The sequence below is a fragment of the Labrus mixtus genome, chromosome 17, assembly GCF_963584025.1.
Source record: "Labrus mixtus chromosome 17, fLabMix1.1, whole genome shotgun sequence".
NCBI lineage: Eukaryota > Metazoa > Chordata > Actinopteri > Labriformes > Labridae > Labrus > Labrus mixtus.
Genome location: NC_083628.1, coordinates 10,150,405 through 10,294,583, shown reverse-complemented (window position 1 = coordinate 10,294,583; position 144,179 = coordinate 10,150,405). Strand labels below are relative to the sequence as shown.

At 40.3% G+C, this 144,179-nt stretch overlaps 1 protein-coding gene across 4 annotated transcripts; it reads left to right on the top strand.

Annotated features, from left to right (window-relative positions):
* Positions 1 to 41,638: 41,638 nt before the first annotated feature.
* Positions 41,639 to 120,313, top strand: col5a1 (procollagen, type V, alpha 1). 4 transcript variants are annotated; one of them, XM_061060794.1, is made up of 68 exons: positions 41,640 to 42,048; positions 58,879 to 59,046; positions 65,706 to 65,919; positions 66,749 to 66,911; positions 78,538 to 78,669; positions 80,280 to 80,387; positions 80,473 to 80,886; positions 81,855 to 81,957; positions 82,012 to 82,050; positions 82,105 to 82,430; positions 82,527 to 82,583; positions 84,727 to 84,768; positions 85,378 to 85,440; positions 85,569 to 85,643; positions 87,781 to 87,873; positions 88,599 to 88,655; positions 88,849 to 88,902; positions 89,133 to 89,186; positions 89,386 to 89,439; positions 89,558 to 89,611; positions 89,698 to 89,751; positions 90,254 to 90,298; positions 90,981 to 91,034; positions 91,583 to 91,627; positions 93,169 to 93,222; positions 93,309 to 93,353; positions 94,252 to 94,305; positions 95,282 to 95,326; positions 95,532 to 95,585; positions 96,448 to 96,492; positions 96,858 to 96,911; positions 99,328 to 99,435; positions 100,685 to 100,738; positions 101,160 to 101,213; positions 101,962 to 102,006; positions 102,193 to 102,246; positions 102,337 to 102,381; positions 102,479 to 102,532; positions 102,624 to 102,677; positions 102,772 to 102,825; positions 103,348 to 103,455; positions 103,650 to 103,739; positions 104,278 to 104,331; positions 104,586 to 104,693; positions 104,796 to 104,903; positions 106,019 to 106,072; positions 106,221 to 106,274; positions 106,387 to 106,494; positions 106,614 to 106,667; positions 106,778 to 106,885; positions 108,981 to 109,034; positions 109,240 to 109,347; positions 109,460 to 109,513; positions 109,607 to 109,660; positions 109,783 to 109,836; positions 109,926 to 109,979; positions 110,097 to 110,204; positions 110,356 to 110,409; positions 110,505 to 110,558; positions 110,798 to 110,905; positions 111,201 to 111,254; positions 111,345 to 111,380; positions 111,529 to 111,582; positions 111,727 to 111,994; positions 112,830 to 112,942; positions 114,880 to 114,948; positions 117,316 to 117,549; positions 117,746 to 120,313. In XM_061060794.1, exons 1-68 carry the CDS (start codon positions 41,949 to 41,951, stop codon positions 117,890 to 117,892), a joined length of 5,964 nt encoding a protein of 1,987 aa, XP_060916777.1. In that variant the 5' UTR covers positions 41,640 to 41,948; the 3' UTR covers positions 117,893 to 120,313. The 4 variants fall into 4 exon arrangements, with proteins under 4 accessions (XP_060916775.1, XP_060916777.1, XP_060916776.1 ...); XM_061060792.1 differs by lacking the exon at positions 114,880 to 114,948 and adding an exon at positions 115,008 to 115,076 and having other exon boundaries at positions 41,639 to 42,048; positions 82,012 to 82,430; XM_061060793.1 differs by having other exon boundaries at positions 81,855 to 82,050.
* Positions 120,314 to 144,179: the final 23,866 nt, after the last annotated feature.

Here is a 144,179-nt window from a genome sequence, read left to right as displayed (position 1 = left end):
TACAGACCTGATTAATCACAGAAAGATAAGTCTGCTTTTAACGCTGTAAACTCCAAATGTTCTCTGGGAACTTATCAACGTTTCACTCTCCCGCCTTGTGCTCCCTCTCTTGTGCGATGGAGAAAAAGAGAGAGAGGGATCAGAGTCCAATGCCTCCGGTCTGCCATGACATCATCCTTGCACACATCTGGAACCGCTAGAGTATGTGTGTTTGTGCATGTGTGTGTGTGTGTGTATGGGAAGGGGGGAGCCACAGAAGAATGGGGGGCTGGTGACACATCAGCAGTATGGAAAGAGAGCGAATGAAAGGAGAGGGAAAAAAGGACTGTTTATCTGTGGAACACAGGAAAAAGACAATATGTACAAGCAATTAGTACAAACGATTTCTTCCTGCGCAAAATTAATAATGAGCAGTTGCACAGAAACAGGGTCACGGCTGTTAGAAAATAAAAGTGCACGATGTTCCCTCCTGATAGAATACTTTAGAGAGCATCAAAATGTTATTTACTTCCAAGCTGATACAGTTTTCTTAAGATTTGCCGGCAAACTCTGGTAACCAAAAAGTGACACAATTAGAAAAACCAGTTGAATTTGAGATTCACATGTTTGTGTGTTGAAGCTTACTTTTTATCTGTTGCATTTCTGGCTTCTGGAAATTCGAGATAAAGCAAAAGAATATATGATTTGGCCCAGTCATGATTTTGCTTCTCATTCTCACCACACGGGGGAGACAAGTTCCCTTTTGCGTTGGGTGAACTAAAATGATGCAAGTGACTGCCTGTCAAAATCATGAGAACTGGAGACTTTTATGACTGTTATAAAAGTCCAAAAGAAGAGGAAGATAATCTTAGTCAGGCGCCATGATTTATTTTATTTCCATTTAGAGTATATTTATTGGATCATATATTTGTTTGCTAAACGGGAATACAAAGGGAGTAGCCCAGTGTAACAATATCCTTAACATCCACTTCACATTCAGCTGTTACGATGGGAAGTGCTGAAAGAAGGAAGTAGAAGGAAGAGAAGGCGATGGACGATGAAAGGATGTGGAGGAAAGCTGCCTGCCAGATGTTTGTTCCAGTCCTGCAACATTCTTGCAAACAAAGTTTCACAAAGTGACTGAAACTGACTCAAAACTACAGAGTTATCTTCTACCCCATCAAAAGGACCCCATTTTTCCTCTTCTTCACTTGTTTGTATTTGATATATTTTTTGCTCAAATTTTTGACCGACACAGAAGGAGGAGAGAGAGCTTACAGTAAGGGGAGGAAGTAGAAAAAGTGAAGTTGATGTGCGAGGGGAGCAAAGCAGCAAGTTGTAGAGGGTCGTCCAAATATATGACGCAAGAGAACATGACATGAAAGGTCAGAAAAAGAGGGGAGAAAGGAAAAGGAGGAGGGGAGAGAATGTTGGATTTACAGTAGTCTCCAGAGCCCAAGTGTGTTGTACACTTAGGAGATGATTTAGGATCTTTGTTCACATAGAGAAAGAGAAGCCTGACCCACTGCTGCAGCCACATGAACATGTAATGTCGTTGTCTCCAGCAGGGCCTTCGGAGCACAGCGGACCGCAGCTGAGCTGTTGCTCTCCAGAACCCTGATCCTGAACTCAGCTGAGTTGGGATGCCACTGTCATGCCACATGTCCAGTTGATCTCTCCTTCTCCCTCCTCTTCTTCTCCTATCTCCTCCTCTTTCCTGTTTCATTCGGGGTACCGTTGCATCAGCTCATGGCTAAACTGACCATCACGACAAACGTTTTTTCCATGACCAATTTCTACCCTGACTCTGTCATGAAAATCTCCAGGGGTGAGGGGGGGGGGGCACAGGAAAGAGGCTGAGGTAGTTTAAAAAGGGGGGGGGGGGGTTGTTGTGGTGAAATAGCAAACTTCCACCCCCTACATCAGTCAGGACAAGGCTTCTACCCCCCTTGTTGGGTTATCCTTCCTCGTCTGGAAAAGTGGAAAAAAGGTCTGACTCATAGGGTGATGAATTCCTTTCCTATGTTGGAGGATTCCCCAAGGAAACCATTACTAGCACAATTTAGCAAGTTGCCAGAGATTGGCGACTTACAACCAGTAAAATCTGGCTTTAACCTAAAACAAAATAATCAGGAAGTCTAACCAGGAAATATTTTTATGCTTTTTAAATTTTGAGCATGTTTTTACTTTGTAGTTCTAGTGCCCCAAGGAAACTGTTTGATTTGGCTCTTACACGTGGAATCATGCCTTTTCTGTATCTCCTGTTTGAGATTTGAGGATCGGCTCATATTTTCCATGTTTTGGGATGTTATTCTTGTTGATTTATCGCTCTGCAGTCGGTGTTGTAGGCTTTAAAACACTTGTGTCAGAGCTTGGCTTCTGCAGAGGCTTGACACAGTTGTGTGTGTCATAAGAGACCCGGGCAAGATTGTTCATGTTGCTTGGCTCGGTTTGAAGGAGTGCAAGATGTTGATGGCAACTGACTGGCATTGATAGCTACACTTTGCATTATTTATGCACAATATGATGAGTTTCCTTTTTTTATCTTTAAACAAACAATAACTTGAACATGACAGCAGTTCATCCATCCAAAAAATGACTGTCCAATGGCAGGCGAATGATACACACAGCTGGGAGTTTATAAATCATGCCTGAGAGTATCAGCAAAGGCAGAGGAACAGAATAATCCCCAGCTGCAGTTTTTAAATCAGTCTTGCCTTCATCTATCCTCAAAACATCATGGTATTGTAGACCAACAAGCTGTTTTTAATCAAACAACACCATCCTCACATTGCCTATGCCTTTCTGCTATTTCCTGCAGTATTCCACTCCTTCATTTAATTGGGGGGGGGGGGGGGGGGTTATGAAGAGTTGTAAAAACTCCCTGTTTTTGTTGACTGAGTTAGAAAATGTGCAGAAACTGTCTGGTTTTGAAGGTTGAGTAATACACAGATTAAGTACTGGAAGGTGGGGGGGGGGGGGGGGATTTATGAAAAGTAGATTCATTTCAATGGAACTATCAACAAACAAATTTTATCATATGTCTGTGTTTAAATAAAATACCTGCATACATGTCTGTCGTCCTGCCATTTCTTTAAAGACTTGTTGGGCTTTTTACCTTTATTTCATTGGATAGTTATAGAGAGACAGGAAATGGGTGGAATTTAGAGGGGGGGGGGGGGGGGCGTGACATGCACCAACGAGTGTCAGGACTGGGAGTTGATCCTTCGAAGAAGTGCAATATGGACTGTGGTCTCTGTCCATGAGGCACCCACTCTACCAAATGAGTTCAAACAGTGGCCCATGACTGGCTGATTTCGACACTGCTCTTCCAGACCTGTTAAAACTATGATCAAACCAAAGAGGACATATTTCATGTACAGTTATATCCCAAGGACAATTTAAAGTTGTGAAATAAGCTCAAGAGACATGTTGACAGCTTCAACTCTACTGGGGAAGGGCTCACCATTATAATAAAAACTAAATGAATTGAAGTGAATGAAAGTAGGGAATGAAAGCACAACGTGGGTGGTAAAAAGCTCCAACAAGACTAGTTTCCTGAATCAGACTCTTCCAAAAATAGCACCCTCTTTACAACAGTATCATTGGGCTCTTTTAAATGTCTGATTTAAAACAAATCCAGACAGCCTCTGTTTTTAAACAAAGAAAAGTTTCTCATTCTCCCTACGCTGCTATTGTCTTAGAGAACATCAGTTGTAAAAGTCAGTGACCACAAAGTTTCGAAACTCTGGAGACATTCGAGACTATTGGTTTTTAATCCTGGTACCAAAGTTTTCCATGGTTTTAATTATAAGTATCAAATTGGGAACTTAATTCAATTTGGGATGACTATAAGGATGAAAACAGCAGCAGTAGTCTTGGTTTTTCGGGACTTGGATTGGAATGGTCTGTTATCTGGTTAACCACATAAAGTTATTGTTGATTCCGATCTCAATTGTGTTTATAAAATAGTCAAACAAGGATGTTGAAATATTTTAAACTTTTGACTGCAGAAGAACAAGCCTTAACTGGGTCTCGGTATTGGTTAAAACTTAGACAAGAGATCTTTGTTGAGGTTAAAAAGATAACATTTGTAGCATGAAATTCAACTATGAGTGTTACATACAGTATGTAATGTTACTTTTATAACTCAGTCAACATTGACAATTGGTTTCAAACGAGACTCCTGCATTTGTTTGACCAATCAGTCACCTTCTTCTTTTATTCCTGTATATTTGTTTTGGTCACTCAAGGTTGTACCATAAGTTTGAATATACAGTATAGATTGACCTATTTGATGAAGACAGTCACATTCTTTGTCATGGCAATTGATCTAAGTTACTATTGAAGATTTGGATGTCATCAGCGTAACATTTGAGATTTACATCAGTATAGAACATTTCTGCAGAGAAAATTTGCAGAAATACACCAAGCTACTGTAAGTCCCAAGTTTTTCTCATGAAAATGTTTCTGTAAAATAATTTTAGTCACACAGAAAGGACTCCAAAAAAGAACTGTCGAAAAGATTAAATCACTGTTCACTGTGATTCCATAGACTGAGTGTTTGTAACAAATACTGCTCAGATAAAGGATGACCAAAAGACAAGAAGAACTAGACATAAAATGATTTAAAGTGGAGTATTATTCTGTGCAATGATACAAGTAGACCATTGACTGAGAGATAATCATTTATTGTATCGTCTTGCAAGGACTTCAGAACTATAGGGGAAAATGTGCCAAAGATACCAGGATCAATCGGTGGTTAATAAGTTTTCCTTTATAGATTTGCCAACAAGAGGGAAAGGGTTTTGTCCTAAAAGATGATATTATTGTATTTGGCAGGCAGTTGTGAATAAATGTTATGGATCAGTCATCAAACCACTTTAACTTTATGTCAAATGTGCATCCATCATTATTGATGATTATCAGATGGTTTTGTGAATCCTCATTGTGTGGAACAGATTCAAAGTTCTTGTCAAGTTTATGAATATTCTTCATCTAATGAGGTTAACTTATCCATTCAATCTTTTTTATTAAAAAAAATGCAGTTCATGAAAGCTGAGTACAGTGTTTGATCGACAATGTTTTAATGCTCTTTGTTTGAGACACAAAATGAACTACTGTTTATTGCCATCTTTTATAAAGCGGCAATTGTCAACAAACAAATGTGTGGTTGGAACAAGAATCTGTAGTCAGCCAACGTTTTATTAAAGGACCCATCTCCTGTGTTTCAGCAGCTTTTGTTTTTCTTTCCTTTACCTTCTCCCCTGCAGATCTGTGGGCCCTCTCAGCTCAGAGACATTGAACCTATGTTGTCGCGCCTGTCAAGGACCAACTTTTGCTCAGGCTCTTCTTTGTGGTTTGAACTCATTTGAAAATAAACAAAAGTAGAGTATACGTACTGTTAAAAGAGGACTACTGTTTAAGGTTCCTCATCTTCCTACAATTACAAGTCTCTTGTGTGAGTTTAAACAGTTAGATGCATGTCACTCAACTTGTATGTGTTATTTCAGCAAATGGTGAAGTGTGTTTGAGTGGTTTTATGTCTGAGTGTACATTCTAGGAGCAGGAGATGAAGTTGAGACAAACAAGCAGCTGGATTCTCTGTGACTGAGACAAAAGGCAGAGAAGGGAACTCAATGCTTTCTCATTACCTGCCCATCTCTGTAAATGCTTGTCAAACTTTACCCCCATTTGACAGCATCAACCCCTCACCATCAGGTAAAAACAAATGACCTCACCCTCTCCCCCTTCTACCATAGTTCCCTCAGTTCTAGGCTGTGAGCGTAAAGCTATAGGTTAAGCTTACCTAAGATATAAGCTAAGAGATCTAAACCACACTATCCGTGACCTTAACCCGTCTTCAACCCCTTTTTGGACGTTCATAGCCCCGCAGCTTTTCCCCTCAGCTCCTCAAAATCTGAAAAACATAACTAACGTCCCCTTGAGTCATCTTGTTCTTGACAGAAGTGAGTTTTAGTTCCTCGCAAAGCTCCCTGGGGATGATCAGCTCCTCCAGGTTGATGCATCCATTTTCCTGAAAAGTTTCGAAATGACTTCATCATGTTGCCACATCATAGATTCATGACCAGCTTGTCCTGTCCAAAAATTAATCCAAACCATGTCATGACAATGAAAAACGGACCGCAGAACAAGAGACTAGATACTTTCTTCCATTCCCACAACATTTAGAGTCTAGATGTTGTGGTTGCTTCGACGCGGCAGCTGTTGGATCGCCGCTCATAAGGATTACTCAGTGTCTGTGCTTGATTCCATATTGGTGATTACTGTGGTGGATTGCCTATTATAACCCACAATGAGGAAAATGTCTCTCTAAGTACCCAATGACTCACTCCAACTCGGACGTGTAGTATAATACGTCTTTATTCATGTCACATGATTGTTCTAGCTCAGATGTTTTGCCAGGTAAACTGAGCGATATCCTGCTTCTAATAAAGTAAACAAGCTAGTAGAGCAGACTCTACAACGCTTATGTCAAAGACGGTCAACACTATCCAGATCTTGTCCTAGTGATTGCTCAGCTGTTAGGATTTGTCTGCATGTGTTTTTATTTGCGCACGTGTCTTAGTGGCAGAAACAGAGAAGGAGACGTGTTCTAGAAAGGCCGGCATTTATTGTAATCTGATGTGCCTTCACCATCTTCTCCCCCCGTCCTCAGTCTTTCCACTCTGACCACATCTATCTCATCCACCCACTCATCTTTATCCTGTGTCTTGTGTTTTAGCTGGCAGACATAAATCAAGTGTCTGGAATGGAAACACTCACGTTTCTGGTGCGCCACGTGTTTATAGTTAAGAGTCTTTTCCTCTTTTTCTTTTACTCATTCGCAAAAAGAGCACCTGAAAAATACAGGAGAGGGAAACGCTGGAAAGTGTGATTCAACTGAAAATGTCTGCACCCCCACCCCCACCACATCTGAGGCTCCTTCTCCTCAGATCAGTGTATAAACCAGGGGAGAGGGAGAGGGAGAGAGAGAGAGGGGAGGAGGAGGAGGAGGAGGAGGAGGAGGAGGAGAGGAGGTACAGTTCTGTTTCTTGACCCGCGAGGCCGACAGAGGTGGAAAGAATTTGCTGTCCAGCCGGTGAACACGTTAACATAGAAAGAGGGGGGAAAAAACTTCCTACAAGCAGCTTTCCCACCATCTCACCCCCCCCCGTCCCTTCCCTCACCAGTCATTTACACATAGAGAGAAGGAGGAAGGGGGAATGGAGGAGGAGTAAAGCAGATGGGGAGGAAGGGAACAAAAATGCTAACTGCAGAGGAATGGAAAAGGTATTACCAGTAAACAGCAAAAAATGATGAAGAAAGTGGGTGGCCCGAAAAAGAAAGAAAAAATGTAAAAGATGCATAACCTTGATTTTTAGACAAAAGAGAAACAACATTTGTTTCATTGCAGTAATATGGCAGCCAGGTGGCCTGAGTCATCTATTTGCTGACTCAACAAATACAAAACTGGGGCAAATCTTTTCAGGGATAGGTCGACATTTTGGGAAATTTGACTATTCACTTTGTATCCAAGGGCTAGATGAGGAGATTGACGCCAGAGAAACATTTTTTCCACCATGTAAAGTTAGCTTATCTTACAGAGAGTCAGTTAGCTTGGCCTGGAAACAAGGAAAGAAACTAAACTGCTCTTCTTTTGACAGAACAGACAGGTCTAGTTTAGCAGGCAATTGTGTTTTAAATCAATATCTGTAACTAAATTGATGCTAAGCTAGATGCTATATGTGTCAGATAAACAGACCGACAGAGTTTGGTAGATTAACTCACATATTAATTCTTGTTTTGGGCAGCCTTTTTAAATTCAATAACTCTAAAGGGTCATCTGTGAGCTAGTTTTGTAGTATTACAGACCGGCATTTGTCTTAAGACCATTTTTTGAAGGTCTCGGAATTGAAAGCATTTTTACTTGGTATTGTACAGTCTTGGACTGTGCAGAATCCAGATTTTAAATCAAGACCAGTCAAGATCACCACTGATAGGCTATTTTCCACATTATTACTGTTATTAAGGAAAACACACTTTTTTCACTAAGTGCAGTTGTTTGTGAGGCTTTTTGCAATGAGGCAGATTTGCATAGAACGGGGCAATTTTTCCCCCTCAAGACTGCATAATAGTTCATTTAAATATGCACAAACTGCATCCGCACACAGAGACACTGTTTGCTCTGCAGCACAGTTAGGGGTGCATTTAGCCCTTTGAGTGTGTTTTGTGATTTAGACGGTGTCTATTTGACTCAAATTGCACAACTTTAGCAGTCTGAAAAGCTGCGCAATCCTTTACTGGCAGACTTTTTATTTAAGCAAATGCGCAGTACTGGACTTTAACATAGACATGACATTAACTTGACTTTTTTAAAAGGCATGTAAAAGAACTAAGTGTGTCTTGTTTGCTTTTTGATGAGCACAGGACATCAGGACGGGCTGCTTGTGAAGCTGCTGTTATTTTATTTTATAAGGTGTTTTTAGCTTAAGATTCCCTCTTTGTTAATTGTTAACACATTGTTTACTGGCAGATAAATCGTCCACAGCTGTCTCCTCTATCGATAAAAAGACTTGTAAATCAACACTGATTAAAAAAGACGGTGTTTGATGGCCAAAATCCTTAATCAAGACAAATGACATCAAAAGCACTCATAAGAGTCTGGCACAGTCAGTAGGATACATTTGTTGTCGTAGTTACACTAATTGTGTACCGTCAAATATATTTGGTTGTTTCTGAAATGCACACTCATACAGCTACTTTGCATTAACATTTGAAGTTAAAATATTCTGTAGTAATCAGTGTAATATTTTTAACTGCAGGTTTTTGGTCTACATGCTTAATGAAGTTCAATGTCTTTATCGCAATAGAGGAAAATGTAGTGCTATCATCTGTGATGTGTTTTTAATAGTCTCTGGACAGTTATAAAGTAATATGGAATAGAAAAATAAACATGACCAGGCTTTGTATACACAGACAAAACTTGTTCGATGGATCATTAAATTTGCACATTCGCAAATTCAAACACAGCTTAAAAGAATCATTACTTCTTTAAATGATTTTCACACTAATAGTGACGAATGAAAAACAGTGGATGCTTGAAACTACAGCAGGATTTACAAAAATGTTAGCTGTGATATCAATCATACATTAATTACAGTACATGGACACAAAGCATGCATGGTGACTGTTTAGTTTGCTTTAAATTACATGAAGATAAAGCCTAAAAATATTAGATTTTGATTGGTTCTGCACCTAACTCTCTTGTTTGAAACCTACTTTAAAAAAAAAAGTATGCTGATGAAAACGTGCATGCACAGATAATATGGAAAATATTGATTCTTCAAAAATACATTTTAGATTTATTGCTAACAAAAAAACATGTGGGTTGGAAGAAGTACTCTGCAGAGACTTCAGGGGCCTCTAGAAGATGGAAAAACATCTGCCTGCCAGTACTTTCAAAAAGTTCTCTATAGGGCTTGAAAATGTCAGCTCCAAGGACTTGGGACATTGCTGCTGGAAAGATACATTTTTTAAATACAATTCTGCAAATCTTTTTAAAATAGCTGTAAGACTGTGTTTTCAGAAAGTGAGAAAAGTTTGATGCACTGTCTCTTTAAATTTTGTAATAAGGAGCGAAAACAAAGAAATGTTAAACTAAAACCCAGAAACAAACAATCAGAATGGTGAAATGTTGACAGCCCTGATGTTTCCTGTTGTTTCACTAAACAACAGGCCCACCCAGCCAGTGGGGTGTGTTGCGTGTGTGTGTCTGCTGTGACACACGTGTAGGTGTCAGGCCTCCTCTGGGGGTCTCTTTCCCCGATAGAGGCAGTTTACGGGGAACAGACCTACACCTGTCTGTAACCAATGGTCAGCCTCCATATCCTGGAGAGGAGACCCTGCTCGAGTTCCACACGGAGACAACTTCCTACCAGGAGGGCGGGCTCTGTGTCGTGATTTGGGATGACCTCCCAAGAGTGTTGGTATTCTTATGTATCAGCTAAGGGTCCCTCTGGAGAGACGGTGTAAATCAGAGGCAGAGAGTCGGACGCCTGGGGGAGAACCAGGGAGGGGTCAGAGGGGCCCAGCCTCACCAGAATATGGCTCCCTATGACTCAACTGCAAAGCATCTCCTTCCAGGCAGAACATCCACGTCAGCACTCTCCCACCAGCCCATTGGGTCTGCTAATTACAAGCGGGCCTAATCTGCAGTAAATCTAGTGCATATCTTCTAATTCTGTGTTGTTTCTTTGTATTTTCATGTATAGGTATTCAAAATAGGTGTACCTATATGCTCATGGTACTTTCCCTTGTCTCTAATAGTGTGTCAGAGCATAATTTGAGTTGGCATGAGGTTACTCATGACTGTTCCTGGAAGTGTTGATGGCTAAGGGGAGAGGGTCCTGATGTCTTTAGCAGACCGTGAGTTTTGTAAACAGGGCCTTTCAGCCCCCTGACCCTGCTCAGGAACGCAACCATGACCGGCTTCCTGTCCTCCTGTGGGACTCTCTACAATAACGATCCCAATTTCTTATGATCATTAAGAAAAATGATGGCACATTGTGCTGACTATAGTGTGAGTTGTATACATGTCTGGATGCCTGTCTTGGCAGAGATATCTATTTGTGTTTGTGTCTCACACAAATACTTGTGAATTATAGGCAGAGCTATGTCAAAACAAAAAATCAATGTGTGTCAGGTTGTGAAACGCAGTCCAGTTTGAGTAGCAGATTCTTGAGTTTGAAGGCTGCGAACTAAACAGCGGTTTCTAATAATCTTGTACATATTTGACTGGTCATAAATACGCATCGCAATCCAGCAAAAAAATTGAACATGGTTCAACTTTGCTTCCAGATCTTTGCTGGAGTCCTCTTGGTTGGCATCCCATAATCTCCTGCTCTGAAAAGTGAAAGGCAAGTTCTCGGAAAAAGACCTGATTGTTCTGAAATTATTTAGAAAATGTCATGAGTTCATGCAAAAAGGGCTACATCGAGTTAAGAACTACCCTGCAGTGACCAGGCGCAGTTTTCAACTATGTATCCCTAACCAGATGTTACCTCTTAGGGAGAGGGTCAAACAGAGAGGTAGAGAAAGTATACATGCTACATTTCTCAGTTTTAGACAAAACTAATTTAAACCATCAGTGGGAGAAGAATCCCATTTAACAGGATCTCCTCGATGTATCCTCATTAAAACATCTTCAAACTTCCCCTTTCTGTAAATAGATTCCTAGCCCATGGATTTCATGAGAAAACGCTAATGGTGTTGTATTGTTCGGCTTTATGGCTCGCTGTAAAAGAGGCAGCTGAAGTTGAGGCTCATTAAGTGGTGCTAAAGACCATGTCCTGGAGCTTGGGAGATTTTCAGAGTGAGTGCAAAACACGCCCGAAAGCAACAACACACAATACAAACGTGGAGGAAAGATGCCTATCACTTTACGTCAGAGGTGCCAAGTGGGGTAAGTTAGGAACAAAACTGCACTTCAGATTTTTTTCAGTGTTCGCCAGGGTTCTAAATGATCTTACTGAAAACATTTGTGCTTTTGCCATGCACTGGTACAACCTCCAGTTTAGTCATGTATTTTATTGAAAAGTTGCATGTGACTTCCATCACTGGATTGTTAATGGAAGAGACCCAAGTTGCTGAATCATGGAAGAAACTTTATTGCAGGGTAATCGTAACCCCTCAAGAGAGTTTCCCACTAAGTACAGGATGGTGTGCAGAGAAAACCTCAGTTTTCTAAAGCTTACAAACTTAAGGTGACATGCACTTCTGTCAGCAGTTTATGAAAAGTAAGTAAAGTTTATCCAAAGAGGTCATTTTGATGGGAACCTGGCACATCTTTGGGGGGGGGGGGGGGGGGGGGGGGGGGGGGGGGGCTGAACTGCATCATGAAAACGACACCATATTCTTCGGTTTAATGCATAAGGTTGGGTGCAGGGAGCAGAGAAAGGTGGGAACAGTGAGGCGAGGCTAAAAGGAAACCTGACCCTCAGAGACCTGCTGAGCTCCTTTTTGACCTGAGGCTTTATAGGGCAGGACGAGATGGAACAGGGATAGGCACAGGAATCCAAAAATCCACCTCAGCTCAGACAGAGTAAGAGAAAGGGAGAGTCCTTATGCATAATGAAGCATATTCCCACATGGCTGAAAAGTGAAGAGACTTTCACACAACTTTTTTTTTTTTTTAAAGCTGCGGTCAGACCCACCTAAAGAGAAATGTGCGTCGCAGGCCCCAGCATTTCCATAAGTCAACTTTAATTTGATATCACCTGACACCTAAATTGGCCGTCACCTACCAGAAGCTGTGGCTCAAAACAAAACAGGCAGCGTCCCGGCCGCATTCAACCACTCTGACCGCTGACTCAGAAAAAAAGTGTTAGAGATGAGCATCCACCAGAGCAAGATTTAGAGTCTTGTTTGACTCCAGGAGCTAAAAGCAATGAAGCCTCAACCTCACACAGCGGCGGTGCTCCCCTGTCATTTGCTAAATATGAAAGACGTCCATAAAGAGATGAAGGGTGGTTGTTGTTGTTGGTGATCAGTCACAGAGAATACTTTCCAACTTTCCAAATATTCAGAATTAACAATGGCAGTAAATTGATTATCAGATGGCAACACAAACTGCTTCACAACAAGTAAACCCCCCAACACACACCCCCAAACATACACAAAAATGAAACCTTAAACACAACACTCCAGAGACGGCCTGGGTTTATATTTTACACTTCCTTTGTATAAACCTGCACACTTAGAAACAAAGCAGACTGGATACAGATATACTTTAGCAAAAAGATAATGAATCATGAACTATCTACGCCAAGTCTTTCAGAAAACATCCTTGCATTATTTATTTTTGATTTTAAACGTTCCAAAACCACGATCTGTATCCTTTGTGCGGCTCATTTTCTGCCAATGGCTTTTTAAGAAACAGAGAAAGTGTGTTTACTTTTTCTACCCAAAGGAGCTCAGCCAGCCAGCTTCTGTCAAACAAACTCAGAAACAAAAACTGCAGCAGCCGAGAGAAAAGCAGTCTAACATTTAGCCCGTTTCTTTGTCTTCTGATAATAAATACAAAAAAAATTGAATAGAAAATTCAGACATTATTTTTGACTGGAAAAAAAGGGATGTTCTGAACCATAATCCCACTTCCTGAAAGCACTCAAAGCTTCCCAGAGGTCATTCTGCAAAGTGTCTGCCATTCATGTAATTTTTTTAAAGCATCATTGATGTGGGAATTTCTTTTATTGCCACCACACTTCACTTTATTGAGAGGATGTCTTGAGAAAATAATGACCTTCTCTTGGAAAAAAAAAAGTTGCTGTTTACATTCCCCCATGGAACGAGCCGTGGGCCTGTCTGTTTCTCGTCCCCAGGACCGGAGTCATCCTCCTTTTTTTTTTTTTTTTTTTTTTTAGTAAACACCCACCCAAGAAAAGTATACACTCACTAGACAAAAATGAGCCACCATGAAGCTATGTCAGACACAGCTGTGACAGGCACTACTCTCACTGATTGAACGTCTCTCTGTCTCCTTGTGTCTGTGCTAATTGTCCAGCCTGAGTGTTCATACAGGGTTTCTCCCTGTTTTTTCTTGGAGTCACATGACACTTCATCCTGATTGGTTGAAACCATGCTGACAGTAGGATATTGGATCACGGTCACAGCAAATGACAATTCTGTCGTCCAAGACCAAAATGGAAGCATAAACAACCTCCAGGATGGGTTACAGAGTGACAAAAGGGAGGGAGAATAAGAGGTGAGAGAAGTTGGGAGGATGTATCTAGAAGGAAGGGGTTATAAAGTAGGGGAAAGGAAAGGAGGGGAGAGTTAAGAAGAGAAAAAAGAAAGGAGGGAGTGGAGGGAGGGAGGAGAAAAAGAGTGACGGAAAGAGAAAACGTGGGAGCTGTGAGAACGTGAGGCAGACGGAGCAGAGAGTGATGCAAAAGGGAGGGATGGAATTTGCACAAAAGTAAGAGCCAAGGCAAATGTGCAGCTGTCAAGGAGTTTTTGTTCCCTTTAAAAACATCTTTTCAGTCTTTGTGTGACTTCTTTCAGTACACAAGGAAAAGGTCAAAAATCTGTGAAAAAGCTCGAAGAAAGAGCAAAAAAAAAGAGGAAAGAAAAGTTACAAAATAGGAAAAGACCCGGACAGATTTAGAGAGGCCAGAAGAAATGAGGAACAGAAAAGCAAATTGGAGACCAGAGAGTTTGGTTACATATGGAACATGCTCGAATCGTGGGAGGGAAAAGTGTGCACCAAGTCAAAAGTGAAAAGAAAAACAGTAGAGAACAAACCAAAGAAAAACAGGAAGAAAAAAGGAGAGGAGGAGGAGAATTAATAGTATTTTTTCAGTGCACCATGAATCCCTCAGCCTCCCTGTGGACCCAGGGCCTGTGCACATGTCAGCACACTACTGCGCATATGTTTCTACTATTACATGATAGGCTGTGGAGAAAATATAGGAAAACCGTATCTGTGTGTGCATTGGGAGGGGGCAGATAGAAGAGAAGGGGGTGGAGAGAAGCCGACAAAGCTGACAATGAGCTCCACCTTCGTCTAGTGAATCTATTCGCCTGAAGTTTTCCAGGAGCACCTCCTCTATCTCTCTCAGTATTGCCTTTTCTGTCTCTTACTGAACAGTGACAGTTTAACCTCAGATTGAGAGAGACACATCAACAACATTATCTCTCTTTTCCTGTTTTAGATCATGACGGCTGTCTTCCACCTTCCCAGTCTTAAACATTCAGTCCAAGGATAAATGTCTAATTTGAACATTTTAGGAAAATGTGGCTCTAGTTATCACTTCACATGTCACTGAGATGAAGTCACTCACACATCATTTCACATAAACAGCATGATCCTGGAGTGAGGAAAGCATGGTGATGTCATTCCATTTAAGACTGTCTGGTATGTGGCTGCTGTGTCATCTGCATGGTGGTCACATGCTGCTGATGTTTGGCAGAGGGTTGCTACAGTTAGCCAGGTTTGGTAGAAGAAAGTAGAGGGGCTCACCAAGGTGCTGCTGTGATGTCATCCTATGAAGTCATTTATGACCTGATGGGAGACTTGTGTTATGAGTTTTCCTGGTGAACCAGTGGATGTAACACGTGCATAATATTCCCTTATTGCAAGCTCGCGGTTTTGATTCCAGTGTCTTCCTGCAGCTGCGGTGAAGGAAAAAATGACACTGTTGCACCTTTGAATGTCTCATTTCATTAAAAAAAAAAAATTTTCAGGTAGCTCAGTTGACATACAACAGTAACCTTTTGACATTAAAGAATCATCAACCATTGTATTTTTCCTTAGGCTGTTTTTATTTACTTGTCCATCTGTATCAAGTTCCTTTTTCATGTGGTTAAGTTAAAGTTGAAACTTTCGATCTATCTGAAGTTCATAATTTTATTTCAAAATAAAAGCTGATTTTTAACCAAACAAAAAGTAAAGTACATAACTTTGAAACAGTACAAAGTACAAAATAAAAGCAAAACAAAACCAGCTCTGAAATGCAAAATAACGGAATGTCAAACATATGATTAAAAATGTGATTAATCACAATTAACTATTACAATTCAGCAATGAATCACTATTAAAAAATCGTTTTACACCCCTAATTAAAAATGTAAATCTCTGGAAATGTATAACTGTGATATTTTGTTCATCTGTAGTACCGTCAGAAAAGAGTCAGTCGATAAGTCCATAGACTTTTCTTTTATGCAAGTTACACAAAAATATCTATTCAAAGAAAGATAACTTTTGTAACATTAGCCACCAAGCTAGCTCAGACCAGACCAGCTATTGCAGCAATAATCCTGAGATTCTATGGAGGAAGGGCATATTTTAATGGTTAATGATCATTTGCTAGAAGATAAATGTCTGCTCCCCTAATAACTTTAGAGCAATGAATTAAGTTCAACTCGTTAATTATGCTTTTTGTTTGCTTTTGGCAGCAGAAAAATGCTGTGATGTCAAAACAGAAATGTTTTATCTTTCCAAGTTAAATTCACAGTTTGTTTATATATGCAATATATTACCCACACTTTGTCAGAAGCCATTGTTACAGAAGCCTTTTACTTACTGCTTGGTGTTGCTGAAAGTAATGCTACTAGAGCAGAAGTCTAAAAAAGTTATGGGTAGAAAACCAAAAAATTAAAGGAAAGATACTTAACTACTACATAAAGCTAAATCACAGTTCCTAAACTGATGTCATGTTATTTTATCTCATCTAATCTCATTTTTATAATCTCAATTTGTCATATGGTTTATGTAGGTAACAGGTTTAAGTCCTTAGCAGCTGCTAATCTTCAAACTGGGAATGTAATCCTTTACATGCTTTAATGTTTGAAGACCCTAGAGGCATAGTAGAGGAAATACTTTGTTACATCCCCTTGTAGCAGATGGGCTTGTCAAACAAACTGTGTGTGGCACTGAATGGGTTTCTAGAGAAACAAAAGGTCGAGAGAGAGAGAGAGAGAGAGAGAGCGAGAGAGAGAGAGAGAGAGAGAGATTCCACAAATAAAAAGATCAAATTGTTAACATTATATTGCAAATTACACATTTATGTGAATACATAAAAGCAAAAGTAGCAGTTGTCTTTTTGTCTGTGCAAGCTATAGACATACCAAGCATTTCTGTGTGTGTTTGTGAGTGTATATTTGGGGGTGGGCGGGTTAAGTGACTGACAGACAGTAAAAAGGGTGATGGGTTTTTGTGTGTTCCATGTCAACAGACTTTAAATTTAGCTAGTGCTTTGTATGTACAGTCAATCCATCCTAAAATAAATGCCAGCTAACCCCTATTTCTATTGGTATCTATCTCATCAGAGACCAAGCCTACAATTTGCAGGTGGTACTAATGTTATCCTACAATAGAGTATTCAGGCATCATCCTATTTGTGCTTCTTACTAGAGATGGTATGGTTGCAGGGTCTTTGTGTCGTGACCTGGTATCTCTTAGTGAGCTATTTATGGTCTCATAACATGTGTTTTGCTGGAGGGTACAGAGGGTTTTAGGGGAGTTAGTTTATTATTAATACACACACAAGAAAGCTAAACATATACAGCAACACTAGCAACTCTCTGAGGCTGTACTTAGGCCCACTGGTGCTTTCAGGAAATCGCTAACGTCAGCAAGCTAACATACCCAAGCAATGTTAACATGCTGATGATAAGCAGTTAAATTGTTTACCTTTTTTTATGCTCTTAGATTCTGATATTTGCTAATTTCCACAAAACAGTGCAAGGGAGCCTTTGGGATATCATTTTTTTCAAGCACATAATTGCTTCATTTGAAAAAAGTATTGGCCAGAGTTTTACCTGCAGGTGGAAAAAAGGTCAATCAATTCATAAAAACCAAGAAATTGTTGCCAGCAAAAGCTTTTGTCTGAATTAAAAATCAATGCAATTTGAGTCCCCTCCTTAAGACAAAGCTGTTAGCTGACCAGACCATTAAGCAATCCAAATCCTTAGCTTCCAAAAGTAGTCATCACAATCATAAGGTTGACTTAAGTGGTGGCGCAGCAGACAGTACCGACTAACCACAGAGCAATGACTCAGCAGAAACTACAGCTGCACAGATAGTGAAAAGAGAAACACAGCTCAACCCACATGATTCTACCCAAATTTAAGATTATTTTCTCCACCTTAACTCATTTAAGGGCAAATTAATCCATTGTACTCTTTTATCACATATGATTCTAATTAATTGATTCATATTTGAGTGCTTAGCGAGTTCAATACAGATGCGTCTTTAAAATAATAGCTTGTAATTGTAGAGGAACTACTTTCTTGTTTTCATTGACTTGCTTAGTTTGTTCTAATGATACATACAACTCGATTTATAGACAGAAATGTATGAGTCAGCAAGTTAAAGAATAGCCCTTTCTTGCCTTGTCTTTTTGCCTAGCTAACTAACGAGCAGCTAGCATAAGCTTGAGCCCAGGCGAGAGTATCAATCTACTCGTCTCATTTCTGGGCAGGAGAGAACTTGCCATGTCAGGCTTCAAATAACACCTTACACATAGCTTAGTAAAGCCAGAAACATTGAAAGGCTTGGAATAAAATGTTAAAAAAAAAAGTTTTTTTCTGCTGTTAGTTTCTGATGATGTCTACAAGTTTAGAGGCCAAGTGACAAACCATTTGTGGCTGTTCACTGGCCCTCTTTAGTGGGTTAAAATGAAGACTATGTAAAAAAAAAAAAAAAAAAACATCCAGCCCTTGTAGGAGCAAAAGAAAACTAAAAAAACAACAGTATTTTCTTCCTGTGTTGATATATAGCTACAAGAAAGAGATTTATGCAAAGACACTGTTTCACTGTAAACCAGACTGCCAGGAATGGACATAAAGGTGAGTGGGGAAAAGTAAGTATGCCTAGCATATGGCTTTCTTTATCAAAGAAATATTGAACCTGGAGAAAGTGAATACTGTAAGCCAGTTGGCTATCATGTTGTAATTTGATGCAGATCTAAATGACACTATTATGATGCCTTCATTGATTTGGACCAAGCTCTATCGCCTGCTGCTCCCATCTGCCTGAGCCAAACATTCTTTTCCACATCATTGTGTTGTCAAAAGTTGAAACAACTCTGATTGCTATTTCAAGGCGTTTGTACACCTCTTCAAATCAACATTATTGGAATGGCAATGGACCCAGCAGTTTGTGTTCCCGTCAAGAGGACACCAAATTATACCATATCCTGTGGAAGAATTGGATTGCATTCTTTCACTAGACGTCCAGATGGTCGCACAACTAATGCCAGCATGTGCTGCAGGTTTCTGGCAGTCACCGTGGCACACAGTGTTATTCATTTTCTAGCGTTTCTTCTTCATGGCTACCTGCTTGTGTTTGGACAATATGGTGGAGAAACACAGGTCAGTGAGTACAAGCCTGGTTATTGCATCACCATTGCATGGTTTGGAATCCCATTGTCTGTCTTGAGGTCACTTTATCCATATGTGTCTTTGAAGCACATAAGATCGTAAAATGTTTTCGGGGGGAAGGGTCTTTGCAGCCCTATACTGAAGCCTTATAGTAAAACGCCTATCCAACAAGTATCATGGATTGTGATAGGTAGTATATCCAAGGCTTGTTGGACAAGAACAAAGGGTAACCTGGATAGGAAAAAGGAAATATCCCTACAAGTATTGTTTGGTTATCATTCAGCACTACAGAACTGGGATCTCTATCTTTGCTAATGACTTTTGTAAAGAGATGGATAGGTCTTTTACCAGCATCACAGGCTACATTCCCAACAACTTAAGTGGCAATCAAAAATTGTTTCCTTGATACTTTACGAGAACATTCAGCCCATAAACTGACGTATGCTCCAGGTGGATGTCTGCAAAGTTGTGAAGTGGGAGGCAAGCACCACAGGAATCCATTCCCCTGTTTACACTCTAGATTACACTTTGTTACTAGTTAATTACTTGCAAAAGTTTTGACTCCAGGGGAGTTCAAGTGTAGTGCTTTGGCATATTGTGCAAGGTTGAGGCAAATTTAAGGTTAATGTCTGATTAGACATGGTTATTATACCAAGTTTATAATCACAAAGGCAGACATCTTGATGGACAAGTTTAAGGTTTAGACAACGGAAATCACAAAATGTCTTACTACAAGTGATATCTTGAAAACATAGGCGTAACATGCTTGTTCAAACACAATGTCCCGTAACTCATGATAATTGACAGAACCTGCTGGACACTTTACACTTCCTCATCTGTCTTTCAGAGAAATAGTATCTAGAAATAAACTTCATGCACCACCCCCTTCCCATTAGGTTTCCCTGAGATCATCTGCAGGATCTACATGTGCTGCCAGGCCAGATTAGCAGTATAATACTTGCAGCATGGTCTACCTCATGGTCTCCTAAAAGTAAGGTGCCAAGACATCCTAACCAGATTCCATTTATCTCAATGGGCTCCCTTTGATGTAAACACCATGTGTCCAAAATCTCATTCTTTCAGTCAGTACCCAAATCTCATGACAATAGGTTATGCCTATTGATATGCCCATCAAAGAATTTGTCCTTGGACACAGACGTTGTTTCAGGAAGCATTACCTGGAATCCTAAAAGTGTCAGCTTGGCACATAGAGGTATATGACAACTTTTACTTTTACTTCTTTTCATTAAAGAAGCAAACATTGATTGTGTGTTTTTATGTTATTGGTGTGTTCATATTTTCTGTCTTTGCCCATGTTTTTCTTAATTCAAGCTTTTTGCGCAAGGCCACTCCAATATGTCAAACGTTGGGGACAGATCCAGGTAGCAGTTAGGAAAGTTTAACACTTCGTATTACTTAGTTAAGGTTACCACCAATGGTCTTTCTTACTGGGTGCCTCACCAGCGTCCCATTTCTCCCCCACTTACGAGTGTTCCTCCTCTACTTTACGAGGAACAATACATCCAGTTTTTGTACTTCAATTGGACGCAAGTCAAGGGTCACACTCTGTGATACAAATATTTATACACAAAATAACACAGACATTTCCTTCTTTAGAGAATAATTTAAAGGACTCAATTTCTTGGATACGATCTACTGCAAAGCCATGTTTTTATCCAGCTTTATTCTGTGCATTCAACATGATGAAAATATTGGTGAGAAAGGTTTTGCTTCGCTGAACCTGGGGCCTGAAGGTTATGGTGAGGAATAGGATGTCAGCAAAACGACATGCCCTAATAGACTCCATAACCTCCTGCTTTCATGCCATGCTGTCAATGTAATGAAACTCATTCGGTTACCAACTAATTCCACTGAGGTGTGCCAGGGATCGCTTGAGGCACTGATTTGTTCCAGAAAAGAAGATTTATCTCTCTGTGTCTGTCAAAGTCTCCGTATACTAACATACTAAATCTGCATATTATTCCATTTTATTTCAGTTAAGGACATACTAGTCCCGTCTTATTAAATCACTGATTTAATTCTAAACATCTCAGACATAAAGCACAGTTTATACTTCTGATTAAATGGTTTTAATATTTCTTTATCTTTTCCTCCTACAACCCATCTCACCATTGTTTTCTGACATCATGTAAATTTCCCTCGGCCCAGACGCCAAACTACAACAAAATCGACCGCAGAAAACGTTAAGTCATCTTGTTTCAGTCAGTTAGCTCATTATTTCTTCCCGTCTTTATCCGAAAGTGCGGAAAGAAAGACCCAGCCATTGCTTTTTAACGAGTTTCTTGGTGTACATTTTGCTCAGTGGGTTGTATAGCTTAATAACTGCCAGCAGCTCCCAGTTGAGAAGACAAACCTACACAGTCCCTTCCCTTCCATTCCCCCCTCCTTCCCTTTGGCTTCCCTCCTTCCTTGTAATTTTCAGAAGATTCTGGAAAGTGCTACCTCACCCTTTCAATAACCCCCCCCCCCCCCCTTTAAAGAGGGCAACACTTTATGTGTGAGTTGTTGAAGTGTTTCCACTACCTCTGTCATAACCAGATCGGCAAAATCTTGTTCATTTGTTTAACTTCAGACCAACAGTCTGATTTCCTTTTTCTGTCCCTTTTCTGTCATTAGTACTGTCATGTTTTGTTGTGAGAGGAAGTAGCAGACTTTGGAGTTACAAGCCTCAAGGGATATCAGACAGAAAATCAATTAGAGCATCCAGGTATGAGTTCCGTCTTTGCTTCTGATGAAAAATACAATCTGTGTTTCACACACTCACACACATACTGTATATGCGCACACATTTAACATCTGCTTGGAATGTAGTGGGGGCCAGCGCTGAAGAGAGGATGGAAAATTGCGTTAGAGAGAGCAAGGGAAGGAGAAGAGAGGGGGGGACACGAAGGGGAAAGAGATCAGTGAAAGGAATATGAATGGAAAGGGGAAAAGAAGCGGGTCCAGTGCGATGGGCAATGAGACTATAAACCCAGAGATGATGGTCTAAAAACAGAAGATCTGGAGTAAGCCTCATCAGAGCCCTGCACACATGCCTCAGGAGTGCATCACGCATCACTAGCACACACATCAAAGAGCAGAGCACATGCAGGCCAAGAACAGTCTAGACACGCTCTTCCTATCACACCATCCAGCCCCCCTCTGTTCATTTTGGACTCTCTCCACTTCTCTTGTGTTCATTTTTTCCTCTTTACGTCCCCATTTGGACTGTGTCACTGCTGTATGGCAACAATGACAGATCTTAGTAATATCTATGACTTCTCTTTGAGCTAAAAGGCTTGAGCTGGAGAGGAAACTACAGCCTCAGTTGCAGCACTGTGTGGTTGTTCATGGGCACATACTTGCTTTCAGCTAAATGCAAACGTTATGACCCCTTCCCGATGAGACCATGGATTACTGTACCCAATTTAATGGCAGTTACTTAATTACTGCTAAGATATTTTATATAAAACACACACAAATGTGACACTCGTACTTGCACCAGTGGAAATGAAAGAGGGTCAATATACAGTAGGTTGTTTCTATTTAAACTTCTTTAGATTCCTATATATTTCATCTGAATGGTGCTGATTAAGAAGTAAGAGACTAACCGAAGTCACCAGGATACCTCCTCTCGGGACGAAGTAGATAACCAGGTAAGTAAAAACCTTAACCTGCAGATGATTACAAGGAGTGCCCACTGTTGACTTTGCTCCCGTTTTGTTCTAGTAGTCAACTGTTGTACTGCTATAAAAAATAAAAGGTATTGATAAAACTAGTCGAGTATCAATTTTTGTACCGTATATTTTTAAATCCTTGGGGTTAAGCGTTACAAACCCTTTCTAAAACCTTAAAGCATAATTTGAGATATGCTGGGGGCAATGAATATCTATTTAAGATAATACATATTTTATCCTTAATGTAAAGAAATGGGTAAAAACTCAAATATGGTGCCTTCAAAAATGTAATGAGGTACGTATAAATATGTTAGTATCACTATTTGTAGCTTTTCAATTTTTTAATTGAGGAAAATTATATATGCAAAACTTTTATAAAACTGGGTCTATTTTTTTGTTTGCTTGAATCTAATGGGGACAACGAATGCCTGTCCAAAATTTCATGGAAAATCTATCTGAAAGTTAAAACAAATGAATATGGTGACATTCTTGTCATCCTTAAAGAGCAGATACATAGATTAAAACCAAACTGTTACAAGCAAAAAAAACACAGAAACAAGACAGAATAAAGGGGGCTAGAGAGAAAAGAGAGAGGGGAGGAAAATATACACAGCTGAGGAGTAGCTCCAAGTGAGTTTTGGGAAAGTCCCCCTCATCTCCCTCCCTCTCTTCATCTCCTCCTCCGCTCTCCCTTCCTCATCAGTAGATCATCATCCAATCCTCAGGGACAAGGTCTGAATGGGAGCGCTGGACTGAATCAATGTTATACATGTAGCAGACAGTAAGCAGAATCTTCCATTAAACGTCACAGACATGATTCAGGATGGTTTAGTCTCCATCATGTCCCCGTCAGTGTACGTCTTGTTTATGGAGTAAATTAAATTTTGTGCAGGTCTGCTGTAGTCTGGAGTTGTACTAAAGGAAAATCCTCACAGACAGTTTTTGTTCATTCAGAGTTTTGTGGTGTGGGTGTGCAAGTGTGTCACCAGCCACATAAAAGACTCAACACACCGGGATTTCTGACGTACTGTGCCCCCTGGTTCCACTCTTTTTTTCAGACTGTCATGACCTGTGGCTGTCTGCGAATTTTCAACAGCACGTGCGACCATCTGTGTTAATACAAAGACAGCAAAACAGTTGTAAAACATTAGTTTTTTCCCACCTTACATCTTCCCTCTGTACCAAATGTGGCCCCTTACAACACCCCCCCCCCCCCCCAAACTCTGTAACTCTTTTTCTTTCTTCGTAATTTTCCAACAGGAGACATCTGGATTTCAACTGCAGACCATTACATGGTAACAGTCACAGTTTTTGTGATGTTACAGAGAGAAGTGGCAAGTAGCAGCCATTAAATAACAGACCTCAATGAGTGGCGTTGCTGTAAGAAACGTTTGATGAATGGGTAAATTGTGCCCTCATGTTTCTTTCATCTGAGCTTTGATAAAAAAGTTGATTTCCAAATGCACTACAGCAATAAATCTTCAACAATTACTCACCACTGTGCGTTGTGTCTCCTATCTCGACATTGTGTTTATCAAGACCAATGAGCACTTTGGCATGGGTTGCAGTGTTCAGTTTTTCCACAGGCGCGCTGCCAAACCTCAATGAGATGTTTGTGATGAATGTCATTAGATGGAAAGTGTATAAAACAGGGCCAAGCAGGGAGATTACCAGTAAAATGATGAGCAATGGAACAGTCCGGTGCACGTATGCATTTTATATATGTGTGTGGTGTGTGTGCGTGTGGGTGCATGCTAAATCCATAAAGAAGCAAGGATGCTTATATAAACATGCAATATCCCCAGAAATCCACAATTGTGTATGTAAGGCATTGAAATAAGGCTGGGGAGGAGCAGCTTTAGGATTTGACTCAAGTTTGTGTAGTTCAGGTCTTCCTGACTGTGTTGGACTCCACCTGGGTGTTAATGCTTCTCTTCAATACTCAACAACTTTTACATAAAATAAACATGGGATTCTCTTAGCCAGCAGAAACAAGGACCTAGGTGTGGATTCATCCCTTAGTCTTAAAACACCACAGGGAAATAGTTTGAATGTCTGAGACGGGTGCTCCTGGAATTCAGGAAGGCTCATTAACTACTGTGTGAGAACATCTGCTGGGCAGATCTGGGACGGGAATAAGATGAGCAGGAGCCTATGGTCCACTAGTCCTTGCTCTCTGTGACCTTTTTCACTGTTGGGATGATTTTTCTCGAAAGTTGAACCCTATTAGGGCTTTAACACTTGCAGGAATCTCCTGAATGACTCAGGATACTTCCAGGAGGAGCTGTATATGTGAATGCAAACAGACAACAAATTTCGCTCGGACTTCACTCGGAGTTTCTCCTGTCAGCCTCCTAGTTTTTTTCCACAGCAAGTCCTAGTTAGCTGATATGAGAACACCGCAGGACTTTCTCCGATAGGAGGGGGAGTGACATTTCTATACTGTGACTGCTGCACGACGAGTGTATACACGCGACCACTACGATCTCCGTGCACTTAAAGAGCCCATATTATGCCCTTTTTGGGGTTCGTATATTTAATCTATGTACCTACTTTTGTACGTTCACAATAGCTAAAGTCTGAAAAAAGTGTCTGTTTTCATGTACTGCTCCTCCTTGCTCCGTCTACACTCTGAGTCCGTCAGCTACGCTCTGCAGAGCCCCCACTGCAGAGCCCCATGTGGGCCAAGTCTGCTCTGATTGGTCTGCCAATCCGCTCTGTTATTGGTCAGTTGCTCAGCACGCGTCTCGGAAATTTCAAAATGAGCTGCAGGGCTTGCCACAACGAGCCAATGGGCTTAGATCAGTGATCTCACACTGACAAAGACGTCGGACTGACAAATTTTTATCGAGGGGGGCTAGAACCGAGCGTTACATGCGGCTAATGCTACAGCTAACAGGAGGACGTAGGAGAAGCCGCGTTTCCGCGGACTTTGATTTTTTGCAAATAGATGTGCCTAAACATGCACAGGACACTTGGAAAACACACTAAAGAGCATATAAAACCAGAAAAAGCATAATATGGGACCTTTAACTAAAAAGCTGGATTACATTTTCTGTTCGCAAGTATGTTGTTCTCCTATCTTTTGTTGATGATATCATTCTGTTTGACTACATGTAGCATTGATATAAAGGCAAATATTCTCATTATAGCGTTGTATAGCGGACTCTGCTGCTTTGTCCGCTACTTCTATGTTTTTTTACGTCACGTCACGAATCTCCGGAGCACTCCTCCTGAAATGATCTAGATATTTTCAGAAGTGCATATGTGAAACGGCTTATGGCATGATGGAATAAAATAGTATAATACTGTGGTAACTTTCAAAGATGACATTTACTTTCTCCAAGAATTCAATAAAGAGTCAAATGTCTCTTAGAGGCTCTTTTAAAGTGGGGATTGTTTTGTTGAGTGTGAGTTTCAATCCAAACCCTCAAACCGACCTTCTAAGTTTGAGATGCAAGTGAGCCAAAAGCATCATGACTAGTTTAGGGGGAAAATGATGGCCACAGGCTGTTTGACTCAGCACATCTCACTGATTCCAGCATTTCCTGAAGGTCCAACAATGCATCATACAAAAAGGATCTGAAAAAAACTTGGGGTAAAAGATTGAACTCTAGTAGAAGTTTGGAAACACAACCAGGACTTAAACCCCACATGTGGCATTAAAATGCTATACTGTAGATTATCTGGATAAGGAGAACACATGAAGGTGTAAATGCATGTAAATCGCACTTGGAAGGAACAGCAATCAGGTCAGCCAGACAACTTCTGTAGGTGGCCAGGATCCTATTGTGATGTAATCATATCCAGGTGTACAACAATCTAAGAGACTGCAGCCATAATAATGGATCTGTGGGGCACATCAGTGCTTGGAGCTACACGCTACAGTCACATGCTACTGTAAGAAGCTTGCTATGAAAATGCTAACTTGCTGAGGTAGCAGGAGCAAACTCGTCTATCCAAATGTATTGTGTTAGTATGCTTACATTTGCTAAGTAGCACAAAACACAAAGTATAGCTTCCTTTTTGGGGAATGTCACATCCTTCAGAGTTATTCAAATTTTTTAAAAACCTTTTTTTAATGAATCTTTAAAGAATGACCTAAACCATCCTGATATAGGCTGGAAATGTTTTTCATGATTTTTCTGGTAATTCATTAACACTGAGAACCTCAATCACACTAGACATCCTTATGTCTGTCTAACGGAACCATACATATCTTTGTAAAGTTTTGTGTCCATCCAGCCGACGTTTATGTATCTGACTGTATTATAGATGGTTTTAACTGGCTCGTGGCGCCGAAGGAAAAGTTTGGTTCACAAAACGTATTTACTATCTTTGTGGAACAATGATTGTCTGTACCAAATTTTACTACAATCCACACGTTGCTTGAAAAACATTTCATTAAAAAGCAAAAAAGGCCACTTGCTGGTAGTGCTATTCAAAGATATTACAAAGCGATAGTGGTATGCAAGCACTAAATGTCCAACTGATGGCTTACTTAACAAATCAAGTTGTTGAGAAATATTGTTAGCATTTTAGCACATCCCCTATGAATGCAATGTATGTGGGAAATTGTTTGACTGGATGTTAAAACAGCTTGCCATGGTATGTAACCTTGACAAAACAATTTCCTAAATGACTAAAAACGACAAAACTAACTGTGAGAGTGGACTTTATTGGCAGAGAAAGAGGGTAACGAAGGACAGCATGAGGAAGAGTAGTGCATTGGTTCCAGTCTGCTGGTAGATGAAACGCTCTCTGCTCCAAAGAAAAGTCAAGGGAGGTTAAACCACTTCCTACCAGACAGTGGTATCATTACAACAACATATTCTACTGAAGTAAACTGATACTGGCTCTTGGGCTGACAGAGGTGTCTACTTCATATGATGGCAGAGGTCCAGTGATCAAGAACGACAACTACTGCAATGAACGTAGGCATTGTCAAGCAGTCAACGCTTTCCCTGATGGTCTCTCTTGGGAAGACATTGCAACAATGATCTCTGCTGTAATGAAACACTGATGGTATTACATTTGAAACCAATTGAACATTGCCACAGAAGTTCATAACATCCATTTAATAGCTTTTGGGAAATTTTAGTTTTTGGACCCAAGTGGAGTATTGACAATTAATATTGCCTTCTCTGGAGCCAAATCACTTGCAGAGGCCAAAGCTTGAACATTTTTTTCAACAAGTGGTTAGTGTCACAAACTTTTTCCTTCAATTCCTCCATTTTTGCCTTTATGATAGATTCTTCCTGTGCTGCCTCATCTTCTGGCATGCAGGCCATTAGGGTAGAAATCATTCAGCCCATCCCAGAATCATCAAAGCATTGAAAAACCAACAGAAACTAAAAAAAGGGGTAAAATATCAGATCCAGATTGTGGGACAACCCCTGCATTGCTCATGTTTCAATATCACCACTTCAGAAATGTAATGTGGGCATCTTTCTCTGAACTGAACAGAACCCATGGAGCCTCCATCTGGTCTGTCCCAACTTCTATCTTGGAGTCTGTGATTAGCATATCCTGCTGGCTGTTAATTATTACAGCCTGTATGTGATGTTTAATTTATGACATCAGCGTTCCAAAAAGTAACAACAAAAGTTTGGGACAGAGAACAGCAGAACCACCGTGAGCCAAGAAATGGGGCTGCAGGCCACATGTGAGACCACGGTGGTGTATTGGAGTTGTTGGTTGCCTGCGGAGTTGAGGGTACAGTCGACCCAGGGCAACCAGCAATCCAAGCCGTTTCTCAGCTGCTGACACTCAGTGGGGTTGTACCATTACATGCAAGAGATGCAAAACACTTACTGTACGTATAAGGTACAGATATTTTTAACAGCTGGCCACAATACAGAAACCATAACCTCTGTTGGTTTTATATCATGACCTCAGATATATTACAGTGTTGAAACTAAAGAACAAAGTGGACATTACAACTATGGTGTCATCCATCTGGTGTTTTGAGTCTTCAAGTTAATCCTTTTTGCAGTTGCCATCATGATATTTTTAGCCAGAAGTTTCCATAATTGGATGACAGAGTTACGCCTTTATCTTAGATGACAAGTCACAGTTAGATGGGCCCAAAATAATAAACTGATCAAACCTCGAATTTACCCTTTCAACAGAACCTTAAAGTGACATAATAAATACACTTTACCACATTTTTCTAACACTAACATGTGTCTCTCGTCTGTCTACAAACCCCCAAATTATGAGAAAATCCATTCTCTCTGTCTTTTGCCTCTTCAGAATATCTGTGCTCAAACAGGCTGTTTGGAGATTTCCCTTCGTGACATCACAAAGGGCAGTAACCCCTCCCCAAAGTGGTTACACTCTCACAGCTAGGTGTTTGTTCTGCCCTCTGAGTCTGCCTTCTCACCGTAAACAATAGGGCATGGTGCAAGACAACCAGAGCCACCGAAGCCATTCCAGAGAGGGGAGTGTTCATACACAGCTCATTTGCATTTAAAGCTATAGTCACAGAAACAGCCTGTTCTGAGCAGGGCTAAAATAGAGGGCTATATAGGCATGCTAAAATACGGGATCAGAGTGGGTTTTTGGCAAGAAAGTTCACAGACATGTTTTGGGGACCTTTAAATTACAAAATAAAAATTGTTTTTTATTGGAGAAGATAGAAAACTAGTGATTGAGACCATCATTTTAAAAGAAAAATGTCTACCAAGTTAACTGATAAGGATACTTTTTCATATGGTTACTCAGAATCTGACTTCAGTGGAGTCGCCCCCTGCTGGCAATTTAAAAGAAGGCCGTTTGTTGGTAAGTTGTTAGTTAAAACAATCTAATGTTTCACATTGGCTTCATATTTAAAATTAAGAGACCATGTCCACTTTCTATAGACATCCTACAGTATATGTGAAACCAGACTTATCAGACTGAAAATGACTAACATAACACTGCAACGAAAGTACATAATCAGTTCTACAAATATTCTTTATAGCCATTCTGCCACTCATCATTTAAACTCAGCTGACGTATCAGAATATAAAGTTTCTTTAACTGAAAGAAAGGTCAAAAGGGCTCATCCTTCTTTTACATCATCATCTTCTGTATGATCTTAACATATACATGATATCCTGATAGATGCTTAGCTTTATGCTGAATTCATAACATTACATTCACTAACATGAATGACCAACAATGGGTGTCCTCTACAGGTTGTCGTCCATGTTTGGGGAAAGATGCTGGTGTTTCTTTGAATTTAAAGGAGAAAACCTAGACAACAAAACCACATCTGTAAAGCAGATATTCTGCTGTTGTTTAAACAATCCTAATTGTTTCAACTAGTTCTTCGACACACAAAACCAGCAGCTGATTTTTGTTTGCTTTTTACTGGAGGAATTTTGTGGCTTAAGAGGTTTAAAATAAACTGAGAATTTAAAACATTTTACAGTGCCTTGAAGTAAGAAAGGCAACATTTTATCAATATGTGTCAAATACTTGCAGAGTTGCAAAATTCCAATACAAACTAACAACTAGATTATTAAACTAGATTAAAACTTAATTATTCCCAGTACAGATGGTAGAGGTGTTAAAGACAAAAAGCTAACATGTTACGTTTAGATACGATATTGGGATTTCAGTTAGAAAAAGGCTAAATCAGGGAAACTATACGAGTGGGAAGTTAACTACGTATTCCAGTTTACATCATTAATACAAGTCAGCTTTGACAATTAAGGTTTTTACTGATACCAGCATAAGATAAATAAGTAGTTTTATGAGCTGCACATCATTTAAAACTACTCCATAGGTTTCAAAGACTGACAACATGAAAGGTGAAAATGAGTATAATATGATCTTTAAGAAAACATCTTGCTCCTAATGACACTGGCCATGTACTTTTCTGACAACAACTGAATTAGCTGGTTTAGTAATCCTCATAGTCATTCCAATCAAGCTTGTAACCACTTAAGGAAATGATGAGTTATTAAAGATAAAAGTTGAGTCTTTATATCAATTGTTATGGTGAGGTGAAATACATAGAACTTTATTTTTTTTTTCTCGGGTGGTAATTGCCACTATTGATTTCTAATTTTCTGGAAAATTGTTGACATAAAAGAAGCATTTGTGGGCAAAAAAAACATGCATAACCACGATCACTATATCATGGAGTTTAATGACTTTAAGGTCAGTGTGTATCGAGCATATTGTAAAAAAATAGGAAGATATACAGTTAAGCAATGGAGGAGCATCTAATCCAATTGATTTTATTCCACAGAGATTACACCCTGACTGACTCAAGGGAGAGTTATTCCTCAGTGCACAAACATGCCGGCCACAGTACTCAGCCAAAGTGGGATTTGCACTCTGTTGATAACTGGCAGCTGTTGAGTTCATGACAACGTGTCAAGTGTGTGTGTATAGAGTGGAGATGTGTGTCTTTTAGAGTCTGACTGTGTTTGTAGTAACCTTTCTTTTATGATCAATCTAATGTACTACTCTCCTGTGAGCAGCTGTTGAACAATTTCACATGTGCACAAGTATTTTTCAGTCATGATAATATTTACATGAGCTCAGTTCCAACTAAAGGTCAATGGAAACTGTCTGCATCCTCAGCACTCATATCATCATCAAAACAAACCCCAAGAGCAGGGGGTGCACTGTGTTGGTATATTTTGACTGCAAAGTCGCTTTTATTCTCATAAAATGTACAAGCAACCATCAAAACTGTCCGAAAAACAAACAAACAGTTTAAGCATAATTACCATTTCCGCTCTCTCTTTATTTGATAATAAAGCAAATATTTTGATGCAGAAGATGCCGTCTAAATATACAGCAACACAAAGAAAAGCTTTCAATTTCAAGGCAATAATCTATGAAATTGTCTTTAAAATTCAGCTGAAGCATCAAGGTTTGCTTTGTCCGCCATCTTATCTCGGTTGTAGTGGAAAACAGAACCATCACATCTAAAATGACAAGTGTCTGGAAACTTAATTACACAAAAGGAGAAGAAAGCAGAGGGAGGATGCACACTTGTCGATTTCAGCTCATAAAAATAACATTCCAATGTAATGTTAAATCTTAGTAAACCAACTACAGTGTAAGGGTTGTTTTAATTCACAAGGTGGATCTAAAATATTGAGGCCTTCTAAAAGTAATTGCAAGATAATTTCCATAACATGTTGTAATATATTGGATGACTTAATTAGACAATAAAAACGAAAATAAAATATCTGTGAGGTAGTCCATCTCAATAAACACTATTTCAGATACTGTCAGGGCTGCCATGGGGGCTGTGCCTCAGTGGTAGAGTCAGTCATCTCTCAACAAGAAAGTTGGAAGGTTTGTAGACCCAACCATGAAATGACCGTAGGGTGACAGTGCACTGTAAACTGTCCTAATTTGGGAGTTTTAAGGGATATGAAGTCAGCAAAACATGAATGTTTTAGTCATTAGTTCAGTTATTGTGGGCATTTCGTACTTTGTTTCCAAAAAGTGCAAATCACTGTGGTGCTGTACTGCCACAGGGCGTAGTTCCAACTATGACTGGTGGCTTGTTCGGGAGGCAACAGGCCCCATAAAAGATGACCCTGACCTTGAGCTGTTTGGTTTGAATACAGGAACAATTGCTTCATCCTGCAAGAAGAGAATGTGGAGGCTTGTGAACTAATGATATATTGGGATGCCATGTTATGTAATGCCTCACAAGTTGAGAACTGTACTTTGTAATCAACACAGGCGTTTACAGGGAGCCACTGAAAAGAGGCCCTGGCAGAGGTTATATGTTTTAATTTTTTATTTGATAAGCAGCGTTCTGTCTTACAGCAAAAATATGTTGGCATCATTTTTGTGTGAAGACAGGTGTGAATTTATGTGTTTTGTTATTAAAATCATTCTAAGGGGAAGATGACTGTCTGCACAGAGGCATTTCCTTGTCTTGATTTTAAACAAATATGTTTTACATGTTTACCGTCATAGTTTGGGTTGTTACACTTCTAGTTTGCTGAAAGACATAATAGGATGTCTTTGGATTTGGAGATATGTGGCCCTAATCCAAGCAAATCCATATTCCCCATCCTAGGAGGACTATGAATTTGTATAACTAATGTCAAGACAGTATGTTAAATTGTTGTTGACATATTCCCTATTTAATGGAGAAGTGTGTATCTGTGTGTATCAGTGTGTTGCTGAATCACAGAAATAATCCAAAAGACGCATCTTCTCAGCACTCATAATGTATGTACCAAATTGAATGGAAATCCTTTTCAAAAGTTGCTGAGAGGTTTCAGTTTCAATCAAACTGGTGGATTCCCCAACGGACTAGTCCAGCCTTTCATAAAAGAGAACATGACTGGATAAAATAATCGAGCAGGAGGATGTCTAATGGAAAGTGAAGGAAAACTTCAGTGGTATCTAATGCAAACACAGACATTCAATATAGACCAGGTTCATCAGGCTGATAGCAGGTCAGCTGTAACTTTGATTTCAGGTATTTTAGTGTAGTTTTGAGCTCTGGGAGATAACATGGGTGCAAAGATTATATAACCTACAGGTGCCTGTTTTTGTTATTACAGTGGAATAGAATGGAAAACTGTCTGTAGAAATTAGAGTAATAAAATCTGGTCAACATTTTTCAAATTCTCTTGGGTCGCATTTGGGTTTCCCTAGCAGAACTATGCATATTTCCACTTTTAGAAAGTAGGAGCAAGATTTCATACACAGTTTAAAGCCTGCTGGAGTTACAAAAACAATGGCAATCCAATCATTTTCAATAGCTTTAAATATTTGGATCAAATTGAAGAAAACAGTATTGCAACTTTCAAATGATTTATTCATAAATATCCACATTCATACGCTTGCACCTGTATTTGAATAAACTCCAGTTCAAACCTCAATGGACATGGACTTGTAACTTGTTTACACAGTGTCACTCCTCAGACCTTTGTAATTATGTGACCAGCCGCCTTCAGCAGTAGGAGAAGAACATTACGAATGGGTCTTGTTAAAACACAAGGGTATGAACTGCCTTCCATAATTACAGTCACCACTACAAACAGTCGACAGGGTGGAGCTGGACTCCCAGCGGTGGGGAAGGAGACATGGTTAGTTAATTCTGTAGATGGTAGGCGACAACTTTGGCACTTTTATTCTCGCTGCTATGGTCGACAGATTTCTTTTAATGGTTTTTCACCGTCTTCATTGGAGAGGGGGATGGGGTATAAATCTAAATCTCAACACAAAGTTTTTTATCCAGCAGTTCATTTTTTTTAAAAATAATATACTACATTGGATGGTTGGTACAGTACTATTGTTTCTAATTAAGGGGAATCTTTGCAAGATTTATTCAATTTACATAGTTTCAATAAATGGTGCGTTCTATATCTGTATAAATAGTTCAAGATAACCCGCAACTAATTAACATCTACATCAAAGTTAGTGCAATGACTCAAAGAGTAATTTGTTGAAGTGTTCCCTTCACTCTTCCAAAGAAAACATGTGTGGACTTGTTCATTTCTTTCATTATCTTCTTGCGTTGGCAACAGTATAACTTTTCTTGTTCTTCAGAACTCCATGTCATGTGTCATTGTGTGATTAAACAGTTTGTTTTCCTTAACCACAATAAGGTTCTTGATTCTGAGTTAAGTTTTAAAACCAAAACACAATATTCTTTTTAGTGAAAACATCAACTTGGTAAAAGTATTATTTGCCACAGTTTTACCAATATGTTCCTTAAAGTTGGGTTTATATTTTTTCTTCCTATTGAGAAGTACCTGGCCAATTAGCATCAGAAGCTAACACTCCAACAGCACAAGCCAATGATCTTCATTTCCTGGATAGCATAGGTTGGATCAAGCCCAATGTTTGTGAACAGGGAGAGAGCTGCAGCCCTATTGAAATCAGGGATCAGAGAGAACTGAACCCATTGCTTTCTAACAAAATCATGTTTGAATCTTAGGAACCCATCGAGAATCTCAGCAACAGCTCACTGTTTGACTGTGTACTTCCTGTTTCACACTACATATCTATAAACAACACACAAAACAATGTCATACATGCTTGGTTGTTGTATTGTGTTTAGCTTTAGTTAATACTCAGTGATTGATTCATGCCTGGTTTCATATTTTTGGCCAGCGTCTTTACACAAGATGAAGTCAGTGCTTGCAGATCTTTTCCAATACAACATGTTGAAGAATAGATGAGCTGCAGGTGGGAGCATGAGCAGACAGGTGAGACTGACTCATCAGACATCAGTCTTTTTTTTTGTCATCATCCCAGGTGTCTATGTTCTGTTAAGGCTTTTCTTTCCACGGTAGACTTAACAGTCAAGTGCTCTAAAATTACTCCTCAGTGTGTTTAAGGAGGTTTGCCACGATAAAATCTGGCACAGGATGGAGTCAGATTGTTGCATGGAAAATATTATGTCCTGCCATGGTGCATCATGCCAAACAGGCTTGAACAATGACTAACAACACAAGTTAGCATCAGACAGGCAAGGCAGCGGGTTCATTTTCTGTCAAACATGTTTTTTCCCCCCAGATTACAATCAATACTAAAACATTGTTGTATTTAAACGACGGCTGGTTCAGCAAAATACTGATAATCTAATAAAGAATAGAGTAATACCAAAAGTTGAAAGTAGAGCATCTGCAGGTCAACCTAGACACGTTGCACATTTGTTTTTCAGATGGCTGTCGACCCTTAATTTGCAGTTTTAACAATATGGAACAGGTATCTGACCACAGAGCATATAAATAATGGACATAATCTCTATGACATAAACACCTTTCTTTGTATCTTGCCATTTTGGCCATTGCTTATTGGATTTTTTGGAGCAAGGGTCTATATTTAGACAAAAGAGTGGAGCCAGCTGACAGCAAGTAACCAACACAGTATATGTTGACAAGATGTAAAAAAAAAAAAAAAAAAAAAAAAAAAAGACTTGGGGTTGATTGTGTTAGTCAGACTTTTAAAAAAACATGTTACCATGTAATATGTAAAACATATGTCAAAATTTCTCGACGTGGGACCAACAAATCTAGATAATGGGGTTGGGAATTTGCTTTACTTTTTCATGCATACACCTCAATAGGTCCCAGACTAGCCGAGGCGTTCTGCCCATGCTCCACAGCACCGCACTTTGACAAAAGAAGTTGAACAACAGAAATGCATAGAAGAAAGCCGTAAAGAAAGAGGTACCAACATAGGGCATGCAAGAGGGAGAATTGTACAACATGTACAGAGCTCTGAAGGTCGAATAGTAAGTATCTGAGAGCGGAGTCAGACATACTTCTGTCGATTCTTCCATCAAATCAATTCTCCCCAAGAGCTCATATTGGACAAGGACAGTAGTCAATTAAAAGGCTTAATGGAGCTTTAATCGCAGCTTGGCTTACAGTTAACTGTGCATGTAAATGTAATTACATTCATTGACTGGCACTTGAGCTACATAACAATCCTGTTTCCTGTAGAATCAGGAATCAACTATAGACACATATTTTAAGTTAAACAAAGCGAAGAGAGCTTGACCATTTCTCCGGTTAGAGAGCTAGCATCATGTTAACTCACACCAGGTGTCCTAAAAAACACAGGTCTACCTATCATTACGGCCCATGACTTCTCTGGGGGAGAGGCCAGGAACAATCCTGACACCCATGCAGGTGCAGTCAAAAACGTATGTTTGACACACACTTAACAAGCTAACAGGCAAGGTGCAGTGAGCACAGACTCAAATAACTGCTTAGTAATCTACAGTTTATATAAAATACAATAGAAGTAGAATTTCACTCACCGAAGCTGGAGCCCATACTTCTTGAACTGTCTGAAATCAAGCAAACAACAATCAAGATTATTTCTCAGAAGTTAACATTCAAATGAAAATCAAAAGGAAGCAACAACTCGAGCATGGCTGAGAGGTCAGGTTCAGAGACTGAATAAGCTAAGGTCATACATAACGGATCGCTTGCTTCGCCTGCCACCACCTTTCACACACAGAGCCCAGCAATGGGTTGCATCAACTGTGTGTAAATTCAAACGTAGCCAACTTTTAAAGTAATCTCTAATTTAGGACGAGGGTTTGCGCACCACTTACTTTTAAGGTGTTGCTGCAGCTCAGATAGTTCTTACATTGACAAGTTACAGTTTAAATCTTACACCTAGCGCCTACTAGGTGAGAAGTCCTCTGTGAAATACAGTTGGTCATGGTGTATTGTTTTGAAATGTTGGATAAGTTGGAGGATGAGGAGGAGACGAGGGTTTTACTGGCTGTTTGGTGTCGGCAGTGCGTCCCTGTGACAAATGACATCCCTCAGAAATGTATGACGACTGTTTTGTCCTTCTGCTTTTGTTTTCCATGAGCAGAGATAATTCAATATGTCCAACAATATGGTACTGTTAAATTGCCTTCTGTTATAGTTGATGATTTCATCACTCATATGTCGCTGTTATTTCACACTAGCTGTAAATTAAGAGGTTGGGCTTTAGTTAGAAAATAATCATGGTGCTTTGTCGTTCGTTTAATCATTTTTAGTCGCCTTTTGTGGATTAAAGGAAGTTTCCAGTAGTTATTTTAAGGTGTTTGTCCGTTTAAAAACATTCAGGCACGAGAGGCATCACCGAAACAAACACTGCATTAGGAAAAGTACTTTTCACTGATTGGTCATGTGACATTACAACGTCATTCTTGCGATAATATTTTGGTTAGTTTAGAAGTTAGGCTCTACTATTTAAGATCAATTACGTTCCCATGATGTAACCAAACAATAACACAACTTCAGTTACAAACTAACTAGTTTAAGCAAAGGTTTCAGTTTGAACATTACACCCTAACATAAAACAGAACTTATACATAGCCTGGCTTCAAGTCTTTTCTGAGTTTAAATGGGTATGTTTAATAAAACGTATTCTATCATACAGTCATAATAAATAAATAAATAGAGACATGCGCTGAGGGGACATAAACCTGTCATTACAGGATGTAAACATGTTCACTGTAAAGTTTGGCTATCAGCTACTGGCAAAGGACTTTTGGCAAGTCTTGTTGGCTTCATATTTTAGTGCCGGAGGTTGCTGATTGTGTCTGACTGACACTGCCTTTTGTTTATCTTTTTTTTTTTTAATAGATGACGGGATCTCATGGGTTTCCCCCTCTTTGATATAGCACTCCCCTCTTTTCAGGACTCATTCTGTGCCAGAAAGTAACACAGAGATTGAAAACATGCAAGCACATAATGTGAAAATGTACAACAACAACTACATACTCCTTTTGTAACTCCCATTTTCTTGATCTGCAGAAAATCTAACATTACATACAAATCTCAAATGAAGCTAGCTGTTTTGTTCCAGAATCCACAATTGATCTGGTTTTATGTGAAACTACATAATCCCTTATCTCTATCACAACACTGGAGAGCCATGTTTTGATATAGAGTCTGGGGAAAATGGTTGGGTTTTGGGGAAATGATTAAAAAGACCTTAGAGGCAGGCTTAAATATGTGTAACTGAACATGTACAAAGCTTGAGTTCTTGACTACTGAAGTGCTTTGGTTCATAGAGAACCTGAGAAAGAAGATGCAGGCATCCTCTATGCAAACCCTTCTTTACAGCCTTGCCCATTAATATGTCCTTCTAATATCCTCTGAATGGCTTAAGATGATACTATTGAATGTGTATTTTTAAAATCAATTGTGCAACAATTTAAACGCAGGCAAGTACAAACATTTAACAGACAATATGTTATATAAGTTTAAAGTGTTCAATGTGTCCGGTCTTTGATTGGGTCTGCCCTTTGGTGGCAACATAACTGGTGGCTTTTCTGGATTGGGTTGCCCCAGATTTTTGATCAGGTGGCATTTACATTCTTTTATGGGGAGCCAGGTTTTGAACCAGTGGTTTAAGAAATCAGTTGTAATGAACCAAGAGGTTAAAGGTCTATAAGCTCATTTTTTAGCCAACTGCACATGAATCCTGTTGACTGGGGCATTTTGAGCCTTGGTAAAAGCAAATGGTAGTACCACATGAAAAATCTTTATATTAATAAATGGTATTGCAACTTGAAAAGTATTTATAAGAATACATTTGTGATTTAAGTATGTCTATGTTGTCCTATCTGTATGTGGCTGAGGGGGAATCAGGGGAATGTAAACTGGACATACAATGTTCCAATTGATTCAGTTAGCTAGCTAGCCGTAAGCTGCATTTCAAGAGAAACAGGCATCATTCAAATATGCTGAATCAGCTACTACTCATCCTAGTTTGAATCAAACCCACTGATGTAGAGATAACTGTAAATGGATTATTTTGATACTGATAAGAAAAAATGATGCGTGTAATCTCAGGGGAGTTGAGGTTGTGTTCTAATAATAACCAAGTTGATTAATAGATGATTATTCACTATTTTGATATATCCTTTATCACTTTCAAACCCTACTCTAGACCATATAGTATCACCTCTTTGTGTTTAGGTTTGACTGAGTTATAACCCGAGAAGAAGTACAAGTTACGATACGATTTACTCAGGTTAATCTGTTTTGAGAAATGTTAGGTGCTTCTCATTTAACTTGAAACAGCTCATGTAGCTGCCCAAAATAACCAGTTTACACTGTTAAAAAAAAACCTTTAATCAAGTGTCCGGCCTGATGTAGTCATCCCATATGGGTCTTGTATGAGTAAGTTAAAGTTAGTTTTGTCAGTTGGTTCATTTAGCTAACTTTAGCTTTTTAAAACTCTTACATTATTGGGCATAAATATTTATCAAGAGATACTCGTTACATGACAAATAGTGTCTTTAATGCAAATGGTTTTCATTAAGAAATGTGACACTCTCAACTCAGTACACAATTGTATTTTATCCAGGTTAAAACTGCACTTGCGTACAGCTGTTACAATGGCCTCCTGGTGTGTTAATGCTTGAGTTAACTGTCAAGCAAGATTTTTAAATTCTCAGCTGGCTTCAGTAAAAGTCTCATCATGTGAAGGTGTTTCTTTAACAGAGGAGGACGTTAAGAAAGGTGGATTTAATTAGGTTCTCTGAGGCTTTTATATCCAGCCCGACACCTAAACGTCGACAAAAGTAAACGTCGAAAACAGGACAAAGACATGGGGCACTGAAGAAATGGCTCTGGACAGAAAAACTTGAGTCATAATTGACTTCTCTGCTTCAGACTTTTTGTACCTTTGGAACTACACGTGTGAGAGTTATTCAATCTGAAAGTCCTCAGATGAAACGCAGCAGTCCAGTTTAAAATAAATCACCATGTTTGGGGTTAGGAGACAGTTTATTGGAGCAAGTGGAGGGCTTGTTCAGGAGTAGTTTGAGATTAGTGTGGTGTAGGTATAAAACCACCCAAAGTACAGGGCTCAGGCCATAATTTCAACCATATATCTGACCACGTAACCATTATATGGCTAAGTGGTCAGTCCAGAAGGGCTAGCTTGTACTTGATGTAAATATCCTCCACCCTTTTCATGTAATACAATTGAATCGAAACGCCTTCCAACACAAGAAAGTACAAACTTTAGTAGTATGGGTCACTTGAGGTGAAACTGCTGTCACAGCCGAAGGCAAAAGTTTCACATGATTAGACTTGGTTCAAGAGAACTAATAGTTATGGTCTGTACACCGATGGCATCTGAACTGCACATGTGAGTTTCTCTGTTTGCTGAAAGTGTCATTTTACAGAGGATCAGTCTTCTTTATCGTAATATATTTTGAGCATCCCAACAGCGAGACATTAAAGCTGTTCCTTTTGTTGGTGTTATTTATTTGGCAGAACAAAAACATAAAACGGTAACTTGCATTTATTTATTTTTTTTTTAGACTCGGCTCAATTTGCGATGACCATTTAGCGTCCGCGTTCGAACTGGTCTTTCCCACTCCTCACAATGTGACGCAGTGTCAGATGTGTCCACAACCACCATGATGTTTGTTTACTGTGCTATAACTTTTACTGGGCAGTTAAAAGAAGTCTCCCCCCAAACTGGAGTAGTCATGTGATAGCTTATAAAAAACAGCTGCCATTTTTGGCTGTTCTTGAGACAACGCTGCATGAGTTTGGGCTTGAAACTCACTAATGCTCTTAAAACAAAAAAAATGTTCTTCATTATAGATGGATTTTTAACAGTTTCAATACTTAATGTGGAACGTTTTTTGTCACAGTTATCACACTTGTAACGGTATCGATGTAGGTGTACAGCGTCGTTTTTTTACTTCCAGAAAGGTCTACCTTAATTGTTTTTAATTTCACTCTAAGGTCATAATAACACTAAATTAAGGTCTACAATTAATGCATTAATCTGTAGTCACAGTGACGGAAACGTGACATTTGTAAAGGAATAGAACCCCCCCTGCACAAAATCAATTTAAGAGTTTAAGCCAGATTTTTTTTTATACATGACCACAATATGACAGCTTAGAAAATCCTCCCCATTTTGATTGGCCGTATGCAAAGAGTAGAGCATATAGATAGGCTGAACTAAGAAGTGCACAGTTTGAAATGATTAAAAACCAACACTTGAGAAGCAGTTTTGGGTGCTTATTTGGATCGGTTCCTATCTCAGTATATTTTAAATAGCCCAAGTTAACTTAAAGAACAAAAGTCAATGTTATTAAATAATAATAAAAAAACGCCTTTCCAGCAGAAATGTTGACATAAAGAGTATCTTAACACAGTCAATGAACATTTTCAACAGGATACTAGCAAAACAAATGATAGGCTATAGAAGTAGGCTACTGGCAGAAGTAGGGACCACCTGTTGAGTCGTCATGACTGTCAGACCCGTCTCGGAGGATCGCGACCTCTCACGACAATGTCTTGCATTATGAAAAACCATACATTTCTCCTGATCTCTCTCTGAAATCGTTTGCTTTTCCCGCTCTGTCCCTCTCCTCCTCTCCTCAGACAGCAGACTCCATGTAAAACAATCCCGAACGCAAGAATTGTAGGCGTGAAACTTTCCCCTCAAACTTTTCCTCCCACCCGCGGCCAATAACAGGGCCGCCTCTTATGAATGGACTCCTCTGATTTGCCTGAGTCTCCTGTCCACGGAGTGACTGACAGCCTGAAGTGGTGGTGGTGGTGGGGGGGGGGGGGAGACTTGCTTTTTTTATATGTTGCCCCGTTGGACTTGAAGGGGCTGTACGTGACGACTGAAAGAGGGGGAAACACCGCGGTGCAGGACAGTTGAGAAGCGCAGAGAGGAGAGGAGCTGTGCGGGAGAGAGACGGGTGCACATCCGTCAGACTAGCCGGAGGAAAGCGCACCAACAAACCCCCTATGGCTGCTTGAGAAATACCGCTACACCCCCCCTCCCCCTTTTTTCTCTTTCTCTGGGACTTTTGGCTTTTAGTTTTTTTTTTATCCTGACCAGAAGTTTCTTTAGACAGGTCTTATTAGTTGCTCCAAGTTGAAGAAGTGAATCCACTTGCCGTGGACGTCTCTGGCGGTCATGGATACCCTTATAAGATGGAAAGTTAAACGGAGGATAAGGGACGCCCAAATCACTTTAGCGGTGATTCTGCTTTTTGTCACATCGCAAGCAAGTTCAGGTAAGATGCAGCTGGGAGAGTTTTTTTTTTTTTTTTTAGTTTTTTTTTAGTTTAGAGCTGCTCTGCACTGAAAGTTTCTCCCCTTGGTTACTGTGATGTCTGCTCCTCCGCCTCCTCCTAAACTCATCTTTGTGCCTTTAGTGGTGCCCTAATGTATTCAGCCTGGTGTAGCCGAAACTGTGGGACTTTGTCAAAGCATCAAAAGACTGCAAGTTTTGAGGAGAGAGGCTTTTCTTTTAAGAAAAGCCGGAACTGCTCAGTTTTCCTGGATTTGGAAAAAAAAAACTGGTCTGCAGTGACATTGTGCAAAAGTTGTGGCACTTTTGAAACATTTAATAACTGACAAACATGGATGGAGGCCTGAATTTACATACTAATGCTTATTGTGGCTAAATAAATATGCACAAGATGATAAAAAAAATACACTCTGCAAAGTGTAAAAACAAAAATTCATAGCCAGATGTTTCTTTTCATTTTGCAGAGTTATTACAATGTTCTAATAGTAACTTTTCTAAAAGGTGCAGATAGTTGAAGTCAGTTTATTAAGGCTTTTTCCACAGCACTTTTTTTTAAAACATTTTTTTTTAACTGATGAGAGGGATGAGCATAATTCTCATCAGAGGGAGGGGCTGTAGCTGCTCTGAAGTGGCAGGGTGGAGCCGCCTAAAGGACTCCAACATCAGGACTCACTGCTTTCAAGCAAGGAGCCCTTTGCCATAACTCCAAACGCCAAATATTTCCCTATTTTTACTCGACAAGTTCTTCTCATGCTGGCATGTGACAGTTATACAACTCCAAATGTGCACATATGAATGGAGTTTGGTATGTCAGTTAAACCCAGTCAACATACAGGAAAACATGACTTATTTAATCATTAGACGAGCTGTGTGGCACCGTTGTGCCCCCTGGGTGCTCAGAGGTCATGTAGAGCTGTAGAAGTGGGGCTGGGGTCCGACTGCCTACAAGTATTATTAGCACCTTAAGGCAGCCTGGCATGGTTGGTGGTCTGCAGTGACACTCTGACACAGGACTTTGAGGTGAACAGGTGGCTTCTCCTGTCTGCTTCATGGACAGTCAGAAGGTGATCTAGATTATGCTGATGGCGTGAATGTGACCGAGCCAGATGCTTGATTTAAAACAGAAAAATGTGCAGTCGATGTGTTTTTTTTTTTTTTACAAGCTCACTGCAGAGGCAATACTGTTCAACATATAAAGGAAGCACTGCAGCCTGTTGTTTTCTGCGTTGCCTATAAACACTGGTTTGCTTAACAGTTTTATCAGGACCTGTATGATGGAAAGGGAGCTGGACTTCAGTTCTGCATGCTTATGACGCTGAAGGCTGGTTGTAATCAGCTCTTAATAAAACAGAGAAAAAGCAGAGTCTTTTACACGAGCGCCCAAGGTGTCAGTTCAAATCCTGACACTTGACTCTTGACAAAAGCCAAACGGGAAATACTTCATGATTAAGTGCTAGCAACAAGCCAATTACATGCAAGTTTGTGTAAACTAATTATCTTGTTCTTGAAGTGTAAGATGTTGCTCCTATGAGCTTCTTTAAGCAGTGAATGTGGTAAAGTGTTGATTTAATTGAGTTTTTTCATTAATATTCATTGGAATGTTTGATTATGGTAGAATATTAAAATATTCTGTATCTTTCTCTTAACTTTATAGAAAAACGTTGTAGTTCCAGATATTTAGGCAGTTTGACAGCAGTAAAAGGATCATCTTGACCCAAACCAGATGACCTCTTAGCCTCAGGGAGGAGCTGGATGTAGGCCAATATTCACCTGAGAACTTGCATGGGCCTGCCCACTGCTTCTCTGGGACATGCCAACTTAATGCTCAATATGCCTGCATGAAAATGCAAGCTTTAGAATTATTTTGAGTAAAATGTTAATTCCTCCAAAATCCTCAGTTTATTTTGTTTCCATTCTGTACTTGTGAAAAATTGATATGACACACGTTTATACTTCATATTAAAATAGCCAAATGCTATATTACATTGTCTGACTTTTATATCACACTGAAATTGAAATAAAAAGTGGTGTGATAACTGTAATAAAAAACTGCATGTAAAAGCAGTCAGTTTCAATCATTGAATGTATGGGTTGTAGCAAGATTGGAGGTATTATGAATAGTATGCTAATGAGGCAAAATCTGCAACAGCCCCCGCTGAACTTGTTGCAATAACTGACTACAAATATGGCTGCCCATATAATTATTCTTTAAGCTGTAAATAGAAATTGACCTTTTTATTGGGCACAGAATTAGCACAATAGGTATGTTTAGGACCCTCTTGATCAAATATCTTTGAATATGTAAAATGAATATACATTGTAGAGTAGACAGTCAGATCAGCTGTGATACTCTGCTACTGTACATGTGCTGCAGACAGTGCTGAGAGTCATGCAAACCTTGGAGCACCCTCTGCTGGAAAAACTATGTGATGACAACATTTTATTGATCAGCCAATCTATAGTCTTAAGTATTACATGTTGGTTTTTTTTATAGGAAATTATTTAAATTTAGCCAAAATGGCATCATCCGTGAAAATGCCCATATTAGTCCGATACCGGCTGACAAATTTAGCTTGCTAATTTGTCCATTGTGCTAACCAGCTAGCTAACTTTAGTCTGTTTGCTTTGGCTTGACACGAAGTTGATACGGCGAGAGTGAAAAAACAGTAAAATGGCAGTCTCTAAACCAAACTGTTTTCATGAAAATATTAATAATTTATCAAACACGTTTTTGGTGCTAACTAGGGAGGATGATGTTGTTTTATTGTTTAGTTCTCCAGTCGAGCACATCCTTACTTGTTAGCTTGCTAAACAGCTAACATGTCAGCCTGAAATACCATTTTTATAATGACATGGAATATAATTAAACTATTAGTATTCTGAGCAAATATGTCTAGGGCATTGCTGCATATTTTTCAAAGTCTATACATTTGATTCTTTTTCCTTCACACTATAGAAACTATAAGAAGTCATGACAAACGCCTTGGGTCATGTCGGATCAGCACACTGTGTGTAAGTCAAGCTTTATTAGACAGACTGAGTGAAGTCATTTGCCATGGTTCTTAAGGGAGGTCATATTGCCCTGGCATTAATGAGGGAAGTATACTTTAAACTCATGGTAACAACAGAAGGCTTATAAGACACGGAGGTTAAGAATGAGAAGAGGGGTCAGTGGTCAAGGGTGAAGGTCGGGACTTTGGGATTGCCGCTGCTATTAGGTTTACAGTTTCACTGCCTGAAGAAAGGAATTCTTGCTGTTTCACTCCTCCTTGTTTCATTCAAACTCCCACTGACTCCTGGAGGTTAAGGAGTTAAAAAAGGTGTGTATTTTTTATATAATGCATCAGCATTTTAGGAGAATTGAGTTCAATATTTGACACATTTTGCACTCATTTCTCCTTTGCATTCTCTTACAATTAATAGCTTTAGATGCAGAATTTAAAAAAAAAAAAAAAACACAAGAAGATTTTTTAATTTGAGAGTCTTGCTAGTTGTATTTATAGACGTGTGACTCAATTATATGAGTCTAATTGTAACTTAACACCCATCTACCCCTAATGGTTCCTCTTGAGATTCTGCTGAGTTGCTTTTTCTACTGAATTTTCTCAATCAGTGGAATCTTTTCACAGGTCTAAGAATATCTGTTTTGACTCTTATCACTGTGGTTTGTTATCATTAATCAACCAGAAGTTTTAAGATGGTCTAAGTCGGTTACAAACATCCACACAGGACCAGAACCTACTTTGGCGGAGTACTTAATAGGTCATCAGAAATACTGAAATAACATTCTTTGGATACCTTTTAAAAAGAAAACAGGGACAGATTTTGGCCAAAGAAGCAAAAGAAGACAATGTTAAAAGGACCTGCGGATATGCTAAGGTATTAGAAAACAATGTCATGATACGGGAATTAGGCCATATTTAAGGGTATGATATTTGTTTTATCCTCATGTACATTTTAAGGGGATAAACAGAAGAAGGCCTTTGCTGTTTTACTGAGGACCTTCACATCTGGAATCGATAAGTTCCATTGTGCTGTCTGCTAGGGCCTCCAAAAAGCCAGAAAAAATGTCTTCCAGATGTTTTCTTCCCATTCGTGGTGGAACAGGGGACCATAAAAAAAAAAAGAACTATTGCATTTTTTAAAAGAAAATACACCATTCTGCGCTGGTTTTTTAGAGAAGACTCCTACATCGGATAACATCTGCAGCCGTAAAGCTGAGTTTGTTCAAACAATAGCAGTGTTTCAGCTAGGTTTGCACATAGCCTACACATCCAGGGTCATTAAAAGGTTCTTTTTGTTTAAGCAAGCCAACTTTATGACAGGGTTAAAGGTCGGATACAGCTGGTCGGCAGCTGTTTTTTTATTCACAACCTCTTTATATCTGGACAACAACGCCTCTAAAGGAATTCATATTGAACATTTTGAATTTGAAAAACGTCTAAAGTCAGGTTTTGTGAATCTGATTGAAACCAGTGTTAGCATTGAAATGCAATGAAACAAGGGCTTATGTCAATATCACCATAAAGCATAAAAAAAACCCTCTTTAGCAGCCTTAAGTTTGCAATTTTGGCCGTATTTTTTCACCTAAGCTTATACTCAAAAACAAAATTAAAGATCATGTTGTATTAAAGAATGCTCAAAACTACACAGTGAGACTACAAAAGTATCAGGAAACATTTTACTTGATTAATAATTTAACTAAGAAGTCGGTTCATTTCGGCATCTGGTTCCACACGATCACACTCATTTTTGAAGCAGCCGTCTCCCCCTGCTGGCCATTATAAATAATGCAGTTTTAGGACACTTTCATGTAGAGTCTATGTAATAAATACCCATTCATATGACTGAAAAAAAGGGCAAAGTTTCATACTTTTCAATTTGGCCTGTTAGTTCAAACACAGCTTGTTCAAATAAAAAATAAAACAAGACACAGTGACATCACATGCTCCAATTAGAAATTGACTTTATGTCAGACATGTAACAAGGTTTTTGCAGGGTTCTGAGTGGGTTGTTTCTCACTCACCTATAAGTGACAATCCTGAGGTCATGTCCAACTCAATCAGATAAGTGGCGGTGAGAAAAAATGGCTTCTTGTGTGTGCCCATTGCTGTGGCGCAGAGGAAAGAATCTGAGTTAGTTGGACTGTGGAGAGAGGCAGTGACCCTGCAAGTGCATGTGCCACTTCGGCCCTGTAAATGCAGGCTTTGTGGAAAGGAGTCTGTAAATCAGCTCTAATGCCCTGATAACAACATGGAAGATAAAACAAAATATGCAGGACAAGTTTTTGACCCGTGTTAGGGTTTAGTAGAGCCTTTGTGCAGCACAATTAGGGCTTTATTTGCCATATTCAAAGCAGTATATTGTCTATTTCCAGACTAATCAAGGGTCAAATAATTGGTGCTGCTTAAATTATGCTCTGTACTAATTACACAGCATGCTTGACTCGAAGCCAAACGGTTGCCTTTAAAGTTAGAAGCAAGTTTTTGCTAAAAGCAAACAGACAAAGATCAGTCATTTCTCAAGCAGAGAACACACAGAAGGGTCTGAATGTGCTCTGAATGTGCTCCCCTAAAAGACAAAAGGAACACAATAGAGGCATTGAATGAAGCAATGTAAACACAGACACATCAGTGATGTCAAAATTGATGCAGCTCACGCTCTGTTATTTGAATCTAACAGTATGCTTTCTGCAGCATGTAGTGCACGGCAGAGTGAAACAGTTAAGTCTGGTCCAGGCTCACAAGCCGAGAATTCACTTCAGCTGGGAAACAGTGCTTTTCTCTGTAATGGGGTATTATAATCATTGAGCATGGAAAGCAATGTATGACTCATCCTTTCCAACCCCATTCCCCCTTCCCCTGCCAGAGCTTAGCCACAGCCTGGGCAGGAGAAAACTGAGTGTAAGCATTTCTTCCCTACGAGGGGGAAATACAATGGGTTCTGGTCAATGCAGAAACTTCATAGTCGTCTGATGATTTCTATTTTTACTTTAATATGTGATTTAATTAGAGAGAGCTGGAATGGAAAGGCGGCATCAAATTAAGAAAAGTCTTTGCTTATTAAGCAGTGTTATGTAATTAAGCCTTAGGCTTTATTAGTTTGGTTTTGTTGCAACAAGGGACCCAGCTAGAGTTTGACCGCAAACACTAGTCTGTGCTAAAGCAAGCTGAAGGAGAGGAGCTATGAAAACTTTTCATACCAGCAGAGATACATGTTTAAATAACACGGTCACCTGTATGATATACAGTATATATGGTTAATATTTTCAACCATAACTTAATGTTCTCAGACTTGTAATGCCATATGGGTTTTGTACTAATATGAGAAATAGTTTCAATTTAGATTGTTATCATGTTTGCTAAAACCACACTGAACTTACCACTTAAATGTTTACGGAGAATGGAATTTTAATTATGACAAACCTTTATAATGGTTACATTTATGCACTCACAGGATTAGCTTAAGTTAAGTGAAAGGCTGTTGTTGTTGTTGGTTTCATATTGAGTGTGAAAAGCAGTGAATTGAAGCGCAAACACAACAAGTTAACTGTACTAGCATGAAAGCTAATTCATGCTCTCTGGCTAACCTTAGCCAAAATGCTATTGTTGCAAAAAGAAAATCTAGACAGACAGTAATCTTTTTTTGTTGTTGTATGAAACGATATTTGTAAAACTAAGTCAACATGAAATAATTCTGTTGAAACATACTTACAGTGTTAGTAGTGATGTCAAGTGTGGGATGTAGCAGCAATGGGAGGGATACATTATTAGGGCTTTATTTAGCAACATCTGGAGAAAAGACAAAGTAGCAAATATTTAAAACTCTTAAGAAACAGAGTAAGAAACATAAGAAAATAAATCTGGGCCTGTTACTTAGATCGAGGGTCACAAACAAACATGCAGCTCAGTTTTTTCTGACCAAATCAGCACAAATGTTAAAGAGGGCTTTTTAAACCCTTGGGCTGGCCCATTTAAATACAAGAGGGGGAAGTTGGCTAATTTCATTAAAATTAAAACGTAAAAATTAAACCCATCATAAAATATAGCTTTCCACAAATAAAACTACCAGTAATAGTTCATACTAAATTCAGTTTTTAATAAAGTATTTTAATCCAAAGTTCCCCTACTCTAGCACAAGTAGATGGCTCCTTCCATTTCCTTTTTCAGAATAAAAGCCTGCCTCAAACTGTGGATTTTTATTTTTTCACAAAAAACTCAGCAGCAGCGTAAACAAAGATAAAACCAGGTACGATCAACAAGGAATATGAACAAATACCAGTTTTATATGTTAACCAAGATGCATGCACTGAAATGGGAATATAGTGCATCATTTAAACCAAAATAACCGCGTTTGACAGGGAGTTCTGTTTGATGAATGTTTGTTTTAACCCTATCTGAAACGACATTTCATGTTTTTATCATGTTACAAAACAAAATGTTTCGAGTAATTCGTTTTGACGATTAGAAGTTGATGGCTCAGGTGACGCCTCAGGTCAGTTTATCCTCTCACAGTAGTGCCTGGTCAGGGGTAGTGTTGTTCATGTATGACTCTGGTTGAAGTGTCAAAAGGAGATAGATTGAAAGTTGACTTGACTATCACTGCAACTCAGGTACTTTATTTGGCACTACAGATTGGGGAGCTTTTCCTGCTCCAGGCTGAAATTACTTAAAGTGTACGTTATCACTCTTTCCCCGCCTCCATATAGCTTTTTTTTTTCATCATCATGTTGAACAGTTTTTAATGTATTACGTGCATTAACTTTCTTTTCTCCAGTTGTCGTTATTAGTCTCCAATCATCACCGGATTTCATTTTTAAAAAATTGAGTTGCATCTTAAATATTTTTAAAGATCCTTTCAAAGCTTTGTATTAATTTACTTCCTCTGCTGCTGCATATTGGTGTTAATATGACTTCAAAATGTTTATGGGTCATTGAGGTCACTTATGATGATGAAACTCAGCCTTTGTTAGCAAACATTTCATATTTGGATTGATTCCCATCATTCGACAAGAGGCCAAAGTGTCTCAGTGAAGTGTGCCAGTTTTACTTGTGCTGCAATCCTGAGCTAAGGGGAAGAGCTTCATTAGCATGCAGGATTTTATATTTAATAGATCCAGTTTCATTGTTTTGTGTCAGTGTGTTGGTGCTGGATAATGGCTTTCTGTGAGGACGGCTAGCGAGGAAATGGCTCTGTAATGTCAGTGCTGCAGGGTCTACACTATCATAAATTTCTCTGCAGTAAGCCATCAAAAGTGTGAGGGAAAAGGATATGAATCAGGACAAACTCAAAACAGACAGAGGGGCATAAAGTTGCTAATAGGGGTTTGGATGTAAAACTTAAGAGAGGTGCAAATTGAAAAGGAGTTTGGAATTAGGAAAGGAGATGAGAAGCTTTAAAACGACGACGGCCTTCACATGTTTTCTTGCTGTAAAATGATCATTCAGAGGTGCACCGTGGAATCTTGACTCAGTTTTTCCATCTTTGTGGTGGACGGCAGGCGGTGATTTATCTGCACTGCTGTGAGCTGCAGCGGGGAGACAGTGAAGTAAACCATCTGGTATTCCCCCTGTTAAAGCAATAAGAGTCTAAAGGCTGAAGCACTGAGCCTCCAGAGTACACAGGAGAAGCTCTGGTCTGAAAAACTTCTGAAAGAATTTTGGATCGTCTTACAGGTCTGTGTTTTTGTCTGTGGGTCAGCTCATTCGTTGGTGCTCTCTGCGCATTCTGTCTTTGCATATATAACAGCTATAGGCTGTTTGTCATTTCATAATCAGAAGTGGTTGTAAATCTTTTTCCATGATAAACTTCTCAATGAATTCAATTATGACCATGGGAATTAAAGCACTAGGTGTAGAAACAATTAAAAAGTTCCCATTCACATGCAGCTCTGGGTTCAGGTCACTGGGTCAGTGTCCTTTAATGTCTGGACTTAAGGTGATTGATAAAAAAAGAAACTGAAGTGATACCGGCTTATGAGTTCATTTACAAAACACTGTCCTCAGTTGCCTCAGTTCTTACCCGTCATAGTCGCATACTTTCATCTGGCTGGCATCCAAACTTGATCTTTACTCAAAACAAAGCAGCTGACAACATAATTGCTATTGCTAATGCTATTATTTTGGCTTTACACTTTTGATGAATTACACTTGAGGTATGATGGCAACAAGTGGTAATAAGAAAGCTAAAAGAGAAACTTGTCATGAAGTGAATTGATTGACTCATTAGTGTCAGTTACATCAACTATGTATTTTAAAGTTAGCTAATGTTAGCTTACATTAGCCACCATAAACTACTAGTCATACTAGACAAAAGGAGGCTCATTGGCAGCCAAACCAACATGTGTATATTGAAAGATCAGATTATTATCATGTATTAACTCAGGTTTTTAATGTGCCATTATTTAAAGCCATCTCCTCTCATTGAATCAGAGGAGCTCAAGCAACACTGATTGATTATTGGCTAAATTAGTTTAAAAAAAACAAAACGTTTTGCTGTATATCATTCAAATGTCAGTTTTATTCTGATATATTTCTTCATGTCAGACAAACCCTGGTATACACTGTTTCATTTCAGTAGTAGAATAAAACATGTGAAGTCCTTTGTCACATTGACATTTATGCAGAATTCAAACTGTTGTCTTCAATATGTAAAAATATGTACCTGAAAAACATTAGTTTGAGCTTAGTTTGAGCAGTGAATATCAAGAAATGTGTTGGTTAAACTAAGCTAGGCTGTAGGCCTATGTTGGTGTGTGTGTGTGTGTGTGATTGCTTGCTATCTAGTTGGCTTACGGACATCCCGTTCAACTTTGTGATGGTTATTAGTTTACTCATGGGTTGCTTCTCTGCTCTGTGTGTTGTCTCTCACAGGATGTCCATGCAGTGTGTGTAATGGGTTCAATGTAGCACACGTAATGCCTGCAGTATGATTTCCAGGTCTGGTCACATGAAAGCCAGAAGCAGCAACTTTACGGTCAATGTTGCAGGAAGTGTGTCTTAGTATTTTGAAGGAGTAATGTGAGGTAAAAGCTTTGAGAGAGAAAAATAAATCTTATAAGAGAGTCTTATTGGTAAGATCCCTTTCAGGTATCTTATATCCTCAAATTAGAAATTTCCTTCTTTCCTTTCCTGATATTTTTTACACTGAAAAACAGGTCTTTCAAACTTTAGACATCTGCTGTCGCGGCAACTGGCATATATTGGATAACAATAATGCTAAAATGAAGAGTAACTGTTGTACATCCAGAGAAACATAAGTCACAAAGTACTTCCAATTGAAGTTGGGAAAAAAATGAGCTAGTGATGAGCATGAGGTAGTGATTATGCCAGCTGCAAGCCCCTTAAATAAACTGAATTTAACAAAAGTTATTCTATGCTTATGAGTTCCACTTGAAAGTAAAGAATGTCTTACTACTTCTTTTAAAAATGGTGTACAACAGTTGGCTTCTCGACAGGTGGTTTCAGTTAAAGTTTTATAACAGCATGAGGTGAAACAACAAAAAAAGCAAAGACTCTTAAACCCTCCCTGTCTGTGATGCGCTCTAGGAGGGGGAAGTCTCTCATTGGGCATCCTTGTTTTCGGCTGTGCTGGTTTCCAAGAGTTGCGGGGTCCTCTCTATGGCTGCTAATTACTTCTTGTCCTCAGCGCCAGGTCAAGCATGTGCCTGGAGAATCAGGCCTCACTTCAGGAGGGGTTTGAGAAGGAGGAGGGGGATGGGGGGCAGGGAAAGAGTGAAGAATGTTAATCCCCCCCCCCATGAAAAAGTCCTAATTCACTGGTCCGGCACCCCTCCTCCTGTCAAACCAAATGGTGCCGTCTGGAGACGCTATAAGTGTTGTTTCAGAATGTGTGTATGTATGTGTGCATCCGTGGAAATCAAGAGTGGATGGATAAGTCAGGGGAAGGGGATACACCACAGTCTTGGCACTGAGCCGAGAGCAGGATTATAAGTCTGGAGCTCGAGCTACTGTTCAGCGAAAGAGAGGAAAGATGTAAAGAGTAGTGCATATGGAGCAGAAGATCTCTGTACACAAAAAACACAAATCTTACTCGCAGTCTGCTGTGATGTTTTCAGTTTGACCACACACTTTAAATCATTCACATATAAGTGGTATACTTTTATGAATTCATTATGCTTTACTACACTGAAACCTCATCCAGCCCATGTCTGACAAACAAACCTATAAAAGACAGAAAACAAGCTCCTCTTATAGCACATTACATCAAAGAGAGAGCCCTTTAATTGCTCATGTAGAGATTATAAGTACCAGTTGTGGCTGTGCACATGGCATGGGGAGATGTAACTGTGGGATTAGAAGTAGATAGTCTATGCTCATCCATCTAAGAGTTGTCAACCACATTTACACTTAAGGAGTAGCCCAGCGCTATCCTATGAACATTTACTGTATGTCCTTGGTTGCACTGACTCATATTGATGTAAATGCATGTACTTGTTGATAGCAAAAGCCCTTTGGCTGATCCAAGGGTTATAAACATCTGGAATAGTGCCACAGTGTGGTTATGGAGGCATTGTGAGGATAACATGAGATGCAAAGGAAAGAATCTGTTTTAATTTATACATAAAAAGCTTCTCAAGAGCGTCAAGGCTTAAATGATACTTTGTGTTTTACAGCAATGCTTTTATGTGTTTTGCAAAAGTAGGCTATTTCAAACATCAGAAGAGTGAAGGCAGACTTGCAAAGAGCAAATGTACACCAGGCCGTGTGGTATAAACAGTTTCTGTGTACCTGCCTCTTGGATGTGAGGAGCTGTGGTCGGAAGGAAAAAAAGTATTTTTAGCAACTAGGGTAAGAGGTGTTGGTCTCTCGAGGGGTCTGCCACGCTAAGTGGGTAAACATCTCACCTTAACAAGTTGGGACTGAGAGGCATACCTGCGGCTTAGGATGTGGTCAGGACAGTTTCCGCCGCGAGGTCGACTGCTGGTGACAGAAATCCATGAATGAAGGTGTGTAAGAGCGAGGAACTGGACTCGATAATGTTTGTGCTTGTCTAACTATTTAACAGAGAAAAATGACTCAGCTGTTGATTTCTTGTTTTTCTCATCCATCTTATTGGAAAATACATTTACTAATGTCCGAATAGATTTCGGTAGGGTTTTTATTTTCCACCTTGTGTCTGCACAGAGATATATTATGATGTCCTTTCACCTTCCTGCTCTTTTCCTGTAAGCTGCTAATTGGCCCTCTAAACCTGGCTCACCTCCAGGTGACCCTGCAGAGGCCCTGTGGCCGCTTTTAGATCATTCAGGGGATCTAAAAACATCCATGAAAAAGCTGATAGAACAGATTTTGCTGGAGGAAAAGGAAATTAGAAAATGGAAATGTGAGAGTGGAACGTTTGAATAACACTTTGATGGAAAGAGTGGTAACAAGTATGAATTGAGCCTGGGCACCCCGATGACAGTTGACCATATTCATACAGAAGCCTGTTTTCTATGATCTCACTGTCAGGATGTGAAGCTCAAAATGTCTGTAAGCTGTACGGTAAATGGCAACTGGTAAATGGACTTAGAGGTTAGCATTCAGCCACTTACTAGCTAGTATGGCAGTCGGAGGAAAAAAGTGGCTGAATGCTGACCCTACTGTTTGGTAATATGATTGTTAACAATTTCAGAGCTAATGGTAATGTTTGCTAGTGACTTCTACCTCTAAGCTATATGTAACCCTAGCTTGGAAGCAGATGGATGCTAACAGGAGCTGCTGTCTAATGTTAGCTTATATTTGCTGTTTTTACTTGTAGTATAACCCAATGCCCCGCCAGGTTTTCAATATCCATAGTATTGTTAGTTGGGGATAAGTCTTTCAAGCAGTGGAGTGATTGCATTTTGCACATTTCGGAAACCAGCTAACGTCCTAGCACACAGCAGTATTCACATATGCGCTAACTACAAAGAGCGTGATGAGAACAATGGTTGCTGTAAATATAGTGATTACTTTTTGTTTGTGTGAGTCAGCTGAAAAACAGTCTACTCCACAGAAGGAGTTGTGATGTGGTTGGCATCAACTGGATGCTCTTCATACTGACTTATTTCACGTGTTGTGAGCCAGCTTCAGTTAGCCTATATTCATTATGGCAGCCATATTGTTATGATGGTGAGTCTGTTGTCCGGAGGAATGTATTTGAATCATTTATCGCCGATTGCTTGATAAATTGAAATAGTTTGCACATAGGATTTAGACTGTCTACTTTTCAAATTACCCCATTCACAGTTTTGTGAATAACTTTCTGTACCAGTAGACAATAAAATGCAACTGATTGTAGTGGCATCTTATCTAATACCGTCTCTCGAACTGTGAGACTTATGCAAAGTTGTTTCCATATAAGGAAAGAGGAGATGGAAAAGGGAGGATACAGCTGTTTTAACAGTCTGAGAGTCACAGACATAAATGTGATCGACAGACCATTAGCAGATTTTTATACTGCAGCGTGGGGTTAATCTGACCTGTAAGCTCAGAGGTTGCTGTGTTTCACTGTAGGCCTACCACAGTGAGGCTACTTCCATGCCTTGTACGGACTTCTCTCATTGCAAACATCAGATCAATTAATCTACCTCCTAAAGGATACTGTGCTGTTGGATATTGGCAGCCAGTGACTGTAGTATCATAGCAGAGGGTTGTGGCTTTTTTATAGGGACCATTTGTGGCTGTCTGGGTAAAGGGCAACAAGTGTAAGCTTTGCTTTTGGTCACCAAGGTCCTTGTTAAAATGGTATTTAATAAAAAAAATATGCTTTTTGTGCCAGTGTATGTGTCACCTACTCCTCTTGTATTCTTGGCTGAGAAACTGTAGCTTACTGTGTCAGTCTGAGTGATGTTTTTAACTGTGTCGAGGGAGATGTTCTTTGTAGTAGTTTGTTTGAAAAATGAGACTGTAATACTGAAGTGAGAGATTGTGCTTGCTTTTATTTTCCTAATGATTTATGGCATTATTGGGAAATTCATGGATGTACTTTTCTAAAATACTTTTGCAGTTTCTAATAGTTGCACTGTCTCTCTGAGCCAGCGATATACAAATATATTCAATTACCAGTTTGCCCCTTGAAAATGACAAATTTGACACTTTTTTGCTGCAAAAGACAAAGCACATTTCTTTTCTGATTATGAATATTTTCAGAGCTGAATAGTGGATGTTGCCACTTATTGTCTACTTACTTGTTCTAGTTATACAATCTCCAAAACCTGCATTCAGGCCTCAGTTTCAAAGCAGCCAGTGTAATAGATAATGTACATTTTTCATTTCCCATCACTTGACATCCTGACATATTCGAACACTGTCCCAGAGCATTCAGAGACAAGCTCATTAAATGAGCCTCTGTCATGATGGTGATTGATGGATAACTTCTGCCTGGTGAGTGAGTTTTTGTCTGTCTCTTCATTATGGGTTGATGACAGACAGAACCGTCAATTTTTTTAGACCCTCCACCTGCCTATACTCTGTCGTCCTGTGGTATGCGCTCTCACATATATGGTTGTTGTGATCTCTTTGACATGAGTAAACGCTGGACAAGGTTTTTCTTTAAACACATAGGTCCAGTGCTTATCTAAATATTTCGCTCATATTAACTATTTTGATGTGTATTTGCATCTGCCTAGCGTGTTGCCTCCAGCAATATTATCCTCACGCCTTAAGATTTGAATATGACTTCAGTGCCTGGGATTAGATTAGACAGACTTCCTCTGAGATAGGAAGAGTGGGAAGGTTTGGGGGGAGAGATTGAACTAGAGAAGACAACCAAATTTGTCAGACTCTGAACCGACAATTTTGATTCAAACCGTCGGGCTCAGACTTTGTCTAGACTGTTATGAGCAATTATTTTTGTATTGACTGTGCCACTGTCAAACCTGATTTGACGGTTCAGCTTTTACTTCTTGTTGCTTCATGTACTTCAGAGGCACGCTAAACTCGAGTAAACATGAGTGTCATGTTTTACCTTTATAATGCACATTTATCAAAGATTGCCATAGACACCAGCTGCTGCATTGACTTCATTTTGTACTGCTTAAAATCTCAACACTGTATTAATAACAGTATTACTGGATCAGGACTGAAGCTGAAGTAAAAATGAACGGCAGCTTGACCAGCAGTCCCAAAGAGGTTACTGCTGGTCATTAGGGGTTTGGGACATTAAAATCTCAAGGTACGTGTTCTGGTGAGGTTGTTTAATTCACTCGCATACTAATAATCCTGTGAATAGAAAATAAAGATAAAGTTTTCAGCTACCTTAAAAGATTAAGTGCAGAGATGCTTCAGCAGTAAAATGTGAATCCAACCAGAGTCTTCTTGACTAATTAGATTTAAATCTTCCCTTTTTTAGCTGGAATACTGTTTTCCTTCAGCCTCTTGTGTGTGTATTTGAGTGTATAAACGGGTACAATCTTTAAAAAGTGTGTTGAGCTTTTGATTTTGTTCAGTAATGGAAACAAGTTCCCATATCCTTGAGTCATTGTCTGTCCTGTGATCTCTGATGTTTTGTGTTTGTTAGACACATGGTTTTATGAACTTCATGACTTTGAGAAACCTGGAAACCTCATTTTTTGGGGGTTGATAATAAGATAGCAACATGCAATCAGACTCACATTAAGCTTATGAGGAGGACGTTTTTTTTTTTCCACATTCACTTTACAGCTGTAGACGTATATTGCGCGGCCAAAGCCCTCATAAATGGAAACCTTTGTTGAAGAATGTCTCGTTTTTTTTTCTTCTAATTGATCTTTGCAGCACGTGAGTCATGCGTAATGACATCCAGCTGGAGGTTGTTGCACAGTAACACGGAATGTACAAACACTCTTGCTTGGCCCATTCCGCTCTCCACCTTTCCCAGCCTCCCTTTCACTCTCAGATGGATGGAGCAATTGACTTCTTTTTTTTTTTTTTTTTAAACTCCTGGACGCCGTGTGTGGTCTTTGTAGCCTGATACTAGGACTGCTGTACCTGTGTGTCAGTTTCCTTTGACACTCCACATTCACATAACAAAAAAAAAGCATCCAGCAGCAGAATACCACAGCATTTTTGCTTTTGTCTTGTTTTATTTCTTAAACTCCTGTGCCATAAATTCCTTTTGCTTAGCCTGCTTCCTTGTTTTAGTGTTGGTCCGCCTCTAAACACCCTGTCCCTGTCCCTATAGACGTAATCCAGTGTCCTTTTCAGTCCATTCCTGTGCTGGGACGAGGCTAGATGCTAATGGTTGTCATTGTAAAGCTTGTTGTGAGAGCATCTGGCTGCACGAACAGCTGTTTGTCCTGGGTGGTTTTGGCATGCGTGGGGTGCGGTCCAGGGTCAAACCCCATGTCACATTGTTCTGACCCAGTGTTCTTCTGCGGTGGCCCGGTCTCAGCCGGGGACGGCCGGCCTTAAAGTGTTCTAATTGCACGGTTGTGGCAAAAAAAGGGAGGGTGCTGTGGATTTAGCGTTGCAGGGAGATGGATGGAAGGATGGATTTTGTTGCAGCGGGAACCCATGATCATGGTGATCTATAAATGGGCACATCTCTGTTTAGCGTCTAAATGGAAAACTGAAATCTTCTCTGAACCACAACAGCCAAATCTCCTGCTGAGTAACTAGACCCTCTGAGTCAGCAGAAGACAGAAAATGAAGGCAATGGTTTGAAAATGGGCCATAATTTCAGTTTATTTGATGAGCATAAATTCTAGGATGTTATATCTATAAATGCATTGTACAAACCGTTTGTTATAGGGATTGGAAGATTTGTACTTTGGAGTTTAAATTTGAAAGGAATTTCAACCCTGACATCCTTTTGTTCTTCTTCTTTTGTCTCTTTTCCCTCTCCATAGCGGAACCATCAGACCTCTTGAAGATTTTAGATTTTCACAGTTTACCCGAGGGTGTTACAAAAACGACGGGTTTGTGCTCACATAGGCGGTCAACACAAGGACCCGATGTGGCTTACAGAGTATCCAAAGACGCCCAGCTCAGCGCCCCCACCAAACAGCTGTACCCAGGTGAGTATCTGACTCGACACAGACAAACAAATACCATCATGTCTTCTTCTTTGTTGAAGCACTCACTTTTTCTTCCTTGACATCAAACAAAGCACTGATGGAAATTAGAACCACCTTCATTTTCCAACATAACACTTTAGTTTTACCTCAGCAGATTCTTCTTCACCGTATTCAACTTTTCTTACATGTTGCCTCTGTTTCTGCCATCTGGTCTTCTCTTTGACTTTTCACCCCACATTGCTGTAAACTGTAGCATTACAACATTTAAACATAGCTGGAAAGCAATTTGTATTTGTTCCCACCTGGCCTGCTCCTTTTCTTTCCCTGGAGGTGGAACTTTTATTGGCTCCTGTAACTTGATTATGTATGTCAGCTCTATCTTTGGTTTATTAGATTTCAGGAAGGGTACGCCTGCTGTTTCATCCTCAAAGCCCCTGTAAACTTGTTTATCTTGTTCCTAAAACATACTGTCTCCTTGCAGCTCCCCTTGTGCAAATGTAAAATGTTGCGACTCACACATCAAACAATAAAGAAAAAGAAGGCTCCTATCTAATGCGGCTTCAAAACCATCAGATGCATGAGAGTTCTAGCCCTGTAATATTTGATGCTGTAGGAGGAGCCAGCCCATGGAAAATCTGTGAAAATAGGGGTTTTAGAGGGGAGGGAAGTCTGGGGTTCCACTTCTGCCTTGTTCTATTGTGCTGACGTGGCTTTGGGTTTCTGCGCTATGCTCTATGCTGCGCTGCAGTAGCACTTCCCTCCCTCTCCTCCCCTTCTCTCCCGGCAATCTTTCCTCCCTCCTTCTCTTTCTTTCTTTTCCCTCTAGCGCCATAATCTTTCCCTCTATGATTCCTCTGCTGCCCTGCAGTGTTTTCTCTTTGTGTTTCTTCTGTCTGTGGTGAGACATGCTCCCTTTTCTGCACTCTTTTTCTTTTGTTGTTTTACAGTAGAAAATCTCGACACCATATTTCTGTGACCCCAGATGACCTATTTCTGAAATTACTGTGATTGGAGTCCTGCAGCTTCAAAAAAAGAAAAGAAAGAAAGATGAAGAGCATGCATGGATGTGGTTTAGAAGCATAAAACAGGGAGAACTAGTAACCCTTTCTGTGAGTAAATCCCCTACAAAGCTTGGATTGGATGACAGCCCCATTCATGGTCGTCTGAGGCGTTGCATTGGCCTTAGTGGACCTTTGATCCATGTCATGGCTCTTCTTTGGGGCTTAAAGTCAGCCTGCATGCCCTATCATGCTCTCCAATCAAACAAATGCTCTTTACTTTGAAGCTCTGTGACAGCAGAGCCCTTATGAGTCTCTGTTTAGATACGCATGCTGTAATTACACACCAACTCTGTATCATCCAAAATAACAGTCCACATAAAACAAACCAGCTTGGAGGAGTTCATAGCAGGCACCACACAGTCTTTAGGTGCAAACAGAGTAACTGGCCGTCTGTGGCTTGAAGGCCTTACAAACCAGTCGAGGCGTCTGTGATGTGGTCGCTCTCTCGTCTCGACACTAACACAATGTACAGCTCATATATTCCACATGGCAGCTAAACTTGTGAGCTCATTCTGGCCAACACTTTTTTTTTTCCTAGTTTAACTAACTTTTCTGCTGAGTTATGACTCTGGCACAGAGCCTGGAGGTACACTTTGCCTAAATTACCAGCACAGCATCCAGTCTCTCAAAGCTAACACAATGCTACAGATAGGCGTACAAACAAAGGCATACAAATGTCTTCTTTTATTATGACTGTAATTGTTGTAATAAAAACCGCAGAAGCTCGGATTGAGAAAACCCGTGACCCTGTAACCACAGACAGTCTGTGATGATGTGTTGGAAAAGAGCGTGTGCAGACATGCAATCATTAGGCAAACATGTGGAAGGGATGATTCATTTGAGACTGCGCTGCACACAGAGGTACCTTTTATTAAGTGAATGAGAAGTGAAGGAACAGGGCACTAAAGCTGTCTGCCCTCATTTAACTTGTACCAAACACTTCCCATGTCTCAGTAGTCTGTGTATGTCATCTCTATATCCTGACTAATCTGTGACAGAAAGCGTCTATCATTGCACATATGCAGATTCAAAATGTGAGAAATATCGTCTTTACTGCGTCTTAAGTTTTTCTCAATGATGCAGAACAACAATTTTTGGCATAACAACAAGTTAATAACGTTTCTCTTACATTGTCACATGATTGGGTAAGCTGTTACTAGGCATCCATACTTGTGGTCTGGACTATTGTGGCTAGATGACACTGTCCAGTCAATGATGGCCCTAAGCTGACATCATCATGGTCCTCATAATCATTTATGTCGCTTTACTTTTTAAATCTTTGGCGAACGCACTGAAGGAGAACACTTAAATACATTGGTGCTGAGGTACAGGCAGCAATAGATCAGATTAGCGGAGGGAAATGGATCGATACAGCAATATATTATCATCCTGACGTGTGATATAATTATCGAAGAGCTGGTGCCTAATATTGATTTTTTAATTAGAAAAAAATACAGTGCTTCAAACAGATTTCCAAATTGGATTCACTGCATCACTACTTCATGACTCCTCACGGTGGCTCTGATGAAATGAATAAAACATAAACAGAAGTTTATTTGGCCAAAGAGGGAGTTGACAGCAGGATAAAATGATAATAAGATGTTGACAGCGAGATAATTCTGGACAGTGGGGAAAAGGAGCTAAAGGATTAGGCATGATGAGAGGGGAGACTAAATTGCTGTGAATAAATAGATTATCCCTGCGTTTATAAGGGGCATGTAGTATTTTTTTTAGTAAATCAGATATCGGGGTGTATCATTGCAAGATTTTCTTGCAATACATCAATTATCACAGAATGGCTGTTAATGATATAACCACTATCAAGGGTTAAGTATTGGGTCTCGTATCGCATCGTTACATACTGTATCATATCATATTGTATCGTTAGGTATTGTATCGTTACATATTGTATCATATCGTTAGGTATCGTATCGTTACATATTGTATCATATTGTTAGGTATCGTATCGTTACATATTGTATCATTAGGTATCGTATCGTATCGTATCGTTACATATCGTATCATATCCGATGGTATCTTTAATTTTGTTTAGGTATCGTTACATATTGTATTGTGTCATATTGTTTCGTTTTGTTTCGTATTGTATCATACAGTATTAGAAAATATTGTGGATATGTGTATCATATCAAATCATGAGTTGCCCAGCAAATCCCAACCCGAGAGAAGATGCATCTAAAATGATTAAAAGGCTGGGGATAGCAATAAAAATAGACCAGGAAAGACATTATTTTAAAATACATGAGGCACTTTTACTTCTTTTAATAGTTTAGAAATAGCCATTTTGCACATGCAAATTATCATGTAGTTTGATGCAGAGACCGACGCTATTTGAGGCTTATAACTATAGTGAATAAAGAGATTGTATGGATGCAAATACAAAGAAATACAGTAAAACCTGAAAGTATTTTTCTGAAAGAATACAAAAACAATCATGAAAAAAAGGATTGTAATTATCAAATTCAACATGATTTTTTTCATCATCATAGTTGATACAGAAACTAACATCAGTCGTTTTTTTTCCGATGTCTCCGATGCAATTTATCACCTTAATATCATGTCATCTTTGGCCTCAATAAATGGATGGTGAGGTCATTACCAGAAGCTGGAGTAATGAGTTCTGAGGCATCAAAAAAGATCTCCTGTTTATATTTCTTTATACAAAATCCCTTCAAAAGTCATATAATTAAATGTAGCTCTTTATCTCTACATTTGGATACAAAAAAGGGACTCTGACTGTTCTAATGAACTTGTTTTTTTTGGGGCTTTGAACCTTGACACAAGTACATTCAGGGTCACTAACCTGCACAAAGGACACATAAAGAAAGAAATGAAGATAGATGATCTTCCTCTCTTTTGCGGTTGGTCTCTTTGTCCATGCTTTGCACTCCAACAGGTACAGGTACACTTGTTATCTGTGGCGCAATGTGCAATCCCACTGGAATGCTGCCTGCCTCATCTATAGGAGGGATTTGGATGGGGTGATGACTGAATGACCAATTACAAGACTTTCTACTCCATTTACCTGCTTGTATGCATACTGACAGGTGGAGAGATGATCTGCCAAAGTGCTGGCATAACTCCTGCTCCTCCCTGACTTTTTTTTGGCATTCCTCAGGGAGAGTCTTTAAATAAAAAAATGAGGCGTATATGTAGAATGCCAATAGGGTGAAATTGAAGACCTGGTGTAAACCACTATCTGCTCTAATGCTGCAGTCAGATCTCACACAGGAAAGTCAAAGATCAAAACTACAAGCCAGTAAATCACTCTTTTCCAAATGACAGGCGACTGAAAATGGTTATTTAATCTTAAGGAAATTGTTGGGTTGATTGGCTTGTTGAGATGTCTCCCAGACTTTATTTTTAGTCAGACTGATGGCAACTCGCAGGACTTCTGGCACCAAAAGCCTTTCCATTCCCACCATGCTCTTACGCACTCAAAATGAGGAGTGGGGTATCTCTCATCTGGTGGCCTGAAGTCAGGGTTTGAAAGACGCATTCCAGAGAAACCTGAGCTTTTTTTTCTTGAACAACCCCCGTTCCTACTTTGCTGCGAGGTCCTGAGGAGGAAGAGACAGAAGGGAGAACTCATCTGAACTATTTCTACTCCCATCCTCGATTTTGATCTTTCCTCCTCTTATTGAAGGCACTTTGGTCCTCAGGGAACATGTGGCTGCACTGCATGAACACAAACTCATGAATGAGAACCCTAACTGTGTAAGTACTACCTAACTCCAGGGACAATTTTATCCTGGTTCCAACAGGAGTACCTTGAATTTTTAAAATTAGCCATTTCAACCCCCCACCCCCTCCTGTGCCATGGTGTCCGTTTTACCCCACAGCTGACCTGTGACCTCCACACACACAGCTTGTCCTGAGCCAGCGCTGAGTCATTGTCTCTGTGACAGACACGCAACCGGAAGTAATGACAAACGTTCTTTCGACTAGTTCTATCCTTTGGTATCCCTTCCCATCCTTTACGTGGCATCACAACACTTGATTTATAAAGCTAATAGTCATCTGCCACTAAAACTCTTCCATGTAAGACTTTCTATGCTTTTTTTCCCCGTATACTCTTTCTCTTCTGTTATCCACCTCACACCTTCTTTTTGAAGCATCTGTCAATTAAAGCGATGCTTCTCATACGATGCCAAGCTGAATTCCTGTGGGAGCACGCTGCCAAGGCATGTGCTCTCCACATGATGAGATTTGATGCCTGGCGTTAATGAAGGAATCGTAGAAGAAGGCAGGAGGACAAGGAAAGAAGGCAAACAGACGCTCCCAGACGGGAACCCGGTGAAAGTGTGTAGAATAAATTAAATAGGGGTCAATAGCAGAATCTGCTTTGGAGCTTCCGATCTATTCTCTCTTTTTATTCGTCTTCTCTTTTCCGCTATCTCTTCCTAACCTCAGGTTTCCGACGTATTCTCTTTGAGGCGTCTTTTTCTACACAGCTTCTGATTGGCTGCCTCAACCAAAGTCACTCCAGTCTAGCATTTTCCATCTATTATTCTGAAGATCATGGCAGAGAAAAAGGGGGTTTTAATGGCTGCACGAGGTGCTACAAAACCACTGCAGCCACAAGCCCTGCCTCTCTTTTCCTGTCGTCTGGAAATCTCTGCTCTGAACTGCCTGAAAAGCAAGACTCTGCTACTAGAATCCAGAGGGGTTTCTTTGCTTATGTTAGGACGAATCCAGATTGCTGGTATCTTATAACAATTGTGGTTTCTGTGAAAGTCACATTGTCTTTGCTTTTCTCCAAGCCTAAAAGATCAGAAAGCTTTGAGTGCAGTCTGACTTCCACATCAGAGCTCACAAACCGTCTCCTCAGATGGCTGGAAAGGCCGCCCTCTTTCTGGGGTCCTGAGAACACCCCACTAAGGGAATCTGTCTGGCAGATGCGTCTCACATTGCAGCAAAATGGAGGAAATGGTTGAGACTGCTCAGTGGAAGCAGGCAGATGGAGGCGAACACGTCATTTTCAAACTGTTTTCTTCACCTTTTATGTGTTAAATTCCCAAATTCTTAACCTTTCTATACTTATACACTTGAACTCTTCCCCCTGTTCAGTTCTTTACTCCTTATTACCTCTTTTTCAATCTCTGCTGTCTCAGTGTCTGTTATGTAGATCAGCAATGGAAGAGGAACGACGTGGAGAAGAGAGGCTTGAAGGATAGTTCCAGAAACTCTCGCAGGATCACCTGCTTTTGTAATTATGTGTCTCATCCTGTGCTGCTGAAAGCTACTCTCTCTGCACTTCTGCTTCAGACTTTTCTTCCGATCCTATCCTTTTTACCTTTTGGCAAAGCACATGTCACTAATGTTTCCTTTTGACACTCAGAGTCCATCTTTCAAACACATCCAATCTAAATGACCAGTTTTGTGTTTGTTTAAACTCGTCTCTTCACTCATTATGTAGACTCCAAAAAGAACACTCAGTCTCCTAAAAATAATAAGGTTACAAAATCCTGAACACAAACATATTATTTCATTCCTCCTAGCGATGACGAATCGTTTCGGCGTACTTTTGACTCTCCAAACTGTTTCCTTCTCTGTCCAATCCACCATCCTCCCTGCCAGGTGATGTGTTCCCAGAGGACTTTTCCATCATGGCTACAGTGAAGCCGAAGAAGGGAAGCCAGTCCTTCCTCATGTCTGTGTACAATGAACAGGGAATCCAGCAGCTAGGACTTGAGGTGGGCCGATCTCCTGTGTTCCTGTACGAGGACCACACGGGGAAACCCAGCCCTGAGGACTACCCACTTTTCAGAGGAGTCAATCTAGCTGACGGAAAGTAGGTGCACTCGTTGTGGGCTTTATGATCATCCATTGATCATTTTAAATACACTTCTATTAATCAGTATAAGACTGTTTATTTTTTTATTTTTGTGTCTGTCCCTCCAATCATGGGCCAGGTGGATTTGTGTGTTTGTTTGTGAAGCAACACTTGGCCAGTTTGGTTGTATTTTGGCACCCAAACTACTTGGTTAGGTTAAGGAAAGAAGGTATTAGTTTTTGTATTTTGTATGATAAAATAACTATGTAGTCAAGTAACTAACCAGTGTTCATAGGTTTCTTGACCAAAGTATGTTCCACAACTCTAGAATATACATTTATTTCAGGGCCGTCAGCATTAACTAGTTAATCACGATTAATAAGGGTCACCTTGTTTGACAAGGTCTTTTTTCTTGACCCATTAACCTCCCCCAACATCCAACCCAAGCAGACTTTTGTGATCTTCATTCGACATAACTGGCTTTGACGCCACCCAAACAATAAGCTAGACAGGTACTTAGAGTATCATATTTTGATGTGTTGGGCCGCCAACCAAGCTGCCAAATATGAAGAGTTGATAGTGATAACAGGCTAGCATTGTTGTGTCTCCAAATTTGCATCTTTTGCTAACCAGCACAGTATAGAATTTCTTTGTACCACCAAAATATGTGATTTAAAGGAGTCAAATGTGATTCTAATTCTCTCCACATAACAGAATGGGTTGAATTTGAATGAAAGTCCCAACACAATAGGGGCTCTAAGCAGAATGTTAAGCAAGTAGCATGTAACCCAGTACGTGTGTGAATGAACAGCATCTACCTTTTTTTCTTTTCGTTTTTTTTTTGCAGATGGCATCGAGTGGCCATCAGTGTGCACAAGCAGACCATCACCCTCATTCTGGACTGTAAAAAGAAGACCACCCAGAAGCTGCTCCGAAGCCCAAACCCCATCATCGATACCAAGGGAATTATAGTGTTTGGAACAAGGATACTTGATGAAGAAGTCTTTGAGGTAGGAGTTGTACTTGAACTCATAATCTACAGTAGTTTGATGTTATTTTTAATGCAATTTATTACAGTTTTGGACCATTTAGGATCATTTGTATGTTTCAGTGTTTAAACTGGGTCCAATTGGTACTTTTGTAACTCTACATGAAATTATTGGTTAAAGGGAATGGGTACACTGATTTATAGGTTTGACTTGGATGCAATTGCAATTTTTAAGGCCAAGGCCAACTTGATTTTGATTTAAGATTCTCCAGCCAATAAGATAAAGGCAAAACGAGATCCTCTGCTAAGATTACAGTACAGACACATGTGGCGGTGGTTCAAATAATGGTCATCCCCAAGCCTTACTTCGAGTGTGTCATTGGTATGGTGATAGTGGTGGTCACCACATCCTCCATCCACAACATCTGATTCCCAATATCCTGCCACCCAAGCGTACACACACAATCACAAATCAAATTAACTGCAACGTGACATGTATTCCAAATACTCCACATAAAAAAACAAATGTCCTCCAATTCTGTTCCAAATCTCAAACTGTGCTGCATTTGTTTGCTGTTCAAGTCTGCATCTGTTATTTTGTGTTGTTACTATTGTGTAGTTTGGCCTCAATGTGGCTACTATAGCTTAATCCTAAAAGTAGGATTTCTCTGTGTGGTTTCACGTCCGGCTTCTCTTTCTGAAAAGGCTGCAACAATTTTGTTTACAGAGGTTTGTTACGAGCACTGACAGGTTTTCATTATTAGAATGGGGGCTTTACTTCTTCCTTCCTCCTCTTTTTATGTGCACAAAAGCTTTGTGACTGAAGATGAAAGATGAATGTTAGTCTGACTAATAACAGGAGGATTTTTGTGTTTTTTTTTCTACCACCTGGAGACACTTGATTTCAATCACAACCTGAGATACTTCTCGTTTCTCACTGAATTAGTTAGGAGGAGGATGGTGCCTAAAATGGGCTTTTGTGCCTCCTAAACATGACCCTTGTGAGGGACACACACACAGAGAGGCACAAGGCACAAGGAATAGTGTTGTCTTTGTCCTGTCAGAGTTGTGCTTGTTTAAAGGGGGATTAGTCTGTGAGGCTGAGGCCCTCAATAATAATTAGTAACAGAGGCTGACTGATGTGACTGATGCTGAGCCAGCTGACCTTTAGCCTCACTGCTGCTCAACGGGAACAGACAAAAAGAATGAAATATGACATCACCACCCCTAAAGTTTATCTGCAGAGCTAAAGGAGCAAGAGGAGATATATGATGGGGTATAAACATAAAATGTATTCTTAACCATTTAAAGCTGTAAAACCAAAGCCTGCTTCTTTTAAAAAATCTAAATCACAAGAAAGAAAAATATAGTAGTGGCATACTATAGATCTATGCTTTTATTTTTGTAAAAGCTTACGATGATGTTCAAGTAAAGTACAGTTCTATATTACAAAGAATGTGTAGTAAATTAATTAATTTAGATTGTTACTGACTCTAAGTACAGTATATTTACACTGTTTTGTGCTTGTGGCTAGCCACATTTCATATCCATGGTGCAACTTTGACTAGTAGCAATTAAAACTTTAATATATCAAGCCAACAATTTCTTTCTCAACACTTAAAATGTTAATGTTGATTTCCATCATTCATTTATTTTTCAGTTAACACGTCCCTTATGGAAATCTGAAACTCAATAACAACTGTTCTACTTTAAGCCTTGATTTGAGTCAAAAGATGAATTATTGCTATCAACATTTAATTTCTCACTAGTTGAAAGTTTGTCAAAGGCATATCTTTGTCTGGACAGCAAAAAGTCTTCTTTTTTTTACCACTGACTTCCATTCAAAAGCTAATTACAGATGGCTATGACTCAAATGTGTTCTATTAAAGGTTTAAATGTTACTTTGACTCCTTGAAATTATAACGTCAACTTAATTTGCATTATTATATCAACTATCAGCTTTTTATATTGAGGTGATACAGAAACGTTTAAAGTCTCCCCCAGCTATCAGAACCACTGTAACTGACTGTTTGTTACCGTGGGAACAGACAGATATTTAGTGAGAGATGTTTAAAGGCCTCCTGCTGTGTGTCTACCAGTAGGGAGACAGGACAGGCTCCAGTGAGTGCAGAAAATGGAAAATATGCCACATAGTTTCCAAATTGTGCTCATGGCTGTTCCTTCTCATACTCCCCTCTTCTCCCCCCCTCTGAAGTTAAATTCAATGCTGTGTTGACTTTTGCCGGAGTCGGTTACCACAAAAGGTGTTGAGCATGAAAAACACTCCTCCAGAGTAAAGGTAGATTTATGTGTACCATAAGCAAGATTGTTTAGTGAGAATTAAAGAGATAATCAATGTTGAGAGCGTTTGATAAAGTAAAGGAAATATACAAATACTCGCATCTTCATGGAAGAGTAAAAGGGCCGGACGTTTTTCCTTTTTCATTTTGTATTTTAAAGATGAAGATACAAAGTTTTGAATTGTGCCGGAACGGAAGACAGTCGAGTGGAAATGTTGGGAATATTTTTCTAATTGTAATTGTCTTTCACATCTTTTGAAATATACACTTCCTTTGCCTGTATGCTTCTCTGGAGAAGCTTGGGTTCATTCTTTCCATACAGCAGACAGGAGGCAGTTACTGTAAGCTGAGGTGGTTTGTGGTGTGGTTTCTTGCATGGTTATTGTGGTCACACAGAGAGTCTTTGCCCTCTAAAACTGCCAGAGTGTTGGTTTTTTTTTCTTAGTAGCTTGAATAAGGGTACTGTAGTGTGTGCCAGAGAAGACTATGAAGGCAATTAAGGTGACGATTATCTAAGAGAAGACAGGTACTTTACCTGCTAATCAATGCTCATTTGTTGCATTTGAAACAGTAATTACTCCATCAGAATGACTGTAATGTTCCTGTTAAAATCAGTCATTATCTTCAGTGAAGTCAAGTTCATGACTTTTTCTTGATGTTGATAAAAGCAGTTGTTCTGGGTCGTTCTTATTCTCTGTCTTAAAGGCGGTAGGGCTCGCATGACCCACTCCATCTGCAGAATGTATCGCCTGTTTTTCCGTGTTCACTGCTGCTTCCCTCCCAGTGAGTTTGCCAAGAATAACCAGAGATAATTTAATGCTCATCCATTGGTTCTTGGTAGCGTTCAGTGAAACAAATGGCTGTGGTGGGTCTCAGGGAACACAAACAGGACAGACGGACCACTTGGCCTCACTCAGAGGTAATCCGCAGGGGACCTTGAGGTGGATCTCTGCAAACACAGCAGTTCTTGTTTCGGGCCTCCATTGTTGCAGAGAAAAAAAAGCTGAGTGAATGCGTCCTTGTCCAGTATAAAAAGTGGGTCATCATATAGTGTCATTTTGTGCACGAGATGTTGCCCATGTTTCCCCCAATTTCGATACCTCACATTAATGTAATGGCTGAACTGAGTTTGCAACATTGAAACTGAAGCATTGTACACTACTCAGGTCCTAGATTAACTTCCAGGTCATTCTAGTGTAAAATAGTTCCACATTGCTTTACTTATCCAAGCTTTGAACGTTGTTTTTCGTTAGCTCCGTAAAGTCATTTTCTATTGTCTTGTGTTACATTCATAGAAATAAGCTCTTCTAAATATGTGTTTACCTTTGGCTAAAGTAACAGTTTTTTCGAGCAGAGAGACAAAAATGGCGGCATTAAAGTTATTTCCTATAATTGTTTTGCTATTGGAATGACTTTGGTTTTTCCCATCAAGGAAAGAATTTGACATTCGGCAGAGAAGAAAGAGCAGAGTAGATTGGAAGGAGTATTTTGGTGTTGCGAAAACATGGATTCAGTGATTGAGAGTGTGTGGAGGAGTGACGGAGACTCTGGAGCTGTAGGTTTTGGTTTGTGGAGCCAAACCTTTGGGTCATAGTCTGGAAAGAATGAGGAGCTCTCTCCCCTCTGATGTCAGTCTTGGAACAGCAGGCACACCACATGACATCATCCAGAGGTTTCCTTGGTATCCCCTGATAGGCCGCTGGTCGGAACTAGGTGAGGGGTTGGGATTTGTGTGGGCGAGGCGTGATGAGTTGGGCAGGATAGGTAAGACGCGGTGATGGGCTTGAGAGGAGGTTAAGAGATACTGAATATAGGATCAGAGATGGAATGAGTGTGGGAGTCATTATGATAAGAGGAGCAGTGCTCGGATGAAGTGAGCTGTGGGGCTCCCATGGTGCAACCAGTGCCAGGAAAAAGTAGTAAAACCATGCAAGCATGAGCTTTATGCTCGTCCAGGGCTTTGATATCGTGATGGCATGATGAGATTTACACATCCTGTTTTCTCAACTTTAGCTCATGAGTTTTCCTGATGTTTACTCGGCACCCGCTAATTTATATTCAGTTTATGTGCTCCAGTAATCTAAGGTAAAGACGTGTTAACCTCTAAAGGTATTCATGATTTACAACTGTTTGTAAAAAGTATGTGTATTGACATAAATCTGGCTATACCATACAGTATGTATCACGATATATCCCTATACAGGGGTTATGATTCAGTATATTGAGATCCCTATTATATTTTGAGAGTTTTTGAATTCTAAATTCTAAAATTTTATTTAACAGCAGAAAATAAACACCCCCCAAAGGAACATATAAAAACGTTTTAATAAATGCTGATTCATAACTTTGATTCTGCTGGCAACACTTATCAAGTGGTATCAACACTGGTATCAACATATATTTTGTCCAGTTTTAGCCCATTTTAGCCCATTTTGGCCCAATGTCTGAGGCAGAAGTTAACCTACTTTTACAGATTTCCCCAGGTCCCACTGCATAATTTGCTTCACTGAAGATGGAGTCATTAGCATCACAGCGCAACAATAATATGGACCTACTGTAGATCATAGCTTATCTTGTGGAGCCCTGGACGTTTTGGTAGCCTGGTTGGTCTTCATGACTGGACTGATTTAGAAATGTGGCCCTGTTTCCAAAAAGCACCTAAATTAATTGTACAGTTCTAAAAAGTAGTGACATTTCTCTTCTGTTTGGAGTGGCAGTTGTTTCGGATCCAATGAGATAGATTACTATTAAACATATTGAGCATTTTGAACACAAATAAGTCATTGAAAGCACCAACAGACTCATCTAACCTCCCAAATATTCCAAAATGTAAAACAACAAGAATGTGGTCAATGATTGGGAAAATCACCTTGCACTCAGTTGCCATTAAATGGAGACTATTAAAGGCTTATTAGAGGTGTTTCTGGTAGTTGACCTACTCTCAAAAATCCACAAAGGGGACACTCCAAAATGATCATAAAGTTTAATCAACACCTCTTTAAAACAGTTTGAGTGATTGCAAAAACTTTTATAAACGTGCAAGACTTTTAATTGACCTGATACGCTGGCAGTCGTGTGTGCTGCGAAATGAAGTGTGTTTCTTGTGTGGAACTGCAGTTTTCCCACACATAAAGTGAAGTCGGTTGGGACGCGATGCATTTGAGATTCATTTGAGAGGAATTCTAACTCAACGTGTGAACTACAATCTGTACCAGCTGGAAACAGTAATCCATCTTGGTACATTCATTTTGGAAGCATTAGTCATCATGATAATGGATTACAACAGATTGAAGGCAATGCTTTACTGCTGTGTATTTCACTGTGAGTTAATGTAACTATAATGTCACTTTTGAAGGAGAGATTGTGATTTTGTTAATCCAATGTTGTATGTTAAAACACAACAAAGCCTAGGTTTAAGTTTGAATGTAGACTGTTCCAATGCATATGCATGCATTGCAGGCTGAGGAATAGGATGTAGACTTTGGTAGCCCTGGGGAAGATGGAGTTTCCAACATGGATAATTAAGAGAATTTCCTTAACCCATGTCAAATGTTTGTCTTTCGCCCCCCCCCCCCCCCCCCCCCCAGTCCTTCTGTTTTTCCTTTACTGTGTCAGCAAGCCCTGAAGTGTGCCCTCAGCACTTTTTTTTTTGTAACGTAAAATTCACCAAATGGCCAAGCCAAACACTCTGATTCTACGTCTGTTAGACGAAAGGCGACGCTCTGGTTTCCACTCCCCCAAATGAACGGGAAATGGGAATATGGCTGCCTTAAGTCTACAGAGACATGGAATTAAAAAATTTATACAAGATGGGGTTGAAATGGGGGATGGAAAGCGGGGGGGATGGGATCCAAAAAACAGGACAAAGCAGAGGAGGTGGGTCAAGGTGCTGTGTAGTGGTTAAGTAGGGTGGCAGACGGTCCTGTTGCTCTTGGCAGACTCTCTGAGCGATGGGATTTAGCTTCAGTCTGGAGGGAAAGTGTCTGTGGGGGACAATTTACTCTCAGTCTGGAGAAAACGGAGCTGATTCAGTCAGTAGGCCTTTCTCTGTGTGTTTCTAAACATGTTAACTGCATGTATAAAGAGCAGACAACGTGTATCTAGGGTGCTACTGTGTGCGTGCCCATGCTGATTTATGGCCACTGTGCGGCAAGCGGACCTCTGCAATGTGTTTGGTTTTTGTGGTCAGGTTGGAGTTTGCCCAGGCTCTGGGACTGTGAGTGTGCCGTGTGGGCTGGCAGTGGGACCAAGGCCTGGCTCTGCGCTAAGGGGTTGACTGTGTAAATACGTTGTGAAAGTAGCTCGCCCCTTTAAACACAGCCAGAGCTTGGACCTCCCAGAGTCTTATCCTGCTCTGAGGGGGCCCTCCTACCCAATTTTCCTGTGCTGAAATATGACCAGAAAAGTGATGAGAAAACTGGAGTTTTTCTTCTTTAAGCTGTTCTGTGGGGCGTTTAAGGTAAACAGAGTCGTTATCAGGTATCCCAGAGGGCACGAAGAAATACTGGCATTGGTTCCTGCTGTTTATTTCATGCTATGCTGCTCTAAGCCAAGAAAGTGCAAATTTCATGGGACTCTGAACCCCTAAACTGACATCACCTAAAGACCTCCCTCTAGTCAAAATAATCCTATGTCAGCTCCTGTCACCTCCTGCTTTTAGTTTGTGTGGTATGAGTGTTATTTTTTTAGCTGCTTGTGTCGCAATAATTCTCTCCATTTATTAAACACGAGCAGTGTTATGATGCTTTGAAACAGCACTGATGTTTCTTCCCATGCCCTTGTGTGAAATCTTTTTATTCAGAAGGGGGAACACAATGAACTCGGTCCACCCTGCATGATTCTGGGTCAGGTTCAGATGGAGACAATGTTTGGCTTTAATCTCACTGGAGCACTCTCCTGCCCCCACCTGGACACACACAGAACATCCATCAGGGACAAATGAGTGTGTGAGTGTGAAGTAGAGGGAGCGAACAGGGTGAGGTTTGGGGTTTAAAGCCAAAAAGTTGATTTCATTTTTTGTGGGAAACAGAAAAAGAAAGAATTCTGTGATCACAAGTGTTCTGGATAAGTCTAATTGCAGGTTTCTTCACACCCATAAATTCATTTGTGCATGCAACAGTTTCCTTAACATGAAGGATATGTGAAGTGTGCACGGTACAAACTTGCAGCCACAGGCAACTGCTCTTCCGCTTTTCCACCAGAGCTGAACACGAGGCGAGCGTTGGCCAGTACAAGAGTCGTATTTCAGCCGAAGCGAGGGAGATGCTGACAACTGCAGCCTGTGATTGTCTGAGAATTCTCCCTTAAGCACCACTCTGATGTGCCACTTGATGCTCCAGAGTGAAAAATGTCACCGTCCCCTCACGCATAGGAAAGATGATTGCATGTCTTTTATGGTTCCCTGTGGCGTTTGGGTGTGATTGTATAATTTCAGGGTTTTTTTTCTTCCCCTATGCTGTGTTGTGTATGGGTGTGGGATTGGTTCCACTTGTGTGTGGATGTTTTGCATGTGTTGCAGTATTAATCAGTCTTTTTTTGTGTCCTGTATCTGCTTCCCATGATGTGACTTGAAGTGTAAGCTATAAATCCTTTTCTTTTTTAAGTGTTTGGTTACCCAATCAGCTTTATTGAATTCTGAATCCCTGACTCTGCACAAGCGTTAAAGTTTAAGTGTGGTTTCATGTCGTCAAAATATAAAGAAGTATAGCCTCTACGTTCTGTGTACCAGAATACTAAATAAGAAATGTTGCATTAGCATACAGCTGGAGTAAAGTGTCGGATTATTTACTGCTTTCCTACATCTGTAAAACAGGGGCTTATATAACGTTTGGCACCAGAGTCTGTGAAGTGACGTGTGGTGAAAAAGAGCAGTCCTGGCTCAAAGAAAGGAAATCAGAACCAGCTTTAGTGGTTGTCACGGTGGATCAAGACTTTGACAATAGTTTCTCTGTGTAGGTGTGCGGTACATTACAGCAATGCGTGTGCTGTATGTTTATGTGTGCAGACGGAGGATGAAAAGGAAATAAGCAAGCATTGTTTCAAGTCATGATGTACTCACTAACATATCCCAATTTGTGTAGTTATATATGCTGTAAAATGGGATAATAAATAAGTAAGCATAATTCTAACTATGCTTTAGAAGTGAAGTGAGTTGCATGTTCCCCTTGTGTTTTTTAAGGGATGAATATTCCGCAGTTTGTGACCGTTTTTAAGACGTCTCAGAAGCCTACTGTATAATGATGTCATACTGACAGAGGTGCTGCTTGTCAACAGGCAAGGCAGGCAACTGCCCCCCAGACCAGAAGGGGGCCCTTGAGGGCTCACAAACTTCAACCAAAGCAGCGGCCCAAAATTAGCAACATTTTTTGCAGTGACAGTGGGAAATCTCCCGAAGGGCCCCCCCCCCCCCCCCATCTGAGCACTCCTTCTCGTTGCCCTTGCTAATCGTTGCTTGCATCCTTTCTGCGAAAACCGAAGTGTGTCAATGAATGTCACCAAAGAAACATTTAGTGGAATTAGACACCTGTCTATGGCAAAGATAAATAAACAGGGAAAGAGAGTAAGCGTCGGCTGGCAGACACAATGGTGTTGAACGCTGGTTGGAGAGATTTTTGCCTGGGGCCCCGACAGACTCTAGAATCGCCGCTGCATACTGATGTCTATCAGTGTTTACTTTGATTAACGTGGACTAGGGATGGTGCACATGAAACTGCATACTTTCATACGAAGTGTAAAGTAACTTTAGATATGAGGTGAGTTCTGAAAATCCCAATGAGTGTGTGTCAAGAAATGTCCACGTGTTAAAGATTTGGGCTTTTGCTGCTTTTATTTAGAGACAGGACAGTTGATAGAGTCAGAAATTGGGGAGAGAGAGTGGGGAATAACAGGCAGCGAAGGAGCCACAGGTCAGATTAGAACCCGGCCTGCCCGCTTGGAGGGCCATAGCCCCCGTATATGGGGCCGTGCACTCATCACCCGGTAACAGGCGCCTTGGGTCTTGGCTATAATTTTTAAGTACGAGACGGTATAGCTCACTTGACATATTCAACCGAACCCTGATGCATTGTGACTTTTCAGACTATAAAAAGCAGGCGTACAAACCAAAGTAATAACCCTTCTGTTACTCTTTATGTATGTGATCAAATTATCTTCAATGGCCTATTGAAAAGCCCCTTTGAGTTGAAATTTGTGAAGAATCCAGTGTATTTCTGGAGCTTTCTCTATGAGAAGTCCCTTCTTATTTGAGCTTAATTTTTAAGTTGACCAAACTGCCTCTTGAAGAAACGTTTGTTTCTGTCGTTTCTTACGTCCCTGTCCATCTGCTGTTGGTTTCATGCATTGCTGAATTCCTGGCTTCCATTTTTATAGGCTAGAACTTTTAACACAAAATAAAACTGCTAGAACTCTTTGTGCTGAGAAGTCCAGCTCAGCTCAGATCCACATTCCCCCAGCGTCTTCTCATCCCTTCCCCCCCCCTCTCACATGCCTTTGGCTGTAGACTTAGCACAATCAAATGCAGCCATCAGCTTTTTCCAGCCTCAGCGAGATCCCTCTAACAGAGCACTTTTCTTTCGAAGCATGCACACGCCGCTTTCTCTTTCTGTGTACATGTCACACATCATTAAACACATGCTGCCACGCTGCTGTCAGTGCTGCGAGGATGTTCTCATTAATGCTTAGGTGTATGATTAATCATCTCATCTCGGCACAATTACGATCCCACCCCTTGCGGCACGGGATCTACCCTGACATTCCTCCCGGCTGCTCTGGGAGATGGAGAAAGAGAGAGTGGTGGGAAAGAAAAAAGAGAAAGACAAACTGGAGAATGGCATGTGAATAGGAAAGCAGTTGCAACGCTCCAGACGTCAGGGCTGTTTTGTTGTGCAGAAGGCTTATTCCTTATTGAATGTGACCTCATTTCAAACGCTGAATTCCCATCATCCCCGTTCGGTGCAGCTGCGACAGGCGGTCTTGCCAGGAGAAGGCGAGAGAGAGAGACTCTCGTACTGATATCAAGTTAGGCCTCAAAGGTAGCCATTTAAAAGTTTCCTGGGAGAAGCGTAATGGCTAGTTCAGGCTTTCTGCCTTGGAGGAAGTATTGAGATTTGTTTTCCTGCATCCCCCATAAACCCTGCTGATAACATAAGCCAGGCGCTGAGCTTGTGGGCTGTTTTGCAAGTGTTATTAAAGGATCTGAGACGGGGAGTGCGGTGTGGTGGTGTGTTCGAATGCAGAACTATCACTGGTTAGACCACATATACAATCCGTTCCTGTTTGTCAGAAATGAGCAATCCATGGAGGATTTAAGCTGGGAAGAGCTGGTGACGGCTCTCAGATTTTTTGGCAATTGCGCATAATTAAAAACACTTTTGTTCCCATAGTTGCGTTGCTTCGGGATTCTCATACCCCCCTGAAAATATATTTGTTTCGACTTAGTTGACAATGTGTTTGATTGATGTGGGATGACATCACTGCATTTGGAAGAACATGTTTGGATAGACACAACACAGCCTTTTCAGTGCCATGTGCATGCTGTTCAGATACATGTGGCAAACACACACACACACCCACTCACACACACTGTACACACACACACCCAGCTCCCTGCGTAGCCTGGGGATCCTTCAGAGCCGTTTTCTTCTTACTCTCTTGTTCTCCCTTTTCTCTCTCTCTCTCTATCAATCTTCTTTGTTCCGGCTTCCTTGAGTTTCCACTTTCTTTAAATTTCTAACTTCTGATTCTGGTTCATCCCCCTTCATGTCAAATGAGTAAATGGAAACACACCTTTAAGTCAAACAGCTCAGGTCAGTTATCTGTTAGTGCAGGTCTGCTCATGTTCTCAAGGTTGATCCATTTGCTTGAACAGAATCTGCTCAAAGGCAAAATCACTCAGGACCCTTACAGATCTGGGGCAGAGCTTACAGTATGTAGGCTGTTGAGAACCAGTCATCTGTTCGTGTATGTGTGTCTGTGATTTGTCAAACTCCACAGCTAAATGAAGTCAGTTCTTCCATGTTCTCTTGTTTGTTGTAAGGCTTTTTTTTTTTTGCCGCTTGTTCACGACTCTGATTTGAAATGACACTTTTGGACCGCGGACAAAGTTCTTCAACATTTAGTCATCCTTAGTTTCCCCCTGGCTTGACCTACTTTCACCACTGCCTGTTCTGCATGTGCTAATGCTTCACACAGATGTTCTCCAGCAACTTTTATTTGTTTATATTCAGTAATTTTTTCCCCAGTGTGTGGGAGTGAGAAGGGCGGCCATCTTTGTTGCTGTTTGTTTGTTTATTCACATGTATGGCTTGTGTCCAGTGAGTCTAATGTCTTCCTGTTTCTTCTGGTTTTCAGGGAGACATCCAGCAGCTAATGATTGTAGCAGACCATCGTGCTGCCTATGACTACTGTGAGCATTACAGCCCTGACTGTGAAGTGCCATCGCCCGAACAGCCACAGAACCAGGACCCCAACACAGATGAATATGTGAGTAACCAGACCCTGGGTTTGTCATGTACTTTTTAACTCAGAGCTTGAAAACCAATGGAAACTGAAATCCACAAAACCCTATGTAAGGTCTTATTAACATGGTAGTTCTGGGAAGTATTACAAAGTGGTTTTGTTAATTTCAAATGACTATAATTTAAATTTATGTAAACTGACGTGATATTTGGTTTGAACTTGGTGTGGTCATATTCAAAGATTTATTACCAAAATAACAAAATTATTTCTGGGCACCAGTCTTAGTACCAGTTAACCACAGCTTTCGGTCTGTTTTCACCCAGCGTTCAAGTTGAAGTTTTTGGTTTTTGAGCGTCAACTGTATTAGTATTTGCAGTTGCAAGAGTTCAGTGTCAGCGCTACGAGTTTACCCCTGTAATAATATAGAACTTGCTAATGCTACAGAGCCAGCATTTAACATCACATTCATAGCTTCTCAAATAAATTGGTGGCATCTCAGCATGTTCATGCCTAATGCTAACCGTGACAGGGATAGGAAAGCATTCTGTAATGTAGTATATATTTTTGGTGGAGGTTGTTGAGCGACATGGTGGTGGTTAAGCTCTGTATTGATTTAGCTTTTTGCTAAAGCTACAGAGCCATCATTTAGCATTGCCTTCACTGCTTTGAAAACCAATAGGGGTAAAGATGCTAACGTTGAACGAGTTTGCTAACTGCTAACTATGAAAAAGGATTGAGCCGGGCAAATCAGTCAAAACCTTACTGGACTTGCAAATGCAGTCTTGTGTAATCGTCTTAACAGCAAAATTAGCTTTTTGTGAACTTAGTGGTCCATTATATAGGAGCGTTTATTGTCATTCAAATTTGACTCTAATGAAACTTCTAACTTTGATATGCTTTTTCACTCGTTCGAGCCAAATGTCCAGAGGCTTTAAATTCAGCCTTTTCAAGTCAAGGCCATTACATATCACATTACCACAGGCCACAGAATTTGTTCTCATGGCTGACCTTACTCAAGGAAGTTCAGTTCCCTTAATCCATAATTGTCTCTAATACTCAAATCAGATCTTTTTGGATCCTGTGCTGAAAAGAGCCTCTTGGCTTATGCAAGAGTATCGCACTCTGCCAGAGGAAAATGCTGACTGGGAAGGACGGAGTTATCAGTTAGTTAATAATGTTCAGGAATTATGTGGTGCCTGCCTAAGCCTGCATCTCTGCACCATGCTTGCGTTCTGCTCTGAATACCAATCAGTGTGTGCATTGTAAGTAAAGGCGTGTCAGAGAAGTGCTAAAAGACAGACAGGAAGCTCCTCCTCTTGACCTTTACCTCTCTTTGGGGCCTGTCAATATGCACTGCACAAGGTTTAAAATAACTTGACCTTTTTGTTTTTTGTTTTTTGGATTCATTCATTAAGAAAGAAGTGGAAAAGTAATTCATCATTCAGTCGTAACAAGTTCTAACAAGCAGATACAGCGTGAGGTTTCAGTGAGTGGAAGGCATTCCTGTGTTGATTCTGATTCATGGCCAGTCTGTTGCACATTTATCAGCACTACAGCACCCATGAGCAACAGAGCAGTGGACATATTTGAATTTTATTCCAGCTGTGTGACGGTGTTATGTTTCTGTCCTTTAGAACAACAGGGAGGACAACTACTATTATGAATATCCCTACTATGATGATGCAGATGGCAAGGCTTATGATTCGACAACTGATACAGAGACAACCACAAAAGAAGTCAAGGTAATGGAACACAAATGGACTATTCTCAATAGTGTAGTTTCATGTGCAAAAAAAAATTTATAAAAATATCCTCCATGCCTTACAGGAGACAGATGGAGACAGTGTGGCGACCGCATTCGAGGAGATCCAGAGGGGTGCTGGTGGCACTGGCGGCAAAGTGTTGACTTCCATCTCCTCCAGCTCATCCTCCGGCTCTTCCAGCAGCTCGTCGCCAAGCTCTGCAGGTGCGGCAACGGGTGCAGAAGATGCGTACGGAGAGGAGACCGGCCGTTATGACAGCTACGATGGCTACTACGAGAACTACTATGACCAGTCCACGGCCTCGCCAGATGGGGACACCTCCAAACGTGTCACCATCACCAGCACCAGTGTCGGCACCGGGGGTGAGCTGGATCTGGGAGCAGGCGGGAAGATCGAGTTGGAAGCAGGGGCAGGTATCAACAGGGTCCTTTCCAGCGGAGGAGGAACTTCAATTACCATGACCAGCAATAAGACATCAGTAGGTTGACATTTATTACATTGACATCGTCGCTCTATTATTGTCAGAATGACCTGAAGGTCTAATAGGTGCATTGTTTAACTACTAAAAAAACGTAAATCTCCATTAATTACCATGTTATATACTTTATAAAAGGCCTACCTTTAACTCTGTGTCTGACTTTTCAGGCCCTTTCCCATGTTTTAATACAACAATCCACATGGGAGCAGCAGACGATTGAGTTAAAAAAAAATTCAAATTGGAGGGGAAAAAAATGGCTTTTGTTGAAGTATTCAACATTGCTGGCTTTCTAAATGAGAAATGTGACCCTAAATAGCTAATAATGGCATCCACATTAAGGCTCAAGCTTCTAAAAGTTCCATTAAAGAAATTTCCCCCAGAGGTCATCGAAAGTTTTATAGCCTTAAGTTTGGGCATTTGGCTGTCGCAATGTTGTTTTTGACCGTATTTCCATAAGGGAGGGTGGAGCTGGATAGGAGCAACGAGTTAGGACATGCTTAGCCATGTGCTAGCACAAGCTAACAATATCACAGCTTCAAAACTATTTGTTTAATAATTTTGGCATGCAAAAACAAGTCTGTTGGAAAATGTACTTACTGTATGTAAAAACAGCTGAACATTGAATCACCAGGGAAGTCTTTAATCCATCACAGTTAGCAACCCCCGAAAGCAAACCCTGCTTTATTTCCCATTTTCTTTACTCTAAAGGGGTCCATAATTGACAAAGTAATCATCATTCTGTATTAAATAAAGGTTAAAAAGACTTGAAGATAGCCATTAACTCATTAAGGAAAAATCTGTAGCCAATAGATACCTCCCCTGCTAGCCATGAGCAAGAAATTGGGTTAAGGTTCTTCTGCATTGGCAGCATCGATCCCAAGACAATGTAAATTTTTTCTTTGATTTTAGACAACAATAATAATAATAGACAACAATTTAGATGAATAACTATATCTGTCTTTGTATAGGTCGCCGGAGCCTACGATGACTACAATGACGGATACGATTATGGCGTGGAAACTGTTGATGGAGGTGATGGTAGCAGCAGCAGCACCACAGTCCACCTTGGGGGTGGAGGAGGAGGCGGCAGCAGCAGCAGTTCCGTCCACCTTGGGGGTGGTGGAGGAGGCAGCAGCAGCAGTTCCGTCCACATTGGGGGTGGTGGTGGAGGAGGCAGCAGCAGCAGCAGTTCCGTCCACATCGGGAGTGGTGGTGGAGGAGGCAGCAGCAGCAGCAGTTCTACCATCACCACTGGCGGCGGAGGCGGTTCTGTGTCCGTAAGCGGTGGTTCAGTTTCTAGGGGAGGATCTTCTTCTGCTGGAGGTGGATCTGCCAGCGCCGGTACCGGAGCAGGAGGCTCTATTGCCACTGGAACCAACCTGGGTGTTGAAGGCGAGGGCGAATACACCGATCTGGATGGGTTCAAGGAGGATAGCATCGACGACTATACCGACTTAGACATCGATTACAACTACGGGGATCTGGACTACAACGGCAAAGAGGACAAAGTGCTGCCTGCTGCGACTGATGAGTATTATGGACAGGTGACAGACAATGGAAGGACACACTTGAGGATGAGGTTGTTAGTTTGATGATGAGGAGGGTCTGATTGTGTGTGTTTTTGTGTGTTTGGTGTTTAGGTCGACGGAGCTCGCGGCGAGAAGGGACAGAAGGGAGAGCCTGCTGTTATTGAGCCTGTGAGTATCCCTATTTAAACAACATACTTGGGTAACAGATGTAGGCTGCGTGTCTGCACATGGCTTCACCGCATGCGTGGATGTTTATACTTGTGAGTACATATGAATGATCCACATCTAAACACAACCCAGCCCTCGCTTCTGAATGAAAATCCCAGATCCAAACACACTCCTCAGGGCCCTTCACGACTTTTCTCATAGGCCACGCTCCTGGCTGGTCATCAGGACTACAGAATAAACATTTGGAGAAGAGCCATGCAGGGATGGTCTGTAATCTCTAAACACAGCGAGGGTAGTGTGTAAACAGAGAGGGGGAGGGGGGGGGGTGACTTGAGAGAAGGGAGAAGAACAAAAGGGAATTAGGAAGCATATTCCTACCCTCTCTGCCAAAAAACGCTAATCTTTTTATAACCACAAACAAGTGGAAAACATCCAAACCTAATTCAGACACTTGTGTATAAACATAGGTAACATTGTGAAAATCAGAACAACTCTTATTCCTTGACTGCAAAGGTAAACGAGACACTGAATAACTTAATATGTGTAATACAGCTACAGCTGCTTCACTTCAAACAAGATGTCACCCAGCTCCACTCAGTGTACAAGGCTCAGTGACGGAGTGTCTTCATGTTTATGTGTGTGTCTACCTCCTAGATGACTCTTTATGTGTGTGTGTGTAGGCATGTTTTGAGAAGCAGTTTGGGTACCCATTACCACCCAGTGTGTCCTGCCTCTCGTAAAAAAAAAAACTGACAAAAGCTGAGACAGTTACACAAACATGAACACTTTCCCCACTCCCAAGGTCTCGCCCTTTTCCCAACGCACGCTGCAGGCACAACCTGAGTGTCAAAGATCAGTATCAGTCTGTTTAATATGAAAATGATCAATGGATACAGCTTGGTCGTTAAAAAAGAAAAAGAGCTGCGATAACACATTTTTAAAAAGTGTATATTAAGTGTTGGTTTCTGTCCTCCTAACAAAGCAGGAAACCAACATGTCACCACAAAGACAAACAAACAAAGCAAACACCTCTGCAGCTGCAGAGCTGCAATGATGCATCTGAGAGAACACATGGAACTGAGAGAGCTTGCTTTTTTTTGTCAGTGCAGTAAATGTTACAATTGTTCTTGTTAATTTTTAAAAAGCTGCTTTCTTTGACTGATTGATTACTTAGTTTTTTTTTTTCAATTTTCTGTCATGCATGAATGAAATCTTGATCCTAAAACAGACGTACTTAATAAATACCAGAAACCAATGAGAAACTTAAGTAAAGCTGCAAATTTGAAACAAATTTGACCATCTCAGCATTTTTTCTTGATCTGGAAATACAGACAGACAGCGTTCAAATACTAAAATCATCAACCAATCCATAGTCAGTTTGCCGACCAAATTAAAAATACAAAAAAACTGGATTTTGGACACACATTTCATTCATCTTTTGTGTTCTTAACCCATCATTTAAGGGTAAAGGGTTCAGAGAAAGGTTTGTGGTACTCAGTTGTTTAACTCTTTTTCTGAATCCTTAATACGTTTGCTGCTAGGACGCACAGTAAAATCAAATGTCCCAACACACCTTCAGCAGACGGCTCTTCAACATGTGTCTGCTTCTGCTCGAGGTTTCTGCATATTAAAAGGTAGTTTGTCCTCACCACTGCTACTTGCACAAGGTTTTTGCCAAGTGTCTTGAGATTACCTTTTTTATGATATGCCACTATAGAAATAGAGAGAAATATTTCTGTAATTTGGGGTTCTTACAAAACCTTTCTAACATGCACTGACTGGTTTTACACTGCATATGACCAGAAAGCTGCTCTGCTTGTGTGAACAAATTAATAATTCAGTTTGATTAGTGCTTCGCGCCCTTCGCTTGTTCAGGTAAGAGAGCACCTCAGGGCGTCTCTGCAGCCATTCACACCTTGAGCTTTTTCTGTGAATTCATTGTAAGTGAAGTGACGGGCAGGAATGCATATTAAGTGAGCTAACTTTGAGTTGGGAGACTGTTGGGACACGCACACTTACCTCCCGTAGCCAAAGTGCTGTATTGATGAGCACCGAAAACACTTGGGATTGATGCATATTTATGAATGAAGCCATGGGAATGTCTCTAGTGGCACTTAACAATGTCTGTGGTTGTGTGTTTCAGGGAATGCTGGTGGAGGGTCCGCCTGGGGCTGAGGGGCCAACAGTAAGTCAATCTGTCTCAATATCACTCCCCCTTCTTTTCTTTTTTTTTTTTACATCCGGTTTTGTTTTCCTTGATTCTATGACCCTCCTGATTAGTTGCATAATTATTTGTAAAAAATAAAAAAAAAAAGAAAAGAAAAAAGAGAGAGCCGCAAACAGTCAGTACCATCTGTATTTGTAGTCTTTTTTCTTCTTTTTGCTCTGGATAGAAAAAAAGGAAATCAAAATCCCTCCCTGCCTGATTCCTCGTGCAAAGGGAGTGTCCAAAAGCCGCCCTCCTGAAGAGATATGGACTCACCCAGATGTTGGGGAACTTAATTATTTATCTAGGACAATTTTTCAGACACAGTTGCTCTTGACACCCTGCAGATGGAGTCCTGCAGAGGCGAGCCATTCAAGCATTGAGCTATAGACAAATAAAGAGCGCCTCACACAAAGGATTTACAACTCAACAAGCTGTCCCATATTGCCTCATGCATTCCTTTCTCCCATGTGTGACCACTTTGCCAGATAAAGGGGAGAACTTTAGCAGAGCGAACATGACTGCTCCTCTGCGCTGTATTATGTATGTATGATATGTGTAAAATGAGATGCTTTTGGATTTAAATAGGGTCTCCCAGGACCCCCGGGTTCTTCTGGCCCACCAGGCAGTTCTGGAGATACAGGAGAGAGGGTGAGTGTAAATTGTATATTCCATAAATAATCTTCAAAGCCGGAAAAGTAAAAATAAACACATTTCTGTCAGTGTGCGAGTACTCACGTGTGTGTGTGTGTGTGTGTGTGTGTTATTTTCTGTGTCAGGGTCCTCCGGGTCGTGCTGGTCTTCCTGGTGCTGATGGTCTTCCAGGACCCCCTGGAACTGTCCTGATGCTGCCTGTAAGTATAATAAAAATGATGGGCCATGTTATGGCCTGCCGGTTACTTTGAATGCCCGATGTACAGGGGGTGTGGTCCTCAGGGTTCGACTCCGCCCCTCCCCACTTGACCTCATGTCATTCCCCACTCTCTCATCCCTGTTCCCTCACGATCCACTGTCCTTCTCTACAAATAAATGCATAAAAACCTCAAAAAATAAATGACATTAAATGACAAATAAATAAATAAAAACAAAAGCTGAAAATAGCTAAATGGAACACAGGATGTTTTTATTTGACATTTTAAGCCAACATTTTTTCCATGGGGGAATTTTGTCCTCGTTTAAAACCAAGTATCCCTCCTTGTTTTATTGATCTGACATAAGTGTACCACAGCATTGTGGTTTGAAGGACGTTCATTTTTTTTTAAATAGACATGTCTCTTATTAAAATTGTATCCTGTATATCTGAGCTTTAGCATCCCCTTGTGGTGTGTTGAATAATTGAACTCGCCACCTTATTTGTTATGTTAAGTGCTCACTCTCAGCTGTTTTGATTTCTAGACTACTATTTAAAGGGAGTTTCCTTCTACATCATTTTGACATCTTCCACATTCTTACGTTTAAAAATGTAAGCTATGCTATCGCCCAACCATCCAGGAAGTGATCTCGCTTCAGACAGGAAGCAAAGCAACGCTGTAGCTTTTCCCTGTAGCTTCAGCTGCATCTAATAATTTGCCTTCGACACTTCCATAGCCAGCCTAACAACTTCCTCCACTGTCTACTTTTTTTTTTATACTTTATTTTTCTTGTAACAAACTGCCGCTGCTATTGGAGCTGATTGGTTGAACAGATGTGAGGCTGTGGTTTCGGGGGTCCACGGAGCTGTCTGGGTGAGCCATGTGTCAGGCTCCGTCTGGACAGGAACTCAAAGTCTTTCTGCTTTATCCACTGGCAGAAAGCACCGCTTGAAACTTGATCCTTGAGCGCCGAGGCTAATGAGAAACATGCATTGTTGTTTCACCCCTTCTTTCACCAGCGGACTCTTTGGCTCAGTGTTGAAATCATGGAAACAACACGAGTTAAAATGACAAATCTTTGTGTTTCTGTGGCTTCTTAAACGCTCCACTTACATTCATCCACGAGTGATGCGTCTTCATTTTAATTTTTGATTGACAGTGCAGTTCCAATCAGAGTGTTTAATCCTTTTTTTTCCCCGGCTTTGCCAGTCAACAATTTAATGCTGCAGAACATTGTGTTCAGGTTTGATGATGCATAGGAACGTGAGTAAAGCAGAAATGACAAAAAGTGCAGCAAAGAAGAAGGAAAAGAATCGAAGACAGACCCAATGGCTCACAGATTGGCAGGGAGAAAAAAAGAAATAGCTGCATATATTTGATTTGGGGTAAGATAGCGAAGGGAAGGGCCAATATTTAATCAAACCTAGACAGAGGGAAGAAATGGAGGGATTTGCAGAAAAGTTTTGTGCTGCAGTTGATCTGACTCAGCCTTGATGTTCCGAATCAAATGTTTGTATTTGTGCTTCTTGGTAACAACGTTTCTGTGATGAAATCCGGCGCTGTATTTCACTGCGGTGTTGCTGTGCATCTGTAAACCCACCGACAGTCAGTCTCCTGAGGGCTGTGTGTGTGCTGTGTAACCCAACCCAAAATGCCTGGCCAGAACACAAGCTTTGAAATTCAAATAAGATGCAATACCAGCGTTTGACCACCAGATGGCAGTAGAATTTGAAAGGCTGCCTCAGATGGGCCAGGTTTGGCTGTTAGGAGATGGTGCTTAGTTTAACATCTGTTGCATAGTTTCAAGACAAGGATACTGTATCAAAATAATATTTAAGATACTGTAGGGAATATCACTTGGTATTTTTATTCAACCTTTATTTAACCAGGTTTCTCCCATTGAGATTAAGAACCTCTTTTGCAAGGGAGACCTGGCAAAGTTTTAGTCAGCTGCAAAAAAAGCACAAAGTTACGGACAGAGACACCAAGGGCGAAAACGTACAATTTACAAAAATTTGGTTGCAAGAACTTAAGTCATTCCACATTTCTTCCAGCTTTTTCTGGTTTTTCGAACATTGTGCTGTGTGGTTTTATCTTAACAGGAGTAAAAAGTCTCATCAATATGTGATTCTGTCCACAGTTCAGGTTCAGCTCTGGAGGTGACTCAGGACAAAAGGGACCTCAAGTATCAGCACAGGAGTCTCAGATGCAAGCCATCATGCAGCAGGCCAGGGTAACAGTTCTCACAGACACACATGACACTGCAGCAGGCCTTATGATACTTTATCTCGAGAATGTCTTTAAGTTTACCTATGGAGCATTTCTTTTTATCTGTACTTTCTCTCATATCTTATTTTCTTTTCTTTTGTTGCCTTTATTTTCTTGTTTTTTTCGCCATTGTTTGTCTTTGAAGTTGTAGTTTATTTGTTTTTGCTTTTTATTTCCTTTTTTGTCCTTACATCAGTAGTTTTTCTTTTCTTTTTTGTCATCCGTCTTTATGTTTGAAGCTTTTTTTTTATTGTTTTTTTCCCTTTTTCTTCCTTTTATGTCTTTATATTTGTCGCTTTGGTCATTTTCTACCTTTCGTGTCTGCAAATTGTGTTATTGTTTTTGTCTTTGTAGCAATCTTCTTGTGAACACTATTGTTTTTATTTATTCCATTTTATTTATGCTAAAATATTGCATGAATATAAATGTATGATATTTGTATTTTCATTGAAAATGTGTGTCTTTGTTTCTCCAGCACATTACAAACATCATTCCCTTCTTATTATCATCATTGTTTAATTCTACTTTGCCCTAAGTTGCCCACAAGTTTGCACAATGAGCACACACATGCACTCACAACACTCACATGTCAATGGATTCCACCACCTCATATTTGATCTCATATGAGTGAAATCTACAACATTCAATCTCCTTCAGTCTTCCTGATTTTTGCTCATGTCTTCTTTCCAGCTGGCTATGCGTGGCCCCACAGGTCCGATGGGACTGACAGGCAGATCCGGTCCTCTGGTATGTTTTACAAATACACCTCACGGCAAACATGGACTGAAAATCAAATCAAAATTTAATGTCACAAATCTGATCTGCTGTTGTTGTAATCTGCAGTTCAAAATATGAATTTATTCAAACAGTTCGTAAGTGAGTGGAGAACTTGAGTTTGTTTTAAGTGGCAAATCAAATCTTCTACTTGTTTTCTTCCCAGGGTCCTCCTGGTGTGACAGGGCTGAAGGGAGAGTCTGGAGAGTCCGGTCCTCAGGTACGGAATATATTTTTTAAAAAAATGCAAATTTTGCTTTTATTTTATCACTGAGAAGCAGGAACAAGTGCAGTATTTCAGTTGTCAGACTGTGTTTGCTTGGATAAAGTTTTGTATTTGTTCAGATAAGGAAGTAAACTTTTCTGGTTTTATTTTACTTCACTATCAAAATGGAGATTGAAAGGAAATTGAATAAAGTTCAAATGTAAAGTTATTCTTCTCTTGTTCAGGGACCACGTGGACCTTTGGGACCCACAGGACCCTCTGGAAAGCCTGGCAGAAGGGTAAGCGCAACAGAGACACAAGCTGGGAACAGCAAAGAAGAGATGTATTTTGTCTTTTGATAGTTGCACAGAAAAGATTTTATACGTTTATAAATTCTGCATAGAAACAGGTCTGTACTTGTCTACACTGTTTTATTCGCACTAATACTGTTGTGTGTGTGCAGGCATGTTATATAACTGTTTTTTGTTTTTTTTATAGGGTCGTTCTGGATCTGATGGTGCCAGGGGCATGCCAGGACAGTCTGGCCCTAAGGTTCCTTTTCTACCATATTTCATGATGCACTTCAATGCACCATATTTCATCATCCCCTGTTTCAAAAAGTGTATTTGAAGCCTGAACAAGGAACATTTTCTTTTTTTCTACTCCTCAGGGAGACCGAGGGTTTGATGGTCTGGCTGGACTTCCTGGTGAAAAAGGACACAGAGTAGGTTTTTTTTGCGGTGCCATTAAAGTGTGTGTGTTTGTGTTCTTGTTTGTGTGAATGTTTAATCTACATGTGTGCTGTTACAGGGTGAATCTGGACCAACTGGACCTCCTGGTGCTCCTGGAGAGGATGGAGAGAGGGTATAAGAGAAAAATTACACTTTCACACCTCTCCCACTCCATTCTTTTTTTTAACTTTTGGATATCCAGCTTTAAAAAACTGATTAAATCAAAAAAGAGTTTTTGCCTTGTGGGTGATGTCTCTTATCCATATAACAAACTAAGTTGTAAGCATGCTGCAAAGAGACAGAGTCCTCTGAATTCCACTTCCTCCTCCTTCTAAACCGTCTTTTGTTTGCACCCACATTTCCACATCCACTTTCTCACCCAGTCTCCCCTTCTGACTCAATCTTCTCCCTAATATTTCTGATCTCTGGCACCTTTATCTTCTTCTAATCTCCCTCCTCGCCCTCATTACCCACAGCTGACGCAACCTGAATCCACTCTCTGCCTTTTCTCCGTCTCCTTTGCTCCTTCCCATTATCTCTCAATCCACACACACACACACATCCTCACTTTTGTTCTCCTCCATTATCATTCACGGCCTGTTCCACGTTCTGACCCCTTTCTCTCTCTTTCCCAGGGAGATGATGGAGAGATCGGACCCAGGGGACTTCCTGGTGAACCAGTGAGTGATCACATGTGCTACTGTTCGGCCTTGCACTGAGAAATTGTATGACAGAGCGTGTCATTGTGATAGCGAATTATCATACCGTCCGATGAGATCATACATCATGTGTTCATATTCATATATATGGAGATATATGGAGAGGTGCATGATTGTTATGCTTTGCTAGTGCTACACCAGTACAAGAGAGTCTTTGGAGGTGGGGATTGCAGGCAGCTCACATCAAGCTTGTTATAATAGCCTCCCACTCTCCCATGGAGGATATTCCCCACAGAGCAGGCAAGGCGCCCTCAATATTAGCTGTTAGGACTGTTTTTGTCCACCAGGGTGTGCTAAATTGGTTTGAATTCTCCCTGCCAGGACAATACGTCTTTTCAGGGTAACTGTAGCTGCAAGGCAAAGCACAGAAATTCAAAGCAGTGTTTGGTAGGCATAGCTGTGGGGAATTAACGTGTAGTAAATTTAAAAAAAAAAGAAAAGAAAAGAAAGGTATTTTAGCTTTTTTTTCTTCACAATCTGACTCTGCAGAATATCCTCAAGGACATTTGTGAAGTCAGATTTTCTCCAGCAGAATCATTCTGAAGCTCGACTTAACTGAACATGTTTAATAATTCATCAGTCTTTTCACAGGTGTGATATCTTTCTCAATCTCATTTCCTTTCTCTTTTTTTTCTCCCCTCAGGGGCCCCGCGGTTTGCTGGGACCAAAAGGACCTCAGGGACCTCCCGGACCCCCTGTGAGCCCCCCCTGCCTCACACACCCTCCACACAACTTTTCACACACACACTTTTTCATCAGATTTACTGTTTACATAGCAGAATAATTTTTTTGCTACCATCTCGCAAACAACAAGAACAAAAGCCTGAGCACACAGCACCCACAGGGAAACACAAAACTCAATATATTTCAGACAGCATGCACAAAAAGCAGAATATGTTATTGAGTTTAAACCCAGTGTCTCAGACTAATGTCTGCAGCAGAGCAAAGCTTAAACCTAATGTTTATATTGTTTCATCTGATTTAATTTAACACGGGCAGAGCGCATCAATCATGTGCTGATATCCCTGTGCAAGATGTAGAGATCCCCAATCCAATAAATCAAACTCTTAAATCCATACAGTGCAGATGCAAAAGCTCCAAAAACAACATTAAAATAAATGTGTTCGGAGCTAAGAATGAGATTTAAAAGGAAAATGCTCACAGAGCAAAACACACTTTTTCAGTGCGTTTTCTGACTTGCCCTTATATGCTCCTTATGTCCTTTTTTCGTCTGATCTGTTGTAGGGCGTCACAGGAATGGACGGCCACCCTGGACCCAAAGGAAACATAGTGAGTTAATCTGAATCAATTACAGTGACAATTAATTGTATCAGACAGTCTCTTTCTTTTTGGGGTGAAAACATCAGGCACATCATGACAAATGGTTGGTCAACAATTGTCTTTCCAGGATTAATAGTGAATATTTTTGTCTATAAAATGTTGAAAAAATTGAAAAATCTTAAGTGATGTCTTCGAAATTCTTCGTTGGTCCAACCGACAGTACCGAAGTACTCCTCATTTTGTTTTTATCATGTATGACAGAGAAAAGCAGCTAATCCTCACATTTTAAGGTCACATATTATGCAAAAAAAAAACTTTAAAGTGTTTATTGAACACTAATATGTGTCCCTAGCCTGTCTGTAAACCACCCCAATTATAAGAGAAGTCCTCCCTCTCCAACTTTTACCTGCTCCACTCTTCAGAAAATGTGGGCTCAAACAGGCTGTTTGGAGATTTTCCCTTCATGACATCATAAATGGCAGTAAGCCCTCCCCCAGGTGGGTGACACTCCCACAGCTAGGTGTTTGTTCTGTCCTCTAAGTCTGCGTTCTCATCGTAAACAATCGGGCATGGAGTGAGAAAGCCCAAGCTAAATCCCCTTCCAGAGAGGGGCGTGGTCGGACACAGCTCACATGCATTTAAAGCTACAGGCACAGAAACAGCCTGTTCTTAGCAGGGCTGAAATAGAAGGGGTTTAAAGGCATGACCAAATACAGGATCAGAGTGGATTTTAAACAAGAAACTTTACAGACATGGTGTGGGGGGTTCTGAACATTATTTAAGTTAGTTGAAAAGTAGAATAATATGTGACCTCTGAGAAGCTGAAACCAGCTAATGTTTGATAACTCTGCTTGCAAATGACTGAAATGCGTTTTGGAAATATTTGTTCTGATCAAATTAAACATAAACTGCTGACTCAGAGCCCCAAAAGACAATGAAAAAAAGTAATCTCTTTGTCTTGTTTTATCCGGAAATCCAGGACATGGCCTCATGAGCCCTCTCAGTAACACACACAAGATACTTGGGAGGTAAAAAAGGAATACACTGATTAGATCCATTCCAGCAGCCGTACTATGGCCTGTTGTATCATTCTGAGTCAATTTCTCGCAGCGCCTGTTCATGAGAGAATACCCATCTGCAGCAGCTTGTCTGATCTGTTGGGATCGTTCCAACTAGGTAGAGATTGAAGATGAACCGCTTTCCCACACTCCGGCACCGGGGCAACATAATTGATTGCCTGTTATCTGAGAGGGAAGGTGTTTTGTGTTTGTGCTTCAGCAGTTTCTTTCATTAGAAAAGGTGTGAGAAAATATGTTTGTCCTGTATCTACTTATTGTTCTGTTTGTGTAAAAATGATGGCTTGTTTAGGTGTAAAAGGTAATAATGCAGTGACGCGCGACTCGACGGCTTCTAATTTATACCTGTTAGGAGCGACATTTCACTCTTAATGGGCCATATGGAGGAACAAATCACTCTTTCCTTAGTAAATAAAGTCATCAATCTCTGTGTTTTATAATGAGATTATCTAAATAATCCAATTTCGTTTTTAGGGACCTCAAGGTGAGCCAGGACCTCCAGGACAGCAAGGCAACCCAGGTGCTCAGGTGGGTGAAGAACAGGTTGTCCAACATTAAACGTGTCCTCCATCCATCAAACAAAATGTTCTGAGACTCTCCTATTCTCTCCACAGGGACTTGCAGGGCCCCAAGGAGCCATCGGACCGCCAGGAGAGAAGGTGAGACATTACATGATCACTGATTAACTATGATATATTCTGAAAAACGCTGTTTCTGCAACCCCACAGAAAAACAAAAATCTGCCAGCTTGATAAAATGTTAATAAACACACAGGCACACAAATCTATACAATTGCAGGAAATTGTCTCATTCATTTGCATGAGCTGAAGCTGAGTTGCTATCTTTTTTTTTCAATTCCAAGTGCTTATCACACCATTATGCAAACACGTCCTGGTCCCCAACACACGGCCTAAATACTGCATAGTAGACAGTACAGATAGATTTAAAACCTGATACATTTTAATCCAATTCTAGCTTAATCACATTTGCCAGACGTTATGGAGGGGGTTCAGTTAGTTATTGAACAGTTGGAATGAAAGAACAATGTAGGTGTTCCTTGTGATTGAAAATACAAATCTTGAAAGCTGTGATGTTGGATGAAACACAAAAGATTTGAGTAGAAAATGGATATTTGAACATGTTCTAAGAAGCATTAAGCAGCACAAGTTAATCATGGATTTTAAAACTCACTCACAGGATGATTTTCACATCAGCTTCTTTTTTTTAGATTCTATCATTGCTAATTTGCCAATGTTAGCACGCTAAGGTGCTGAACTAAAATGTTTGGCATATTAGCATTTGCTTATTTTAGCACATTGTAGCATCATAAAGTAACATTTTGAACATGGTATACCCTATACCTACAAAAAATTAGTGTAGTCTTTATTGGTTTTTTAGCATGCTGACGTTAGCACTTTCAGTAGCTTAATACACTACTGTGCCTATAGCTAGCATGGCTGTAAACTTTCTTTATAGACTTTTATGAATCCTATAACCTTCAGCTTTTATTCTATATTGTCTATTTTGCTTCAACATCTTGTCTTCTCTTTAATTAAGGGTCCCTTTGGAAAACCAGGCTTGCCAGGAATGCCAGGAGCCGATGGCCCACCGGTGAGTTTTTGAAAAATCAAGCTAGCACCTTAGCATGCTATCAGATGTCTCTTTCTCACATTTTCCGTTTCTTTTTTTGCCGATGAGAAACAACCCTTAGCACTTTCAAAAAACACTCATATAATTATTTGACAGAGACATGTGTATGACACTTACTGTAAACACATCACACAGCTGTGCAACCCACCTCTGCACAGACAGCACAGAAGACACCTGCGCTAATGGCAGATGTGCCTTAGAAGGAACCAGGTGGCACCTCAGAGAGCCAGAGACAAGAGAGGCTGTGAAATATGAATAACTGGAATGAAAGAGAAAAGGAGAGGAAGAGCAGAGCAAACACTGTACAAGATGTCCCCTGGTCCTTTAATGGCCCTCAGAGTCTTTACGGAATAGAAATAGCTCTATGCCCTTTTCAGCTTTTTTTATTCATCCATTTGTTGCAGCTTCCATCAACCGTGATATTCTTTCCCTCAGTCTTAATGCTCCTACCCTGCCCAGGATTTTTGTCCTCTTTAGTATCTATTTCCCTCTCCATCCTCTCTCACGTCATGAAAAAAAACCCCATCAGAGGCTTTTGTGGAGCTACTTTGTCTCCTGAGAATGCAATCAATTTCCTTCCAGTCGTTTCCCCCCCCCCTCCCTTTTACCAGAAGTCTCTATTAGATGTATGCTTTTTTGTGTCTTCTGTATAGTATGTCTGACCACTTGCATGTTCAGAATGTGTGTAATGTATTGTGAGGTCCCAAAAGGGCAGTCTTAGCTTTCAGATCCTAGTAATAGCCGGTAGCGCCTCATTTATATTTACATTAAGGATAAAAATCCCAAATGAGATTGAATTCTCATTCCAATTTTCCATTTTGATACATACTCCAATGGCATTAAAACTTAATCTCTTAGTTGAAGAGGCTTTTATAGTATTTATGGTGGTAATTACACTGAAATGAGATGCAATAATATTTCTCTTAATAATTTACAGGGTCACCCTGGAAAGGAGGGACCTCCTGGAGAGAAAGGACACTTGGTGAGTTTGATTTCTTTCTCCGCTTTTGGAGCTCACTTTGTTCTTCTTAATTTATGTATGCTTTTCTAAGTTTCTCCCCTCCATTTTTTCGTAGTTGAGACACATTAGCATAACATAAAATAGCACTTTTGTCGATAATGTTAGCACCAAGGTTACTCTAATTGTGTTTTTGCAACAAGCTCTCACCAAGCATCTATCTCCACAGGGACCTGCTGGCCCTCAAGGACCCATTGGTTATCCTGGACCCCGAGGCGTGAAGGTAAGATGATTACAAACCCCAAAGAAATACATTTTTGATAACATAATCTAGTGGTGGTAGACTGCAAATCGCACATACAATGGGCTAAATGTCGCATACAAACGTATTAAAATGCCTCAGGGAAAATATTTCGTTGTTGTTTCCAAGGTTTGTGCGACAACCAAGGGCGTTTTTGAATTCTTTTTTTTTTCTAACTAATTCAAAGCCCTAATTTCCTGCTCTACTAACCTTTCTGAAAAGAGGAATTGTCTGTAATGGTTCCATGTCCTCTGATCAAAACAGAGACATAAAAACAACCTTAATGGTGCAAAATAACTAAATAGGAAAATCAGCCGTACATATCTTCGACTACTTTAATTTCTCGAAGGTGGCACTAAGGTTAGCCACAGGGGCTGATAACACCTCAAGATCCATAGTCCTTCACATGTTTTAAAACCAAGATTAAAGAAATCTTGTCAAAGAGGGATGTGATTGATCCACTCATTAAAGCGTCCCCTGATAGAGGGGATCAAACAAGTGGCTTGACTTCGAGTCTCAAGTGTGTTCGTGGCCACAGAATTAGTTGAGAGGATTTGAAATACCTTGGGAATTAATCACATTTAAAATTACAACCAAAACACATCTAAGTGCATCCATTAGTGCACCCTCCATGCACTCGTTGTTGACACATTTATGGAGAAAAACAGTGATAATTGGCTACTTTCTGACTTTGAAGCGTCCTTTTAAAATAACGTAAATGCTCAGATTGGTTGTAAATATCCTCCTGGCTCATGTTGTAATTTATGTTCTACACTCAGCCCCTTCTGTTTGTCCACTATGCACCCCTGCCAGCCTGTAACGCCTGTCTGTTCTTGCATCACAGGGAGCCGACGGTGTACGTGGTCTCCAAGGACACAAGGGTGAAAAGGTAAGAGAGCTCAGACTGTTGGTATGGAAGGGAATAGAAAGTGTGAAAGGGAGTGAATTATACCTAACATTACCCCTGGCCTTGCATGCTTTAATTCATGCCGATGATATTCTCAATGAAATCCTGTAAAACCTGATCTGAATGTTGTTGGTACTGGAGCGGGAAAGAAAAGGCGATTAAGAGTTTCTATGGCAACAGCAGGTCTTGCCAAGACCGTACAATTTTGTGTGTGTGTTTTTGTGTATGTATGCTTGTCTTTGAGTGTGTGAATACCCACACAAATGATTTTTTATCATCCTTATTATCTTATTCATATTCCTTTATTTTACATCCTCATCTGTTCGTCTCCGTTATCCTCTTTCTAGGGAGAAGATGGCTTCCCAGGCTTCAAGGGAGATATGGGCATCAAGGGCGACAGGGTAAGCCATATTTTTTTAAACTGTACGCAACAACAAGAAACTATTAAACTGCTTAAATAATCCAACAAGTGGCAACTGGTTTGGAACAGCTTGTACATAAAAACAGTACATACAAACAATAATAAAAAAAAAAACAGCATCACACAGAAAACAAATAACTGTATATCAAAGAAGAGAAAAAGACAACAGACAAACAAAGGAAGAGAAACAGATGAACTTGTCTCTCCCCCCTGGGCACAGCAAATAAACATGAATAAGCAAAGAGAAATGGCAATGAAGGGGGCCAATTGGCCAATCAGAATTGAGTATTTAACACGGCTGTGTAAACACAATCATACAAAGAACAATCCAAGAAGCAAATAAAAAATGAACTTAATGATAACTTGATGATAAGGGGATGAGTCCCACATGAAATCGAGATGCGTGTGCCAGTAAAACATCTCTTGATATAAATCACAGGGGTAGAAATTCTGCATTCAAAATCTAAAAAATTGTTTTTTGGGGGCTCAGTTTGACCCTTAGGGGAACTTCGTGAAAGTACCAACAACTCTTTCACATGTTAACCTCAGGTGGCCTAAGCCCTTGTGACTGCTGTGGAATTGTGGGTAATGAGCAAGCATAAGGTGTCGTTCCTTTCGCCAGCTGTTAGTGTGTGTATGTGTGTTTTTGTGTGTGCGTATGTGTTTACAGGAGCATCCCCCCCCCCCTTCTACTTTCCCGTCAGCCTTAATCTCAAAAACTTCAGGTGAAAATCTCAAGTTTGACAGGTGTAACCCGAAATACCTGCGTTAGGGATTTACAATGTCAAACAGTGGGAAAACAAGTCTTCTACAGTGAGAAACACAACTCTCCTGTAGCCCATACTTCAAGCATCAAACCCCCTCCCAATCCCTGACCTGGTTGTCTCGAGCCTGGCACCGAAAAGGAAGGAGAAATCAATGGCACTTTAAACCCCTTCAAACCCGAGAGAGAGACATGGGGCTTCAGCCTGTTTCTCTCTGGAGATGTAGCAGATTCAGATGAAAGCAAGGATTTGAGGAGGCCCTCTGCTCTGGAGGAGACACACATGGACCAGAATCTAAATGACTCCATTTTTTTTTTGTTCAAGCATCCCTATGAAAAGTACGTGTGCGTGCTCGCTCAAGTCAGCGATCTCTCTTTGATGAGCTTGGAAGTGTGTGTGAGTCAAGTACAGTTAGCTTGATGCCGTTTTATGTGTACTTGAGTGTGGGCGTGCAGCTTGTGCAAGTCTCCGCACAAGGCTTTAAGTAGATACCTTTCACACACCATCAGATCCCTACAGCGGCGACTGGTTGTCAGGGCGAGTTTGTAATCTGTCATTTAGTGTGTGTCCTGCTAGAAGGCGTGCGCACGAACACAGAGAAGCAATAATAGGATTGCTAACAGCTTTGAGGGGCAGGCAGTGAGGGAGAAGAGCCTTCCTTGATTCTTTAAGCAACTTTCCACTCACAACAGTTTTAAAAGGGCAAGCCTGGGTTACCCAGAATGGACCGACTTATTTCCTGAACATGAGAATATTTTGGATGCATGACACAAAAGGAAAGTAGTGGGATATGAAGTTGTTGACAGGGAATACAGTATTTATAAATCCTCTCTTTTTATGACAACTTGTAATGTCCCTCAATGAAAACTCAAATCATAAGCATGTTAATCTTATATTTAAAATACAAGATTAAAAAAGAAACAAGTAAAGGTAAAAGACAAAACAGATCCCTGGGGATTATCGGTTCAGAGGAACAATTATAAAAGACTATATTTGCTCAGAACAAAGCAGCTGATCCCAGAGCTGTAGCCAGATTCTGATTTCAATATAATTCATTCTGATTGCACACAAATTGTCTCGGTATTAGGGTTTCGCCAAACTCAAACCAATGAGAGATGCATGCACAAAAAAAAGTGGAGAGTTTCATGTGTCAAAAACTTAATGGGATTTAGCAGAAAATATATATATATATATAATCATGACTGACTCTGTTTGATTTGTCAGAAGCCTTTTGAGAAAAAATTGAATTGAGTTGAGTTTAACGTTTTCAACTGCTGGTGATATTATGGAGTCATGTTTCTGTTATGTGGTTTCAGTTTTATGCATGTTTCCTGCTTTTTGCTGATCGACACGCCATGGCAGTGTACATAAAATATAACAATACAGGAAATTTACCAGCCCAATGCAGAAGACTTCTAACTGGTGTTTACGCTGTCTTAACATTAAAGCTGTTGTCAGAGATCGTTCAAAACAACAAGACTCGCAGAGTCCGTTCCTGTATCTGTGTCACATGGGTTTTGCCAATGCCCCGCCCGTGTAGGAGACAAGCACCATGTTTTCTGGATGTCTTTGTTCCTAATGCTCTCAGTGAATGTGGCATAATATGTCAAATATGCTTTATGTGCTTTTTAGGGAGAGCTTGGATCAGCTGGACCCAGAGGTGAAGATGGCCCAGAGGGACCAAAGGGTCGCTCAGGTCTTCCAGGAGATTCTGGTCCTCTTGGCCCAAGTGGTGAGAAGGTAAGGTCTTTTTTTTAAGTTTACCTGAACACTGATACCCCACTAATACTGCATCCTCTGCCCTCATTATTAAACTGGCTGATAGAAAAGAAAAAAGGTTGTTGGTCACGATTGATCTAGGATTATGGTTCATCAGGTTTGTAATAAGGAAAATGGTTTTGTCTGATAGTTCTCTTATGCACAGCATCCGATTTTTCATAGCTGCTGCCCTTGAATCTACGACAAGCATTGAATGGATTCCGGTCTACACATTCCCTATTGTTAGATTGAGCTCTGGGTAGGCTGTTGCTAACAACACAGCAAAAAGCAATTTCTGTTGGAAAGAAAGACATCCTTTCCTAGTCGATGCAGCCTCTTAATGGGCTTTCATTAAAGCCTAAAAAATTGATTCAGCAGATGTTGAGTAACACTGAGAACATGCACAATGGGATGGCAAGTCATTAGTAAGACTTGGAGGTAAAGATTGGGACCATGTTCCATAGCAAACGCAGTGCATTTGGACTGTGTTCGTAGTGCAACAGCTGAGTCGTCATTTTTGATTAGAGTCCGCACAGCAGCCAACATTTTAATATTCAAACACTGAGCTGCTTCTTATAATCACTGCTGTGTTCAGCTACTGCATGCCCATACTTTAATGGAGTTCAACAGCTAGAAAAAAAGGATCATTCTATTTTTCTGTATGTCACCACAGTAAAAATGGAGTAACACGTGAGCCCAATGAGGCCAGCTTGTTTCACATTACAGCTCTTGAGAGGAACTTTTAGTTTTTGAGGATTTTGATTGCCCCTGTGGGGAAAATCAGTACATCTTATCGCTCTGCGGATTTTGTTCTATACATGGGAAAGAATAGTTTTTTTTTTTATAGATGTGTTTTTTGGCCTTTTTATGTCTTTGTTGGAGAGACAGGACAGTGGATAGAGTAATCAGGGAGAGAGAGAGAGTGGGACATGACATGCGGAAAAGGAGCCAAAGGCATTCAAACCTGGGCTGCCTATTTGAAGACGACAGCCATGAAACATAACTTAAATACATGAAAACATAAAAGGTGGCAACACCCACGACAATTTAGCATCTATTTGTTTGAACATTGTGTCTTTAAATTTGTCTTTAATCATTCCCACATTGGGGAGCATGCACTAATCACTAGGCTACAGGCGCCCCAATCATTCCTCCAACTTTTGAAGTAAAATATAAATTGCTGGAATAAAAATATAACCATTAAGTCAAATGTGGCTTCTGTCATTCACAGGGCAAACTTGGTGTTCCCGGATTGCCAGGATACCCAGGAAGACAAGGACCAAAGGTAATTACACACACGACCACACACACATGCACTCATAGATATACGGGTATGTCACGAGTCTCACGACAGATATGCTTGTTATTCAAAGAGAATGAAAAATTAAGATATCTGCATGTAAAGGCTGATTCACTGAAGTCTTTATTGATGCCTCGTCCTTTAGCCTCTCTGATACAAAGCCACAGTCTGACAGCTGGACAGGCTTGAAGCTCCCTGATCAAAGAGCGAAGGGGATTTGAATATGCAGTTTGGCGTCAGGCCTCAGCTCCTGATATGACAACAATAAAACGCTGCTTTTATTTATGGCACACTCAATTCCCCTGTTGCATTCAGTATGCTAGGTGGTATCTCGGGGAATAAACAAGGGATATCATATTTAAAGTTTGTCACTCGAATGATTAATTGCCTTGTTTGTCACACACAGGGATCTCAGGGTTTCCAAGGTTTCCCTGGCGCCAACGGAGAGAAGGGAACTCGGGTAAGTCAGAAAGACTTCTTATTATTCCGCTCGTTCTGACAGGAGTTGAATCAATAGTAGTAAGCGGGAGATGGGCTTCGGATTTATCAACCTGGAGAAAGTCACATGGCTCGAAAACAAAAGATTCTCACCAAGGACAGAATGACGATTGCATTTCGTCTTTGTTACTACTAACACAACTCATTTTGAAATCGGGAGCGTTGTTTATCACTTTGTGGTACTTGGGCGATGTTTCATTTTCTTTGTTTAAGGAATGGGCCATTAGGTTGGCTGCAAGAGTAATGGTTTTCCACCGCGAATGGAGCAGGGCAAATAAAGCTTTTCATCTTCACAAAACATTTGTGAAGTTTATGCGAGCCAAGCTCCCCGGCAGGACAGGAGAAGAAGTGCCATTAACATAGTTTTGAAGCAATTGTTTGAAACTTAATGACCTAACAAAGGATATAATTGTTTTCTTCAGTAAATTTGTATGCAACCACTGAATTCATAATATTGCTTTAAAAACATGAAATGGTGCATTATTGTTTATTAAAATGTCCAATTCTGAGGTAAAAAAAAAAAAGAGTTCTGCTAAATGCTGATTGTTGTTTCTCAAAACAGGTTATTCCTAATTAATGATGAAAGATGCTCTGTTGAAACGTGTTTGCAAATGTTGCTGTCTACTGGCATTAGATTCATTCTTGTGGAGGATGCAGCCTCTTAATCATGCCACCTCTTTGATCATTGTGTGTGTCCTTCGTGTCCACAGGGAACAGCGGGAAAGCCTGGCCCACGCGGACAGAGAGGACCAACTGTAAGTCTTACTCAGCAGACTCGTGCTCATGTACAGATGGCCAGCTTGGCACCTGAGTGGAACTGAAGCATCAACACCGAGCATGCTTAGGGGAAACTCCCACACATTTAACTGTGGATCGAGACATATTTTAGGTCACAAATATCTCTTTAGACATTTTCTAGCATTGTAATCTTTTTTTTTAAGGGCCCAAGAGGAGAGAGAGGACCAAGAGGACCAACAGGGAAAGCCGGACCTAAGGTATGGAAATTATACTACATTATACACCAGTTTCTCTTGAGTATTTCATCTTAAAAGGACACCATTAACTCCCTTTTTTTGTCTCTCCAGGGTAACTCAGGAAATGACGGCCCACCTGGACCTCCTGGTGAGAGGGTATGTGCCATCACGTTGTTACGAAGTCTTTTATTTTCTCTTCACATGTTTTGTTTGCAGAGGTAATTGACCGGGATTCATTTGTTGTTTGTTTCAGGGTCTTCCAGGGCCTCAGGGACCAACAGGTTTCCCAGGACCAAAAGGCCCTCCTGTAAGTTTTATCTCGGTGTCTATATATAAGCCGGTGGTTGTCCTTTATTATTCTGTCCACCTAAATTCTTGAATTTCTATGAATTTCTCAGGGCCCTGCAGGGAAAGACGGACTGCCTGGACACCCTGGACAGAGAGGAGAGACTGTGAGTAGATGAGTCCGATTACTCAGCTCCTTAACCGTATTCCACAGAATAATTTGTACGACAGTAAAGGTTTTTTTTCTTCTGTTATTCACAGGGTTTCCAAGGAAAGACTGGACCACCTGGCCCTCCTGGTGTTGTTGGACCTCAGGTGAGTCACAGTCATGGACCATCTTGCACTGTTGCTCACTTATAATGTGTGTATAATTAGTTATGGTTTCCTTTACAAAGATAAGACATAGGATAAGAGCACTCCCATCATTTTGTTTCCAAGCGAAAAAATGGATTTATCCTTGTACCTATATCACGAGCCATGACTTAAGTGTTGTTTATACTCTTTCATATTAGCAGTGGGCTCTTCATCCATTATGCATAGTCGTTTAACAGACATTCCCTCCCAGCCGCTGTGCTAATGCCAGCTGAGAGCACTGATGATAGCAGAGCTGTATGTGGCCTTAATGACTAGTAAGCCTCCCACACAGCAAATGCTCAGCCTCTCTGCGCCATGTTTTGCAAAAGCTGGAGAAATTTTAACATCTTCTTTGTATCAAATTGCTGATTCTGCTCACAGTGTTCCTCCGATGTAGTTTCGTGTCTTCACACCTCCTCTGCAACTTGGAATAATGCGGTGTTGTGATTTTATTGTTGCCTTTTCTCTCTTTTGCGATTGTAGGGACCAACAGGTGAGACTGGACCAATGGGAGATCGAGGCCACCCTGGACCCCCAGGCCCACCTGGAGAACAGGGTCTACCTGGAGCTGCAGGGAAAGAAGGAGCTAAGGTGCTTAATTTAAAATGCCATTCATTTAGCCCCCTATTAGCGTAATACAATGTGTAATAACTCTAGTTTTTCACCTTCCAATCCAGAATTTGTGTTTTATAGGAAGATTTCACTTACGTGTATTTGGGAAATACATTGACACAAAGTCATACGCTGTATTCATATGATCAATGGTAATTTGCTTTGACCAATAGGGTGACCCCGGTCCCGCTGGCCCAGCAGGTAAAGATGGTCCACCTGGGCCAAGAGGTTTCCCTGGTGAGAGAGGACTGCCTGGCCCTGTGGTAAGAATTGCCTTCTGCTCAGTACAATAGCATCACACAAATTCAATATCTCTCACAGCTTGCTTATTGCATAATAGTTCTGGGCAATTAAATCAACTGTGGTGAACTTCAAGAGTCAGACATGATATCAGATCCCCGAGTGGGCTTCAGAACAGGAACAGTGTGCTCCAGGCTGTTGATTTTTTAAATTTTTAATGTTTTATTCCAACTTGACAAAGTCGTGTTCTGGTTCTTATGCAATTCACGTTGTTTTTCTTCCGCATACTTTGAAGGAAGGCAGAAATGGCTTTTTGTTTAACTCTAGGATGCATGAATTATGCTGTACACCTGTTCATTTGTTATGTAAAGGACATTTGAAGCAGTTTTTTGTTAAATAACTATCCTCATCTGCTCCCAGCCTCAACTTTGGGAACTATAGGAGGTTTTCCACCTCATGCTGAGCCTGTTTGAAGATAGCGAGTCCAGTGTAAGGCAGAAAGTGTGCTTCTCCAACAGATGTGTTTGTTTTCTAAAGCCTTCATTTTTTTCTCTACTGCAGGGGGCTCACGGTCTGAAAGGGAATGAGGGTCCTCACGGCCCACCTGGCCCTGCTGTGAGTACAATTTACTGCATCCGTATCATCAGACTGTCACTTTTATTTTCTCACTCTTACATTCTGTTTTCTTTCTCCATCTCTGGAAATTGTTTTTTTTTATAGTAAAGGTCCCACCCTTAGTTGTTAAAAGCTTTTACATTATATTTTTGATAAGCTTGATTTTCAAATTCTATTTCAGTGTTTAATACTTGATCTCTTTAGTATTTTCTTGTCAGATTTGATTGTCATTGATTCATTTCAATGTCGTGTAGGGTTCTCCTGGTGAACGTGGTCCTGCTGGCCCAGCCGGGCCCACAGGTCTCCCTGGTCGCCCCGGCCCTCAGGGACCCCCAGGTCCTGCTGGAGAGAAAGGTGGACCGGTAAGGCCATCAGATTTCAGAGAAAGTTGTTCAAATTGAGAAAATTGTAAATAGATAGAGCATTGTTGACATTCTGGTGTTGTATTTTGGTCAAAAAAATAGGGAGAGAAAGGACCCCAAGGCCCAGCTGGTAGAGACGGTATTCAGGGACCTGTGGGTCTGCCAGGACCTGGAGGACCTCCTGGACCACCTGGAGAGGACGGTGACAAGGTGATTTGCTATTTTCTTGATAAAGCAAAGAGAAATATAATTAAATTCTTAAATCTACATTGAAATTTTCAATCATTAAGCTCTCTGCATAACACAAACACATGCCATTATACAGAACATGCACACTTAACCACCTTACAAAGACACTAAACTTTACAGAAGAGATCTGAGGCAGATATCCTCGACTCTCTCTCCCTGTGACCTTAAACGCTCAGAGGGGAATTTGTCTGACAGAGTTTGCATCGATCAACAGATCTTTAAAAGGTGAACCTACCTTGTTTCAGCTTTGTACTCTTCCGCACAAACAGGCGGAGGAGAAGAAGAAGGTACTTTGTGACAGTGAGAGAATGTGTGAAAGTGACCCTTTAGTATTCTGAGGTGGGAGCAACTCCTCATCCAATCTGAAAACATTTGCAGAAGGATCAGCTACAAATATACTCAAAGGATAATCCCTCATGCTTTGAAGAATGCCTCACTCCTTAACTGGCCTTACAATGTTCCCTGCAATGCAGGCGGACCTGGTGAATACAGAAGGGGTATATGCCATGTCGATAAAAAGCCAATGTTTACACACATTCAAACTCTTTCTTATTATTAGTCTCGTCCACGGAAAAGAGAACAACCCCAGGCCTTTATTTAAGACACTGATACTGCCTCACAAAAGAGCTTTGTCTGACTCAAACCAAATAGTAAATGCCTCTGGCAGTTATTAGCATTATTTATCTAAATTCCCACAGCCTGTGCACCCTTTGAAATAAAAGGTGTAAGGTTCCTCACTGTGGGAATGATGGTGCAAACAGGCTGAGATGGGGACTTATTATCTATTCTGTTTGGGCGGCTAGTAGCGCCAGTGACTCATCATGAGCCCCACTTGCTTTAGAAGTGAATTATCTTTGTCATCGTTTGTCAGAAAAGGAGGGATGTAATTGAAATACTAATGGGCAGACCTCTATAAAAGTGTCTTCTGAAAAGAAGTGATATGATTTAGTTTAGAATGTAATCTACTTTTAATATGTCAGGGTCTTTTCTCTGGGGTATTATATATTTGTTTTAAATATTATTCATTTCTTATTTTTTTCTGCATGTCTTAAATTGTGTTTGTCTTTGTTTCCCAGGGAGAGCTTGGAGAGCCAGGACAGAAAGGAGGCAAGGGTGACAAAGGAGAGCATGTAAGTTCTTAACACTTAAATGGTGTGCTTATGATGCCTGAGATCTTACGGCAGGTCATATTTTATTCTGGATTTATGAGTTTTAAAGTTCATTTAAGCAAAGGATAAGCTTGTTGATCATCTTTTTGTTTTTCCTTCTCCTCAATAGGGTCCACCTGGTCCCACTGGTCCTCAAGGCCCCGTTGGAGCACCTGGTCCTGCTGTACGTCTCTAGTTTGCATTTGTTGATTACGTCATAACATGCCTTATCTAATGTACATATTGAACCAAAAGAATCATCAACTATTTTTTTCTCCTGGTTGTGACTGATACAGGGTGCAGATGGTGAGCCTGGTCCCAGAGGGCAGCAGGGTCTGTTTGGCCAGAAGGGAGATGAAGGATCTAGAGGATTCCCTGGACCCCCAGGCCCAGTTGGGCTGCAGGTGCGATCTGCAAAAACACGGGGACAGTATTTACCCACAATTTCCCAGTTTGGGATCAATAAAGTAATTCTATTCTATTCTATTCTATAGTATGATTTAATCGTCTGCACACTCCTTAGGGTTTGCCTGGACCTCCTGGTGAGAAAGGTGAAACTGGAGATGTCGGTCAAATGGTAAGAGCTTGATACTATTTTATACTTTAAATAAGGGCTTTAAAGATGTGAATAGCGGTTTGCAGGAGACATTTCTTGTCTAATGAGACTGTATTCTCTCTTCTATCTAGGGTCCACCTGGTCCCCCTGGCCCTAGAGGCCCCTCAGGACCCCCAGGAGCTGATGGCTCTCAGGGACCTCCTGGTGGTATTGGAAACCCAGGTGCTGTTGGAGAAAAGGTAAAACACTCTTCAGCAATGTGCTGGGCACTGTTGTGTAGGTGAGGTTGTCTTTACGCAGTTCATGCAGCCAAATACCAATCAGATGATTTTTTATGCTGAATTTCGATCCTCATTATGAATGAAATCTACAAAGTCACATAAACTCCTTTCAGTTCCAATCTTTTGTGCCTCTTTACAGTTGATCATTTCCATAGGTATACTTCAAGAAACTAAGTAAATCTACTGTCACTTTTTTTGTGTGTGTTCAAGTTTGCAATGTGACAGCATTAAAATCATTGTCCACCAAATTAATTTTGTGCATATTAATACAACAGAAATGGTCCCCCTAAAACATGATTACAACATGTCAAAGCTCTTAAAGAACTGCTGTTAAACAACAGGGCATAATGTAAGCCGACTCCACATGCTGACTTGAGTTCCTTCAATTTATAGTTTATTTATTGTGCTTCAGCTTTTTGTTCCAGATGCACAATACATCTGAAGATGTAAAGTTTTAAAGTTAAGGATTCTGCAATTTTGTCCACAGAGGCAGAAAACCCCCAAAAAGGTCCCTAAGGGGGCATAATATTATGTACCTCGGACTACTCCTGCACCTGATCGAGTGCATATCTTTCATTGAAATGTCTCTGTAAGAAAGGTTGGGATACACTTTTTATCCGGTTGGCAGATTCAGCGTGCTTGCAGTTTGTTTGATTGCCCTGCGGTAAAGATGCTGAATGATGCCTCTTTACAAGGCTTTTGCCTCTGTTAATATTTCCCGCGCCTATTTGTACAGTATGATACCCTTTTAAAATGTGACATGATCATTTTTTCCTGTCGCAGAGTAACAGATGCACAGCACATCTAATGGACAGGCTGCCATCCTCGACAGTGCTGTTGCTTGGTGCAGAGGGTGTAAATAAATACTCAAAGGCACTCTTCTCGCAATCCTAAGATGATAAATGCATTATTAAAATCAGCTCCTGTTTTTATTTGTTGCTGCTGTTTCATTGTGTAGCTTTTGCAGCAAGCAAGCTGCAGTGCTCGGTACCTTCTCATTGCTTTCTGCTCGTATTGATAGTGTGATTTGCTTTATCTAGTTCAGTCAATAGAATCACCTTTTGCTCCCTTGTAATCTCCCATAGGATGTCTTGTCCTTCTACGGTGCAAACAAACACAGTGCTTTTTTGGCCTTAATCACTCTTTAGCTGATCCAGCGCTTTATTAGCCGGCACAGGGAGCCAACAAGCAACTGAGCTTAGGCTTTTTTTTTCTGCAAACACACCCCTCTTATTTCTGTGATGAGCAGCTGTCTGTCATGCTCTTGCTTTCCCCGGTCTCAGCAGATTTTTCCCAGCATACCCTTGTGGGGGAACATGAGCAGGTTGTCATGGGCCTGTGCATAATTTCTCGGATGCAACATTGCATTTAGAGCAGAGGAGTACGCTGCTAATACAGAAGGATCAGTCATGCTTTTAAACAGGCGTACCAACTGCTTAGAGTGGCTTTCTCAACGGCAACAAGAGAGAGTTTGGAAGGCAGCCAGTCACTAATTTAGAGCAGCAGCTTACAATGCAGAGCTTTTTGTTCATGCTACAGAGAGTCTGGATATGCTCATCATAACACATCACCACGCAGCTCGTCATTTGGTGCTATTGATTGACTACTGGTCTTCAAAACATTGCACAGGCAAAACAATTCCCCTGAAACTAGTATGGCAGACTGCATCAGCTGCAAACCTCAGCAGGGAGGACTGTTGTCTTATTTGACAGTGAATAACGATAGTGCCCACTGCCCAGTGTATAGGTGAGTCGACAGGGGCAACTGTCCAATAAGGCATGAGGAAGAGGACAAGATATATGTGAAGGGTCCAGGAAGAACAGTGAGGTCAGCGCCCTCCAGTGCTCCAGCCACCCAATCTGCCCACACTTGATGGATTGAAACCTCTTGTGTCATCTCTTTCTATCGCAATTTGGGTGGTGACAAGGGCACCGGGACAGTGAGGGCTGCTGTAAATGATGGGATTTTTAGAAGCATGTTGGCTCAACAAATCAGCTTTCTGATAATGTATGCCTCTCTAACCCTCCCTACCCCGTTTCCTCTCTCTTTCCAGGGAGATGCTGGTGAAACAGGAGAACCAGGTCTTCAGGGAGAAGTTGGCCCACCAGTAAGTTATCTGAGACACTGTCTTCCATTTTAACATGAATAAGTTCTAAGAAAGAATGAATATTCTGTGGTCATTAGCTGGACTCCAAATGAGTTAATGTGCAATGACTATAACATATAATGACAATTCAAAATTTGCATTTTTCCGCATGTTATCTTCTAGTATTGCTGATAAGCATCTCTAAACAAACATGTTATTATTCCAGGGGTCAAGAGGAGAGCGAGGAGAAAAGGGAGAAGCCGGCCCTGCTGGTTCAGCTGGACCTCCCGGCCCTAAGGGTCCCGCTGGAGATGACGGTCCCAAAGGCAGCCCTGTTAGTTTTGTTCCATCTTTGACTTATAAATCAATGGAACTCTACAAGCAATGACCTTGAACTTTAAATCTAGTCCGCAAAAAGAAGTAATGCAACTTTCATTGATTTTCAGGGCCCAAGTGGTTTCCCAGGTGACCCTGGTCCCCCTGGAGAGCCCGGTCCAGCTGTATGTATTGCTTCATACAGATTATTTATGATACTATATTCTTTGGCGTTTTTGTTTGATGCATAATTGAGAATCTGTGTAATTCTTATGCAGGGGTTAGACGGTCCAGCTGGTGATAAGGGAGATGATGGAGAGGCTGGTCAAGCTGTGAGTGTCACAAACTACTTATTGCTTCACCATAACATTTTGTGTCATTTCTAAGTGTGAATTCATTCATATAAATTTCCATTTAAAATTACAAAATGACTACTGTTTGATTTTTGAACTAGGGTTCCCCTGGACCCACTGGAGAGTCTGGTCCCTCTGGACCACCAGGAAAGAGAGTAAGTCTTGTCCTTGTTTTACAAAATGTTAAACATTCTTGTCTTTTTATCTACACTATTAATCTCTGACATTACTTCCTTTTAAACAGGGCCCCCATGGAGTAGCAGGACCTGAGGGAAGACAAGGAGAGAAGGGAGCCAAGGTAACATATCCAACAAATACAGATTTTCTTCTCACTTTGAAACCAACAGTCTCAAGTCGCGAGCAAAAAATTAGCAAGGAACCAATTTGTTCGTGTTTTTTCTGTTTTGTTTGAAAGGGAGAGTCTGGCTTGGAAGGTTCCCAAGGAAAGACCGGTCCTGTCGGCCCTCAGGGATCACCTGGCAAGCCCGGTTCTGAAGGTCTCAGGGGTATCCCCGGCCCAGTTGTGAGTAGAGTGTTTCTCCCATTTACGCTAATTAATCACAGTCAAGTTATGTTCTGTAGTCTGTTAAGTCAGCTTAAAGGCAAGTGTACATAAATGGCTTTTAATAGACTGTCCTGGTATTAAAAACACAATTTTTTGTTTATCCATGCAGGGAGAGCAAGGTCTGCCAGGTCCTTCAGGCCCTGATGGACCTCCTGGACCCATGGTAAGTGGAATCTGCCTTTAAGTTGCGGTCTTTCACATGATGTAAGGGTCTAGTATAAATTCTTATTCAACGGTTTCTTGAAATCCATCTCACAGGGTCCTATTGGTTTAGCTGGTTTGAAAGGAGACTCTGGTGTCAAAGGAGAAAAGGTAAGTCACTTCTGCATCAAACCACAATGAATGCTTTTGTGCAGGGCTTAAGAAGACTAATGGCTCTATTTACTGACAGATTGATTAGATCAGTTGTTTGCCTCAAGCCATCAAATCATTGCCCTAAACATTAGAGGGCCTGCCAGATAGATGTATTATACAGCTAATGTTTATAATGGTGCATTATTGAGTGCTGTATTGATAATATATGTGTTTGTGCCTTGCTCTCTTCCCCTCAGGGACATCCAGGTCTTATTGGTCTCATCGGACCCCCAGGTGAACAGGGAGAAAAGGGCGACAGAGGTCTTCCTGGTCCTCCCGGATCACATGGTTCCAAGGGTGACAATGTAAGTAAACCAAACTCCATTGGAGTCATCGTGAAAAGGCCTACACGTGCTCACTCATGTTTTTGTTTTTTTTATTCTGTAGCGCAAAGACAGACTGTGAGTGTTGTGGGAGAGCAGAGCTATTTCTGCCAATAATCCTCCTACTGAAAGTTATTGATAATCTTTGTCTTTTATAAAATTTAGAACAGCCAAAATGAGGCTTTCGTCAATACTGTAGCATGAAAAACAAACAATGCTTCTTCTGTCTTCACCGAACAAGTGATAAATTCACACTCCTTTCATTTTCCTGCTTCAGGGTATTGCTGGTCCTACAGGTCCTCTTGGTCCCCTCGGTCCTCCTGGATTGCCCGTAAGATGACGTTGATCAATATGTGTTGTTACTGACTAGTGTGTAATGTCTGAGCCAGTATTGATTGCTTGGTCTTTGTTGTGTCTTTAGGGTCCTCCTGGTCCCAAAGGAGCTAAAGGATCATCGGTAAGTGCTTCTCTGAAAGCTATACTTCCGAACAGAAGGTCAAATGTTACTGAAGGTCAAATAAACAGAAACAAGAACTTATCACAACATTTACAATGTAATTTGTGTTTTAGGTAATAACGTTTTTTTTTTTATTTGTCCTGCTCAGGGTCAAACTGGACCAAAGGGAGAGACTGGTACAACTGGACCTCCTGGACCTCCAGTAAGTTACATAGACTTTTAAATTATATTCTTATCTTATCCTTAGCATGAAACATTTTCCTCTTAGTTCTGTAGACAATTACATGATTCCCACCCTAATTCCTGATTTGTGTTTGTCTTTCCATCTCTCATCTCCACATAACAGGGCCCTCCCGGAGATGTGATCCACCCGCTCCCCATCCAGTCTTCCATGAAGGGCAGAAGTCGAAGAAATATCGATGGCAGCCAGATGATGGACGAAGCAGCCGTGGATGCCAACTACAAGGACTATGACGACGGCATGGAGGAAATCTTTGGCTCTCTAAACTCCTTGAAGCTTGAGATCGAGCAGATGAAGCACCCCCTGGGAACACAGGCCAACCCGGCTCGTACCTGCAAGGACCTGCAACTCTGCCACGCTGATTTCCCTGATGGTTTGTATTACACTTTGTATGAAACCAGGCATTAGGTGAATGGTTTTAGAGTTTTTAGTTACTGCCCTGATTTGGCAGTTGTGCGAATTTAACTGGGTGATACACTTGTGTTGTTAATTGGCCCTTGCCCAATTTGAACTGTGTTGTATGTTGCTGCAACTTGCCTTCGTTTAAGAAACACCATTGTAACACACACTCACTGCAGATAGTATAAACCCTAAAATTGTGTATGACAAGGTCCAGGATACACAGAATAAAACAAATCCAAGGGGGATTTCATTTTGGTGAAAATATATTGAGTTAAAATGTTGTGTGTTTTGAGTGTTCTGAGAGATTTAATGCCATTGTGTCCCTCCTCTGTGATTTTGTCACAGAGGAGGGACACAATAATAATAATAATAATAATAATAATAATGTAATTATTAAGTTGGCAGTGAAAGAAAAAAAATCGATATCATTTTAGGCTTTTGACAGTCTTCAGACTAAGTGGTTAATCAATCAAAAAAGAAAATAGTTTGCAGTTTCATCTAGACTGAAAACAATTAGTTGGTATAAAGATTTTGATGCTGAATTAATTGAAATACATACCAACAACAACAGCGTATGTCATGGTTGCCTTTAGCACGAAAAAAGAACATTGTCTCTGTATAAGATTTCAGAATTTTATATCAACACAACACAGATACATGCAAAAGAAACATGCTCTCTAAGCTCAACAATACATTGTAAGTACTTACCTTGACCTTGAGGAGGACATTATAGACGTCAAATCATCGATGCACCATAATTTCTCCCTCTCCCTCTCTCTTTCTGTTTTCTCTCTTCATGTCTTCAGGTGAGTACTGGATCGATCCAAACCAGGGCTGCTCTCGGGACTCCTTCAAGGTTTACTGCAACTTCACAGCAGGTGGAGAGAGCTGCATCTACCCAGACAAGAAGTCTGAAGGGGTATGTCTGACCATGTATACACAAACATTTTCATGAACACACAGGTGAGGTTGAGCCTTCAGAGAGGTTGGAAGTAATAGTAACATGAAGGATTTTCGATTTTGATTGACAGTGAAGTAAGCAGAATGCACAAGATAAGTGAGGGGTTGTCTTTTTATAATTTCTTCTGGGGTTGTGAATACTGTATGAATAACTTGACATCTCAAGACAGCACTAGTTGCAACAGTTACTCTATTGTACCTACACATGTACCCATTGAATTAGCCTCCATGTGAAATCCCCTCAGAGCAATAAAACACAATACGCATGTGCAAGTGTGTGACCCCTCAAAGATACAAGTTCTTGTAAGTGTGACCCCACAAAGTCAGAAAAACAAGTCTATGTGTGTAAGGTAAAATCCCCCCCAAAAGTATATAAAACTGTGTTTGTGATGGTAGGTGTCTGTTAAAATACCCACGAGGATTTGAGATCCAGTTTGTGAGTGCAAGTGACCCTACAAAGATAGAACGCTTGTTTAGAGTACGGAACCCACAAAGTCAGGTTAATGTGTTTGAGTGAGTGTGTCAATTTAAAACCCTTCAAGGACACAATATTCAATTTGTGTGTGTATGTGTGTGTGTTTGGTTGTGACCACACAAAGATTTATTTACAGTAGAGATAAAAGTTTACGCATTTATGTATTGAAGAAAAAAATCGTATCTCTGCAGAATGTAGGAACCAGTTCTTGTGTTTTGTGTTTTAATGTGTGCCTTTGAAAAACTACGGACAAACATCCTTAACTTCAGTTAAGTTCTGACAGTTTGCAACTGCAGGGAGGAAAGCACATGCATTCATTCTGGTCCGTATTGTTTCAGTGCCATTTTTAGATGCAAGACCATTCAGGACTTTATTACCTGATAAGCCTTTGGCAGGTGACTGGCGCGCTGAGAAGACTTTTGCTTTGTTATACAAGAGTGTGTCGAGGAGAGGAGAGCTAGCAAGAGTGGTGAAACATTGGGAACACTTTCTATGACAAGCCAGGGGTTGTGTTATAGCACAGTGCTACAGCCACTTTAATGATCCCACTCACCAGGCCTCAGAGGAGAAGGAGTTTGCTTTAGCTAGGAATAATGAAGCGGACTTTTTATAGCGTGTTGCTGATGGGCTGCTCTCATTTGTGTCAGGGGGTTAAAAAAAAAAAAAAGGCTGGGATGCCAATCTCTGGAACAAGACTGCAAACGCTCCCACATGCATTTAGGTTGGCATTATTTTTTACAAGGGCACATAGTTATACAGCCCACGTATTGCACAGAATCACATAGCCTGACATGCTATCAAGGGTTCTAGAAAAGTTGTAGCAAGGATATATATTTCCTCCTCCCCTCCTCTCCTGCGAAAACAACTGAAGGTCACCTTCAAGGCAGCGTGGCTCTAATGTATGCCATCTCCCAGTGATATGTGATCTCCGGCACATCATTCATTAGCGCATCAAGCTATTGATGACAGTTCCGTATCAAACCCTGCTATCTAATTATGGTGAAATTCATCATTGTCATAGTGAAGATCATTGCAGCTGTGCCCTGTTGGCCAATTCACAGCTTTTAATGGCATAACAAAGTCAGTACACCATGGCTGCACAGCGCTAACACTGAACAGCAGGGATAGAGGCCGCAGTATAAGAACTCCTCGCAGGCGATCATTTCTTAATTAATCACTGTGTACTCATGAATTTTTCAGCAGCAATTAGCTGCCAGCTACAGTTTGTACTCTACAAAATGGCATAATGGCTCGCTAAAATTTTCTGCCCAGGACCGATTGGTGTAGTTAAGTACTGTTTCAGGCCTGGAATATTCCTCAAGAGGAGGAACAGGGGAGAGGGGATGTGTTTCTGTTAGATCTGTTGCTTTAACCATGCTGTTTTTTTCCACCTCTGCCTCTCTGTTGATGTATGCCCCCAGGCTAGGCTCACATCCTGGGTTAAGGAGAATCCCGGCTCCTGGTTCAGTGAATTCAAACGTGGTAAACTGGTAAGCCCGACTTTTCCCAAATCCTTTTCCCTTCCCTGAATGCCTTTTATATTTTACAGAGCAAAATGGCAAAATGGCCGAAAGACTCGCCAGGCACATGGTATAGTCACTACAAGAGAGGTTCACTGGTAAGTCGTCCGGCCTGAGGTGCCCAGAATCCTGGTGGACTCTGGGTGCCTTTATGGCTCTGCATGGTTCTGCCCTTCAAAGTATGTACATGCGGTGGCACCTTGCTTGTTGGTTGGAGTGCATGATTGAGCACGAGCTGCACTCACTTTCAGTCCAAAAACAAAACAGGTGATGCTCTTACAGGGAAATGGAGGAGAGGTTTGGGGGCGGTACGGGCAAGATTTACGTGCAGTGAAACAATATATTTTAAACCTAATGGAGTTGAACAAATAGAAAACAGTGTACTCCTGTTTCCCTGTTTAAATTCTTGGCTGTATATCCACTCCTCTGCTACATTAAGAGAGCATCTCCTGAGAGTGACTGTGTGCCTTGATACTTGAATGACTCAGACGCAGCAGCATAACAATACATAGTGGATTTAATAGTGCAACACCTGAGAGTGAATGCATCACTTTACACTTCTCTTCCTCACACATAAGATTTTTTTTTTTTAGTTTCCTCAGCAGGTCATTTATTCCTCACATGGGGGGAAAGAATAAGTGTCATTCCTTCTCTGTGCTGCAGCCATCCAGCCGCACTCACATTCCCAGTGTCTCCCTTAAAACACTACTTAGAACCAGCAGAGCAGCTCTGAGTCAGAGCAGGTCAGGCACTCAGTCACCACCCAGGGGCGTCTGGGTACTCAGTCACTGTTGACTTGCGGCTGTGATGATGAAGAGGTAATGTGTCTCTGGCGATGTCGGGCTGGATCCACACGCTAAGCGGGGTAGTGGGGGGATGGGGGTGGGCAGGGGGGGATTAAGAGTGGTGGTGGGGTGAGAAAGACAAAAGCATGAAGCCACCCTGACACTCTAAGGGTGGAAAACATCGGAGCACTTTGAGCCACGGTGCTGACACTCATCGACATATTGCAAAAAAAATCTTAATTAGTGTATCTTGCAATTCAATTGCTGTCTAAAACAGTCATAAGCTCTAAGTTGGTGCGTAAAAAGATGGGAGAAAAATGATGCTGATGTCAAATTTGAGTGTCGACACTCTGGGTTTGTATTTGCATGTGTATGTATGCGTGAACAGTCGCTTATATGCAAGAGCAAGTCGAGAAAGAATACATCAAGTCTCTTGCTGCATGGATGCTGCATGCGCTCTCCCCTCAGTAAGTCCTGTTTGTCTGAAAGACGAAGCGAACCATGTGGATCTAATGGATTCCTGATGGTTGGTATGCAGATCAGTCACTTAGGGACATTAATGGGACCTGTTCCAAACGTGCTGTGTTATCAGGCAGGATTACAAGGCGGTACAATCAGCTCAATGGGATAAATCTCAGTTTTTTTCTGTGATGAGCTCAAAAAGCTCAAGAATTCCAGGTTAATTCTAGGTTAATTACCAGGCAATTAGCATGTCATTACTGCAACACATTTCCTATAAGGTAATTACATTCTCATGTACTTGCCATCATTTTCTAATATTGGATATGCATTTTACATAATTACATAATCAAGATTTAAATGTGGTGTTTAGTTATGCTTATTTTTGTACTTTGAAGGCAGAATTTTCCACATTAAGCTTTACACATTAGCACAGCTTCAAGGCAAGACACCTAGTAATACCACAGTGAACTGAAACCTTTTTTTTTTTTTAAACACAGTATTTGATGATGGGAATTATGAAATAATATTTACTGTTTACAAATCCTAAACTAAGACCCACCCCCAAGCAGAAATGTATTTCATGAACATTGTGTGTGTGTGTGATGGGTGTGGCTGTTCTACATACAGCATTCTGTTGTAAGTAGTGAATTGATTATTGATAAATAGTGTTTTAATCCACAGGTGAAAATAGTCCAAAAAGAATACATGCTTTCACTTTTTAAAAAAGAATGTCTTTGATAAGGACAGACGTGCTGTCCTGTGGTATCCAGGCACAAGCAAAAAAAAAAAAAACAATCCTGTTATGTTTTTGCTCTCCCAGAGCATAGCAGTGTATTAACTGTGTGTCCTTGGATGACACCTCCTTATTCCAACTCCGTTGTCAATAAGAAACACGTCCTACACGCCGAACACAGCAGTAAAGCAAATTAAAAGTCATAAATTAAATCAAGATGGCTCCCAAGGGACATAAACACCGCAGTGTAGAGATTATAGTGTGTTCTAAATCTTTTTAGGATCCTCTCTCTGTGCACTCCAAGGGTCCCTCCTACTGCTGTTACATTTTTGATGCTCAGCTCCATCTTTCCTGCAGCTCTCCTACGTGGATGCGGAAGGAAACCCCATCGGCGTTGTCCAGATGACCTTCTTGCGGTTGCTGAGCGCGGCAGCCAGACAGAACATGACCTACAACTGCTACCAGTCGGTGGCGTGGCACGACCAGGAGCAGGACAACTACGACAAGGCCATCCGCTTCCTGGGCTCCAACGATGAGGAGATGTCTTATGATAACAACCCCTACATCCGCACCCTGGTCGACGGCTGTGCGGTAAGTCAAAGAGATGTTTGTGTTGGCGATTCCCAGGGTTCTTTGAATGATGAAGCGCTGTCAGAGAATTAAGTCCCTCTTGTCTTTGAAGTGGCTCTGTCATAAAGGCAAAGCAAAACTGTGTGATGTCTTTATATCTGAAGAATATTTGAACAAACTAACTCTCCCTCCTGCTGTGTTTTTCTCTCTCTGACAGTTGAAAAAGGGCTATGAAAAGACAGTACTTGAGATCAACACACCAAAGGTGGAGCAGGTGCCATTTGTGGACATCATGTTCAACGACTTTGGCGGCTCCACGCAGAAGTTCGGGTTCGAAGTGGGCCCTGTCTGCTTCATGGGCTAAAGACTGTTTACTGTGCAAATGGAGAAAAAATTAAAGCATATATTTGTTTTCTCAGAAAAAAAAATAAAACAAAGTGAAAAAAGAATAGGACATTTGTAAAAAATAAAAAGAGTTACTTTTTTCCATAAAGCAACAAGTATGAGTAAATTGAAATCAAGTTGAGAATACAGAGAAATTTTTATAGGAGTAGAGGAAAAATAACCTTGGAACCTCAGTGTGCCTTCTCCATCACATGCAAGTTTTGAAACTGGATGTCAGATCCTGCCTCTTACACAACTCCAACGCACGCACAGATCTGTAAGCCCCCCATGTCATCACTTGATTAAGGTTGGTTTTTTTACCCAATCAATGAAGGCGACCCTGAGAGCTGCAGCCGTACCAGACGCTCGCAGCATGTGCCATGGACTCCATCTGATTTGGCTTTTTTTTTTTCTTTTGACTTTTCATCTCCCTGGCTTCTTCCACTTTTCTTCTTGTCGCTTTGTTTGCTCATTCACTACGGGAGCTTTGTTTGTGCATAATTGTCCTCCCCATTCTCTTGGAATGGATCTTATATATATAAATATATATAAATAATTTTTATGTTTGTAAGTACATTCTGTATATTTTTTCCTGGTAATGTTTATTGCTTTTCTGGCTTCAAAACATGCATGTGACATGTCAATTGTGAGGTAGGAGATGATGGAAACGGGGATGACTTAAAAAAAGTAAAAACAAACGAATTAAACGGAAAGTGAGGAAATTCGACTTGTAAATTAGAAAAAACAAACGATTGGGGAGTCTTGTCTTGTTGCAGTTGTGGAGCACACTTTGTTGTAATTTAAGAGCAGAATGGAAATAAAAGATGGAAACAAGCTCTGTGATATTATGTGACAGTTTGATTTGCATAAGAAAAATACTACATTCCTCCTTTTATACCCTCTGAACAGAACACCTACTTTGGTGGCAATATCATTAACTTAATTAAAAGCGTCTTTTCTTAATCCCCCCTCCAATACTCATCTATCTGACTATGCAATGAGAGATGATGTCACATTTGAATGGCAAACACAAAGAAATCAAAAAACTAGGTGCTATATTCTCACTTCTGTGGTGCTATGTATTTTTCTACATGTTGTATGAATGAAAATATTTTTTTGGTGATAATATTCCATCACCAGAAGCCCCCCACCCCCTCCCACCCTGCCTTTTTGACTCTTTCAACCACCATGTTTGGACACAGTTGGATCTTTGCTGCATCCATTCTGTTTTTGTTTGATTTCATGTTCAGCGGTTTGCATGCCATTTCTCTACATATCCCATCAGTTCAGCATGGTGGCGTTTGTTATCTCCTGCTTCAGCGGACCGCACAGAAAGTAAACTTGTTACAAAATGTTGGAATAACGACAGGAAAATCAGATGTTGGCTTTTACATATCAATGTGCTAAAACGTTGAATTTTTTACTCTCACTGTTGCATCATCTGTGCCACAACAAAAGTGATGGAGTTGAGAAGGGGACATGTTGTGATTGGGCCAAAGGGTTATGGTCCAATCATGTTTTTGGTATTGAAGCCCTCCACCAAAGGTTTTATATTTTAGCTTTATGGGCCTCGATGGCTTGAAATCAACATTTTTGTATGGGAAACAACTTGAAATTATATTTTTTGATTTAAACGCAGTATAGTTGCAGGCCACTAAATTAGGCAGACTAAAGAGTTATCTCATGCAGTATCAAAAAAATCGCTATTTTTTTGCCCTTATTGTAATTATGCTCTTTGTTCAAACTATGCACTCTCTATGCTTATGACCACTAGTATCTACCACAGAATTTTAAAGCTTTTCATACAAAGGTTTTTTTTTTTATTTCCTTTTTTTTCAATCTTCAATATGTGACTTGAACCATTTCTGTTAAGGTAACTCAATATGCTTGTAGATCTTTGGCTTTATTTTTCATTGTGATGCAGTACACCCAAATTTCAAGAAAAGGACATTTTTTTGTAAATTTCCAGAACCAGCAGTGATGCTGCCATTGTTTTTTTTTTTTTTTGTAGATTACAATTTGTCTGTCTGTTTTGTTTGTTTTCACAGTCTTGTCAAACCTGTGTAAGGATAAGAAGATAGAAGTTATATTGGTTTTTATGTCAATAAATTTGAGTTTACTGTGGCCATCCACTCTTGTATGTCTTTTGAAGCATTAAAACCTATCTGTATGCATGAAATTGTAAAGTTTTTTTCTCTTGTTATAACTAATTTGTAGAGTTAAAGGATCTCCAACTCACCTTTTCTTTCATCGGGATACGTCAGTTCTTCAATGGTCATGTCCGCTGTTGTGAAGTGGAGAGAAAAGTGATGAACTTGTAACTCTACCAAAGCCAATGTTCGTTTGTAGTATATTTATTGTATTATTTAAAATAAAAAAATAAACGTTAAATGACACCATAGTGTAAGTGTAAGAGACGCCCTCTTTACATGCACACAGGAAAACAAAGTCAAAAGGTCATTAATTTACCACATGCTTTTTTTTCCACCACATACTGGCTAGAAAAGGCTCCTTTTAATGGAGACTTACAACATGCATTTGGCCAAATCCATTCACAACTTTTCGGCTTTTTGTGTGTGAGAATGTGTGTTCAAGGTCATATCTAAACTCTTTTAGTGAATGAGTGCATGTCTGTTGAAGTGGGATACAGACGGGGCTATAGAGATGACCCACACAGTCTGTTGTAATTGTGTCAAACAATTATTGTTCCACAGATTCTCAACAGGAAAGAAGAAGTTCTACTTCTCACGATTGACCATTCAGTCTATCATGGATTGTTTCCTGCTGATGTCTCCAGCATAGACTGCTTCCGGATAGACATTTTTGGACAGCTAATGTATTCATTTTCATTCCTCCAAGCTAATTTTTCAACACTGCCTGCAGTGCATAATGATAAGTATGGAAATACATGCATTCTATGTACAATAACTCCTCCACACTGAAGCATTTAATGAGAACCCTCCTTCGTGATCACTAGAATATATTTTTTACATTCTGATGCACCACTCATTTCAACAGTCTGTAATATTTAAGCTTTGATCAAATTGATGTTGGATAAGAAGACGTGCAACACTTGAAGCATCTCATTAGCAGGAAATCTCGCACAGTGCAACTTACCAAAAAGTTAGCCTAGCACAGCGAAACAAGAAAAAAAGTTGTTCTCCATGATACCATGATCAATATTTAATGCAGTTACTACAGGATGGATTGAGGACGATCAGATCAGAGTGTGTGGATTCTACTGAGGCAGCATCCTGGTGAGCAACGCAGAAACTGAAGCAAAAAAAAAAAAAAGAAGCTAATTCCCCTTCTAAGCAGAACTACTTCTATGCAGGGCTGATAAGTGGGGCATCAAAGTGGGTTGAGGTAACAAAAAAGCAGGAAGGGCTTTAGCTCCAACCAATTATGGCAACAGGTGATGTTTCAAAGGATTAAAAAAAAGCACCCAAGTGCAAGAAGCTTGTGAAACATTTGAGAAGAGCAGCGCCTTGAAATGTTGGTAGGTTTAGGGTTTGTAAGAAAACCCCTTTGGGGCATGCTGATGTGCTCGCAGAAAGAAGTACTCTGGGAAACTTACTGTGGAGCAAATCTTTCACCAAACGCTGAGTTAACACTGGGCTGCTATGGGAACACCTGGAGGATAGACTATGAAGTACAAAAAGGTATCAATAGTAGGTATAATAGGTATAGTTAAGATGAAAAAAAATGTTCGTGATAAGTTAAAGTTCTGCACTCAAACTTCTGTAAGAAAACAAAATCATTTTCTAAATGTTCCTTAAATTAAAAGTGCCTGTTCTGCAGAAATATTGCCACCTTGATTGACACGATATTTACTATATCGTGTCAGTAGTATTAACTAGCATTAGCTACTCAATATAAAGCTAGTTTTTCAGACCCAGTGGTTCCTACCTAGGCATTATATTTGGAAAAATCCATCTTTGCTTTTGTAATAATTTGGAAACAGTTCACGTAAGGACAAGTGTATATGAATAAATTACATCTAGCGTTGAGTGCAACTGCTGTGCTCCCACCCTCTCCTTCCGAGCATGTAAATTTTTTTTTTACAATGGTCACAAACCGGGAAGGCTATTGCTATTACCAGGATAGCAAATGCCACGAACATGGAAAGTAACTGAAAAGAAAACAGATAAAAAATTTGTAGGGACACTTGGACAAATTTTGGGGTTAAAAAAAGAATCAGACAACTCACACGATGCCAATGGCTTAGCCACAACAGTTTACTGATCCATCACTGCCATTTCAGGGACATAACAAGAGGGAACCAGTAAAGATCCAAACACACCAAAACATGTACTTTTGGCTGTTAATGATAACTAACTGTTTCTTGCTGTAACTTACTTTTAATTTATGATTGCTTGTTTCCTTCCATCCATTAAATGACTGCTTTTTCACTTTTTTAACATAACATTCTCACACAAAACTTATTATCAGATGTTTGAAAGTGCTGTTGTGGTTGGGGAAGAGCTGGAGGGTCAAGCGGCACACATTTAAGAGGGAAAATTGGGACAGAGCCCTGTGTTAATGTGTAATTGCCTTGAGACTGTGGATCTGTGGCGAACAGAGCCCATTCATTGCCTGGCCCCGGCACCACTGACCTACTTACATATGAATCAGATAGTGGAGAGAAGGAGATTGTGTTACAACTCAGGGAGTGTCATATCAGAGTAATATTAATAACAGGCTTTTCCACTCTAATAGACTTTGAGATTAAAGAGCGGCTGTAGTTTAAGATTCTGCTTCTCTAATGTGATTAGGTCAGGCCTTCAGAGCATTACAAAGCTCAATATCACACGTCCTTGCAGGTGTATTAATCGTCTTTTGAGCCTCTTTATTATCGGATCAAAATTGGGAGTTTTAAAAACATGATATGCTTTTGTCTCCTTTCCCTAACCAACACAAAAACGACATCAGTTTTCAGAAGCCTTTATCTCCGGCTACAATAGGAACTAAGAATGATGATGCTGCTTGCTAAACAAATTGTAATTTAATATACTTGATGGATGTTAGGATCTCAAAGCGAACAGCCAAAATACAGACACACAGCACAATTTACTGATGGCTCCAATTGAATTTCATTTACAAGAGACGTGTTTTCATCAGAAGTCATTTATATGATTGAAAGCAAATCTGTTATCGGACTGAATTCATCAGAGAAGAATTTGACTACAAGGTATACAGAGGACTAAGTGTGCCCCAGTAGCCTTGTGTTGTTTGCGTTGGTTCTAATGTCCAATTTAAAGCACAATGTAAAAATGTATGGAACCCCTAATTATACTATATGATACATAACGCGTTCACCACCAACTTTAATCAACACTTATTTTGGCAATATTTAGAAAAGTTCTCATTAAATGTGCTAACTGGCATTAGTTGGCCTTAGTTCTGCATTACTGGTTCATATATTAGAGTTTTAGTTTTGATCTGATTATGAAATATAGAGGAAAAGTCAGGGGAAAAGAAGGGGATACATGGGATAAATGAAAGTACATACTTTTCTTCAGATTCATTCAGTAGATGTTGTGAAGGAGTTACTGATTGGATGAGTGAGAATTTTACCTTTTGCTCGAAGAGTTCCCCAAAGACATCCTCTGGGAATGGGGAACATTTGCTCCAAATTGAGTGGGAATTTATCCAAGAGTTAGGTACAGTATATGTGTCACCAAAAACAAGAACTGTCACCCTGCTCCTAGCACTACACAAACGGTCAGGGGTCTGTCGCAATTTGAATGTCTGTACTAATCTTCACATAGGGATCTGTCCACTATATGTGCATGCATTTCATTCTGCACTTTGAAGGGATGCTACCAAATGTCAGGCGAAAAATAGCCATCGTGACTATGCTAGCAAGGCAAAAACATACGTGAACTGTCCTTTAAGATATCCAGCACGATGGATTTGCAGTGTATCTGGATGTTAATACCCTTTTCATTTTTGCTCAGACCTCCACAAATAAGCCAAGGTCATGACCTTAATGACAGCAACAGCCCTGAGGGATAGAATAGAAGTGTAATGTCTTTTTTCAGCCTTAATGCTTATTGTGGGGCTATTTTTGTGTCTTTATTGTGCAAACAAAAAAGGCTGTCCACAAGGTAAGAAAAAGACGACTCATAGCAGAACTACTTACTGTACGCTGCAATCAGACAATATTTGATGGTTGAGGTTAGAATGTTTTTTTCTTCTCTCTCTTGTAGTATAAAATGTGTTTCTTTTTCATCTTTGAATCCATGCATTTTTCTTGTTAATGCAAAAAAAAAAAAGCAAGAAAGCAAGTTAACTGATGTATTATTTACATATATTACATTTTGATGCAAATTCAAAAGGTTAGCTATTAGCCTGCATGACCGAAGGTTAATAATGTAAAAGGCTATACAGTGTGCAATATGCAGAGTCACACACTGCTGTTAACATCAAACTGGAGCTGGGAGAATATAAATCGACTCAGAGGTTAAAAAACATACTTGTGAAAGGAATTCAAATCAAAAGAAGATAGCTTTTTGTACTGCCAGATAACAAGGAGGCTTTGATTATGATGGACGTGTCTTCTCAAAGCACCTGCCAGCCCACACAAGTGTTTCAGTCATCCTGGCTGATTGGAGCCCTTTTTACAGGTTGACATTAGCTGAACCCATGCTTGGTGTTTCGCTGAGGATATCGACCCCAACCACTTAAACCAAATAATTTTATTGAAATAAAAAATAAGAAACCCAAAGGTGCATCATATAGCTGCCGGTAGAGAGGGGCAGATGTCAATCAAACGCAGTCTGTGCACGCCCACACGGTGCTGAGAGGTCTAATCAGCTAAGTGACAACACCTGTGTGGGTGTGCTGAGGCTTCAAATGAGCCGCCGTAGGCTTCACTGCTTTACTTCCTTCTCTAATGTTTTCTCATTAGCTTACCTTAAAAATTCAAGATTACATCAGATATAATTAAGGTATTAACTACAGCCATGCCCGTTGAAGCTGCTATGTTGTATTAGTAGTTTTTACAACCTTCCGTTGACCATCTGTTAGCAGTGGAGCATGTTTAACTAATTTAATGAAGTATAAAGTATGGCCCTTTTTTAAATAAGGATTATGTAATGGATACGATTATAATCATATATAAGACGGCCCTTTGAGAGGAGATAAAACAGGAGATGAGAAGAGACAGAAGCGCATCAGAGGAAAACTAGAAGGCACAAAAAAAGAAAAGCAGTGATGAGGAAGTGAGGGATATGTTTGATGTGTAAATACATCGCACCCAGCCGGTGATGTTTTCCCCCAAGATATGCAGGTAAATAACACATGAGTTTGGTTCATTTTTAGAATAATATTCAAATAAGCGTCAGCTATCATTAGCATGCTGAGAATGAATTAGTCTTGTCGTCTTGTGCTTCTTTTTTCCTCGTAGCTATTGTCATGAGGGATACAAACATCAGGGATGTTGTTCAATTCAAACCCTCAAGAAAGGAGATTCTCATGGGCAAAAAAAAAAAGCGTAGATGTTTCCAGAATGAAAACAATGTGAAACCTCTTGAAATACGACTTGAAATAGGTAAAAAAAAAACGTGTGTTCATAACTATTACAAAAAAACGAGTTCCCATTTTGCCTTTTTGACCATTACTGTGAAGGTGTCGCTCACGCTTTGACCTGCTTGGAACGAAACAATGGGAGAAGTGGATACCAGTTCTTTAGCCATGAAGAGTATGTTTCAGATGTTTGGGTCAGAGTCAGACGAGGACTAAGAAGCCCTGACATCTTCAATTATTAAGTTGAACTTGTCATTGAATGGTGAGCAACAAAATACATTGTCATTCTTAGCATAGTTAGCAGATAGCATAAACAGCCCTCTGTTAGCTTAGTAAGCCTTACTCTTACTAAATTAAACTCAATATAGGAGAGGTTTTTAGAGACTTAAATGAAGACACTTTAGGTTGCTTGTTATTTAGTCCATATAAGATCAAACAAATAAATAAAACTGAAACCTATTTTCAGAATTCTATTGTGGACTTGAAGTAGCTCTATAGGGTTAAAGTTTGCCATATGAACAAAGGAAGAACATTTCCTTCACTGAGTGTCGGTGAAGACGGATGAGATCTTTAAACGTTAGATCGCTTTAAGGAATAAAATCTGGCCCTGAACTGATGATATAAACTATGTGCGCCAAAAAGGAATAGCTAACAATATGACTTTGAACCTTCTCCCAGCAGGAGAAGCTTTGTCTCGCTCATGTAAAACTTAGTGCTTGATTTAATTAGATCATCTTGTTTCACGGCCAGAAGGAAGAGCATATGGTCCTGCACTTTTCCCCCCTCCTTTGCTCGCATACAGTGGCTGTGTTCTATTTTCAGGATCCCAGAGTGTCAGCTTTGAAGCTGTGGGCTTCTCCTCCACTCTTTGGCATTCCCCTGTAGCGAGGCAGGGTCAAAGAGACCCGTGTGGTATAGGACCCGAACAGCAGCCAAGGACGGGCACAAATTAACAGCATTAATTACTTCTTCTGCACACAGTGTGAGAGCGGCTTCCCCCCCCCCCTTTATGTCATTCAAGAGGAGACGAACAAGGACAGGGTAAATGATTCACTTAAATGACTAACTTATTGGCTCTGCTATTGGTTTGTGTTTTTAAATTGTTTTGGAGTCTTGTGCAATTCTGCGTTAGAGCTGTCGTGTGTGTTAGCAATGTGCTGAAATTCTTATAATAAAAGATTAAAATGTTGGCCAAATACTTGAACCCTGCATTCTGACTGCATGAGAGAGTAAAAGACTGTATCACGCAATCTTCCATCAGAATTCTCTTGCTTTTTCAAAGTCTGAGAAAAATGAATTTTTAATGCTAAAGCATACATCTTTAGTATTTAATATATATATATATATATATGACTTTATAACAGAAAAAGACGATGTTGAAGTTGGGCAAAATGTTTTCAGTTATTTTTTTTTTGAGTTTACCAGTCAGACTTGAATGACTGCTGTAATACACATCGCTAAAACAGTCATTAGATTTTGATTCAAGTGTTCAAAAACAGGAGTCTAGGTGTATTTCACCTTTTGCCAGCACATGTTAATAATATGAAGCCCAAAACAAGGGACTGCTTTGCCTCAGGCCCTAAAAGAAAAATCCTGTTTTTGAAATATGTTTCTGGCTAAATGATGCAAATACTAGTCACAGTAGTTGCATAATTTGTAATACAAGCATTCATTTAGGCAGGATGGGTCCTATAACTAATGGAGAAGGTTGGAAAATAGATCACAGGCTTCAGTCTGAGCTGGAAATTATTCTGCTTCTTGAAAATTATTTAATACACATCCAATCAGGGAGAATAGTCACTAGTCCTCCAGATGGGGCTTACCATATTTTCTTACTTGCTTAAGTATGTTAGTGTGTTACTCCGAACACTGCTATTTAAATTAAAGAACGCACAATAATGACTGAGCATTAAAGTAAGAAAACTAATGCTTTTCAATGATGCGCACAACAATTTAGTGCAAAAATTTGATTGAATCCTGCACCAACTTTGAACCAGAGAGCAAAAAAAGAAAGGCAAATAAATGTGTATATAAACTAAACTGTTAAAACTTCTGCACAAGTTATTGAGTAGTAGAACCTCATTAACTCACAGAAAAACATGTGATTGAGAAAGTTGTTTTCCATCCTCTACACGTTTCCTGTGTCCAATAAAACCAAAGAGAAACTAACCACTTACAAACAAGGCAAAGTAGGGGAATCAATTCACCTTTGACAACAGTGAATCTATGTTTATTTGGGCAGAAAATGAGACAGTAGCTGCCTTCTTATACAACTCCTGTGTAAAATGAGTGAAGTGTATTTAGGAGAGATTCATCGATGCCTTTTTTCCTGAGATACACTTGTGCATAGAGAGGAATTTGGTGGCAGGAGGAGATGAAGGTCCTCTATGCCCTGACATTTGGAGACAACAAAAAAATAGACTTCATACACTGAAGAGGGCTCACTAGGTCGATGAACAAAGAAACCAATACATTTCGCTCTCAGATTCAATTGGGAGATTTTTATGTGGCTCAGTTGGCTGTCAACAAACAATTTCTCATGTCTTCGACCTGCTGTGATCTCTCTCCTCTCACCACTCCCATTCCTTTTTCCCCCCCTCTACTCACCAATGGTGTACAACATTGCAGATTAATATGTTCTGTATGAAATCAGTTGGGAAAGAAATGGGGACTTTTTAATGGATTTGGGAGAAGGGAAAAGCAGAAGCTGGCAGTGTTGACATTGTGTTGTTGTTTAACATGCCGGTGTGCTCTGTGCTGTGCGGTTGCATTTGTAGCTGAAAGATTAAGCCAAGTTGAATACATTGTATTAACATCAGTCCAGTCTTAGAGTTATTATTATGTTTGTGGGGCTGTATTTATGCTCAAACTTTAGTATTTGTGAATAATTTTCAAGTCTGGATTTAATAAAAAATCTGTTAATTAGTTTAGGATGAATATTCATGACTAAGCAAGCAACTTTAATTTGAAGATGTTTAAGACTCTCTAAGGAGTTTTGGTAATGAAAAATGTCTCTATATGACCCACAAAAGCAAACAAAACCATCAGTGATAAAACTGATTATGTCTATATTATTATTATCCCTTGAAATCGCCATCACATAATAGTTTGCAGGTAAAGTTATGAACTAAACACTGGAAAAATAGCCTATTTTTACAGTTACCACAGAAAATATACTTGATGAGTGATACATTGGACTGTAAAATAAGGGTGAGATTTGTTGTTAAAAAACACATTGCTCAAACAGGGGCATGTCCTGAGGGGTGGCAAGGGGTGGTGTGGGCCCCCCAGGAAATCTAATTGGCTACCCCAAAAATAAGAAATGGTAAGTAATTGCTATTGATTTGTGTGTGCCACTCCCTACATAAGTCAGTGCCCCAGATGGGCCACCCCAGTCCAAAAAGTCTGGACTCGCCCCTGCACACAGGTACGGTATAGGAAAAAGTCAGCAGAGAGATAAAGATGAAAAGAAGAGGAAAAGAAGACGATGTCCCGCTGTGTCCACAGGAGTTGCCAAATCCGGCACAATTTCCCGCACATCGCTTACAATACGCAGTGTCCGTCTCAGTTTGGTGAAATGTCTAGTAAAACATTTCGTATTGGAAAAATAATGTACGGAATATGTGAGTTTAAATGAGTCCTCAGTTCTTCCGAGAGCCTCGACTTTCAGCTCTCCCTCCACGTTTATCTCACCGTTATAAATGAATCAGGTGATAAAGTTATCTCAGTGCACTCAACTGAATATTTCATGATGCTGAAGAAAGCTATCAACAGCAAGACCTCACATTCATATTCATCTCCTTTGCTTTAATTTTCTATTAAATCATTCACAAATGGTAAAAAAGAAATGGGGGGTAGGGTATTTGCAGCCGCCAAAACATATCCATGAATTAACATAAAGAGACCTGCAACATGCATACTACTGCGTGTATGCTCTGATTACAAATATTGGCTCTGTTTATTACATGTTTCGATGTGTTCAAGGCCCTCATATAGCTCTGTGTAGACCGAGGCACTGACCCTAATAGCTACTAAAATAGCAACTGGTAGGCTCCTTGTACTGGCCTTGACCACATTCAGTGACTATGATATTTCAGCCTGTCATACCAATCATTTAAATGATTTGTAATCCTGTTTTCTACCATCCTGGATTTGTCATTGTATACGCGAGTCTTGCAGGGTAAGTCTGATTCCTTTTGTGTATGCCACCCATTTAAGCCACAGTTCTGCCATACTGTTGTTGTAAATCCCGGGTGATAATGTCCTTTAATTTGTGTTTCTAAATGTAAAAAAGTTCAATAAAATCAACTCGCCTAAACTTGATTTTGTATTGATTAGAGTCACCTGAAATCATCCACCTTCACTGCATCCTGCCAAAAAAATACCCAAACTGGGGAAAGGGGGAAGGTAAATATTAAATTATTACAGTGTGAACGCACTGAGGTCACAGCACATGGAGGTAATTCATCACTGTCATTTCAACATCAACACCACTCCAGCAGGTCAAAAAGGCTTCCTCTGATTAAACGTCAACTGGAGACAGTGATGCCAAGGAGAATCAAACCAGTGAAGCATTGTTGGCATGCAGGATACTTCCTTTTTGCACTTGGCTAAGCAACACAGAACTTGAAGAAGTCCTAGGAGAAACATTTAATTATAATGAGGTTATATCACTCACGGCATTTTAACGTCTCTTCTTTCTTTAAGAGCTCCAAAAATAGAGGAGTGCAACCTGAATTATTTGTTTTTGTCTCATTTTTCCTGCAGGCTATGGTAAGTTATTACATGATGAATTCCAATGCAAAAAAATGTCTCATATTGTGGTCTCAACAGTGAGAATCAAACAAGCACATTTATCTTAACAAAAATTCATCATTATGCTTTACAAAACCACAAACAGTAAAAATGTCGGTACTGTTGTAATGGATTTGCACAAAATCCTGCCTATTCAATTCAAATTGAGGCCAATATATAATATTGTAAAAAAACAGTTTTTCCATTCTAGAAATTATTGGGATATTTGTCCATTTTCTTTAGCATTATGTGTTTGTTAAAAACATTTTCATTAGCATATGGTAGCATTTAGTTACATAATATCATAAGCAGGAAACTGCATGTTATGAAAAATGAACACATTTGATATAAATGTGTGAGTAACTGATCTGGAGTATATAATCTATGACTGTTTAATTTTAGCCAGATTGTAAATTCTATAATCAAATAAGGGTATTTCTATGTATGTGCGTTCATGAAATGTAAGCAAGATGTAAGCAAATCCTCATCCTAAAAGCATAAAACTTAAGAAAGACGATAACACAAAAATGCTTGTAACAAAAATTGCAAGCAGGTAAAGGAGTTTTATGGTATATGTTTGAGCCCTTTGCCTTAGATAGGACAGCTGGAGAGGGACAGGAAATGTTGGGAGGGGAGAGTGGGGGACGACATGCAGCAAAGGCCTGGAGTCGGATTTAAAACCAAGGCTGCTGTGATCAGGACTATTGCCTCTGTACACGGGGTGCAAAATGTAACCGCTAAGCTATCTGACGCACCCAAGCAGGGGAAAGATTAGTAAGGAGCATGTTCTTTTTGCACACAATCAAAAAAGAGACAGATTTAAATAAAACATTGAACATATTTTTTTTCTTATTCTCACACACAGAGAGTTATTATGAAATATATACTTGTTTTATGTTTTATTCATGGCAGACATGTTGTCATTGTTGGGCGGCTAGGCTGTAGTCCAAAAAGTATCCATAGTGATTCATGCACTGCATTCAGAATTAGCTGAGCCATGAGCATATACATCATTCAGGAGTGACTGGAGTGATAGGAAACTCCAGCTACAATAACTTACCTCCATTTGGACACTGCAAAGGTTGAGACAGCTTGCCCCTGGACCTCACTGGAAGAAGACCAGTCAATTTTCACAAAAGTTTGACTGAAATGAAGGTGTGACCAAGCCATCACTGGAAAACTTCAAAGGACCACATTCATCATAAATCTTGTTAGTTATATCTGTACTCACATGCTAGGGCATGTAAATGTCTGTTGTAAAAAAAAAAGCCTATAGCTGACTAAAAAATGGCAAACACTGCTCTGTGAATTGGGATGATATCAATGAGCCACTGAAAGGATTGCTGAGGCTGGACCCGCCGGACTATGGCTTGTCAGGCTTGTGCTGTGCCACACTGAGAAATGGGAAGAATAATTCATCTAATGGTATTAAGTTGACACTGCACACTGCTGTCATCAGTCCTCTCCCTTGGTACCAGCAGAGGCCCAGACTGCTGGCTCTCTCTGAACACACACTCAAACAGACACACTCCAACATAGATGGGAACAAAAGAAAGTGTCTTTCATGTAAAGTTCAGGAGGAAAAACTGAACTAGTTTTCCCACTCAGCTGTCCTACATTGTAACAGGTACCCTCTTTTTCTCATTCAATCATCTGACCTCCATTACCTGCCCAATCCTTCCATGACGAGGGTGATGCAGTTTTGGCTTACCATCAGGGGCGTGTCCAAATCTTAAACTGTGATTGGCTATTTGCCCTGACAGGGGCAAGAGTTATGTTAAAACCAACTATTAGGTATTTTTATTGGAAGGCTGCTAGAAGTTTTCTTTGCATATCAATGTCCACTTCACAAGACAGGTGCATAGGAAAGTAATGCACTCTGTCTTACTTGCAATGAACTAACTGGCAATGTGTCCAGACCAAAACATTGCCAACGTACTTTAAATTCTGACTTTAACTTAAATCTTATTTTCGTTTCATTAAAACATTGAGTTAATGTTGCCATTACCTTATGTTATAAAGTAGCTATGATTGGTGAAGTTAGAAAGCGTAGATAATTGACATTTATTTGTGTATGTTTGTGTGCACATCACACTTCAGGCCACCCCTGAATAAGTAATTTCCCCAGTTGGGCCAGCCCAGTCAAAAGAAATGTCTGTACACGCCCCTGCTTACCATCATTACTTTTCCACGAATTTGACCAAAAAACCTATTAGCTCATAAAGAAAAAATACTCTCAAGATATTGCAACTACAAAAAAACTGCAGTACAATTAAGCATTTTAGTGTGTAGTGTGTGTTGTGTTTAATACCTTAAAGCTCCTGTGATGATCTTTTAGTGTGTGTCAGCTTTGGCGCCCCCTGTGGAAAAAGTGGTTCCTCTTAACTCTTTTTTTAGATATTGGCCTGCACATGTTGAGGTAGTGTTTCCTGGGGAAAAAAAGTGTGGCTCATGATAAATAATCTTTATGGAAAATGCAAACAGAGGACGTTTCTTCAGTGTAACGTAAATCGTCTCATATGACACCTACCCCTTGGCAGCGATTGCAAGCATTAAAAATTACAGTATATAAATAATACATCGAGTCACTAAAAGCCTCATTTGAGAGGCATCACTATGAATTTCAGTGTGTATAATTTCCACATAAAAACTCTTCACAGGGGCTTTAATGGAAATATGAGAAGTAGCCATTTACAATCCTAACAACAGGACAACCAATCTCTCAGACTTTCTTAGATGTCATTAACTGTTACCTAAAATGACAGCTGGATTAGGGAAAAGCCAAGCACACGCTTTTAAAACAAAGATGTTTCATCATCAATACCCAGCTGGATCAAAAACTCTTGATTGATACATCTTTAATGAGGCCTAGGCAGGCATCAGGAAGCATTAACTTTTTAAGGAACAATCCAAGCTCAGGTTTCCTCACACTGTTAGTTATCTTCAATCTGTAGAACTCTTGTGATGAGGGTTCGTAGGGTGCTTCTGAGGTACACCCACTTTCCCTAAACCACCTGTGACGTCTCTTTCAGTACAGGATTTCCTTTTCCCCTGAAAGACTTTCAACAAACCCAAGAGAAGAAGCTTTTAGCATTTAAGAGGATATAAATATAGCATGCTTTCCAATTAGTAGACGTATACTGCTGCTTGTCAGTTGCCCTCTATTCAAAATGTCTCACTGATACCTTGCATTCTGGTCTCCTGTGGCAAAAGAAAGTGGATAATTATTAGTTTCAGCTTCGGCTTATGGTTTTAATGATCATTTGATCTGTAAAATCAATTCTTAACGGAAAATCAAACTCCAATCTTCAGATCATCCTTGGGGGAAGCCAAGATGTTCCAAAGATGCCCCAGAGTTTTCTTTCCAGTTAGACTTTCCTGAAAACCTCTTAAACAGGCATCCATGAGGCATCATTATCAGATGTCTGAACCACCTCAACTTTCCCTATTTGATGCAAAAGGTTAGTAGACCTTTCGAAGGTATAAGCCTTAAGAAAAGACATTTCAGCTGTTTGCTTCAGCAATCTCATTCTTTTGGCTGCTATGCCGAAGCCTGCGACAATAGGTGGGTGTTGGAAAGTAGATTGACCTTCAAACAGATTTTTTTTTACTTAAAACATAGCTGCCTCTTCACTATGACAGTCAGGTATTGTTGATGCACCAATCCGTCCATCCATATCAAAATCCCACACTTTCTTTTGTTAATGAAAGATATTTGAACTCTTTTCGTTCAGGCAGAAACTCACTCCTGATCACCACCTCCAAACGTTCCACAATACAAAAAAAAAACTATGAATAGATGACAAGGCTCAACCCTTGAGGAGACCGGCAAGAAACTGCTTGTTGTTGAGACAAACACATCATCAGTATGAAGCAGTCTTAAGGGTCCCTGAGTCAAATTCTCTTTTAGTTTTCAGGGGCCAGATAGTATTATGGCATGGCACAAGGTACCCTCTAGCGTCTGCCTGACAAGCATCAGGCTTCCAGCTTATTATACGTTTAACCCATCCACTGCAATAAGGTATGCTCTGAGAAACTGTTTTAATGGAATTTGTATAAAGGCAGATAAAGTCAACCAGCTTAGCGGTTAGGGTCAATGGATTTGAACTTTTTTCAAGTCTTGTGTGAAACCAAAATGAAAATTACGTTCTATTAACCTACCCCATGATATATTTTCTAACCTTGATGGTGAAGTTTATTTGACCAAACCTAACAAAGCAGACAGATGATGTAATCAAATCGCTAAATCGAAAAAGAAAACAGGTGCTAACTTTTGGGACCTTATAACACGAGACACAGCAATTTTGCGTAGCTAAATGAGATGCATAGGCTTGTTACCAGCATTAGTATTTGACAACCTCAGTTGTGTACACGGTGGTAAATGGGGGAGTTAATTGGGGTCGGTCAACATGGCATTTTTATAGCGGGCACTCAGGCATATTAGTGTGCCTGCGTGTGTTAGAACGTGTCATGTTGTGTCTTCATGTTGTGATCATCACTTAGAAACATTGGTCAAATAAATATGTGTGCTCTGAAAATCCAAGGCACATACTCAACTGCTCAAGGACAATATTGCACTAACAGACGCACACATGCTGTTTAACATGAGTTATACATTAAAGGCTGCAACAGTATGGTGTGACCAGCTGTTTAATATATTTTTGAAAACAATGAGCCCATAACTAACAATAAGGCAGACAAACTGCCATCACGATAAGCGGGGGCCACAGATCTAAGTATTGGACATTATTGTTTAATGGTGATATATAAAATCATTGCTTTAGAGTATTTCATGATATCAGAGGTGATGTGAAAGTACATCTGTAGTGTACTGTTAATACATTTAAGGGTACATTCTTCCTTGAGGTGTCAGGAAGCAGTTCGTTTGGATATCATTTGACAGAAGAAACAAGATAAAAGCTTCTCAAGAAAGTAAGATTCTTCAGTGCAATTCTTGGCACTAAATTGATTTGGTTCATTTTTCACTCCCTTTTCAGTTCAATCAGTTCCCTACTATGACTGTAAATTTACGACGATCTAAAACCTTCTTAAACTTGCTTTATTAATAAAGTTCTATTTTAAAAATAATTGCCTTTCTCAGTCGTTTTTTTCTCTCTTGCTCACACACATATGCATAACCTCAAATTCCAGCCGCGCTAATACATATTCCATAAATGATTAATCAAGGAGAAAGATTTTTCTTCTCCCTTTCCTTTCATTTTTTTTTACTCTTAAGCAAATACCCACAGACACACTAAAATATTCACTTCCTCCAGTTTTAACATTGTAACTTCTTTATGAGATAAAGGCGGTAAAAGTCTCATAAGCAGATGCTTTTCTTGAACCAATTAGAGCGGTGAACAGTAAATTAGGGAACCAGTCGGCCACTCATTTGTCATAAAGTGACAGATTGCGACCAAAACCCAGACGCTTCTCTAATTGTCTCTGCACGCCTTTTTACTATTTGTTGTTGTCACTAACTGTTCAATACAAACGTTTTTTTCCGAGGAAGGTGCAACCGTGCCTGTCTGACATGTAGCGCAAGCACAGGTGTGCAGCTGGCAACTGCAGTGTAATGCCGAAACAGCTTTGACAGACGAAATCTCAGTGTGTGATGTCTCACTAACCACTTAAGAACGCCAACACCATTCTTTTGCATTCAAAAGTACAGTCAATGTGTTCCTTTTGTGAGCTTATATGGGCAAGCAATTTCATTGAGGATGCGCTGTGAATAAGGAGTTTCTAGAACAAGGGAGCTGTGATTCATGGCCTCTGAGGACCAAAAACAAAGCAGATTGTCTGCTGTGAATACTAATTTCAGTGTGGCCCGGTTCAGTGGAAAACATTGGAACAAAAAGTTACAGAGATGTCAGGAAGTAATGACAGTTATCTGCATTACTATGCAGGCTCCTTATGCTAATTTGCAGGTTTCCACCTGTGTGAGAATTGTTTCTTTAGGGCTAACAAAGCCTGGATGTGTGGCCTTAGCATCATGTTCATCCACAGCTGTCAGGCCTCTTCTGCAGCCGGCGTCCATATCCAGCATGTGTGTGTGTGTGTGTGTGTGTGTGAGTGAGGGGGTTCTGTATTAGCTTTGATGAGAGCAAAACCCTGCAGCAGTAGGGGGGGATCATTATGGGAGCCACGTCTCCTGCAGAAGCTGGTAGCTTCAACCCTCACTGCGGTGTAACTGCTGACAGGATGGAATTAAACCCAATTTGAGCTCTGAGAGAGTGAAGATCGTGACCATGAAAAAAAATTGTACTGCAGGCATCACAGAAGTCCATCCTAAGGCCCGTCCTCTGCAAAGCCTCCTGCAGATCATCGACCTACAAAGGTGTACGAGAGTTGTAAGAACTAGGGGGCGGATTGCAGATCATCAAGTGTAAGAAGTACCATCATTTTAAATCATGTCAAGACGGTTTGTGTATGTGTTTATGGGGGTGCAGGTTGAAGGGTTCTAGTGGGGACTATGTCAGCCTGTGATGATGAGAGGACATGTACTTAAATATAAGGTGTAACATTTATGAAGAGGTATTTGTGAGGGTTTGACATCTTGCTTTGGACAGATATTTTTTTGGACATTCTTGTTTTTAGTCTATGCTGGCTGCCTGGAAGCTTCATGGCAATGACAAAACTCAAGTCACTGCACCGAGCCAAGAAATAACTCTATAAAACAACATCTAGTCATTTATACACTTTGTTTCTGTATGGCTTAAACAAATAAGATGCCATTTATTAATTAGACATTTTAGAAGCGCTGAGTTAACAATCTGCTGACTGCTGTGTCATATTAAATGGACAGACATTGATTTTCTGACCACACTATTGGCAAGAAAGGCGAAGAGGGCATTCTCTTCAATCCTGAATTATTGCCTTTAGGCAGTGTCCATTATGTACGTTTTTTAAAAAAAGCAGAGAAAGTGCTTCTTTGTGTGCTCACAGTAAGTTTTACATTGCCCTGATATAAACATCTGCATAGAAATTGTGTCCACATCTTTTTTTACATTGTTTGCATGGATGTAAAATGTGTTACAAGTGCATGCCAGCCTCTTAAATAGCTTGTCTAGTAATTGTCTCACTCTGAAAGCAAGTGTGGGAAAAAAAAAGAAAGGTTGTCATAGTTGATTCATTCACCAGCGCACTAAGAGTACGCCTAAAATAATAAATGCAGAACAAGTCTGTTCTGCAATTTATGCGTGACCCTGGAAATAAGGGTGTCTTTTGGCCATCTGTCTTTGTTGACTCACTTCAAGTCTCCCATATACCCGCGTCTGTCTTTCCACCTCTCTTCCTAATTCACTATTTCTTCTCGATCATGTCCAAGGCGCCTGATGCAATGGCGGGGGCGAAATGATTTGCACAGGACTGCGCACTTTTTTTGCATGGCAGTCAGATGCCCCGGGGTTACATGTGAAGGAAATTGGATCCAGAGAGAATGAGAGCAGGCTGTGTGATGTCATATATTACAATGCATCCGTAGGAGAGAGGTGGGTTATCACTCATTACAGGGAGCTGTGAACACAGCTGAGCTGCTGTGCAACATGACAACAGGCTGCAGGAGCCTGTAGGAGCCGTAAAAATCTCCAACAGGGTCTCATATGTAGGTGTGCAGAAACTAACTGAGCAACATACTGTGTGGGTGTAATTCCCTGCCACAACTATTATTTTTACATTCATAATAAAAAAAAAAAAGACAGATTTCATATTGTTGTCGGTATATGGATTCTCTCTGCATACGTCTGTGTGACCTCTTTTAGTTGAGGTCATCTATCATCTATCATCTCATGTATTCCTGCGAGAGCCGCAGCAGTAGGAAAACAGAATGCTGAAGGCTCATAACGCCTGTGTGGTCTCCATTTCTGCTGTATATAAAAGACAAATCAGTGTATTATGCTTTGACACAAAAATAGCTTTTGTGCTGTGGCCCACATGGTTCTCTCAGTCAATGCATTATTGATAATGTTTTGCTGCGATAACACTGCAAATGTCCATTGCAGGATACAAAAGGACACAAAAGAAATAGACTGTGTTTGACACCGAGATCCTCAGGCTACCAGGCTTCATGAGTTTTGCTCATTACTGATATTATTGCGTGAATAATCTAATAGCTCAACAGCTGTTGGTGCCACCTAACAGCAGTAATTTATTTTGCTTCATTTGTTTCTTCTGCCTTTTTTGGGGAGAGAAATATCACATGCTATGAAAAAGAAATGGAAGCAAATGGAGAGCAAAACATTGCAGTCTTGGTTTGGTAGTAACAGTGGAGGTTCTCTGTATTACCATACTGTCACACTCCTTAGTTCCAGGATGCAAATTGGACTTGTACAGCTCAGTGCCGTTATCCTTGTAATTTCAATTGGGCTCATTTAGGCATAAACAGGCCTCGGAGAGAGAATGGGACTGGGGAACACAGAATTAGCTGGGAGCCAAGTCACAAAGCATTCAGCACCTGATTCTCAGCTAGGACAGATGGCAGAATTGCAGCTCGATGGCACAAACATGCACGAAGACAGAGAGGAAGAGTGGGGGAGAGGCAGAACACAACAAATACACACACACACACACACACACGCACACACGCACACACACGCACACACACGCACACACACACACACACACACACACAAACACACAACCATGTCTCAGTGTTCCCTTAGGCAAGTGGCCAAGAAGCGAAATGTTTCATAAGGATTAAAGTCTCTGCATGAAACCTGGGACTGAACATGAGAGATCGGATCGTAAGACGTTGCCAAAACAGCTGTCGGGGGCTGGTCATGGTACTGGCAGTGAGTCACGGTTCCTGTCTACAGGCCCTTTATGCTGTCATGGTGTGATGATTTGAAAGAGATTTTCAATTCAGCGCCCATCACGCTCAGCCCACCATGTTCCAAATCCTCCTCCACCCCGCTGTCATAGGACTCTTGAGTTGTTCGACTTCCTGTGCTAATGGCGTCACACAGCTGACGTCCAGAGCTGGTTACCGGTGCTAGAGGATCAAAACAGCAATCTCATCACGACCATATTTTTCCGGTGGGGGTATTAGCTGTACCATGTTTAAACAGGCTGGTTTCTCAGCGGCAGTGTTAATCCATCAATACATAGATCTGTTTCCCCACTCTTCCACGATCCAAGCTGATGAGCAGAGCTAATAAAAGAATGAGCAGGCAGACGCTGGCGATAACACATTCCCCTCGCCATTTTATCCTTCCTCTAATTAGAGATGCTGAGTTAAATCAAATAATAACAAAAATGAAATTGAATAGAAAGCACTGGAGACCGACTGTTCTTTGATTGTATGAGCAAGTCAAAGTAAGGACCATACTGGTGGATTAAGACCATAATTACACAAGTCATGTTTAACATTGCTGTCGACAGTCTTCCAGAGCATTGCACTAAGTATTTAGACGATTTAATCCCTTCCAGACAGCCAATTATTACAGGCTGGTTTGTTGATTTCCTTACATACTGAAATTAAACCAACTTTTGTTTATATCAAGAGGTTCTGTATTTTAGCCTTCTTAGGTACTGAACGTAAAAAAACGTTAGCCTTTAAAAGGGTAAACATTACTTGATTCAGCTATACTTCCAAACTTCACTGCTCAATGTTTGTTATTATTTGTATAAAACCCAACAGACGACATCTAGTAAGCATGAAGCTTTTGGTGACCAAAACAAATTAACAATGAAATTGCTATTTCAAGAGTGCTAACGTTACAAAGGAATGTTTAAAGGTCACTTATTTGCCTCTTTTTTTTTAACAAGTTCAAATACATCTCAGAGGTCCACAAAACAGGTCTGTGAAGTATCTTGCCAAAAACTCCACTCAGATCCTGTATTTTAGCATGCCTATTATCCCCTCTATTGTAGCCCTGCTCAGAACAGGCTGTTTCTTGGTGATGTCACAAAGGGACAATCTCTTAACAGCCTGTTTTGAGCACACGTTTTCTGAAAAGTGGAGCAGGCAAAAGACGGAGACAATGGACTTTTATCATTATTTGGGGGGGTTGTACACAGGCTAGGGACACATATTAGTCTAAGAAATACATTCAAGACAAAATTGTGATCTGATTTCTCATAGGTACATCAATCCATCCAGCCAGCCATCTTCCATCAATTCATCCATCCATGTAAATAAATGTGTTTTAAATTATTTAAAAAAAAAAACAGATAAAAAAAACATCAAAAACAACAATACCAATGAAGCATCAATTGATCCACGATTGTGTGTATTTTCGGTTATTGGACAATACTGGAGAACTTTGCATGTTAGATTTACCTCAAATGCCAACTTCCTTACAACTACAACATACAACTTTCACATCCATTCACAGTAACGGCTCAGAGGAGAGTTTACTTAAGCCGTTTTTTTTTTGTTATTCCCCAAAAATGAACAGTAACAGCACAGTAACCTCTAGGGAGTCTGCTCACAACAGTATTATGACGATAGAGATGACAAAAGAATGAAAGTGATGTCCATAATGGTGAAATAAGTCAATCAGCCTACATTCTTCTGTAAGATGATGGAAAGATGAAACAATGGCTGTCCTGGAATAAATCAGGGACTTTAGTCAAAACACCGTTGACATGTTTTTTTTTACGGGAATGTTGGGAAAGGAGAAACAAAGCAGAAGAATAAAAAGTAAGAAACAAACGAGACACAATAAATTGAGGCAGAGAGAAAGACTGACAGATAACTTCTCTGCGTGACCTTTTTTTATTTTTATTTTCTAAACTTGGTAATGAGGAGAAGACTGTTTTTGTTCTCAACATTTCCTTTTTTAAATTCATCACTGTCTCTGTGTTGACTTTAGCATAAAGGTGACATCATCTTTATCTTGTGTATTAGTGTGTGTGTGTGTGACACCGTCTACTCTTTACTTCACCTCCCCATTATCCTTCCACAGTCATTCCTTCCCTCTCCACTTTCCTCTGTCTCTCCTCCTTTGTCTTCGAGAGAGCATTTATTGCTCTGCTGAATTCAAATCCCTCTCTCTGCTCCCACACTGCACTTTCTCTGCTTCCCTCTGACTTTTTGTTTACTTTCCTTATCTGCTCCTTTTAACACAAGCCACCAATTTTCACTCACTTCTCTTTTATATTCCATCACTCACTGTAATTGTACGCTGCTTCCCATTCTTTCTTTGCATGTAGTGGGCCGTAGTTAGTGTCCTTTCTTCTCCTCCTTCTTCTTTTCCCTCTTATAACGGCAGGTGCACTGAGGTAGGTCTTTTATGTCTCGGGGGGACAGGATGTTAATGACGCTTAAATACGTCCTAAGCATACAATGCTGGAGTAAGAGAGAGCGAGAACAGAGAAAGGGGGGATTGGAAGCCACAAGAACATTTTAAATGAAAGGAAATAAATAAAATAAAAACATTTTTGTTTCCTGGAAAAGCACGTCAGCTATATTTCAAAGCAAAACTACTTTTGGGTTTTCCTAGATAACTTGCCCTAGCTGCTGATGTTGTGAGGATACTCTGCTGAGCTCCCAGAATATAGTGAGGATGTAGTATGGTCTAGTGAAGGCTTTTTGATGTGTTACTTTGGGATCACTCTCTCTCCGAGGGACACATCGTAGCACATTTTCCTTGGACAAATCCTCCTCAAACCCTGGCTGATACCCTGTGTCAAGAGTTCTAAAAGTTTCAGAGAGCTATGAAGTGACTGATATTTAATTGGATCAGCATGCTGGGCAGTATCGCATTGACTTGTATGCCGCATGGACACTAATAAGAAGCACAGATCACAGATGTCAAAAGGTAAAAAAGCATGGAGGGCACAGAGGTGCACTTAAGGCAGAATCCAATAAACTAGATATTTTTTTGTATCATTCATGTTTATCACATTTGGGCATTCAACCCAGCCCGACTGAAACAACTCACCTGTTAAATTATCTGCTGTTGTTAGAGCTGTGGAGAAAGCCAGACAGGCCCAGAGGGTGGTGATGTCAGATCTATCATTCTCTTCTGATACACAGCACTACGTCTGTATGGTACAGCAGACTCACGATATACACCTATTGGCCAGAAAAGAGGTAGCTTTTGCGTTTCATAGGGCTGGACTCTCAGAAAGGATTGCGCTGCTTTTGCGCCCACTGAACCTGTGCAAATGAATCCAAATCACACCGTTTAATTAAAAAAAACGCACGCAGCAGGTTAACTGCAACCCTAATTGTGTTACAGAGCAGACAGCATCTCTGTGCGTCAGTGATGGTGATGCATATTTAAAAGAGCCTTTACTTTGTCCTTTGGAGAAAACTGTCTCCTTTCTTTGCAAATAAGCGTCTTTGCAAAAAAAAAGCCTGTTATTCACAAACAGCAGCGCCAAACTCAGTAAGAGTGGAGCAAAAAGACGTTGTTTACTTCCGCAGCGGTATTTATGTATATTACATATGCAGTATTTTAGATGTCAAAGGTCTTTAAACAAGTGATCTGTGAAAAAGTCTGTAAATGTTACTTTGACGTTATCATTAATATAATTGAATGACGCAGTCAGGCTTTCAGCGACTCGATACTTCATCCACATCAGTGGAGACAGTCTGGAGCACAAGTAATTGAGGTTGTTATTTTTCGAGTTTTCTCACTTGAAAGATTGATTTATTAAATTGCTCCAGTCAGAGCAAAACGGTGTTGTTTTAAACGGTGGAACTAATTTTGGATTTTTCTTTAAGTGTGGCATCAAAAACAAAGTACCCTCTCCTCCTAGTTCGTCATCTTTATATGAACAATCCCTTTCTGTCAGCATGACACGCAGCAAACAGCTTTCTCTTTACGACGCAAACAAGAGCAATCTGTATGGAGCAGGACAACTTTATCGGCGTGTTTGCACCTGAATAACTTTGATGTATTTGCTTAGTGAATTAGAGCATGAGAGAGCGAGCACACAGCAGGAGCGAACGGTGCACCATTTTTACAGCTGCAATATAGCTGCCGCAATCCAATGAGAGTGAATCAGACCCAGAGTATGTTCTGTTGCTTTCTCAAAGTGGAACAGGTTTTCTTGCAAGTTTGATTTGAAAACACTTTCACGGCCTCAAAAGATTTTCTTTTTGTGGGAGGAATTTGGCTTCCAACAGTTTTTAGCAATGAATGCAAAACCACGAGAAACACCGTTTCAAGTTCTACAATTTTACAATTCACTTAGCAGATGCTTTTATACAAAGCCACGTACATCAGAGAGTAAGAACAACACAAGCAAGGACCCAGAGAGGAGAAAACAATGTCAGTAAGTGCAAACGAACAGCTGATCAACACAAGTGCTGACAGGAATTGCAGAGACGCAAAATGCAACATTTAAAGCTGTTCTTGAGAGCTTCTTTTTTTGGTCAAATCTTTTTTATTTTCATAATGTGTACATTAGTCGGCATCCTGATACACACACAAAAAAAATTAAAAAAAAGAGTACACTGTTCTTCTTCATACTCCTCCACTCCCACCCCTACCCAGTAAATAAACCAACAACAACAGAGTTGAGAGTTCTGATTAGAATATAACAGTATGTCAACTAAGCATCCACTGAAAAAATAATAACATTTTATTTTGCCGTATCTAAAAGCATCAGTAATCATGTTTTTTCTCTTTCTCTCTGACATTTCCGCCTCCCAAATTATGAATACCACATAAGAGGGGGTGTTCATTGACTCTTCCTCTGAGCAGAATAAACACGACCCCATTAGAAAGCACCGTAAATCAGTTATATATCTCTCCCAGGCAGCATTCTGCATAAACTATTCGCCAGTGTAATGTACTGCTCCCATATTAGCCGGCTGAGAGCAGAATTAGTGGACTATAGATGCTTAACGAAGGCAAAGTATAGGTTCCTTTGGGGAAGGCAAAGTAGGTTCCTCCCTGTCTGGTTGGCTGAAAGCTGCATCATCTACAGGAAGAAAATCTCGAGTTACCTCGAGGCTGAAAGGAGTCTGTCTTCTCTAACTCCAGGCA

What these genes read in the sequence shown, in the direction of transcription:
- col5a1 (XM_061060791.1), top strand. Translation starts at nt 41,949, where the DNA reads ATGGATACCCTTATAAGATGGAAAGTTAAACGGAGGATAAGGGACGCC. An exon ending in ACGGCCCACCTGGCCCTGCT is followed by an intron (nt 104,332 to 104,585) that starts GTGAGTACAATT and finishes AATGTCGTGTAG; the next exon opens with GGTTCTCCTGGTGAACGTGG. An exon ending in ATGGAGAGGCTGGTCAAGCT is followed by an intron (nt 109,661 to 109,782) that starts GTGAGTGTCACA and finishes TTTTTGAACTAG; the next exon opens with GGTTCCCCTGGACCCACTGG.